This window comes from Acartia tonsa, chromosome 2 (genome assembly GCF_053477335.1).
Source record: "Acartia tonsa isolate MP-2025a chromosome 2, ASM5347733v1, whole genome shotgun sequence".
In the NCBI taxonomy this organism is placed as follows: Eukaryota; Metazoa; Arthropoda; class Copepoda; order Calanoida; family Acartiidae; genus Acartia; species Acartia tonsa.
The window spans coordinates 56,894,754-57,038,932 of record NC_137261.1 but is presented as its reverse complement, the minus strand read 5'-3'; the positions used below and the strand labels follow the sequence as shown (position 1 = coordinate 57,038,932).

General features: G+C 33.5%; 4 protein-coding genes and 1 long non-coding RNA gene across 5 annotated transcripts in view; 2 read left to right on the top strand and 3 right to left on the bottom strand.

Annotated features, from left to right (window-relative positions):
- The window catches only part of LOC145312627 (uncharacterized), a 37,200-nt gene extending 35,404 nt beyond the window's left edge, over positions 1–1,796 (bottom strand). The window contains exons 1-3 of the mRNA XM_080151888.1: positions 1,335–1,796; positions 391–843; positions 1–19 (exon numbers count right to left, since the gene is read on the bottom strand). The exon at positions 1–19 is cut by the window's left edge and continues 77 nt beyond it. Coding sequence (XP_080008014.1) covers positions 1–19; positions 391–843; positions 1,335–1,604 — 742 coding nt within the window. The 5' untranslated portion in view covers positions 1,605–1,796. The remainder of the gene's footprint in view (positions 20–390; positions 844–1,334) is intronic.
- Positions 1,797–41,653: 39,857 nt separating this feature from the next.
- LOC145312221 (uncharacterized) lies at positions 41,654–50,110 on the bottom strand. Its single transcript, XR_013876960.1, has 4 exons — positions 50,060–50,110; positions 44,101–44,137; positions 43,046–43,131; positions 41,654–42,326 (listed from the first exon to the last, which is right to left on the bottom strand). It is a non-coding gene; the product is annotated as an uncharacterized LOC145312221 (long non-coding RNA).
- Positions 50,111–81,189: 31,079 nt separating this feature from the next.
- Positions 81,190–127,769, top strand: LOC145312220 (uncharacterized). Its single transcript, XM_080151443.1, has 8 exons — positions 81,190–81,222; positions 84,388–84,453; positions 85,577–85,672; positions 96,101–96,202; positions 96,734–96,820; positions 121,946–122,007; positions 122,318–122,400; positions 127,626–127,769. The coding sequence occupies exons 4-8, from the start codon at positions 96,168–96,170 to the stop codon at positions 127,710–127,712; spliced, it is 354 nt and encodes a 117-aa protein (XP_080007569.1). The 5' UTR covers positions 81,190–81,222; positions 84,388–84,453; positions 85,577–85,672; positions 96,101–96,167; the 3' UTR covers positions 127,713–127,769.
- Positions 113,704–114,971, bottom strand: LOC145312219 (uncharacterized). Its single transcript, XM_080151442.1, has 2 exons — positions 114,904–114,971; positions 113,704–114,374 (listed from the first exon to the last, which is right to left on the bottom strand). The coding sequence occupies exons 1-2, from the start codon at positions 114,916–114,918 to the stop codon at positions 113,796–113,798; spliced, it is 594 nt and encodes a 197-aa protein (XP_080007568.1). The 5' UTR covers positions 114,919–114,971; the 3' UTR covers positions 113,704–113,795.
- A 12,944-nt stretch (positions 127,770–140,713) lies between the features above and the next one.
- On the top strand, positions 140,714–143,237 carry LOC145312218 (uncharacterized). Its single transcript, XM_080151441.1, has 2 exons — positions 140,714–140,850; positions 142,567–143,237. Exons 1-2 carry the CDS (start codon positions 140,836–140,838, stop codon positions 143,143–143,145), a joined length of 594 nt encoding a protein of 197 aa, XP_080007567.1. The 5' UTR covers positions 140,714–140,835; the 3' UTR covers positions 143,146–143,237.
- Positions 143,238–144,179: the final 942 nt, after the last annotated feature.

The window sequence follows — 144,179 nt, the reverse complement described above, 5'->3', positions numbered from 1 at the left end:
GATTATGAATTTGAATATCCTAAATAAAAATTTGTATTAGTGGAATACATAACTCCTAAGTAAATGGAAGCAGGGATCTAAAGGGATAAGACCATGGCCGATAAATTGATGTTAATAACCCAATGATGATGCACAAAATTACCCTATCTGTTGATTACAAGTAGTGGTTGAAACGTGTCATCAAAATTTAACAAAAGTAATCAAAGTTGTTAAGCCAACGAATAAGAAACATTAGAACTAAACTTTGGGGGCTAGTGTAATAATAAGCACATTGTCCCCGATCCCTAAAACAATCTTCCCAATTATTCGGAAGAAGATTAATTTTAGCATAGTCATTTTATTTTAATATCTGCGGGAACCTGTATATAATACGATGCAATAGATTCTTACCTTTGAGATGTTATCATCCATATCCGCCTGTTCTGAGGACCTCCTGGTGCTTGTTATTGACTCCAGTGTTGATGGTGTCGTAGACTTTCTTACTTCCACACGTGAACTTGAGAAGGTTGTAGACTCAATAATAGTCCGTTCTGGCTTGGTAGACTTTTTGGATGATGGAACAAATTCACGTTTACCAATATTTGAGTTGTCCGCGGAACCGTTTAATTTTTCCTCCAACAACCAGAGGCCATTATTGTTATTTGTAATAATACTTTTTTCAGTATTCTCTTCTGGGGAATTATTTTGCGCTTGTTGTTGCCTACTGCTGCTCTTTTTCAGACTGCCCTTGATTCTCGTCCGACTATCCTCCCCTCTTTCTATTTCATTGGCAGTTGGAAGTCTGATTGTTACATAGTCCTTCAGGGCAGATTCTACTGCCGAGTTGGGTTGAGCTGGCACAGCCTAAATAATAATTTTATTCTATACATTTAGGGTTTGTCAATGCATGATATGAAAGATACCAGGGATCTTAAGAGATAAGCCAATTGACGATACATTGATTTACACCCCAAATGATGATGCAAAAATGACCCCTTCTTTAGATTACAATTAGTGGTTGAAATTTGTTGACACTCAACTTAATTAACAATCAAAATTCAATAAGTCTCCAAAGTTGTTAATGTAACGATTAAGAAGTTATTATTATACTCTTTGGGGACTAGTGAAGTAGACAACCAATTTTCTCGTCCTCCATGGAAAGATAAAGCTTCCGCGCAGTTCTTCACTTCAAGAAAAGTATATACACAAGGCCATTTCTTGATTAGGTTATGTATCCTACGCAAAATAGTATAAAACTTGCCTAAAACCAATACTAAACCTAAGAGGAATAGAAATACATTTAGACAGACATACAAACATCCTTTTCTTGAATATACTATAGGAAGCAAATTTACCTGTTGAATTAGATTACTTTTAGTTTCTAAGGTACCGCTAGGTGGCACTCCACCAGCCGGAACAGCCTGCTGTGGATTCATAACGGCTATCTGAGCTGTTGTCAAGGCTGATTGGCGGGATATTTTGGGCGGCGGCGGCGTAGAAATCGGGCTGGGTTCCCTTCCAGTTCCAATAAACTCTTCGCCGTCGATAATGACAAGTTCAGAACTACGGTTCAGGGTCAACTTTGGACTTCTTCCAGCGAATTGAATTTCCACCTGGCTGTTCATTATCTCGACTGGTTCTGCTGACTGGAAGGGGGTTGTTGAGACAGAATGTTGTGGCGGTTGTGTTGGCCTGGCTAGTGGGGTGGAGGGTCGGTAGAAGTGGGAGCTGAGAATCTTCTCTAGACTGATTGGAGCCCTATCTTCTTGTGTGGGTGCAGGTGTGGTTGGTCGCAGACGTATCGGAGTGGGTGTACCTTCATCCCAAGGGTTATTATAATTATGTGGCTAATAAGTATTGCATATTTACATATTACTATTAGATTACATTTAAACGAAACTTTGCTTAGATTGAAATTGAAGTTAAAAGTAATAGATTGATTTATACAAGGCACAATTAAATCGAAAAAAAAATTTTTTTTTATTTAATTGTGTACAAAAAAAGTCATTGTTTTCATCCAATTTTTTAAAAATTACTTATAACTTTTATTTTATATGGAAGTACAATGTTCTGTTTTTTTGAGACCTAGGTTTAAGAATATTTTGAAACTCATACGAAATAAAGGAACATTTGCATCATGGCAATTTTTAAACCATCAATTAATTAATAAAGCCATTCCTTCATCATGAGTGGGGTCTTTGTTATGTTGTTGAGTCCCTAATCTTATGGTTTGTTGTGAATTTTGGGGTGGTGGTAAAATACTCAGCGGCTTCTGCGTTGGGGCTGGGATTGTAGGTCCTGTTTAATTATTAGATAGATTATTTTTTTTCTGCTGATGGTGTTTTCAAAATAAAAATTCGAATGTTGAATAATGGGGTAAAGTTGCTTTTAGGGCAACTCTCCTTATGGGCCGATTCTTCGTATTTATCACAGTAGCTTTTCTCCTATTTCTAGCCCCGAGGGGCCAATTCCCTAACCCTGTGGGGCAATCACCTAACCCAATATAACCTAATCTAACCTAAAATAATCTATTAAAAGCCATTTTAAAAATACGACGAATCGCCTCTTAAGGGGCGCTGCCACGAAAGGGACTATACCCCAATAATGTAACATGAATTGATCAAGCCACTTTATTAGAGTAAATGAAAAGCTTGTGCAATTTCCAAGTAATAATATATCGATTGTCATATGTTATGATTTCCTCTGACATTAATTTCAGTGTAAATATGTATACTAAGAAAGATAGTTTTAAGCAATTTCCTAACATACTATTACTATTAACAAACAAGGATGACAACATCCATAAAAGCGAAGCTCTGAAACGGTAGGACAAACGGACATTAACACTTGTATAATGTCAGAACTGATTAATCAGAATGCGAATGTATAAGAGTCAAAGCAAAATTGTAAGTAAATTTGTTGAAAAACTGCTTGATACAGGATAATGATTATGGACATACTTACATTTTTAGGACTTGTTTACAGAGTTGCTCCGCTTATAATATTGTACTTTGTTGTCCCAGAAATCAGTATACAAAAAATCAGACCAATCGGATAATTAGGTCACATACAAATTTGTTGTTAAAATGTAAAAAAATCAACATGTTTAAAATGGACGTACGGACATTCTGGTAATGGTTATTGAGTTGCTAAGCTTTCTAACTCGTACCTAACTATTACAGGAATCGCCATGCAAAATTTGAAATCGATAGGACAATTCTAACATGCATAAATTAACGAAAAAAGCTTTTTAAAAAAGTAAAAAAATCAACATGTTTAAAATGGACGTACGGACATTTTGGTAATGATTATAGGGTTGCTACGCTTTCTAAATCGTACCTAACTACTAAAGGAATCACCATGCAAAATTTGAAATCAATAGGACGATTCTAACATGTCTAAATTAACGAAAAAAGCTATCCGTGACGGACGGACGGACGTACGGATGGACCGACCCTAAATATAGAAAAGCTTCGCTTTTAAAAAGCATAAATTATAAAGGTACAAATAGTCATATGTATCCCTAAAAAAAGATAGACATACCAAGTTTTATATAACTTAACCTATTTTTCATTCATTTTTAATGAAAATAATCTATTTGTTTCCTTGCGTAGAGCTGCTATAAAATTTGGGCACATACTCAGTTGTCGTTGGCGGCTTGTACACAGGCGCGATGTACGGCGGTTTAGTCGGCTCATACACGGGTGCCGGCGGCCTTACGGCACCCCCCGCGCTTGTATATTTCGGCGTTAACATGTAGACAGGAATTGGCGTCGTTTTATAATTGACTTTAGGCACTACATAATCGACTGTGAAGCCGGAATGGTGACCGCCGCTGCTTCCGCCGTAGCCGTTATAACGGTTGCTCTCAGGTATAGAATTGGGAGAAACACTGTGGTGATAACTGCTTTTGGGGGTCGAGGGTCCCCCAATTTCTGTGAACGACACAGTGGGGTCGTATTTGTATTTTGGGGTGTAGCTGCTACCGCCCCCGAAATGGGTTCCAAAATGGATGGATTTTGGCTTGGATGGAATTTTGGGAGGGTGGTAGGGTAGCCCGTGCTTGGAGGAGTATAGGTTTACATCATGAGATCCTAGCATACAAATATCATATTTACATTTTTTCAGGATTTTTGCACTTTCCAGTATGATTTCATAACCAACTGATATCTGCTGGATTAGAGCCGGTTCTTAGCAATAGCCATAGCATAGTATAGCATCGTATTACAAACAATTTTCCATGAATATTAAAATAAAATTCTAAACCTCGAGGTACCAAAACTAATTAAAATCTTTATTTATAATTATTTTAATAACCGCGGGAAGCTTTCTATAATATGATGCGATTAATAACTATGATCAATGTTGAATGTGATTCACATGTGTAAGCTAACTAAGTAAATTATATAGTAGCCATGCAACTAAAAGTTATTGATCTTAAGAAATAAGACAATGACCGATAAATTGATGTACAATCCCAATGATTATAAAAAAAAATACCCAATCTGTAGATTAAAATTAGTGGTTGAAACATTTGGACACTGAACTTAATAAACCAACCAATAAAAATTTACTAAAAGTACCCAAAGTTTTTTCAACCCATACCTAACCCCTGTGGGGCAAATGCCTACCGTGCATAAACCCTGCAGGGAAAAAAAGTTTTCAATAAAACATAACCTAAATCATCAGTCAGAAAACTTTCCCATACCCCCACATTTATTTTAAATTCAATTCAAATAATTTCTGTGCTTGGGCACATTTAAGGAGACCCATAATATGTAAACGTTAAAAGGATAAAATATCCCACATGGCTAAAACGTATAGAGGAGATTTGCAACATTAAAAAAAACTGAAAAATTAATTGAATATAATGATAAATTGATAATTCCCACCGAGAGTCATAAAAGTAGAACAATTATCAGCTAACTAACCAACCAAAGCAACTATCAGTAAAGTATTTGAAATGAAAACAGTAAAACAAATCGAAAATTCTACCATTTTACTTTTTTTCTGGTCGATATCAATACAAAAAGAATCGCTTTTCTCTGTCTTTCATATTCAAACTATTTATTAATGCCAAACACTTGAAAAGCAGATTACACTTGACTTTAAAATTATTTTAAGCAAAACTATTCAATAAGTATGTCTTTCCTTCTATTCTTATGTCTATTCTTTCTAATTTCTAAATGCTATATATGTTTTTATTCTTTAAATATATATTCATTATTCTAATTAATATATATTTTGAACAAAGTAATGATACCAATCAGGTATTTAAAGGAAATAGGGATATCACAATGTACATCCCCAATGATGATACACAAAGTTATCCCTCCAGTATATAACAACTAGAGTTGGCTCGATATAACTATCTCACTATTGGCTAGTTTTCTATAAGTTCATACCTATTTATCTATTTTAATCCTCCCTCGCCATTACTATCTAAAAGAAAGAAGCAGGGATCGGAAGCCTCACGTAAGCCGCGCATAAGCCTCAGTTTTAAACCTGCTTGTGAGCAGAAAAAAAAAATTTAAGAAAGAAGGATTGTCTGCTAAAGAGCTGTTTTATACATCCAGCTGAATTTTATAGTGATAAAATCACGATTTCACTGAGGCTTACACGCGGCTTACGTGAGGCTTCCGATCCCTGGAAAGAAGTAAATATTTAATATTTTAAATGATTTAAAAAGATTTCTTCAATTATATTTTTTTATTAATTATTATCACCAAAGGGTTAATATGATTAAAATTTTAATTTTAATATTTGAACACTACGGAAGTGTCGCCACAATCGAATTCTTTTAAAACAGAGTTTTCTTAGATTTTCTATATTATGAACGTATATTTTTTGGTTATCAAATCAAGATTAAATGCTTTAATGTAATTCAAATATCAACATAGATTGAAAAACTTTATTCATTCCATAAAAAAATAGAATAAAGGTCTTATCACTTTGGTCAATGAGAGTTTAATGAGGATTATTGGAGCACTATGAGTTTTAAACATTTAATCCTTGGAAAACTTAAGCTCATTTATAGACATTTATTTCCTATATAGATCTGACATGGATCTTGAAGCAATAAAGCAGGCTGTTTTGTAAATGTTAAAAATTGGAAGAATCTATTAAATAAAAGTTAATGCAAATATACTTAGTAAATAACTGATTGCAATTTTTTCTTTTTACACCAAACCAATAAAAATGTAAATTAAAGTTGTTGAGCCAACGAATAAGAAATCTTCATTACAAAACTTTGGGGACTCGTGTAATAAACAGCTCAATGTCTCCTTCCTCCCTAGTTACTAACGGTAAAATTACAAAACAATATGTACTATGTACTCTTATTTTCTATAGCCATTCTAATAGCCGCACTGATTACAGTTAACTATGTTAACTTAATTTGCTAGACGTTGTGATTATTGCTGGATTGCTGGGGTCGGCAGCCGCATATCAGCCTTAAATTTCAACCCTTTTGGATGCTTATTTTTTTGCCTTCCAGCTGATTTTTATATTTGTAAAAGGTTGATTTCTCTGAGGCTTATAAGCGGCTGATGCGCAGTTGCCGAGCCCTGGATCATTGGATGGACAAAGGTGGCAATAAAAAATAGTTAATTTTACGTGCATGTAATTAAAATCCTATTATTGTGTGGTAGTTTGTTTAAAGTATGATTGTGCTGCATGCGAATATATATAATATGCATTGTTGTCTGCAAAACAAATTTATTTTTTATTTATAAACTAAAGGCAATGCATCTAGAGGCTCAGTATTCGAAGGGGCAGAGTTACTCTAGAAAAACATTTTTTTGAGAATATGAGATTTTATGCCTCAAAAAAAAGGATATCGGACGTGCAAAATATTAATTTAGAGTAGCATCGTTAATTAAAAGCAAGGTTAGTTTGATTAAATTGATATTTTGCCTGGAGATTTTAAGCCTCCGACATCAGAAGAAATGGCCGGAGGTAAGAAATTAGCCATGCCGTCGGAGTAGATTCCGGGAGTCAAAATGGAGGGATAAGGCAGGAATGGATGCGGCGTGGAGTGGTGATACGCCGGCTTCTTCTTGTGCTTCGGCAATGGGGTGGGTGTAAAGGAATAGCCGTTGTGGCTTGGGTGCTTGGGTGTCGGTTGGAAGGGTGTTGGGGATGGGGTGCTATAGTGGTGTGGTTCTTCGTGTACGGGGGTGTATGGTTTGCTAGGGGGAAGATATCCGGGGGATGGCGGAGCCATCGGAGGTTTTGAAGGGGGGGAAGGAGGTATATAGCCTAGAGACGGAGGGGTCATTGGGGGTTTGGTGGGTGGGGAAGGGGGTAAGTAGCCTGGTGAGGGGGGTGTCATGGGGGCCTTGGTTGGAGGTGCAGGTGGAAGATACCCAGGGGAGGGCGGGGTCATTGGAGCTTTTGTAGGAGGTGGTGGTGGGAGATAGCTAGGGGAGGGTTCCTTTGGGGGAGGGGACGGAGGTAGGTAACTTTTTGAGGGGACAGGAGGTGGGGTAGGGGTGGGACTATAGGTTTGAATTGTTGTGGATTGGTAAAAAGGTGTGTAGGGTGTAGAACTTTTGTAGGACGAACCTAAAGATAGTGCATGTAATTCATATCTTTATAAAATAAACATTAAATGATGCTGTGAGTATTGGTGCAAAAAATATGACGTAACAAAAAAAATAGCCAATGAGAGGCCGTTATTGACCAATGGTAAAATTTATAGTGGCCTCTCATTGGCTAATTTTTTTTGTTACGTCATATTTTTTTGCACCAATACTCACAGCATCCAATAAATAAACAATGACTGAGAGAATTTAAGATGTTTACAAAATGAGTGACATGCGAAAAATCTATGACAAACAAACAGCAATACAATCAGGGAAGAATTTATTTCTTACCTATAGTTGATGAAATATTATGTTTTTGTAGAAGTTGAGGCAGTTGGTCCCATGGAACTACTTCATGTTCAGGGGTAAGTTTGCTGATAGGCACTAGTTCATAGCCAGGGGGTAATACTGGTAGGGGACTTGTGTATACTGGTCTCATTGTACCTAATATGGAAAATATATAAGCTTGCTGATAGGTACTAGCTCATACCCAGGGGGTAATACTGGTAGGGGACTTGTGTATACTGGTCTCATTGTACCTAATATAGAAAATATATTAGCTTGCTGATAGGTACTAGCTCATAACCAGGGGGTAATACTGGGAGGGGACTTGTGTATACTGGTCTCATTGTACCTAATATAGAAAATATATAAGCTTGCTGATAGGTACTAGCTCATAACCAGGGGGTAATACTGGTAGGGGACTTGTGTATACTGGTCTCATTGTACCTAATATAGAAAATATATAAGCTTGCTGATAGGTACTAGCTCATAACCAGGGGGTAATACTGGTAGGGGACTTGTGTATACTGGTCTCATTGTACCTAATATTGAAAATATTTAAGCTTGCTGATAGGTACTAGCTTATAGCATTAGCCAGGGGGTAATACTGGTAGGGGACTTGTGTATACTGGTCTTATTGTACCTAATATAGAAAATATATAAGCTTGCTGATAGGTACTAGTTTATAACCAGGGGGTAATACTGGGAGGGGACTTGTGTATACTGGTCTCATTGTACCTAATATAGAATAGTTGTTTATAGCATCTTATTATAGACTGGTTTTCGCGGATTTTAAAATGAAAAACTAGAAGTTTCAATCCAGTTTTTGGGCCATATAGGAATAACTATAAATCGGCTAAAAAGCAGTCCGACCACCATGGATGTTTTATAGTTAATTATGCTCCATAATGATGTAATGTTGACTAAAAGTTTTAACCTTCTATCTTAAATAGGAGCCGAGAAAATTACGTTTTCCCATTTCAGTCTAACTAATAGGCAGGCGGACATTTGAAATTATAGAGTAGCTTCGCTACTAAAAAAGAATAATAATACCTGTAAGTATGGGTCTTGGGGTCATTGATGACACTGTAACTTTAGGTGACCCAGCATGATCTACTGTAAGCGTATTAGCCGATTCTCTTCCCTTATTCTGCACACGATACAGGGTTCCATTCTCATGAATGACTGGTAGTTTGTTCATGCTTATAAACATAGAATTGCGTTCGGGACGTTTATTTTCAGTGCCATCGCCGCCAGAAAATGTTTCGCTGTCCAGTTGGTTGCTGGTTCGGTCAGGAAAGTTGGGGAACTTCTGTTCTGTGGTGCTTGAGGGTGAAAATATGCCCTGGTGGTTAACATAATGTTTTTTAACTTACTGTTACTGACGGACGGACTTACCAACCGACTATAATTCTAGAAAAGCTTCGTTAAAAATAAGAATTTGTTCACTTAATTTTTTTTATGAAACTTACAATTACATTGGCAAAGCTAGAAAAAGGGAGTGAAAATTTAGGTTGCTAACATGGAACTCATATATTGGCCAGTTCGTTCATCCAGTAGAAGTGTAAGGGATAGGAAAAAGGAGGTATACTTATTTTAGCCAGTTGCGAGCATCACTTTATCAAAATAAAATATGATGCAACATCCAAATAATAATATATCCATTGACAAATTTATAAAAAAAAACATTGATGTTTGCCTGATAGTCAGTGCTGACCGGAATATCAGTTCCATACAACAAATGTCTCTCCTTTCTTAGGAAGTCATTTTTTAGCTCCAACCATTTCTTATAATCTTCTGAATTTGAGAGTAACTCAAAATCTGATAACTCATTGGAATTGCCCTGTTTTGATAAAATTTGATTTATTAGAGGCTAATTATGTAGCTAATTTGATCACATTGCCCAACTCTAATGGGTTGTTATAGCATAAATGTAAAGAATAGATGTGTACATAAGACAGGTACCTAGTTTCATTGGTAGTGGTAGGGGCCTTTTTGCCTGCTAGCAAATTGCTTTTAGCACTTTTGTGGCGAATTGGCTGTGTTAATATTTACGAAACTTTTGGCTGATATTCAAAGACCCAATTAAAAGTCAGCACAGGGTTCCCACCTCTTGTATAGATATACATTTAGCTGGTTCCCCTTCTATTATCTTTCTTTAATGTGAAATCCAAATTTTGTGTGTAATACAAGAAAGTCTTATTATAAATCAATTTCCTTGTTAGGTTTATTATTATCCCATCCAGGTAGCTCTCTTGGCTCAGGCTGCTGGCCTGCATGGCCAACCATATTTCTGGTCTTTGGATCCTGTTTCAGCTGTCCAAGCATATTTCCAGACTCTGGTCCATAGGATTGGAGAACTGGACGGTCTACCATAGTATCTCTTTCTGGCCTAAAAGATTTTTTAATAGATTTATTTCAGAGACTAGACTCAACACCACTTTAAATATTTATTATAGATAATCCATAAAAAAGTCAGGGAGGGAGGGGACATTAGGCTTGTCCCCAAAGTTTTACAATATTATTCACTTATTCGTAAGCTTAATAACTTTGGGGACTTATTAGGAATTTGTAAGTGAAATGTCCGAACGTTTCAACCACCAATTGTAATCCACAGAAGTCTGTGTTTTCTTATTGGGGATATACATCAATTAATGAGCCATTGTCTTATCCCTTTAGATCCATGAAAAAAAGTATACAAAAGATTATTTTTTTTATAATTCACCTCGGAGTTTGAATTTCATTCTTTTCAGTGACAATGCTGACAACTCTCTCAGAAGGTTCAGCTTCCATATCATCATAATATTCATCCATAGGATCATCCTCTATTTCATTTTTGGCGTCATCATTGCCCTCTAGTGGCTTGCGCGCACGATTATTCGGGTTGACAACTATTTTCTTGGTGAGAGGTAGGTGTGGCCTGCTCCTGGGCTGCTCTGCAGGATTGTACCTGGAAGTATAAAGGATCAATGGAGATGAATTAATTATAAAAACGACATAGAGAATTAAAAGAAGGCTAACAGAGTTAGGTTGTTTAGGGAGGGAGGGAACAAGTCCCCAAAGTTTTAACATAACGTTTTCTGATTTGTTGACCAAACCACTTTTGGGACATTGAATTTTGATTGGATGGTTCAATAATTTGAGTGTCCAAACGTTTCAACCACTAATTATAACACACAAATAGGGTCATTTTGTGCATCATCATTTGGGATCACCAATTAATCGGTCATTGTCTTATCCCTTTAGATTCCTGATAGTTGGCTGATTTGTAGTCCGGTGAAATCTAGTTTTCATATATGTTAAAATCTTTCAATTTTAAAGGATGTTTAAAAAATAACCAGTAGTACCGAACAAATAGTGTCATTTTAAATCTACATTTCATCCAAATATATCCCCAATCAATATTTTTAAATCTAAAATTACTGATATGATATGATTTGATAAAGATAACAATTACCTTTTATTTGAACATTTAATTTTTTTGATATTTGCAAAAAAAAATTAGAAGAATGTTCAATGTTCATGTACAATAATAATGCATGGAAAGGGCAATTATTTCTGTAGCGAATCTTCTCTATGGGTTTTAATATAAATTTTGTAGTTATCAAAATCTCAAGCTTCAGACAAAAAACCTTACTACTTTCTATAATAGGCTTGGTATGTTAGGTTCATCCTGTGTAGAGAACCTGGTGGTTGCCTCGTCTGACCTGGACTAATAACTATTATGTTACCTGGTTGTAGAGCGGTTAGGTTCCTCCTGTGCAGAGAACCTGGTGGTTGCTAGGTATGTTTTATGTTACCTGGTTGTAGAGTGGTTAGGTTCATCCTGTGCAGAGAACCTGGTGGTTGCCTCGTCTGACCTGGACTAATAACTATTATGTTACCTGGTTGTAGAGCGGTTAGGTTCATCCTGTGCAGAGACCCTGGTGGTTGCCACATCTGACCTGGACCAATAACTATTATGTTACCTGGTTGTAGAGTGTTCAGGTTCCTCCTGTGCAGAGAATCTGGTGGTTGCCTCATCTGACCTAAACTAATAACTATTATGTTACCTGGTTGTAGAGCTGTTAGGTTCATCCTGTGCAGAGAACCTGGTGGTTGCCTCATCTGACCTGGACTAATAACTATTATGTTACCTGGTTGTAGAGCGGTTAGGTTCATCCTGTGCAGAGACCCTGGTGGTTGCCACATCTGACCTGGACCAATAACTATTATGTTACCTGGTTGTAGAGTGTTCAGGTTCCTACTGTGCAGAGAATCTGGTGGTTGCCTCATCTGACCTAAACTAATAACTATTATGTTACCTGGTTGTAGAGCTGTTAGGTTCATCCTGTGCAGAGAACCTGGTGGTTGCCTCATCTGACCTGGACTAATAACTATTATGTTACCTGGTTGTAGAGCGGTTAGGTTCATCCTGTGCAGAGACCCTGGTGGTTGCCACATCTGACCTGGACCAATAACTATTATGTTACCTGGTTGTAGAGTGTTCAGGTTCCTACTGTGCAGAGAATCTGGTGGTTGCCTCATCTGACCTAAACTAATAACTATTATGTTACCTGGTTGTAGAGCTGTTAGGTTCATCCTGTGCAGAGAACCTGGTGGTTGCCTCATCTGACCTGGACTAATAACTATTATGTTACCTGGTTGTAGAGCGGTTAGGTTCATCCTGTGCAGAGAACCTGGTGGTTGCCTCATCTGACCTGGACTAATAACTATTATGTTACCTGGTTGTAGAGCGGTTAGGTTCCTCCTGTGCAGAGAACCTGGTGGTGGCCTCATCTGACCTGGACTGGGCTACGATACTGCTGTACATCCAGCTACCTGCCCCTGCACCATTAGTCATGTGTCATTTGTTTGCACAACCTTTGCCTAGAAGTATTGTAACTGCTGGAAAACAAAAAGGAAGTACCTAAAGTTTTATAATGAAGTTTTCTTGTTGAATGTCATAACAACTTTGAGGATTTTTATCAAATTTTGATTAATTAGTTCATAGTTCAGAGTGTCTAAACGTTTCAACTGATAATTGCATCAACAGAAAGGGTGTATATTATTTTATCGGCTAATGTCTTATCCCTTTATATTCCTAATCAAAATGTGTCATACTCATAAACATCGTATAGATGTGAACTCAATAGAAAAGGAATGACTTTTTGAGGTTACTGGCATAAAACCACAGATTTTTATACATTTTTAAAACATTAATATCAAGTTTGCAATAAAATGCAGTAGATTGGAACAAATAAAAACATGATTTCTTATATTGATATACGTGGATATATTAACAGGGAAAATTTTGTCGTCAATTTAGCTTGCTAATATTCAGTATTCAGTTCGTTAATCCAGTAGAGGCGAGGGGAAGTGGTTAGATGGACGTTACTTTATTTTAGTCAACTGCGAGAATCACTTTATCAGAGTACACGAAAATCTGGTGCAATATCCATGTAATAATATATCGATTATTTGATATGAATTGAATTGAATTAAAGAAGTGTAAGTAGTTTGAAACAAGGATAATTCTGTTCATAATTAAGACAGCAAAAAAAATATACCAACAATAAAATTGAAATGATAATTCAACCTGTTATTGAAAAAATATATGCGTGAGTTATAGAACATACAGTTTTTTTTGTAAAAGATTCCTATCGAGTATCTAATATAACCTAACCTAACCTGATTAAAAACAAAGGAACGAAAAATTCTCCACCTCTTTATTTTCAAATTTATTTGAAAAAAAAGTAGGGAGGACTGGAGGGAGGTACTTTTAGTAAGTGCACCGATCTTTTGTATTGACAATTACAGTCGGACATACCCCAGAGTAGTTTTGTTTCAGTATAAGCAGTTTATGATAAAAGAAAAATCCTTGCCCGTGGCACAACTTTATAATTAGGGCAATCATACCAACAAAACACGGATGTGATTCTGTCTCCTATTTATCTACAAATAATCAGAAAGGGAGGGCTGTTTATTACACTAGTCTTCAAATTTTCATAATTATATTTTCTTATCTTATTCGTTGGCTAAACAACTTTGGGGGTGTTTAATGAGTTTTGATTGGTTGGTTCAGTAAGTTGAGTGTCCAAACGTTTCAATCACCAATTGCAATCTACAGAAGGTTTATTTTATGTATAATCATTGGGGATACGCATCAATTTATCGGCCATTGTAGTATCCCTTTGATCCCTGACATATAATATAATATTTAATGTTAATGTTTGCAGGTTCGATGCCTTGCTGTGATCATAAATATTAAATATAAATATTTGATAAAAGTATATTGTGCTTTTCTGTATGTGAAAAAAAATTGTTAAAGCAAGACATGTAGCTGACTTTAAAACCTAATGCAAAATCGGAAAGCTGATTATAGCTCATACAGCCTAAATTCTAGTAGTTTAGTGTTGTAGATAAAGATGATTTACATTAAGAAAAACATAAAATAAGTGCTTAAAATAACCATTAAAAATTACAAAATACATAACATTAAAACAAAATTTCTGAAACATACAGCTAGGGTAATGAAGCGTCTAATTAAAAATTTCTTTTCCTATTGTGTTTTAACTTAAAACTAGCTGGTATAAGAGTTGCATGTAACACTAAAGACATGGATATGTATTCCAAGATAAAATTGGTTTTATAATAATGGACAAGACGAGTAAAGAAATAAAAGAGAACCCTTCTTGTTGTCTGTATTACACCCCTCTAAATTATGGTTTAAACAAGGATGACAAAATCCATAAAAGCGAAGCTCTGAGACGGCAAGACAAACGAACATTAATAATTAAAGAGTATAAAAACTGAATAATCAGAATATAAATGTATAAAAGTAGAGACAAAATTGTAAAAAAAAATTTCGAAAAATTATGTAAATACAGGATATTGTTTAAGGACTTACATTTTGAGGACTTGATTATAGAGATAATTCGCTTATAACATTGTACTGTTGTCCTAGGAATCAGTATTCCAAAAATCAGATCAATCGGATAATTTTATTACATAATTATTTTTTCTTAAAAAGTTAAAAATCAACATGTTAAAAATGGACGTACGTACATTCTGGTAATGGTTATAGAGTTGCTACGCTTTCTCAATATTACCTAACTACTACAGAAAGCACCATGCAAAGTTTGAAATTGATAGGACAATTCTAACCTATCTAAACTAACGAAAGAGCTATCTGTATGTGACGTACAGACGGACCAACCCTAATTATAGGAAAGCTTCGCTTTTAAAAATCGTATGAGTTTGTAACAATTTGGGTATATTAATGTCGCTTTTGACGTCTTTTGTTATGAAGCATATCCGAGATTCGAATATACCAAATCCGACGACAAATGGATGCGCTAAGTTACGTCTTATTCCAAGGTCGCGAGTTAATAGTTACATAAATTCAAATTTAGCTTCGAAAAATAATAAAAAGTCTTTACTCATAGCTTTTACCATGGAGCAGCTTTAATACAAAACACATTTTTCTAATATTATTTCCCAGTTATTCCATGTAATGTTTTGTTTAGACTCAGCGTATTTTGATGCAATATTAAACACATGGTTTCATACATTATGTTATTTACCAGGCATACATGGATACCAAACTAGATTTGAATTGGTTAGTAATTGAGAAACAGATAAAGCAACTTTTCTTATTTTAAAGCTCGCCTTTTTATGCACTAGGTTAGAAAAGCATGTCAAGTTAAAATATGATGTTCAATGCCGCTATTGACAATTGTCAAAGCAGACGACCAGATAATGGTACTTTTCTTCAAATTTCCTAAGGGCACTGAAACTGAAACAATTTAACCTAACCATACCTGTATTAATGAACAAATAATGAAAAACTATAACTCCTTTATTTTAATACTAGCGGCTACGCCCCTAAAGGCCTCTAGTGGTACTTTAAATGTTTTTGTTTGTTAAAGTCTCTACAATAATTCTTTAGTACGATACGACACACAAACAAACATCCGGTTACTTTAGTATAAGGATTGTTTGGTGCTCAACAAGGCTTTGTGAGGGAACGCCCACATATTCTTAAAAAAGGACTGTATAGTGCTTATAATGCAAAAGAATTATCAGAAATTTGTTTCTTTCCATATCTATTTATTCCTGATAATATATAATTGAGCTACTCTATGATTAATTATATTTATTATACTTATACTATAATTACAATTATGTTATGTAAAATTGTAAAAAAAGGATCATTAAGAAGCCAATTATTGTTTTTGTTGATTATATATTTTAATCAACCCTATCAAATTTACAATCCGTTATTTAAGTATTTTGTTAAATGATCAAGTTTTATACCAAATAATTTTCAAAAAAAAATATTTTATTAGATTTTAGTTTCTATTGCAGTAGGCTCGGGCTAACAAAACTGTTATTAATCGTATGATTTTTATTCTAAAATTCGTGGAAAATCGTCTATAACACGATACTAAACATGAGTTTTTAGTACGCCTAAGAACTGTTTCTAATCTAGCGGATATTAATAGGTTTCGAATCCACACTGGAAATAAAACAGTTTAAAACCCTAAAAACAGTTTGAGTTTCTATAGTAATTTCTTTTTAAACCTTTATCAATAAAACAACAGTCTTTTTTGGCATATGCTACACATCTTTGAATCTTTATATTTCTTGTTACTTAATCTCCGTGGTTTCATAACACTTAGTCAATTTTGAATTAACACGAAAACTTCTAATTTCATGTTAAAATATTTTGTTTTGATGTAAAGAAATAATTACACTGTTCAAAGGAACTTTTAATAATGATTTAAAGATGTAAAATAATATAGTATTTTGTAACTCTCCCGTTTTCTTAGAAGGCTCTCCTAATTAGAAATGAATCTAAGAAGCGCCATATGCTTTTCAAAGACTTTTCTTACAACCCTTAGGATGGATCTGTCTTTAAACAAGGATGTCAACATCCATAAAAGCGAAGCACTGGAACGATAGGACAAACGGACATTAACACTTGTATAGTGTCTAAACTGAATATTCAGAATATAAAATTATAAGAGTTGAAGCAAAATTGTAAGTAAATTTGTTGAAAAACTGCTTGATACAGGATAATGTTTATGGACATACTTACATTTTTAGGACTTGATTATAGAGTTGCTTCGCTTATAATATTGTTCTTTGTTGTCCCAGAAATCAATATACCAAAAATCAGATCAATCGGATAATTAGATCTCATAAGAATTAGTTGTTAAAAAAGTAGAAAAATCAACATGTTTAAATAGACATACGGACATTATGGTAATGATTATAGAGTTGCTACGCTTTCTAAATCGTACCTAACTACTACAGGAATCATCATGCAAAGTTTGAAATCGATAGGACTATTCTAACATGCCTAAATTAACGAATAAAAGCTATCTATCTCGGACGGACGTACGGACCTACCCTAATTATAGAAAAGCTTCGCTTTTAAAAATGTCTCTTTCTTGAAATAGTCCTCTAAAGTATTTTCTACCTTTTTGTATAAAATAAAACATAAAATATTGGTTAAAATAGTAAAGAAAGATTCAAATCAAATTTTCAATAACTTGGAATTAGAAAAGTCTTGGATTAAGAAGCGCCATATGTGTTTTGCCATAATAGGCATTAACAGCTGTGCAATATTAATATGAAAAGGTCAGACAAGATAATTATTTTTAGATTAAACAAAATAATAATCAAGTCTTGTGCTTTAGATGTTTATAAATATCTAAATCTTACCCCAGAGAACCTATTAAATACAAGCCAACCTAATCAATATATAAAAGTAACAGGATGTCTATCTGTTTTAGCCCAAGGATCTTTCTAACTGTTAAACTGATTTGGTTCTCCTTTAAAATAGGGATTCTCGTAGGTCCTGGGTAGGTTTGTAACTATTTGAGGGAGGGTACCACCACTCTCCAAAGAAAAATCGCCCTAAGAAAACCTTAAAGTTTTTTCTCGTATTCATTCGAATCCGGTGGAAAGGAACCGGTTCTCATCCATACGAAAAAACTATGTCTAGCATCGTATTATATCCAGCTTTCTACGAATATAAAAATGTACAATCATAAGATTAAAACCAGTTTTTTAGCCCGTGCCTACGGCACCTAGGGGCTAAAAAACTGGTTTTAATCTTATAATTGTACATTCTGTATCCGCGGAAAGCCGTTTATAATACGATGCGAGAAATAACTAATAAACAAGTTGAAATTCAAATCAAATATCTTAAAATGAAGACATTTACTACACATTATAAATCAAATTTGTGGAATTTTAATAGGTCGAAAATGTATGAGAATTTTTATAAATTTACACACATCATATTTTAACTTTCTCTATATTATCTCTTCTTACTTGATTTTAAACGACATTCCTAAATTTACCTATCATTATTTATTTTTGCATCGTATTATAGACAGCTTTCTGTGGATATTAAAATGAAAAATTATAAGATTAAAACCAGTTTTGTTAACCCCTGAGAAGCCGAAGGCCCTAGCTAACAAACCTGGTATAAATTTTATTATTTTATTTTAATATTCATGGAAAATTATCAGTAATTCGATGTCATACATGATTTATCAGTATGGCTGAGAACCGGTTCTAATCGAAGTCATACTAAAAAACAAATTATCTAATTGAAAAATGTCCATTCTTTGAGTTACTATTTAAAACAACATCTCATCTTGTGAAAGTGAAACTATGAAAGTGACTAGGAAGTCAGACTTTCATTTTTAATTCACTTACAATTTCATCTTTAAATACAAAGCTTTTCTAATTTTAAGGCCAGTCCGTCCGTGCGTCCGTAACGGATAGCTCTTATTGTCCGTTTGTTATACAGACAAACATCATTTTACTTTCTTATAAAGATAGATCAATGAAAGATAAATAAAGATTAAAACAAATAATAGTTTTTAAGTGTGCAGTTAACAATTTTACAAGGATATAATGACGGGGGAAAATTTGTCGTTAATTTAGCTTGTTAATATGGACCTCATTTATTAATCAATTCGATCATCTAGTAAGGGGAAGATTGGGTAAAATAGGTGTGGGGTGGGGGGGGGGGGGAGACAGGATTATTTTACCAGAGTACATAAATATCTGTTGCAACATCCAAGTAATAATATATCGTTTACAAGAATTTATCTTTATTTTTTTTTTGGTTGTGTGATTCTGCTTTTGCTTACTGTATATTTGTAGAAATCACAAAATCAAACAAACAATACAAATATGTAAATAAACGGCTAGAATAGTTATTCATCTCATCGTATTATAGACAGCTTTCTGCGGAAAGTAAAACGAAAATTGATCTTAGTTTTAAGGCCACGAGGGACCGAAGGCCCAGTCCAACAAAACTGGTATCAATTTTACGATTTCTACTTCTTATTCGTGAAATTATGTCTGTAACTTGGAAACGATACATGATTTTCAGCTCAGAACATACCCTTTCATATAGTAGCTAGTACGCTTCTACAGAATAGCATGAAATTCAACTTTAAGGACCATTTAGCAACTTAAAAAAAAATTTGAACATATATTTAAATGTTTTGTCAGATGTGTAAGTGAATAGAAAAATATAAATTCGCATGAATTGCTATTTTCATTGAATAATTTGTTTCAAGTAGGAAAGAGACATTTTTTCAACTAGTTAAGAAATTTCAACTGTAAAGGTTTTTAGGACTTTTTAATAGACTAGCGGCTTCGCCCCTAGCCTCTAGGGGCTTTGCCCCAAGAGATGATAAAAAAGTGTAAGGTGAAATTCGTAAAAAAAAAAATATGAAGGACCAAGGAAACCTTCTACAAAGGAAATCTTCCACAAAGGAAATCTTCTACAAAGGACCAAGGATATCTCCTACAAAAAAAGGACCAAGAATATCTCCTAAAAAAAAAAATTAGTTTTTTGTTTGTTTGTTTTTGGGGGGGTTGGGGGTGTCCCAACCCTCCAGAAAATAACTTAAAACCACAACAGGACCAATAGGTATATACCCTGAAGAGTAGAATCCAATCGGTTCAGTGGTTACCGAGATCTTAAGGGACAGATAGACGGACAGACGGACAGACATCAAGCTACTTTGTATTATAGATAAGAAAACTGCGTTTAATGAAAATAAATATGCTATCCGTTAAATACCAAAACGCCCTAATCAAAGAAAATCATTACTTCAAGATTTTGATATCTATCTGATGATATTCTGTTACATCCTGTTCTACAATATGTCAATGAATCAGTTTTAATAGTTATTTATCGCATCGTACTATAGACAGCTTCCCACAGATATCAAAATATAATATCATAAAGTTAAAACAATTTTGTCAATCCCGACGGGATGATTGTCTGGGCTAAAAAAACTTGTATTAATTTTATCAATATTTTAGCCAGCTGCGAGTATTACTTTATCAGAGTACATGAAAATCAAGTGCAATAACCAAGTAATAATATAAATCTATGTAAAAGTTTAAGGATATGGTAAAAATGCATTTTAAAATCTGGTTAAGGTGAATAATAATTAAGGAAGTAATATTGCAAACGAGTCTGGTACTAGATCTTGTTAATTTTAGATACTATCTTCTACACTTTTTGTATTTACAAACACAAAGTGCAAATAATTTTGAAATACATACAAGAAAACTTGACAAAGAACTGAAATAAGTAAAATTGGAATTTTTTAACATAAAGAGTTAAGAAAAAAATTAGTTGGATAGAAGTTTATATTAGGCTAGGTTTTGAACCTTTAATGTCAGGGCACTATAAAAGCTGTTAAACAATTTATAGATAACTAAAATACTTAAATATTTTAGGAATAAAACAACAATAATAAAAAAGCAAAATAAACTTGAAAACTGAACCAATATAATGATAGGTAATGCCATATGTTGTGTCATCTAATTGTAAATCAACCAACATCAAGAGCGGATTCTAGAGACGCTTTGTTTCATTGTAGACACAGGTTTACAAAAGATTTAAATACAGTAATGTGTTGTGATATTGTTTTAAAATATAGACTAAAAAAACATCAATGAACGTTAATGACCAAGCTCTTATAAAGCCTTTAAGAAATTTATACTTTTATAGATTTTTTTAGGGAAAGAATGATTTTGCTTAATTTGGTTATTAAGGCCACATTTGTCTAGAGAAAATGTAATAATTATCAAAATACATACTCTTCTTGCTGCACTATACTTCACTGTTGTTTTCAAATTTTTTATGAAAAATAAAGGGTGTTGAAAAAAATGAACCCTATTTTAAAACACGAATTGCTCATTATTAAAAGAAAAATACCACACATACCAATACAATTGCTTTGAGCTCTAGTTTTTAGTAATATAAATACCATTTTTGTGCTATTTGTACTTTAGGAGATTTTTTAATAAATGTGAGGATGGGTGGAAAATGCGACTTGCTAAAAGACACATGCCTGGAGTTAATTGCTGTGGTACTAGAGTAACAGTGATTGGAAGATAGCTCTTTGTATCTTCACTCATAGCATCCTCTCTTCTTGTACTTATTGTATCCTCACTCATAGTATCTTCTCTTCTTGTACTCTTTGTATCTTCAATAGAATTATATTCACTTTCATCATCTGTGTTGAAATAAGCAACATTGTCAGGAGTAGGGGTTGTGCTGAAAGTTGCAATATCCGCGCCAAAATGAACGCCTGCAGAATTTTGCGGTGAACCTGCTGGATACTGTGGCAAGTCTGCAGGAAAATGTGGTAAACTTGCGGGTTGGGGATGTAGAGTCCGCACATCTTTAGCGGATAACTCTGTTCTAGGACTGAAATAAAAGATCACAAATTAAAATATTATAAGAGGTTGTGTATTATATATTGATGGTATTTAAATTTCTATACGATTTAAATTATATGACCACCAGCTATGCCCCTAGAAGCCTCGTTCATCCAATAATGAGATTCTTCAAAATATTCAGACATACATCCTGTTACTTTTACATATATAAGGATGATAATAACCATCATAACACAGTTGGTAACTTTCATTTTCAATAATCTGTTCACAAACAAATTCCCAAATTAAATAAAAATAATCATATATTAGAGTAATAGATATATGTATTATTGCTTGGATCTTGCACCAGATTTTCTTGTACTCTAATAAATTGAAAAATGAAGCGAGCTATATATAATGAGTTTCCCTTCCACTCTCTTTACCCCATCACCTCCCCTACTACTGAATGAACGAACTGCCCAATAAACGAGTTCCATATTAGCAAGCTAAATGGACAACAATTTTCCACTGTCATAATATCTACGTAAATTCTACATCCATTATTAGAGTCCAATAAGAAATATAATTTCTACCTAATAAAAAAATTACCAGATGGCGACATTATGACTTTGAAACAAAATATATCTGTAAATGAAAGTGTACTTTTTAATGAAAGAAAAAGGTATTTTATAAAAAAGATTCCCTGATAAAACACACAACATACTTAAAGAACAACCAGATATAATCACTTTTTGAGTATGTTTGCTACTAATATATAATATTACATTGTAGATATATGACACAAGTCACGAGTTCTTTTCGACAAAGAGCCTCAAATTTAATGTATGGGGGGAAGGTAGTCTTTATACCTTAGAAAAGCTGCAAAAAATTCGCAATGAAAAAAAATTATTTTTTACCTTGTAACTTCTGTTTGTATTGTGGGGGTCACTGGACTTTCTGGGGCGGGGTCGGGGGCTGGTGACGGGGGGTAATACGGCTTCGCACTTGGGGGTGTGGGAGAGGGTGAGTACCCCGCACCGCCCCCATACTTGGGGGGCTCTCCTCTGTAGTTTATCTCGATAAATGGATATGTTTTACTGTCCTGAAAAATTGAAACATTTTGATTATATTGGTATTATTTTGTAAATTAAAATAAATATTAAATCAGAAAAAGAAATCGGTGTAGTAGCGAAGCTACTTATTTTCAATTTTTATTTGCAATGCTACTTTATAATTTTAAATGTCTAAAATATTTACGGAGAAACGTGATTTCTCGGCTCCTGTTTAATTATTACTATAGTTATTACTTCAATATAACAAAGCTAAACTTAGATTCATACAAGAAATTTTTTTTATATTGACAAACACTACCTTTTGTAACTTTAAATTATTGAGAATAGGAGAATCAAATCTTCAATTTCAATAAAACTGTAAGCCAATGAAACGAAGTTTGGCCTTCCTAATAAACAAAAACATTACATGACTGTAATTGCAAAATATCCGTCTAAACTTGCAGCATCGATTTTGGTGTATTTTTAAATTCATATCAATGAATATCACTTCAAATTTTTGTAAACCTTTAGTTTTGCAAAATTAACAATTTTAAACCTCTAAACTCCCAAATAAACAATAACGGGGATATGTTTGGTAAACCGTCACTTCCACATATTGACATAGCTCTTTTTTTACTAATATAAGCACAGATATATTTGCCTGTTCGTTAATATGTCGATAACCTATTAACCGATTAAGTTCTCTATCTTTGGGTAGCTCTTATGATGGTTTAAGACTATTTTCTTTCTCCTTATCTATCCCTCTTGCATATACAGAGCCCCTAGACGCTGTGGATAAAGCATCTAGTAATATTGCGAAAATGATAACACACTGCACTGATATAGTTTTATTAAATTTATTTATAAATAAACAATAGAATTGTTAAATAATTATATATTTTATACGTAATGATGCTAGCTTAATTGTTAACTAAAGATAATATTTGTATTAATAAAACATAATTAAATACTTGAAACAATAACGGATTTGACTTCCTACTTTTTAAATTACAATAAACAAAAATAAATCCTATAAATGTAAGTATGTCCTTTTACTATATTTACAAATTTGCAACAAATTTATGCATAAATTTGTTTAGACTTACAAATTAATGTTTAATTTTGTTTAGACTTACAAATTATTGTTCTGCTTATTAAGTTTTGACACTCTCCAAGAGTTAATATTTGTTTGTCCTACCTACCGTTTCAGCGCTTTTCTTTTATGGATGTTGCGATCCTTGTTTTTTCAGATAGTTTTTTCTTTTGCAAGTTAGCAAAATACTTGCAAAATATTGTAATTTTAATCAAGCAAGGGTCAATGTATTTTTTAAAATTTTTGTAAGTCTCATGGCAAATTGATTATATGAGATGATATATGATAGCCTATGGAAATGAGATAATTAATCAAAAAATCAAGTAATAACTACAGAAGGAAAAAATTATTAAATAAAAAAGATCTTCTGCTTTAATCTTTGCTAAAATCCTAAAAGTCAATTCAAAATAGAATCCATTTTATTACTAATCAATTTTGATGGTAAAAGGGGTAATGACAAAAAAGCTGGTTTACAAGATTTAAAAATATTGTTGGAAAAGTTTGGACATTAACTACGGTTTGTACACGTTTTCTTATTCTTTAACTTAACAAATTTTGAAACTTTTAATTGGTTGGTTTATTGAGTTGAGTGTCCAATGTTTCAACCACTAATTGTAATTGTACAGAAGGGGTAATTTTTGTGTATTAACAATGGGAATGTACAACAATTTATCGGCCATTGCACAGTGGGCCAGAATGGCCCAAAACGGTTCAAAATTCAATAACTCGAAAACTATTGGTTTTACAGAAAAAATTGTAAAATATGAAATGTCTATCTATGCAAAAACTAAAAGTTTGCTTATTTGTGTATACTCAGTTTTGGGGGAATTTTCGCGGATTTTTTTTTCAATTACTACTAAACTTCATTTTACAGTTTCAACATCAAAAGAGCAATTTCATATTTTTAAATTTTAAGCAACTTTGCTTTTATGTACAATTAACCTCTGACCACTCCTTCATGTGGTTTTTGTGAATTTTTCGCGGATTTTCAAATAAAATACTACCAAACTTCATTTTACAGTTTTATCAAGAAAAGACAAATTTTATAATTTCAAATTTTAAGCAACTTTGCTTTTATGTACAATTAACCTCTGACCCCTCCTTCATGTGGTTTTTGTGAATTTTTCGCGGATTTTTTAAAAAATTACTAAAGCTTCATTTTACAGTTTCAAAACTAAAAGAACAATGTCATATTTGATATTTTAAATTTTAATTTAATGTACAATTCACCTCTGACCTTTCCTTCATGTGGTTTAGGTGTATTTTTCGCGGATTTTTCAATAAGTCACTATTAAACTTTGTCTGACAGTTTCAACACCAAAAGAACAATTTCATATTTTTAAATTCTAAGCAACTTTGCTTTTATGTACAATTTACCTCTGACCCCTCCTTCATGTGGTTAAGGTGTATTTTTCGCGGATTTTTTTAGAATTACTTCTAAACTTCATTTTACAGTTTCAACACCAAAAGAACAATTTCACGTTTTTAAATTTTAAGCACCTTTGCTCTTATGTACAATTCACCTCTAACCCCTCCTTCATCTGGTTTTGGTGTATTTTTTGCGGATTTTTTTAAAAATTACTTCTAAACTTCATTTTAAAGTTTAACACCAAAAGAACAATTTCATATTTTTAAATTTTAAGCAACTTTACTCTTATGTACAATTCACCTCTGACCACTCCTTCATGTGGTTTTGGTGTATTTTTCGCACTTTTTTTAACCTACAGAAATTCATTTCACAATTATTGGTTGAAACGTTTGAACACTCAACTCAATGAAACAACTAATCAAAAGTAACTAAAGCCCCATAAAGTTGAAAAGCCAAGGAATAAGAAAACATTTATATAAAACTTTGGGGACTTGTGTAATAAACACATTGTCCCCTCTCTCTATGGAAAAATCAGTATAGTAGTTTGGGAGTGAGGGGACATTGGGCTGTTTATTACTTTAGTCCCCAAAGTCTTATAATAACTTTTTCTTATTCGTTGACTTAACAACTTTGGGAACTTATTATTAAATTTTGATTGTTTGGTTCTGAAAGTTGAGTGTCCAAACGTTTCAACCAATAATTGTAATCTACAGAAGGGGTAATTTTGTGTATCATCATTGGGGATGTACATCAAATTATTGGCCATTGTCTTATCCCTTTTGATCTGAATAGTAGTATAGCAATTCATAAGCAACAATTGTTAAAGGCTTAGCTTTTCTATAATTCCGGTCGTTCTATCCGTTTGTCCGTTCGAAACGTATAGATCTTTTTTAATAATTTAGACAAGTTATAATTGTCCTATCAATTTCAAACTTTTCATAATAATTCCAACAGTAGGGTACTATCTAAGAATCTTAGTATTCAATGCGTTTTTACTTTATTCTTGTTCATGGACGTGCAAACATTTTTAACTGGGGAGGGGGGAAATGCCCAGTTTGAAAAAACTAGACTGAGGAACATTAATAACAAGGATGACAAAATCCCGAATAATCAATATAAATATCTCCACAACTTATATTATTAATTTTTTTTCCAGGGATCATAGGTAATAAGACAATGGACGGTAATTGATAATGATAATAAATTAACGAAGTTCGGGGGAAGGGGGGGGGGGGGAATAGGAATGGTAAATACACAAATACCAAAAGTTTTAAACTTATTTTTATTTATTCGCTGGATTAAAAACTGGTACCTTTATCAAATTTGAGTTCTATAAAAGATTTCTAATATTTCAACTAATAGGTAATTTTTATCTACAGAAATGTTAATCTTGTTTGTCTTATCCATTAAGATCCCGGACAAATTTACCCAGGTTGAATAACATTATTGATAAGGAATTTGGGACCAAGCAACAAAATTCAATGAATGGTTTTGAGCCAACAAATAATATTACGGGGTTATAAAACTTTGGGTACCAGTGTAATTTATGGTTTAATGGTCCCTTCCTCCCTGTGTTTGCTTAAAAACGTTTAAGTAAAAACAGCAACCCATTCCAACTATACCTAGTATGAATGCACCAACTTTGTCTGCAAGTTCCAACTATGCATTGAACTAAGTTGCGCCTATTTATGGGCCAAGGCATTCACCATACTCTCACTATTAGTGTCATGTATCAGACATAGCAGCAGAAGGTAATATTTTTAATGCCATTAGTATAACATGGTGTAACAAGAATCGAACACACAGGCACGCTATCATATACGACGGGTTTTTAATATAAAGTTTTACAAATGGTAATATTCGTTTGTCCAACCGTTTCAGAGAGCTTCGGTTTATGGATGTTGTTATTCTTGTTAACATAAAATTAGTTATTTCTGCGAGAGAGAGAGAGAGAGAGAGAGGGAGAGAGAGAGAGAGAGAGAGAGAGAGAGAGAGAGAGAGAGAGAGAGAGAGAGAGAGAGAGAGAGAGAGAGAGAGAGAGAGAGAGAGAGAGAGAAAGAAAGAGAGAGAGGACGAAAGAGAGAGAGGAAGAAAGAGAGAGAGAGAGAGAGAGAGAGAGAGGGAGAGGGAGAAAGAGAGGGAGAGGGAAAAAGAGAGGGAGAAAGAGAGAGAGAGAGAGAGAAAGAGAGAGAAAAAGAGAGAGAGAGAGTGAAAAAGAGAGAGAGTATACGAAATTGTCACATTTATACATATAATATTATTAGGTTTATTCTAAAAAAAATGCGCCATGCAAATAAGGGGGGGGGGGAAGTTCTGACACATTTGCGTAAACCTGGTGTATAGGCTTTATTTTTGGACTGAGAGGATAGGCTATTAGGGATAAAATCATTCTTATATGGTAAATTTCCCCCAGATTTAAGATTTTTTGGATAGGCCTCCAGGTTCCGGAGCTCCAGGCCTCCAGGTGGTCTCTCTACAGGTAAAAATGAAAATTTTTTTTTTTTTAACCCATTAGTGCCGAGCGCCACTTTTATGGACCGATCGAGCTGAAAATCTCAGGGAAGCTTTATAATGGTAAAAACGGAATTCCAATTTTTTTGTTTTGCTCTAGTGGCGTGCACAGGAAAGTTGCAATAAAACCCGGTTCGGCGCGAGTAAAAAAACCTTGCGGCATTAATAACCGTTTTTGGCGTTTTTTGGTGCTTTCCCCCGGCATTAAAGCCCGTTTGCGACCTAAATACCCGGTTATTTGGCCCAAAAAATTAAAAATGTAATTTTTGAACGCCCAAAGTGAGATGAACACTTTTTAAAACTACGATACGATCCGTAATTGAAAACTACATAACCTCATGTAATTGATAGAGCTACAACTAACATACAAAACAATTTATATCACATTTAAGATTTTGGCTATAGGTACCACCTCTTTTTGGTTAATAAACCCGGTTTTTGTTGTTGTTGTAAAAAAGATCTATTAGTAAAACCGGGTAATGAAAATTTCAGACTTTCCCCCCATATGCCGAGCCGGGTCAATATAGAACGTAAAAAAACGATAAAAAAATCATATAAAAAATAATAATTTGAATAAAACGAATTCACAAATGAATGTAAATGCCAATAAACTTTAAATTTCACGAAAAAAAATCACTAACTTTACTTCATAAACAAAAAAGTTAGGAGGGGTATTTTAAAATCACCTTGTTTTTCTTGGTTTTCAAATTTTGTTGAGCTATACCGGCAAACGGAAGTAAGCAAATCTGCCTGCTCCAGGGGGAAATGAAAACCAGGGTAGTAGAGGGGGGATTCATACTGAGAATGATGCAATCCTAAAACTGAGAACCGGTTTTTTTCGGCATTTTCTGGAACCGGGCGTTAAAAGCCGGTTCGTCACTAATGGGTTAAGAGTTAGATGACAGCTTATGAGACAAAATATGTATGTTTTTCTTCAAATATGTGAATAACAATCAAAAAGAAGCATATTTTGTTTTATAAGTTAACCTCTAACTCTTCAAAAAAAAATCTTATTTTTAATTTTTACCTGTACAGAGACCACCTGGAGGCCTGGAGCTCCGGAACCTAGAGGCCTACCCAAAAAATCTTAAATCTGGGGGAAATTCATCATATAAGAATGATTTTATCCCTAATAACCTATCCTCTCAGTCCAAAGATAAAGCCTATACACCAGGTTTACGCAAATGTGTCAGAACTCCCCCCCCCCCTTAACATACGTAAGAAATTGTAGGTTTCAAAATTCAACTCGCAAATTTTAAAACTTTCTAGAATGCACGGCTGCAAACGGCTGCAGCTAAAATCTTTTCTCCTGGCCTATAAATGAGCTAAATTTTATGAGAGTTAAGACCCCAGACCGTCCAAGTCCGTCCAAAATTTTCTACAAGCTTTGAAAGTTGACCTATGCTTAAAAATAAGCAAAATTTTAGGAATATTTTTTATATAATTGATTGTTTAAATACCATTTTATTTATTTATTTCTAGTTTTACTTTCATTATCGGATGACAATTGTTATAACGTATATCTAAAGCTTGATTTTTTGAAAATCGGCCATCATTAGCCTGAGTAATCAATGTTTGAAGATGGGTTGGTAGTGGTCAAAAATTGCCTTAAAAAATGCGACCCTACTCTACTTTGTTAGGCACTGGACGCACTCAGAAATACACCTGGACCGTGAAAATATCATTTTTAAAAGCCCTAATGTATGTAATTTAGTCATATGAAGAAAAAAATATAAATACCGAGAAACCAAATACCCCCCCAATTTTTGTATTTTGATACCTGCTGGCCCACTGTGCATTGTCTTAAACTCTCTGACTATCTTTACTTTTCCGTGGTAATTGTGATCAGGGTTGGGCCAGATATCCGGTCTGGGCGGTTATCCGGCCGGATATCCGGTCATTTTTAATATCCAGCCGGATACCGGATATTAAAACTATCCGGTTACATGATATCCGGCATATTTTTGACGCCGGATATCCGGTAAATTACCGGATATCGAACGTTAGCGTTGGCTAGATATCCGGCCCAACCCTAATTGTGATCAAGCAGCACTTTCACAATTGTGTGCATGACTAGCAAATTATTACAAAGATCAGAACATCCAAAAAAAACGAAGACAAACGAACAAAGAACACTCATACAATATTCCATTTTATGGAAGCTATACAAAATTAACATAACATTCTGATAAAAGTTACACTTTAATTAACCAGTCGTGCATTGATTTCTTATAAAATCTTTGTTAATTGACATAGAAACTAGTCTGAGTTTAAAATCAATAAGATAATAATATTATGTAAAAAAGCTTAAAAAATAATATTTAAAATTGGACGTTTTAAACTACAAACTCTTCACTATGGTTGCTAATTCAATATTATTTCTTATATCTGCTACCCAAAGGGTTTAAAAGTAAATTAAACCTATCTTTAACTGTATACCCTTATAAGAAGAAACTATTTTCATTTTAAATCCTTAGAAAATCTTGTTTTAATCCTAAGTCATTGTGGATCATATTGTGCAAACCAGCTCTGTGGGAAATGGGATAAAAATTAAGATTTTTTAACATTTTCCATTACATTTTAATTGGACTAACTTGAAATCCTCCCCTTGTTTTCAACATGTTAATTTGTATGTATTTTAACAATGTTCTTTATAAATAAAAAATAAATAAAAAAGGTAAAGCGCAGAATCTGAATTATTTGTAAAAATTTGATTTTGTAATGTTTTCTCCCCATTTTAAGTTCTTAGGACATGTTTGCATTCAGAATTTATTAAATTCCAGAGAGAGAGGGTAATATGGGCTGTTTATTACACTAGTCCCCAAAGTTTTACAATAATATTTTCTAATTCGTTAGTTTAACAACTTTGAGGTCTTTAGTGAATTTTGATTGGTTGATTCATTAAGTTGAGTGTTCAAACGTTTCAACCTCTAATATTCATCTACAGAAGGGGTAATTTTGTGTTTCATCATTGGAGATGTACATCAGTTTATCGGCAAGTGTCTTATCCCTTTAGATCCTGATTCAATTCGCGTTTTAATGTAAAATATTGTTGTCAGCTTGTTGTTACTGAGCTTTTTACACTACGAGGGGGGGGGGGGAGGGTAAAATTAGGATTTATTTAAGAAAATTAGAAATTGCAAAATTTTCTCTCGGGATAGTGCATGGTACATATTTTCAGTCAAGGTTAACTTTATCTTTTTTTCTGTTAAAAATGTCCGCAAAAATTTGTTGTTCCTTTCAATATTCGCAGATGTATTACTAGAGCAGCAAAAAACAACTATCCAAACTAACATTTATTCTATTTATAAAACAAAATTGATTTTTGTGACTGTGCATCTTCAAGATATGCAACACTTTTGCGACAATTTTGCGAACAAGATCGTACACTAAAGATTTTCTGCATCACTTTTTTTTATATAGCTTGTTGAAAATATACCAGAGTTGTGGTCGCAAATAATAGTATTTTATAGCATCGTCTTATAGACGATTTTCCGCGGCTATAAAAAGAAGATTTTAAGATAAAATACGGTTGGTTAGCCCCAAGGGGAATCCCAGTACTGACAAACTTGTGTTAATTTTATGATTTTTCATATTATTCGTAGAAAATTTCTGTAATCTAAGCTATACATATTTTTTCAGTATGGCTGAGAACTGATTCTAATCCAGCGGACACTAATAGGTTTTAAAGCCATCCATGATATTTTGATGAGGGGTCATACAAAGATACATCAATGGTGATGAATTATATTATTTGTTTGGGTAAATTAGCAGGGAGGGAGGGGACATTGTGCTGTTTATTTCACTAGACTCCAAAGTAATGAATTAACGTTTCTTATTAGTTGGCTTAACAACTTTGTGGACTTTTATTGAATTTAGATCAGTTAAGTGTCAAAATGTTTCAACCAATAATTTTAATCTAAAGAAGGGGTAATTTTGTGTATCATCATTGGGGAAGTACATTGATTTACCGCTCATTGCCTAATCCCGTTATATCCCTGGTAAATAAGAGCATTAACTATCAACCTTCTCTATTTTCTACGTTTGATAGCTTCGTTTCTAAACAAGGATGACAACATCCATAAAAGCGAAGCACTGAAACGTTAGGACAAACGAAAATTAACTCTTTTTAGTGTGAGAACTGAATAATCAGAATATAAATGTTTAAAAGTCAAAGGAAACAAAATTGTAAGTAAATCTGATGAAAATCTGCTTAAATACAGGATATTGTTTAATACTTACATTTTTAGGACTTGATTATAGAGTTGCTTCGCTTATAATATTGTACTTTGTTGTCCCAGAAATCAGTATTCCAAAAATCAGACCAATCGGATTATTAGATCACATAAAAATTTATTGTTTAAAAAGTAAAAAAATCAACATGTTTAAAATGGACGTACGGACATTCTGGTAATGATTATAGAGTTGCTACGCTTTCTAAATCGTACCTAACTACTACAGGAATCACCTTGCAAAGTTTAAATGTTTTTGAACTAAGAATAATGTTTTGATAGCCGTGTATATGAGTGAAAGAAAATTTAGTATAATATACCTTTTACAACTAAATGGACCACATCCCCCCCCCCCCCCCTCCAAAAAAAAGTTTATTAGCCCCGTGGCTCAAACCCCGCGGGGCTATTAACTGGCACTAGCATTTACTTAACTTTATCATAACAACAATATTATTTTTATGATTTAATTTACATACTTATGATCCACAAACAATTAGGGAGATACTGCCGAAAATTTCACTTTCAAACTGGATTTGACCCGGTGTAATATTTAGATAAAATCTTAATTACATCTTCTTGGAATAACCTGTGTGCAAGGAGAAAGGGTCGGCAGTGGAATCTGATATATTAATTCTTGAATGTTGCCACCAGATTTTCATGTACTCTGATAATATTATGCTCGCAGCTTGCTAGATTAGGGATAGCCCACATCCACCCCCTTTGGCCTATTCTCTCCTCCTTCTTTGCTACTCTTTACCCCATCCCATACCTAACTGACCAATAAATGAGGTCCATGTTAGGAAACTAAATTGATTACAAATATCCCCTATCAATGTATCCACATATATCCTATATCCATTGATGTTAGTGGCCCCATTCACAATCTTGGAATTTGACAAAAATGTAATTTATTCAAATATACACTAGCAATATGTGTTTAAAACGAAATCTAAAGCTGTACATTATTTATTGATCAGTTGGTTCATCCAGTAAAATGGGAGAGATGGGGTAAAGGGGATTGATTAGGGGTATCGTTATTTTAGCCACCTGATAGCATCACTTTATCAGAGTTTTTGAAAATCTGTTGCAACATCCATTAAAAATATATCGATTATTGAAATATCTATTATTAAGATTTTAAAAATCTGAATACAAATTTATAACTGTTTAGCCATTAAACTAAAAAGATATTTGAAATGTACTTTTTAATCGAGAAATAGGATGTATGTTAGCACGTATGTTTGCTGGGAGTTCCTTAACGGCTGGACCGATTATTCAACATGAAAGTTTAGCATTCCTCACCTTATTGGTCATGATTTAATTTAGAATTGAGATAAATACTTTTACAGTATAGCTTCAAACAGATTAATATCCGGGCGATAATTAATAATATAACCGATTCTTAGCCATATTGAAAAAACATGTATAGCATTGTATTACAGACACATATTCACTACTATTTAAATAAAAATCACAAAACTGGTTTTAATCTTTAATTTTTTCATTTAAATATCCGCTTAAAGCAGTCTTATTATTTCTTTTTGCGACAATTTTTTTGTTGTGTATACTTACACTAAAGGCTTTAAGGAAATGAATCTTTTTAAAAGCGAAGCTTTTCTATAATTAGGGTCGGTCCGTCCGTCCGTACGTCCGTACGTCCGTCCGTCCGTACGTCCGTAACGGATAGCTTTTTTCGTTAATTTAGACATGTTAGAATTGTCCTATCGATTTCAAATTTTGCGTGGTGATTCCTTTAGTAGTTAGGTATGATTTAGAAAGCGTAGCAACTCTATAATCATTACCAAAATGTCCGTACGTCCATTTTAAACATGTTGATTTTTTTACTTTTTTAAATAGCTTTTTTCGTTAATTTAGGCATGTTAGAATTGTCCTATCGATTTCAAATTTTGCATGGTGATTCCTGTAATAGTTAGGTACGATTTAAAAAGCGTAGCAACTCTATAATCATTGCCAGAATGTCCGTACGTCCATTTTAAACATGTTGATTTTTTTACATTTTTAACAACAAATTTGTATGTGACCTAATTATCTGATTGGTCTGATTTTTGGTATACTGATTCCTAGGACAACAAAGTACAATATTAAAAGCGAAGCAACTCTATAATCAAGTCCTAAAAATGTAAGTATGTCCATAATCATTATCCTGTATCAAGCAGTTTTTCAACAAATTTACTTACAATTTTGCTTTGACTCTTATACATTCGCATTCTGATTATTCAGTTCTGACATTATACAAGTCTTAATGTCCGTTTGTCCTTCCATTTCAGAGCTTCGCTTTTATGGATGTTGTCATCCTTGTTTTTATATAGTGCATTGTTTGTATGGTATGTGGAAAAAATGTCATAAATGCATATGAAACATTGCATTGTTTCAATCCTTCTTGATTTTTGTCATGAATAGGAACCTTGACAGGGAAAAATTGTCGTCAATTTAGTTTGCTAAAAACTCATTTATTTGTCAGTTCGTTCATCAGTTAGGAGGGAAGAAGGGGATGAGTTAAAAAGGATGGATTTCGCTGTTTTAACCCGCTGCGAGTATCACTTTATTAGAGAACATGAACTCTTGGTTACATCCAGGTAATAATAAATCCATTATTAACTTATTTCAGGTGATAGAAGCTAAAGCAGATACTCCAAAAATGAAAATATTACACTTCATTTTAATAGTTATTTCTCGCATCGTATTATAAACAGCTTTCCGCGGATAAAGAATGTACAATTAAAAGATTAAAATTGGTTTTAATCTTATGATTGTACATTTTTATATTCGTAGAAAGCTGGATATAATACTATGCTAGACATAGTTTTTTCGTATGGATGAGAACCGGTTCCTATCCACCGGATTCGAATGAATACGAGAAAAACTTTTAAAAGGATTTGGATTTATTATTAGAATAAACATATTTTATCATTATAATCGAATTAATTTGTGTGCATTTTGTTAATGTAATTTAAGAAATAAAGAATTTCTGTTTTAAAAATTAGAGCAATGATGACAACATTATTTATTAAAGCAAAGCTGTTTATGAAATAAGGATGACAACATAGTAGCGAAGCTTAAAAAATCATGGAATAAACAAACATACAAAGTTAATTAAGAATAGATACACATGTGTAAAAGGAATCTCCACTAAACATTTCAGCTGTTTATCTTTAAAATCAGCCGAGAAAATCACATTTTCCCCCTAACAATACAGACTGACGGACCGACCCTTAATAAAACTACGTACCAGCGCAAGCATATTCATACGCATACTTGGGAAGACAAAAACATCATTATTTACAGCAAGCTCTGATACACAGATTAGTTAAGATTTATGCTCTAAAAGGGTGATTTTTGTCAAGTTTTACAACTCTAGATTAATACCTGTTCCACAAATATACTTCGAGGACTCAAAGCTTTTTTATTTTGAGGGGGATAATCTTATGTATTTTTAAAAATTCTTTAGGGGGTTAAATAAGGGGTTTCATTATTTGAGTAAGGTAAACACCCCTTTACTTGGAAGTCTTTGGTATGCTTTTTATTGTAATTTCGAAAAAACATTTTATTTAGATTGAAAATGAAAAATAATTTTAAATGCGCAAACAATGTATATGGCGATTACCCTCAAAGTGCCCAGTCGAGCACAGCAACTCCCCCTTCCTTGTTTTAGGGGATAAAAACTACACTTCCCCCATTGTCTATTTATTTTTTAAAAGAGGTGGTTGGTGCTCGATTGGCACTTTAAGAGAAAGCACCAAATCAGAGCTGGATCTTTAAATCATTTCAATGGTGCGCCAAATCGGGGTGAGCCAACTTTCCACCAATGAGAGCACAGCATTTTTCGAAATGCCGCGCTGTGATTGGCTGAAATTAAGCGCGCCCCGATTTAGCGCACCATTGAAATGATTTAAAGATCCATCTCAGAATAACTTCTTAATAATCTGTGCCTGATCTTAGGGGTATCGGGGGCCCCAGCTCTGGGTCCACGGGGGTCAGGTAGCTAACTTCATCCCCTCCAAACATGGATTCCTCCACCCCTAGCACCCCATGATGAAAACTGGCTAAATTCAGCAGACATGTCACTGTTATCAACAAAGAAATTGTAACTTTACGGCACTTGCGATGCAGGAGAGTAATTTTGCTTTCACTCGTGCCCATTATTAAGCTTTTATTAAATCACTAACCATGCCTTTTATTTATTTTATTATTTTTCACTTAAATTCATTTTATTAGATGTGCATTATTCTTTTAATATCACAAAAAAATACTGAACACCAATATTAAAGATATATATAACTAGTTAGGAATGTTAGAAATTTTTTAAATACGCGCGCCAACACTTTACGCTCGTGTGCATGTGTGCGACCAAGTCTCTAGGATATAACTAAGGATATGTCGAGCAGATGGTACGCACACACACACACACACACACACACACACACATATTCATACACACTTACACGCACACACACACACTCACACTTACACACCCACACGCACACACGGCGTACTGGACGTTACTCTAAATATGTGTATATGATATATGTATTATCTCTTGGACTTTTCACTTTCCTAAGTATGTATGGCTATGTTATCAGATAATGGATATAGAATACGTGGATATATTGACGGGAAAATTTGTTGTAAATAGGTTGCTAATATGGACCTCAGTTATGGACTAGACGGTTCATTTATTCATTAGGAGGGAGAGGGATGGGTTATATGGGTTGGATTGGGGGTATCATTATTTCAGCCAGGTGCGAGTATCACTTTATAAGAGCACATACAAATCTGGTGCAATATCCAAGTAATAATATATTGATTATGTTATGTTATCGGATACACTGTAAAAAATAATATATATATATACAATTATCGGAGCGTATTGTAGACAGCTTTCTGCGGTTATTAAATAAAATATATGAATAAAACCAGTTTTGGTATTGATTTGTATTTTTATATTCGTGGAAAATTATCTGTAATACGATGCTATGTATGATTTTCCAGTATGACTGAAAACCAGTTCTAATCCAGTGCATGGATATTTATAGATTTCGAAGCCATGCTGGAAAAATATTTTTTGTTTCTCATTGCATGCTTTTTACTTATCTTAAAAAATATTCCAACCTGTAAATCAAAGGTTCAATTATTTTTACAATCAAAGATGGAACACTTAATTAGTAGCGAAGCTACTCTATGATTCGAAATGTCCGTCCGTTCCTGTCGGTCCGTCCGTCCGCCTGTCCGTCCGTCTGTTCGTCCGTCTGAGACAGAAAGGGGGAAACGTAATTTTCTCGGCCCCTATTAAAGATAGAATACTGAAACTTTTTGACAACATTCCCATTATTAAGGAGCACAATTAACTATAAAACATCAATGGCGATCGGATAGCAGGTTTTAGGCTATTTTTATATTTTACACATTTTTCCCCATATCTTTGGTGTTTATGGTCCGATTGTCAAAATTCTTTCAGTTAAAGATATCAAAACTAAATTTCCCGTCGTTTAAAGAAAACAACAATTACGGTTAGACTGCCTTTTGCAGGTTTTTGGCTTTTTTTTATATATATTTCACATTTTCCCCCATATCTTTGGTGTTTATAGTCAGATTTTAAAAAAAAATAAAATACCGATATTAAAATAAAATTTCCAGCGTTTCAAGAAAAGAAAAAATGGCGGTCAGACCGCCTTTTAACAGGTTTTTGGCTATTTTTATATGTTTTACATATTTCCCCATATCTTTGGTATTTTTGGTCCGATTTTCAAACTTTTTTGCGATAATAATATCAAAATATATTTTCCCATTGTTATGCGCATCTAGTATGCAATTTTCTTTAACTGTCGCCATCATCAAAATAAAACAAGGTTTTGCGTTAATTTTCTCCCATAAATCTACTTTAAATCTACTTGTACATATTCCTATCCACAATTTTTTGTGCTTCGCTACTTATGGATGTTGTCATCCTTGTTTAATTTTTAATTACTAGAGATTGAATATATATTATCTAAAAAACATTTTTTTTCGCGCCATAGACCAAAAACTTTTATGTAAATACTTAAACTTCTTGGAATATTTGTAGAATTTCTATTTATTTCTAGAATTATAATAGTTATTTATCGCATCATACTATATTTCCGTGGATATTAAAAAAAAACATAAGATTAAAACCAGCCGAAGTCCTAGGCTAACAAAACAGGTATTAATTTTATGATTATTATCTAAAAATTTGCGAAAAATTGTATGTGTTTTATTATATAGTAGGCTAAAATAACTACACTCCCCCCTCCCCTTTGTCCCTTCCCTTTCCTCCCACTGCACTGAATGAAGGAACTGACCAAATTGAGGCCCTTGTTAGTAACCTAGATTAAACATAATGTTCCTTCCTTGTCATAATGTCCTTGTAAGATTATCCATTTGTGTATATAAAAATAAAAGTAAAAATACATAATTTTAATGTCGTCTTTCCAAAAAAGAAGTTTTGATTTTTCATTGTCATTGTTAATGTTCCCGACACCATTGGTTGATTTTCAAAGTACCAACGAGAGTCAGCCCATATGTCATGTTATTTAATCCTTCCCACTCTAGTATTATACTCTGATATTGTTTGTTATTCTATTAATTTGCAACTAGAGAAGTCAATTGGATAGTTCAATGCAAGTTAATTATTACACTTATTCTCTACACCCAACACTTACTCACCCCTGTCCTGGATAAAATGTTTATTTAAAAAAACATGCCCATTCAGTTTTTTTCATTTCCTGATTGATTTTTGTCCCCCAATTCCAAAAATATCTTTCCCGAAATCCTAGCTGTTCTATAAGATCTCCAAAAATGCAAATTACTTTTGGCACTGATTTTTCAATATTTTTTTCAATAAACTAATAAGAAATTTTGTTAAAAACATGTTTTAGTGAACAGTAAAAAGGGTTTATCACACCTTAGATTATATATTCCTTGAATGCCAACAAGACCAAACAGAATCAATAAGAAATACCTGCCATTTTGACCTTTATTAACTGTTAAACATAGCTATTTCTGGTTTTAACCAGAAAAGACATTGAAGGAGCAGTTTTTGGGACTTGACTAAGAAAAACAAAGTTGTAGAACTCCTCTAGTAGTAAACCCTTATATAAAATATAGGTTTTAAGTCTATTTAAGGTTCCAGGTATGATCCTCCAGGTCTCCAGAAATCTTTAAAAGCCTCCAGTGACAGCAATTTTAGACTTGAAGACTTCAAATTTTAGTATTAAGCTTTTCTTACATGTCTACATAATGTATTAAGATATGTTTTTCCACTGACTTAACATTAAGAAAATGACAGCCTTTTGAAATTATTAAATAATAAAGGACCTAAAAACAAAGGTTGTGAAATAAAAGGGTGAAGGAAGCAAAAATTGAATTTGACTTACTTATAGTCAGAAATTCATTATCAAACAGGGGACATGCACACAAAGTCCTCTAGCCCTAATAGGAGCTAATAAAATAGGGAGAAGGGGGGGGGGGCGTTTTTTTAAGTCAAGTCTGAAAAACTGCTCCTTCAATGTCTTTTCTGGTCAAAACCAGAAATTGCTATGTTTAATAGTTAATAACGGTAAAAGTAACAGGTATTTTTTTTATTGATTCTGTTAGGACTTGTTGACATTCAATGAATGTATAATTTCAGCTGTGTTACCCTTTTTTACTCTTTTTACTGTTTACTAAAAGATGTTTTGAACAAAATTTCTTATTAGTTAATTTAAAAATATTGAAAAATCAGTCCCAAAAGTAATGTGCCCTATTTTCTCAGCTCCCATTAGGGCTAGAGGACTTTGTGTGCATGTCCCCTGTTTGATAGTGAATTTCCTACTATAAGAAAGACAAAGTCAATTTATGCTTCCTTTGCCCTTTTATTTAATGACCTTTGTTTTAGGTCCTTTTTTACTCAAAAATTTCACAAAGGCTGTCATTTTCTTATTTTTGAAGCTAGAAAAACAATTTTTTTAGAAAATGTATATTTTTAAGTTATGGTGGCCGCAGCTGTACTTAGCAGCTGACAGCCGCTGCAGTCAGTGGAAAAACAGACCTTAATAAGTTATGTAGACATGTAAGAAAAGCTTAATTTTAAAATTTGAAGTCTCTAAGTCAAAAATTGCAGTCACTGGAGGCTTTTAAAGATTTCTGGAGACCTGGAGGATTGTACCTGGAACCTTAGATTGACTTGAAACCTATATTTTATATAAGGGGTTTACTACTAGAGGAGTTCTACAACTTCGTTTTTCTTAGTCAAGTCCCAAAAACTGCTCCTTCAATGTCTTTTCTGGTTAAAACCAGAAATAGCTATGTTTGATAGTTAATAAAGGTCAAAATGGCAGGTATTTCTTATTGATTCTGTTAGGTCTTGTTGGCATTCAAGGAATGTATAATCTAAGGTGTGATAAACCCTTTTTACTGTTCACTAAAACATGTTTTTAACAAAAAATTTTATTAGTTTATTGAATAAATATTGAAAAATCAGTGCCAAAAGTAATTTGCATTTTTGGAGATCTTATAGAACAGCTAGGATTTCGGGAAAGATATTTTTGGAATTGGGGGACAAAAATCAATCAGGAAATGAAAAAAACTGAATGCGCATGTTTTTTTAAATAAACATTTTATCCAGGACAGGGGTGTACTAACTTGGGAAATTTCAGGAAATAAAAACTTAAATGTGCAGGAACCAAAAGTAAAAAAAAATAGTATTTAAATGTCGTCTTATACCAAGGAATATTTATATTATCATATATTCTATATCTTTTTTGCAACTACATAAGGTTTTCAATAAATAAAAATCGATACTCTAATGAAGTGAAAGTGGTAGCCATCATCCAACACTTTCACTCATGCTCTTCCCTCATGCCGGATAAACTAACTGACCAATAAATGAATTCCATTTAAGCAATACGAATTGATGTACAACTTTCCCACTGTCATAATTTCCACGCGTATTTTACATCCATCGTCAATTAAAGGCGTATTGATAACCGAAATACTAAAAATATAATATCAGCTGAAAGCTGTCTATAATACGATTCGACAAATTTTACTTCAATTTGTGAAGAATATACAAAAGAAAAAATATTAGTATTAAAATAAACTATATTTATTTAATTTTAACATTAAATATTTACAAATTTTATTGAATAAATTTAAGTAAATTATAGATAAGTCTACTCTAAAAACCCTGTTATAGTTTTATATAAACAATTTGTAATATTAGAAAGAAGATTTCATAGAATTAAACCAGTCAATTTATTTTTCATTGACTTTAATTTGTTTAACAAAACATTTGATTGTTAATATAGCATAATTGTAACTATTTTTTCTTTATATTTATCAATTTGTTGTATGTTCAAACATTTTAACAGCTAATTTAATTTACTTGTGGTTACGCCCCTAGAGGCCTCGAATGGAAGAAAGTATTTACTAGAGAGCTATACTAATTCAATAGCGGTTACGTTTAAGATCCCTAGGGGGAAAGAAGGGGGCGAAGGGGTATGTCAACCCTCCAATTTCAATTTTAAAAAGAAAAATTAAGGGTGTTACTGTTAAAGTAGTTATAAACTTTCCGTGGACCTAAAAAAAACTTTACGGTTAAGGCGAGATATACAGACAAACACACAGACATCCTGTTATTTTATATACAAGAATAACAGTCTATATATTATTTTTAGAAATATCTACAAGAATGCAAATATTAAAGCAGCTAGGATGGTGAACACTCCAAGTTTGTTAACTGTTGATGAGTTACAGTAATCTCCCTAGTTTATTATTGTGATATATACATTTAATTCAAGGATGACATTATTTATTTTTAGCAGGAAATAATATTGAGATTTTCGGTCATGGAAAGAAAACGAAGTTGCGGGTTTCATCATATTTTCTCAGTATCTTTTGAAAGGTTATTTTAGGTTAGGTTAGGTTAAGTAAATGTTAATGATTGCCCCGTGTTAGAAAATATGCCCCGCAGGGCTAGAGCTCTCCGTAGGGTCTAGAAAGAGGGATAACCTTGTTTATAATCATTGGCAATGTATATGTAACAATATACTGTTTTACTGTCGACTGTCTTATTCCTTAAAATCTCTAAAAACAACAAAATCAAATAATCTCGTTCATTAAAAACTTTAATGACCAATAAAATTACAGTCCACTACTTATATGAGATCATGTAAGAAACTGGAGGTAGGAGACAATGGCCTATTACACTAATCCCCAAAGTTTTATAATAATGTTTTCTTATTCGTTGAATATTGATTGGTTGGTTCATTTAGTTCAGTGTCCAAAAGTTTCAATCACTATTGTTAGTATACAGAAGGGGTAATTTTTTTTTATATCATGTTTGGGGAAGTACATCAATCATTAATGTTTCGGCCTTCGTCTTATCCCTTTAGATTCCTGATTTAATAATGTATATATGACGCGCCTGACAGTAGCAAGACAGTGTTTCCCCATATTCTCTGCACTCTACGCCGTTCCGGGGCTCATCCGTTGCGCAGCTACGGATCAATTCTATAACAAAAACATTGTGACAAAAATTTTATTCAGTATTTGACTCCAGCTATAATACCTAAAAGACAAGCTATCTATCTATCAATCTACCAATTTATCAATCTTTTAATTATCAACCTATCCATCAAACCATCTATTTATCTATCTATTCATCAATTCATATATTCATCTATCCATATATCCATCTTTGCATCTATCTATCTGTCCATCATCTATCTATCTATATATCCATCTATCTATCTATCTATCTATTTATCTATCTATCTATCTATCTATCTATCTATCTATCTATCTATCTATCTATCTATCTATCTATCTATCTATCTATCTATCTATCTATCTATCTATCTATCTATCTATCTATCTATCTATCTATCTATCTATCTATCTATCTATCTATCTATCTATCTATCTATCTATCTATCTATCTATCTATCTATCTATCTATCTATCTATCTATCTATCTATCTATCTATCTATCTATCTATCTATCTATCTATCTATCTATCTATCTATCTATCTATCTATCTATCTATCTATCTATCTATCTATCTATCTATCTATCTATCTATCTATCTATCTATCTATCTATCTATCTATCTATCTATCTATCTATCTATCTATCTATCTATCTATCTATCTATCTATCTATCTATCTTTTTATCTATTTATCCATCTTTGCATTTATCTATCTGTTCATCATCTATCTATCTATCTACCTCCATCAGTTCTAAGCTTGATACAATATTGTGGTTCATTAGCATCGCATTCTATGGGCTTTAATTCTGCATTCTCACAAGCTTCCCTGGAAAGTAGAATAGTTATTTACTCCATCGTATTATAGACAGCTTTCCGCGGATATTTAAATGAAAATGATAAGACTAAAAAAAATTTTGTTTTCCCCGGGCTGGTATTAATATTAGTATTTTTATTTAGATATTTATGAAAAATTGTCTGTAACACGATGCCATACATGATTTTTCAGTATGGCATAAAAACCAGTTTTCATCTAGCGGGTATTAATTAAAATCAAACTACAAAACCTAAGTTTCGTGATTTTTTATTTAATCTATAATACAAAGTAGCTTGATGTCTGTCCGTCTGACCGTCTGTCCGTCTGACCGTCTGTCCGTCTGACCGTCTGTCCGTCTGTCCGTCTGTCTGTCTGTCCCTTAAGATCTCGGTAACCACTGAACCGATCGGATTCTACTCTTCAGGGAATATACCTACAGGTCCTGTGATGGTTTTAGGCTATTTTCTTGGGGGGTGGGACACCCCAACCCCCCCCAAAATAAAAAATCCCAACTTCCAAATTTTTTTTTTAAATTTTTTCAAAACAAAAACCAGTAATTGGGGTGGGGGTACCCCACTGCAACATGGGGCGAAGCCCCCATGAACCCCCCCCCCCCCAGAAAAAAAAAAAATTGAAATATTTTTTTTTATTTTAATTTTTGTGTATGCGAACAACCTAGGTCTAATTTTTACGAATTGAAATTTTTGTGTATACGGCAAACAACCTGGGTTTAATTTGTACAAATTAAAATTTTTGTGCTTAAAGCGCACAACCTGGGTTTAATTTTACCACAGAGTAATTAAACAAAGAATATTTTTTTGATTATTTCTATTAAGGAGGGTTGACTTCCCAAAACTATATAGGGCGAAGCCCCTAGAGGCTAGGGGTCGAAGCCACTAGTTATATAAAAATCTCTAAGTTTGATGTTATAGATTTTATGATGGGTTTGTCGTTTTAAAACTTGAAAAAAAATATACTTACCCATCACATTCATAGCAATGAAGTCCATATGCAGAACCTAAAAATAAAAATAGAATTATAGAAATTATACATTACTAGCGGCTACGCCCCTAGAGGCCTCTAGTGGCACTTTAATTGTTTTTATTTATATTCAAAATATAAATATTTAACGTTTGACGTTTATTTTTCGTTGAACTCTCTTTCTAAAATCGATAAATTTAGAAAAAAATAATTTCTCTAGGGAGGGTGGTGGTACCCTCCCCCAAAATAGTTATAAACCTTCCCGGGACATATGGGAATATACCCTGTTAGGGAGAACCCGATCAGTTCAGCGGTTAGCGAGATCCTTTGGTACAAACACACAAACACACAGACACACAAACACACAGACACACAAACATCCTGTTACTTTATTATAAGGATAAAATAAATGAAAGAGAACAAAATCACGAAACCTTCTAAAATAAAATATTAAAATTTGATTTATTAGCGCTGGATATAAACCGGTTCTGTGCCATGCTGAAATTGCTGAATGAATTTTAATTTAATTTCATGATTTTAATTTTAGTAATCGTGGAAAATTGCCTTTGATACGATGCTATACATGATATTTTAATATATAATGGAAAAAAAATTCTTTTATTTTTGTTGCATATGTAAAGGCAGGCATAGACGTCCAAGGGTGGGGTAAAGGGTTGTTTGCCCCTCAAAAACTTTTACCCCAATCAAAATAAAAGGCTTGAGCGTCCATGTAAGTAGGTGTGTGTGTATGTATTACACGACAGAATTGCTTAAAGGGACATTAGAGGAAATTGTCGCTATTTCTCTTATTTTTCCATTGATACAATAATCCCCCTAATTTTATTTGTATTAGCGCAGCTACTATATAATTAAGATGTAACTATAAGTTCTTCTGTCCCTACTAAATCATAGCTGTATTTTAATTGTAATTCAAATTACAATTATTTGTTTTTTTTTAAAGATTTGGTTAGATTTAGATTTGGGTAATATGTAAACCCTGAAGGGCTAAATATTGGGACGTCTAAGCATTTTATTTGAGGTGGAAGGGGGGGGGGGGGGTAAAATGAGTGGTTTAAAAGTTTTGATGGAGCTAACATGAAGGGTTTCAAAGATTAGAGGGGGTCATCTTATGTACTTTGAAAATTTTGGGGGGTTCAGATGAGGGTTAAATATTCCCCCCTTGAATCCTTGAATGGCTAAAGGCAAATGTGTGAAAATGATTATTGTGAGTGTGATCAGGGGAAAAAGAGGAAGTATAGTTGGTCCACTTTAGGAGAAAGGTATACTGCCGAACTTGTGTTTATGTTAATGAATTTTTCCAAATTAGAATTTTATTCATGTACTTCATGACATACTCACAGAGATATAGATAGATAGATATACTTAAATAGTTAGACTTACTTAGAAAGCATGATAATGTGTAGAAAAATAGGTATTTAGAGAGGCTTTGGCTAATAAATTATGTAACTAACATCAACTCAGTAATTCTAGTTGTTATTTATCAGGAATACGGCAAAACTATTAAGCGAAATGAATCTAAAATAAAACTTGGGGGGCAGATAAAAAGGTCGACATATTTACGAAGCGTTGCCCCCCAAAATCACGAAAATAATTAGCCGAAATAACAAATATTTTTTTTCCGATTTAATTTCGTTGTTGGTTATAGCTTGCTATTTTGCCAGCTTTTAGATAATGAGTCTTTTTAATTATATTCATGAATTAAATCAATTAAATAAGGAATGCTAAGTTTAGTTGAATACCTAGATAGATAGATAGACATACAGATAGACAGATAGATAGATAGATAGATAGACATATAGACAGACAGATAGATAGACAGATAGATAGACAGATAGATAGACAGATAGATAGTCAAATAGATAGACAGATAGATAGGCAGATAGATAGACGGAGAGATTGATAGATAGATAAAAAGATAGACAGATAGATAAATAGATAAAGAGACATATTAAACTTATACATCGAGATAGGTAGTTAGATAGATAGACATATAGATATACATACATATAAATACAAAGAAAGATGGAGATATAGATAGATAATTTAATAGAGAGAGAGAGACTGATTTAGGGATTGATAAACAGATAGAAAGATAGACTGAGATAGAAATAGAGACTTATTATTAGACAATGCCTACAAAATATTTATTTTTTTGGTAGGCCAAATGTTCTTCTAAGCCTTAAATAAATTATCTTGAAAAGGAGTGTTTAATTCTATTTAGTTAACATTTAAAAATATCATATTTAATAGTTAGTGGAAAATACTGGTCACATAACCTTAAATGACTTTTAATTTGCAAGAAAGTAAAGATAACAACATCCATAAAAGCGAAGGTCTAAAAGCAGACGGTAGGACAAACGAACATAACACTCGTAGAGTGTCAAAACTTAAAAGCAGACAAAAACAAAATTGTATAAAATTGCAAATAAAAAGGATTCTTTTAAAGGTTAAAGGTTAACGACACAACCTACGAAAATGACTTTGGTTTGAAAACATTCTTATGAAAATGTTTATTTAAATGACAAGCAAATAAATGTTTTCTATTATACACTGTTAAAAATAATTTTTTTATTTAGTATCAATTGATACTCTGGAGAGTATTGGACCCGTAAGTACCCTACAACTATATAATTAATATATAACACTATGTAATACTATATAACACAATAATTATTACTATACAGAACCCATACATTTTTTTAGTATCGATTGATACGCTCTAGGGTACTATAGAATACGCTGTAGAAAAGTTTATAAAAATAGTAATATTTTATACGTTGTAGGGTATCGGAAAATACGCTGTAGATATGTTTCTTGATATAGTACTATTTCATACACTGTAGCGTATCAGACAATACGCAAGAGAATGGTTTATTAAAATAGTAACTATTCATTCATTCTAGGGTACGAATCTGTACTGTAAAGAATAATTGAAACAGGCACCATTCGTGCACACCTCTCATGGAAGTGTTTAATGCTTGGTCGTTTTAGACAAAGATGAAATGTTACTATTTATGCTCAGATTTATAGTTTTGTTTTTTGTAATTATGACTGACCATAGTTTTTATTTTTAAGGATAATGTTTAGTCCTAAACATCTTTAAAGTAATTTTTTTACTAAATTTACATTTAAATTAATGTTTTATGGCTCTGCTTGGTATGTTTGTTGATATAACAAAATGTATATGTACATATAATAATCATATATTATAAACTAATCTTTCATACAAAGTAAAACAGTTTCATTCCCTACAAAGTATCAAAAATTATGATAGAGGGTAACAACAATTGCGAAGGAGGGCAATGAAAAATTACTTCTACCATATTGAATTATATTCCCAAGAGCGTATTAGACAATACTATACAGACAAATACATTATTTAGTACTACGTGTTACTTCACAAAACATTACCTAATACTTAATACAGCATTGAAAACTTCCTTGTATCGTAATGAGGTTTTTTTCCTACTATGTACGGATTGATACTATACATTAATGTGAAGAATATAGAGTATCATCTGATGCTAAAAAAAAAATTATTTTTAACAGTGTAAACAAGACATTTTGGGTTCCTTTCATGAAATGTGTAATTGCAATGATAAATTTATTTTTGACAACAAAGTATAAAACGACCCAATATTTTATTAATCTTAAGGCGGTTTTAGATGGATTGCAAAATAATGATAAAAGAAAAGAACAACTGTCAAAACATAAAATACAGGATTATTGCATTTACAATAAGTATTCCAATGCAAAAACAACGTGATATTTGTTTTGAGTAAATATTCATTTATTTAGCTTTTTTCTTAAATTTTAATTTAAATGATACATATACCTAATTTAATTTAAGTTCATATTTAAACAAAATACAACATGAAAAGTAATGAATAAAATTTAATGAAAAAAACGTTTTATCATTTTATTCAAGAAATTGTGCTAACATCACCTTTTTTTGCAATATAATGTTATTTAATAACTCATTTACAATCGATGAAAGAGAATTAAATAATTTTTTTCTCGTTTTTTCCGAAGACTATAATTAACAAGTATAACAATAAAGTTATCAATCGATAGTCTTGTTTTCAGGAATCTTATCCTTTATCCATGCATGTCATGTGCAATAATATTTGCAAACATTATGTAAGCAACAAGGATAACAACATCAATAAAATCTCTAAAATCAGAAGGTTTAACAAACGAATATATATGTGTGTTTTAATATAAATAGGATAATTATATCATACTTAGTGATGTGTCAAAAAAGTAAAAAAATATTTTGAAAGGACGTACGGACTTTCAGGTAGAGTTACTTTCTGAATCTTACTTAACCCTTAACGGTCGGGGGGGGGGCGTTGAACGCCCCCCCATCCGGTTTTTTCTATCTCATTTTCTGTGTGTGAAAGATGAAGAGCCCAAACTGCTTGACTTTTTAAGTATGGGTATGACACATAACTGAGAGTTGGAATTTTTTGAATATCTCCATCCTGGCGGGCACAGGATGCCAGCAAACCTGGCAGGGTCATCCAGGTAAAGAACAAAAATTTGTTTTTGATTTAAACAAAGCATTTTATCTTACCAAAATACTAAAATATCCTCTAGTAGTACATTCTCATATTAAATACAGGTGTTCAAGTCAATTTCAGGTTCCAGGTATGATCCTGCAGGTCCTGATCCTCCAGGTCTCCAGAAATCTTTAAAATGCTCCTGTGGCCGCAATTTTTTTACTTAGAGACTTCAAATTTAAAACTTAAGCTTATCTTACATGTCTACATAATGTATTAAAATTTCATAAAGATCCGCCGCCGTTTTCCCCCCGACCGCCGACTGCGGCAGCTGGCAGCTGCCAAGTACAGCTGCGGCCGCTGAAACTTATGTTTTGATATTTCAATTATAAAATTTAACTAAAATAAACATTTTCTGCAAAAAAAAATTTTCTTCTAGCTTTAAAAATAAAAAAATTACAGCCGTTTTAAATTTTTAAGTAAAAAAGGACCTAAAAACAAAGGTTGTTAAATAAAAGGGTGAAGGAAGCGGAAATTGACCTTGACTTACTTAAGGTCGGAAATTCACCATAACACAGGGGTCTTGCACAAAATTTTTTAGCCCTCTAGCTCTAATAGGAACTGAGAAAATGAGGGGGGGCGTTGAACGCCCCCCCCCCCCCCGACTGATTAAGGTGCGGCAAGGGGCCCGACTGTTAAGGGTTAAATGTTATATTGATTTTCTTGCAAAGTTTTAAATCAATAGCTAACCTTTATGTACAGATGCACAGACCAATACTATTTATAGAAAAGCTTCTCTTTTAACGAGGATGATAACGTCCAAACGCAGCAAATCATGAAGAAATGCAACTGTCAAAACAAATTAAAGTAGAGAATTGCATGCAAAATAAATATGCGAAAATATTATGATAACACAGCAGACATTAAAAGGAATCAATTTTAGAAAGTGCAGCTTTTCTTTATTTTGTGTTTGTATGTCCGTCCTTAGGTTCTATTGATAATTTCTGCATGTTGAAATTGTCCAAACGATTTCAAACTTGATATGATGATTCATCGAAAAAGCTAATTTTAATTTTGAAAGCGTAGGAACTCTATAATTATTACCAGAAAGCCCGTGCGTTCATTTAAAGCATGTGGGTGTTTTTGAAATCAAAATGGTAATTTTCAGCTTACTATTAGGGTCGATTATTAACTGCACCGAGTCATAATAGAGACGTTAAAGTGGTAACCTTTTTTCTCTAAATCTGGTACATGTATAAGTAATGAGATCTTGGGTAATGGCAACTTATAACTTTGATAGTTATTACTTCAAGACAAAGGCAGTGAATTCCAAGGGTTGGTTTGATGTTACTTAACCATATATCTATTGCTGTTAAGACAATATCTTTGAAAACTACCATAAATAATATTTTTTTCACAAAAATTAAAAAGCTTACCTATTAAAAGAAGAACTGAACAAATTAAAGCTAACAATTTCATTTTAATATTTTCTGAAATTAGTCTTATTTCTGTACGATAGTATAAATTTTATATCACATTACTGTACATCATCTAAATATATCTAAAAAACATAATTCTTCAATTGGGAAAAAAAGCTATAAATTATGCTCAATAATTTTATTACTTATGTGGATTTAAATTATTAAGGGCTAAAGGTCTTAGTTCTCTAGGTCTCCAGAAATCTTTAAATAGCTACCATGACTGCAATTTTTTACTTCAAATCTTAAAATCAAGCTTTTCTAACATGCCTACATGACATATTCAAATTTAATGAAAATCTGCCGTTTTTTTCTCGTCGACCGGTGACTGCGGTGGCTTGCAGCTGACAAGTACAACTGCCGCTGCCGAAATTTATATTTTGAGAATTCTATTATAAAATGTACATAAAAAAAATATTTAAATGAAAGGGGTACTTTAACAAAAATTTTAAACTATTTATGTTAAAAAAGTTAAAAATCACCATGCAAAGTTTGGAATTGACAATAATAACTTGTTTAAATTAACGAAGAGAGCTAACTGTCTGGTACTTAAAGAGGTACAGACCCTAAATATAGAAAAGTGACGCTCTTAAAAAGACAGATAATGTATAGAAGAGTCGCAGCGATCCAAAAAAAGAGTTTGCAACTGCAGCTTTCAAATTTATAAATTTTCTCTCAGTTCACAAAAAGAGATAATTTATCCAGATATATTTTTAGTTTTTTAGCTACTCTATAGCTAATGTAAATCGAAATAAACAAACGTAGGAGTCCCAAACGTAGGAGTGGAAAAACTCCTACGTTTGTCGTGGAACCAAATATGGTCCTACCCCAAACGTAGGAGTCCCAAACGTCGGAGTGGACAAACGCAGGTGTCCCAAAAGCAATGTCCACTCCGACGTTTGTCCACTCCGACGTTTTTCCCACTCCTATGTTTGTCCACTCCGACGTTTGGGACTCATGCGTTTGTCCACTCCGACGTTTGGGACTCCTACGTTTGGGGTAGGACCGAAATAATTGTTTAAAAAGTGTGTACACTTTTTAATTTAAAGCAACCAATCAATATCTAATTAAAAGTTTATTATTTTTAAATAATCAAATTATGATTTTTAAAGTACAACATACATGCCAAAACTAACTTTATTTTTAATTTTTACTTTAAAACTTTTTGTGAAAATTTTTCCCTATTTCTAGATGTTCTCTTGGCATTTATCCCAAAAAATATTTACATGTTGTTTTCTCTAGGCAGAAAGTTAATTTATGTCTATCTGTCAGTCCATTTATCTATCTCTATATGTGTCTATCTATCTATATGCATATGTTTCTATCTATCTATCTATTTATATGTACATACATGTGTCTATCTATCTATCAGTCCATTTATCTATCTGTATATATGACCATTTATCTATCTGTATGTGTGTCTATCTATCTATCTATCAGTATATGTGTCTGTCTATTTATCTATCTATTTATATGTATACATGTGTGTCTATCTATCTATCTATCAGTCCATTTATCTATCTGTATATGTGTCTATCTATCTATATATTAGTATATGTGTCTGTCTATCTATCTATCTTTCTATATGTTCATCATATGAGTGTCTATCTATATATACCTGTATATATGTCTATATATTTAACTGTATATATGTCTATCTCTTTATCTGTATACTAGCGGCTACGCCCCTAGAGGCCTCTAGGGGCACTTAAGAAGGAGTGAGTCGAATTTAATACCCAATTTCTTATTTTAGATTTTAAAAAAAAATTTAAAAAAATTTGGGGGGGGCGAAAAAAATTTTTTTTTGGGGGGGTGCCCCCCCCTCCCACTCATTTTTATATTAGTTCAAAAAATTTAAAAAAATTTTTTGGTGGGGGGGAATTTTTCATTTTTGGGGGGGGGTTGGGGGTGTCCCACCCCCCAAGAAAATAGTTATAAACCTTCCCGGGACCTATGAGAAGCTACCCTGTTAAGGAGAACCTGATCGGTTCAGCGGTTAGCGAGATCCTTCGGTACGGACACACAGACACACAGACACACAGATACACAGATACACAGACACACAAACATCCTGTTACTTTAGTATAAGGATATATCTATCTATCTTTCATTTTCTTTAGGCAGCAGACAATAAATCTTAAACTAAAATACCCTAAAACCATCCCTATATGAATCTCTAAAAAGGAGAACTCAATCAGTTCAGTAATTTTCGAAATCTTAAGCTGCAAGGCTCTGTATTTATAGGGATAGGTAGAGGGCAGAAAATAGCCTAAAACCATCCCTATATGAATCTCTATAAAGGAGAACTCAATCAGTTCAGTAGTTTTCGAAATCTTAAGCTGCAAGGCTCTGTATTTATAGGGATAGGTAGAGGGCAGAAAATAGCCTAAAACCATCCCTATATGAATCTCTATAAAGGAGAACTCAATCAGTTCAGTAGTTTTCGAAATCTTAAGCTGCAAGGCTCTGTATTTATAGGGATAGGTAGAGGGCAGAAAATAGCCTAAAACCATCCCTATATGAATCTCTATAAAGAAGAACTCAATCAGTTCAGTAGTTTTCGAAATCTTAAGCTGCAAGGCTCTGTATTTATAGGGATAAGTAGAGGGCAGAAAATAGCCTAAAACCATCCCTATATGAATCTCTATAAAGGAGAACTCAATCAGTTCAGTAGTTTTCGAAATCTTAAGCTGCAAGGCTCTGTATTTATAGGGATAAGTAGAGGGCAGAAAATAGCCTAAAACCATCCCTATATGAATCTCTATAAAGGAGAACTCAATCAGTTCAGTAGTTTTCGAAATCTTAAGCTGCAAGGCTCTGTATTTATAGGGATAAGTAGAGGGCAGAAAATAGCCTAAAACCATCCCTATATGAATCTCTATAAAGGAGAACTCAATCAGTTCAGTAGTTTTCGATATCTTAAGCTGCAAGGCTCTGTATTTATAGGGATAAGTAGAGGGCAGAAAATAGCCTAAAACCATCCCTATATGAATCTCTATAAAGGAGAACTCAATCAGTTCAGTAGTTTTCGAAATCTTAAGCTGCAAGGCTCTGTATTTATAGGGATAAGTAGAGGGCAGAAAATAGCCTAAAACCATCCCTATATGAATCTCTATAAAGGAGAACTCAATCAGTTCAGTAGTTTTCGAAATCTTAAGCTGCAAGGCTCTGTATTTATAGGGATAGGTAGAGGGCAGAAAATAGCCTAAAACCATCCCTATATGAATCTCTATAAAGGAGAACTCAATCAGTTCAGTAGTTTTCGATATCTTAAGCTGCAAGGCTCTGTATTTATAGGGATAAGTAGAGGGCAGAAAATAGCCTAAAACCATCCCTATATGAATCTCTATAAAGGAGAACTCAATCAGTTCAGTAGTTTTCGAAATCTTAAGCTGCAAGGCTCTGTATTTATAGGGATAAGTAGAGGGCAGAAAATAGCCTAAAACCATCCCTATATGAATCTCTATAAAGGAGAACTCAATCAGTTCAGTAGTTTTCGAAATCTTAAGCTGCAAGGCTCTGTATTTATAGGGATAAGTAGGGGGCAGAAAAAAGTCTAAAACCATCCCTATATGAATCTCTATAAAGGAGAACTCAATCAGTTCAGTAGTTTTCGAAATCTTAAGCTGCAAGGCTCTGTATTTATAGGGATAAGTAGGGGGCAGAAAAAAGTCTAAATATTTCCTTCTTTAACATAGAATGAAAATAGCATAAAGCCATCCAGGGATATATAAAAAGATTCAGTAAAAGTAAGAACTTGTTCCCTATTTCTATCTATCTCTGTCTCTCTTTCTTACTAAGATAAAGATATATTAGTCTGTCAGTAGCTAATTTGCCAGCTTGTCTTTTCTTAAAACATTTTTAAATATTTTACTTTCACTTAATAAGAGTAGCATTGTATAAAAGCAACATGATCTATGTCTGTCTGTACCTTAGGATCTAGCTAACCACGTAACTGATACAATGAATAGGTCCTGGGAAGGTTTATAGCTGTTTAGGAGGGGAGGATACTACCACCTTCCCAAGAAAAATATAGCGCGGAGCTATAGTATGACTTACTGGACTTCCCTCCCTGAGTGTAGAAACTTTTTCTTATTAAAACTACAATTAAAATAAAGGGGGTAGGGAGACGACTCTCTCCCCCTTTCATAGGATAGTTTAACTAAAATCTGAAAGTACATAAATAATTTGGGTAGCTGTCTATCTCTTTAACTTTAGTAATTTAAAAAACAAAAACTAATGACCATTTAAGTTACTCTAAAGCTAACTTTTTCTTATAATTTAAACAACACATTGAGACATATTAGAAGCGTTCTATCTATATGAAAACTTGTATAAATAATTTATCACATTAAACATTATCAAATTAGTTTAAAAACTGAATTATTTTAAGAATTATTTTATCTCTTTAAGTACATTTACGATATTAACTTTAAGAAAAAGTGCTAATTAATTGTTATTATCAGTTTTTATCTTTCTTTCTTTGTTATTCATTTTGTATGGATATTGTCATCCTTGTTAAAAAATAATCAATTTTAGATTGAGTTGTAAAATTGAAGGAGACACTAAGCATTTATTTTCTCTTAAGCACAATGCGAATTATGCAGGGATATAAAGGGATAAGACAATGGTCAATAAACTGATATACATCCCCTTTGATGATACTCAAAATTAACCCTTCTGTAGATTAAATTAGTGGTTGAAACGTTTGGACACTCAAAATAGTGAGCCAACTAATTCAGACCAAAATTCAATAAAGTCACCAAAGCTGTATAGCAACGAATAAGAAAACGTTATAATAAAACTTTGGGGACTAGTGTAATAAACAACCCAACATGCCCTCCCTTCCTGAAATTCTTATCCACAAATTTACAACTCAAATAAACTCTGCTTTTATTTCCCTGTTGCCCTTCAATTTGACTGAAAAGAAAGAATCGTGTAACCGCGCTTAAACTGTGTATATTGACAACAACATCTGAGTTTTTGTTGAAATTTATGGAGGAAGGAGACATTAGGCTGTAAATCATACAAAATTAACAACCACCAAACATTACAAAAACGTTCTGGCATTCGTTGTCTTATGTTCATTATGATGTATCATAAAATATATTTCAAGCTTTGTTGATTTTTCTCCTAATTATCCTTGTCACCTAGTTATCTAATTCTGCCCACAAATTATTTCAAAAATGTCTGGGGAAAAAACATTTCGAATGATAGAGATAGAAAGTGAGAAATTTTCAAAGAGAAAGAGAGAGAAAGAAAGAAAGAGAGAGAGAGAAAGAGAGAGAGGGGAGAAAGAGAAAGAGGGAGAGAAAGAGAGAGAGAGGGGGGGGGGGAGGAGATATAGAAACGATGACGGGTAATAAAAATCTGAAAATTGAAATGACGCAAATGACGCAAATTCTGACGCAAATTCTGAACGCAATTCTCACGTTTATCTAAAAATGCAACATATAATAATAGCTATTAAAACAATTTTCAAGCATAACTTTTATCTTATTAGGATAACAATTAAATAAGAAAAATATTTTTACCATATGAAATTCGTGATCAAACACCTAATTGAAAAAAATGCAAGACATAGCTTTTATTTTAAGAAAGACTAGGGGCAACGGACGCCCCCAAGAAGCCTCTAGGTGTTCTTAAGGTGGGAGGGGGATAAGTCAACCGCCCTTCTACTTTTTAACTGAGTTTTAATAAGAAATATTCAGAAAAAAATTTGGGGGTGTGATTTTAAATTGGGAGGGTAGAGATACGCTCTCCCAAAATAGTTATAAACCTTCCCTGTACCTAAAAAAAGCTTAATTGCAAAGGAAAACCAAACAGATGTCATTTTTTAACAATTTTATAAAACAAAAAACATTGGCGCACTTGTATAAACACCTTATCGCTATCAAGTTTTGGAATAGATAATCCAGAAAAATCCAGTTCAAAGGGGAATGCATAAAGAGATGGGGCGAATCGAACCGAAAATAGTTATGATGGACATCTTCCTTCATCATAGAAACAGATAGAAAGAGAGAGGGGAGGAGAGAGAGAGAATAGATAATTTAAAACACATAAATATATAAAAAATTAAGAAAGAGAAAGAAGGAAATAAGAAAAAGCTAAAAAAAGAAAGAAAAACTCTTTTGAAATTTGTATATTTTTGTCATTTAAAAGCATATCTAAATTTACATTTATATTAAATACAATACAAAGCCAATATTATTTAAATAAATATGCTATTAAAATTATACTTATGTAGCGGATTCTAGCAATTTTTTTATGCTATTTTTTAACCCTAACTTAACCTAACCTAAAATAAGCATGCAAAGCTACTGTGAAAATAAAATACAGAAAAAAACTTTAGATGCTAACCACCATTTCACTTGTAGTTAAGAAAAAATAATATATTTGAATTGTGGATTGCGGATTTGGATTCTGTATCCAAAAATTGGTCGAATTGCGGATTTCGGATTGACAACCCTAAAAATTACCCAAAGGATAACTTTGACAGAACTTTGGGTACCACTATGAATAGTCCAAGAACCCCTCCCTTCTCATGTAATATTAATGTCTGTTTGTCTTGTAAAGCTTCATCTTTAAGATTTTATTGTTCTTGTTTTCATATACTTTTTTTCCATAACTGTAACTCAACAAAAAAAGATTAAAATGTTAAAAAAGTATTTCTCGACACTAATCTTGTAATATTATAACTCATTAAATTCTTAGATAGATAGATAGATAGATAGATAGATAGATAGATAGATAGATAGATAGATAGATAGATAGATAGATAGATAGATAGATAGATAGATAGATAGATAGATAAATAGAAAATATATTCATGACAATATGCCAATATTGTAAACCGCAAAGCTACAGATTTCACAAATTACATATTTATATGTTCATCAAATCTTACTAATACTAAAATAAATAATTACGCCTCTAGAGAAACTAAAAAAGGATGGGGTGGGGGGGAGGGAGTCGACTCCCGTCTATTTTCGAATTTTGTTTTAAAAAGAAAAAGTTACAAAAAATTAAGGGGATTTAATTTTTTCCTTCAGGATGGTGGTTGGTGATGGTGATACCCTCTCCAAATCTCTTCTGGACCTATAAGAACCATATAAGTTCAGAAGTTAACAAGATCCTTCGGTACAGACAACCTGTTAAAAAAACCTTACATAAATAGATATTGTATTGGAATTTAACAAGCATATAAAAAAGTAAAACAGCTGCAAGAATTTATTAATTTTAACAAACTTAAACTTAGAAACAGAGTAAATTTGTTAAAATGTAGTAATGACTAAATTACATATTTTTGGTATCCAAATTTCGAATAATGGTTAGTTCTAAAGATACTTAATTTAAAGATATCACAGTACGATATTTCTCAAAGTAAATTTGTTATTTTGATGTTATAGTAATGCAGAGAAATATTTATAGAAACCAACTTAATATTCTAGAAGATTTGTGGTGTTATAGTCAAAATTTATTAATACGAGTCATCACATAAACATTACATATAGCTGCCAAGAATTCAAAAAGAAACATTAAGCTGTTTATTACAGTAATTCTCAAAGTTTTATTATAAAGTTTTTTTTTATTTTTTGCTTAACAACCTTGGGGACTTTTTATTAAATATTGATTGGTATATTCATTTAGTTGAGTGTCCAAACGTTTCAACGACTAAATGTTATCTATGGAAGGGTTAATTATATGTATTATCATTGGGGACGTACTCGGCCATTGTCTTATCCCTTTGGATCCCTGCAAGAGCTTATGTTTTAAAGCAATTATTTTTTTGCTTTGATCTGCTTTTGGAGTATTTAAAGCTTCTTTCTTATCGCTATAAATTGAAAATTAAACAAAAATTGTCGTATTACTTAAGATATCTCAAATGATTATATTTTTAAAATTTGATTTGTTAAAAGGAACTGTAAAAAAATAACTACAGGACGAAATAGGTTTCTGGAATATCTTGTGAATATTCCCCTGGTACCAGAGCAAATATTTTTTTTCCATCTTACTTCTTTTCATATGCTCTTGCTAATTGTGAAATACACAATCTTTAATGCTAATGTTCTTACTTGTATTGATTAACTATGCAAAATGGCCGCACCTATTCTTTTAACAACTCTCATACACCCACTCACACACACACACACACACATGCACAAATCATCTTTTAATTATATTCACATCATATATAAATTTGTATACGGGAAATAGAAACTAAGATGAATGGATAAAAAGAATGGATATAGAGAAACAAGGATGATAACATCAATAAGTAGCGAAGCTAAAGAAAATCATAGATTAACAAACGGACATAAAACAGATGTTCAGGGTCATAAAAGGTGGGGAGAAAAAGAAAAAAAAGTGAATAAGAATGATTTACAGGATTAAGAAACAGAAGTCTATCTTTCATATCAACCAAGATAATCGCATTTTCCCACGGACGGAAATACAAATTAAATTGTTGGAATAGCTTGTCTATTAAAAAATAATTAAAACATTATATACATTTGAAACAGAAAATAAACTTTCAAAACTAGCTGTCCAACCTAATGATCGGACAGACAAAAGTACAAATTTATCCTAATTGAGGAAAAGCTTTGCTTTAGAAATATTATCTATCTATAATTATATATATATATAATCTCTGTATATCCTACTATACAAATAATAAGGTTTTTTTGTCTGTAGCTTAAGATTTCAAGAACTATTGAAACGATTGTGTTCTCCCTCCGAGGATAGCTTTACGTAGTTCCAGGGTTTCTATCATGCTATTTCATTTTTAGATTTAAGATGGGTTTACACTATTTTTTCCTTTCCCTACCTCTTTAAATACATAGCCCCTAGATGATAGGGGGTGCAACCGCTAGTTTTAATAAATATAATAATTATAGTTTAATATAAAGATAATAAATAAGTAGGCCAGGGTAAATAAATAAAACACTTGTAAAATATAATAGATGCATGGATTAACAGGCCATGATTTAAACTGTGCTCAAGTATAAAATAAGTTGAAACTTTAAGCTAACAAAAAAAAGATAATTTAAATTTTTGAAAAATATATTCTATCACATACAACATAAAGGTTTTAATATTGAAGAAAAACGTGACTAACGTAGGAGTTAAGTCTTAACCTAACCAAACCTACTTTATAGGTTTTGTAAATGCCTCACCCCTGCGGGGGTAATATTTTTATATTAAAATCTTAACCTAACCTAACTAGTATAGAAATACTTAATTAACTTGGATACTCCTGCGTTTCTCCACTATGACGTTCATTACTCCTGCGATTGTCTTGGAACTCATTTATGTATTATATCTATAGATATACATAGAATCTGTGGATATCATAACAAGGAAAATTCAACTGTCGTCAATTTAGGTTGCTACAATGGTCAGTTATTGGTCAGTTCCTTCTACCTGTAGTATGGAGGGGATGGAGTAAAGAGGTTAATATCACTCACATGATTCACGCATTCTATATATAAATACATTATTATAATACCTCAATGTGCTTTCATTATCACTTTAGTAATCACCTTCTACTGATTTTTAAAACAGTGTAAAAAAAACACTTGTAAAGTGAAATTTTATTTCAACATCTTATTATTACAGGAAGATTCAGGGGTTTCAGGGGATAAGGCAATGGAATTAATCTACAGAAGGGTTTTTTTGCTTACCATCATTGTAGATGCATGCTACTTTATCATTCACTAGCGGCTACGCCCCTAGAGGCCTCTTGGGGCACTTGAGGAGGGGAGAGTCGAATTTGATCACCCATTTTCTTATTTTATTTTTTTTTTGGGGGGGGATTTTTCATTTTTTAGGGGGGTTGGGGGTGTCCCAACCCCTAAGAAAATAGTTATAAACCTTCCCGGGACCTATGAGAAGCTACCCTGTTAAGGAGTACCCGATCGGTTCAGCGGTTAGCGAGATCCTTCAGTACATACAAACACACAAACATCCTGTCACTTTATTATAAGGATTGTCTTATTTATAAAGATATCTGACTTTACTACGTTTTTTTAAATTCTTGTTAAAATAAATAACTCATGCAATATTTATATAGCCAAGGATAAAAAAGAGTAAGTTCTTAATTTTGTATTAGAAAAGGATAAGACAATGGCGGATAAATCAATGTACATCCCCAAAATTTACCCTCCTATAGATTACAATTATTGGTTTTAATGTTTGATTTCTCAACTTAATGAACTAATCAACTAAAATTCAACAAAAGTCCCCAAAGTTGTTAAGCCAACGAATAAGAAAAAAATATAATAAAACTTTGGTGACTAGTATAATAAACAGCCCAATGTCCCCTTCCCCCTTAGTGCATGTATCTTTTGCTTTAATTATCCAAAAATAATGCATCAAAACTCTTTTTCTATAAACAAAGTAGATTCAAATTAGAGATTTTATGTTGATATAAAAACAGTCATGAAATTACCTTGCAGTAAATGTTCCTTGCTTTTTAAAGTTGAAAATATTTAAGGAATGCAAACTCTTTCTTAATCTTGAATTTTCTCTACTTTTTCAGTCCACACTATATTATGTTCAATAATAGCTATGTACCTTTTCAGTAGCTAAGCCACTCTATAATTCCAAATGTCCTCCATCCGTCTGTAAGTCTGTAACGCTTCAAGGGAAAAGTGCTTTACTCAGCCTTTGATTTTTTTGTACAACGCTGCCATATCACACCATGAACATCAATGTGTTTGCTATTCAAAATTAATATATTAAACTAAAGCTTCTCTGTAATTATTCAAGCAATTCTTGTGATCTTAATTGACAAGCATTCATCTAGATACTTTACTATATAAGATAGAATAAATGAACTGCCGTTTTGTAACCTTATTATATCATGCCAAGGAGAAAAAAAAAATTGTTTTCTTTTTTCTGTAAAATGTTTAATTAATGGGCAGTAGAGTTGTCTTAACAAGGATGACAACATCCATAAAAGCGAAGCACTGAAACGGTAGGACAAACGGTCATTAACACTTGTATAGTGTCAGAACTGAATAATCATAATATAAATGTATAAGAGTCAAAGCAAAATTGTAAGTAAATTTGTTAAAAAACTGCTTGATTCAGGATAATGTTTATGGACATACTCACATTTTTAGGACTTGATGAAAGAGTTGATTCGCTTATTACATTATGCTTTGTTGTCCCAGGAATCAATATACCAAAAATCAGATCAATCGGATAATTTTATCACATAAAAATTTTTTGTTAAAAACGTAAAAAAAATCAACATGTTAAAATAAATGTACGGACATTTTGGTGATGATTATAGAGTTTCTACGCTTTCTAAATCGTACCTAACTATTAAAGGAATCACCATGCAAAATTTGAAATCAATAGGACAATTCATTAAATTAACAAAAAAAATATCCGTTACGGACGGACGGACCGACTCTAATTATAGAAAAGTTTCGCTTTTAAAATGCACTTTGTTACATAACATCATTCATATCTAGCTCTATCTATCTATTTTTAAAGCAGGCCTAGAAAACGATCTCATATCCAATTTCTCAAAATTCCTAACTGAATAATAATATTATATTATTAAAATTATCTTGTTAATCCAAAATCTATACAACCTTACTTTTAATCCTTCTTGTATATTGTTTTTTAAAAAATGAAATAAATACTTTAAATGTAATAGAGAAGCTCCTCTATGATTCGAAATTACCATCTGTCCTTTAGACACATTTTGGGGAATCGTGATTTTCTCGGCTCTTATTAAAGATAGGTAACTTCAACTTCTTGTCAACATTCCCATCATTATTGTGCTTTTATATTTAGCACATATTTTTAGCGGTTAGTAAGATTTTTCGCTTGAACACAGACCGGCAGAAATCCTGTTACTTTATATGAGGATTGACAAATGACAAATGTAAGAGAGGTAAATTGTAAAGTGTAGGTTTTAATTATCCTAAAATATTTAAAAGGTAGATTTAAAACAACATTACATAACTTTAGAAAAGTACTTTTTTATTTTTGTGTTAAATCATGCAATTTTCCATAGATAATTTAGGTCTGGAATATACGCTATATTTTTTTTTACATCGAAGCATATAGTTTATATCCTTAATTTAAATATGTCAGAATTGTCCTATCGATTTCAAAGTTAGCATGGTGAATCCAGTAGTAGTTATGTATGATTTTAAAGTCCATTTAAGACATGATGAATTTTTACTTTTTTGATAACATCATTTTGCATGATATAATTATCGTATTTTTTTAATTTTATAATTTTACAACATTATAAATGAGGCCTCTCTATAATCAAATCCTAAAAATGAAAGTATGTACTTTACTGTATCCTGTATATAGTTCGTTTATCCTTCCTTAAGATTTTAGAGCTTCGCTTTTATGGATGTTGTCATCCTAGTTTATTATATTAGGATTTTAATTCTTGAGATGTCAATTAGTATCGAAGTAATAATAGATAGTTTTTTTTATATTTTAATTGTTACATGCTACAGGTTTTCCTACAAAAAATGAAGACGTTGTACAACAGGTTTGGTGGACTGACATGACCTAATTTATAGTAAATTCGCTACAGAAAATAGCTACATTATCCATAATGGTACATTACAATTATTGAAAAGCTGCACTGTAAAAGCACACACTAAATGAAAAATATAAAATCACTACACGTTGCTGACATCACTGCTAAAAGTTTCATTTTGACTGCTGAAATTTGTCCGCCCCCCCTCCCCCTTCCTCCAATCCACGCACACCCACTTATTTCTCAGGGTGAAAGGAATATTAACATAATAAATTTTCAAACAGTGTGACTTTTCTATCTACTCATTTTTTGAGAACTACCAAAGGCAGAAGTTCTTATATAATTATTTTAAGATGAAACAATTATTGTTTAATGTATGATCCTTTTGTCCCTGCTAATTTTCCTTCCTTCCTAACTTTAACATTTAAGTTGGCGTATAGCGCGACGCAACATTAGTTTAGGCCTAAACTATCTATCTATATTTTAGGAAAATGGATATAATATTAGTGGATATATTGTCAGGGAAAATTGATCGTCAATTTAGCTTGCTAATATGGACCTCAATTATTGGTCTATTCATTCATCCAGTAGGAGAGGAGTGGATGGATTAATGGAGGTAATTTTGGCCAGCCGCGTCCATCACTTTGTTAGGGTATGTAAAAATCTGGTGCAACATCCAAGTAATAATATATCCATTGCACAACGCAACATTCGTTGAGGCTTAAACTATCTATCTATCTTTAATGAAACTATTTTTCAAGCGAGGCTATTCTATAATTAGTATCGCGTTCAATCCCTCGTCATAAAATTATGAATGTTAGAATTTTCCTTTTGAACTTAAACTTGGCGTAATGATTTAAGCAACATTTAGAAAGCGTAACAACTCTATAATGCTTTGTTACTTTTTATATTCGTAAGTTGACCGTCTGAATTGTTAACATTCGCTTTTATGGATGTTGTAGTCCTTGTTCTATTTATGTATGTATGTATGTTGTAAGGTATTTAACATAGGCCTTATTTACTAAGTATATTTGCGATAACTTTTATTTAATGGAATCTTCCAATTTTTAACATGTACAAAACGGCCTGCTTAATTGCTTCAAGATCCATGTCAGATCTATATAGGAAATAAATGTCTATAAACGAGCTCAAGTTTTCCAAAGAATATTTGTTTAAAACTCATAGTGCTCCAATAATCCATAATAAACTCTCATTGCCCAGAACGATAAGACCCATTATTTTACTTTATTAAAAATAAATTCCTTTTTTTAATTTCATGTTGCTATTTACCTTATATCAATGTATTTAATTTCTAATCATAAAAAAGAAAATTTAAATTTATAATATAATAAATTTAAGAAAACTCTGTTTTAAAAGAATTCGATTGTGGCGACACCTTGTGTGTTCAAATATTAAACTAAAATTGTAATCATCATCATTAACCCTTTGGTGATGGTAATGTAAAAAAAAAAATATAATTTAAAAAATCTTTTTAAAATCATTTAGATTATTAAATATTTACTTTCTTTTAGATAGTAATGCCGGGTGAGGAAAATAGATTTATTTAGAAATAGATATGCATATAGAAAACTAGCCAATAGGGAGATAATTATATCGAGCCAACTCTAGTTAGTATATATAGTTAAGTATTCGCAGTTTATGTAATGTCACAAAAAAAAGATCTAATAAACAACTGGATAAATTCTGATTAATTTTTTAGAAAAGCCTTTTTCTTGCTATTTTAATTTTTATGGCAAATCCTAATGAAATATTTTATTTATTTAAAACGTTTTTCTTGAATTATTTCATTTGTTAAAACTTAAAAATAAGAGTTAAGCCGATGATAAATATTTTTTTCCATTAGTTTAAATATTTTATTGCAAAACTATCGTGAAAACATTTCTATAATTATTTTTAAAATAAAATATTTATTCTTATTGTTTTATTATAAAACAATATATAACTTTATAACTTTAGCTATGTCAGTATGATATTTTATGTAACTTGACATGGTAATTCATGTAGTAGTTAGGTAAGATAAGCATAGCAGCTCTATAATGGTTACTCGAAAAATTCATATGTTCATTTAAAACGTGTTGGTTTTTAACTGTATTTTACAACAGTTTTATGTTTTATAAAATAATATTAGGTTATTATCTGAATTTTGGAAAAATGCTTTCTAAGACAACAAGGTACAATGTTATAATCAAAGCATCTATATAATTAAGTCTTAAAAATGTAAGTATGTCCTTAAACAGTATCCTGCATTTAGCAGTTAGGCAACAAATGTATTCACAATTTTGTTTAGACTTATACATTATATTCTGCTCATTCAGTTCTGACACAAGTTTTGATGTTCATTGTCCTAATGTTTCAGAACTTGGCTTTTATGGATATTGTCATCCTTGTTCTTTAAATTTTTGCTAGAATTTTAAAATAAATTATTTGGTGGTCTTTATTAGTAATTTAACAATCAAACATTAACACAATATTATAGACAATTAACATAATGATTCAATTTCGTAAAAAAAATAACTTGTAAAAAAAGCTCAGTACAAATTCTTTCAGTAATCAAAGACGACTTTTGGCTCTTAACCAAATTGCGCGCCAAAAGCAATGCCGGTAATGACTTGTATCCAATCAATGTATTTGTTGACTAGAACCTGACCACTTGGATAGCCGAGCTCACAGCCTGCCAGAGCTCCCAAGACAAGGATTCCAACCTTGAAATATAATGGATATATTATATCTTGGATGTTACACCAGATTTTCATGTTCTCTAATAAATTGAAATTGCAGGTGGCTAAAATAATGACATCCCTCGATCATCCCATAAACCCCATACCCTCCCCTCCTACTGGATAAATAAAGTGACCAATAAATACGATCCATGATAGCAACCTAAATTGATGACAATATTTCTCCTGTTATATTACCCACGTATATACAAACCTTAAAATTTATATTAATCCAGATTTTTACAAGGGTCTTAAAAGATAAGCCAATGGTACATAAATTGACATGCAACCCCAATTGTTATAAACTGAATTACCACTTACATGCATATTTAAATCATTGGTTGAAACTTTAAAAACTGCTAGTTTGTTAACCCCAATTAAGATTAAATAAAACATGGGATACCAGTATCATTGAAAGTGGAAAGTCTCTCACTCCCATATCTTTTTAGTATCGAACTTACTCTATAATTCACTATGCCTAACTGTCAGGCCGTCTATCAGTCAGTTTTTTAGGGTTTTGTGATTTTTAGTAGTTTTTGCATATATTTTATCTCTATTTTTTCTTTGTTCTATAAACTAAACATCTGCTCCATAACTCACTTTGTCTTTATGTCTATTCTAGTTTTTGAGCATCGCTACTTTTGGATGGTGTCATTGTGGTAATACGGCAACAGACGGACGGGTAGTTTACAGAATTGCTACGCAGTGGCTTATCATGACAAGCCTTCTGCACTAATCCTATTATATCACCATTTACCTCATGACCGCAGATGACCCCGTTGCGCAGCGGTCAAACTGGACTGGCTAAATATGGGGAGGGGCACGGACACGCAGCTATCACGCGCCCCTCACGCAACTATACAACCGGGAGGCGATGCCTCCCCTTTTACCACAGCTACCCCCACAGACTGTCTACCGCCGTGGGCTACGCCCTTGTGTCCCACACCCCCTTCAAACCTAACCTATTGTTATAATCTATTTGTATATATATAGTAAACATCCATTGTAAATGTATTCAGTTAAATATATAATTTCTGTATGACTAAATCCTGCTAGTTTGTTTTGGTAGAATACTTCAAGGCTAGGGCTCGTTGGATTCGAACTCGCAACCGGTGAGCTGAAACGCTTCGGCTTACCACATCATCAATAGAGTAAAACACTAGAGGGGAAAGGGGTTAAAATGTTAAAATGATGTTGGGAATAATAACATTGCCAAGTAGCAGAAAGCAAGGATTATTGGAAAAATGGGGTATGTACTTGTACTAGGTAGTTATCTGTATAAACATCTATAATATAAATCTGTTTTGTCATCCTTGTTAATTAATAAATGCCATGGAAAAAATTAGGTTTAGATTTGTTGAACTATACCTGAAGGTTCCAGGACAAACGCAGGAGTCCCAAACGTCGGAGTGGACAAACGCAGGAGTGTTAAAATATTAATTTAATGAAGTATTTCTATGCAGATTAGGTTAGGTTAAGATATAAATGTACAAATAAGCCCCCCGCAGTGGTTAGGCATTTAAAAAACCTATAAGATGGTCTAAAATAGGTTAGGTTAGGTTAAGTGTCCACTCCTGCGTTTGTCCACTCCGACGTTTGGGACTCCTGCGTTTGTCATAGGACCTGCTGAAAGACTTAGGGTTGTACAGGTAAATATCTTGGGTTGGGGTATGATAAATTATAACAATTACGGAATTATGACAGAGAACATGATGTGCACTTCTTGCAACAATTGTCGTGGCACCTGCTACGGAGACGGTGGTGGTCTTGCTTTAGTTCAGTCCACTGATGGCACCTGGGTTCAGGTAGGTCCTATGAAAAACGCAGCAGTCCCAAACGTCATTGTTATAATTTATCATACCCCAACCCAAGATATTTACCTGTACAACCCTAAGTCTTTCAGCATACACCTTTTCATCATTGATAATACAATACACAATTTCTAATTTTGATTAAAGAATTGCTTTGCTTTGTTTTAAAATTAAATGTTACATGAATTATTATATTCAGATTAGATTAATAAACGATATATAATAACAAAGATGACATGTCCCACCCGTACCAGATCTACAGACCTATCATATTTTTAGAAATAATATTTTAATTTGTTAAATAAATTGTATGTTATAAAAATCACGCAACCTTATATACAATGCACATAGGGGCAACAAGGGGCAACAATTCACCACCCCCAAATCAAGTTTTAAACATTCTATGAGTATAATCATACCCAATGTACATCAGATTTCAAAGGAATCGTAAAAATACGCTTTTTAAGTAAGCATTCTAATGCATGGAAGTCAAGAAATGCAAAAATTTTCTTACAGAAAAAGGCATACTTTTTGTGTTTCACCAACTATTTTAAAAGTATTATAAAATCTCTTAGAATTAACGTAATTAGACAAAATAACTTCTGATGAGTCATGCATTACATATATTTTGACAGTATAAAAGAAAAAAACACAAATTGAAGAAATTAGTCTTAAATAATTCTAGTTGAAGTCAAGATTTTAGTTTTTATTTGTTTTTTTTTTAATCAACATTTAAGAAGGCAGTAAGAGGAAAAATGTTTTCACTAGTTGCCACCGACTAAAAATACGATATTTGATTACCCAAAGACATATCATCATCGCCTGTACTGGTCTCATTTACCCCCCCGCGCCCCCGTAGGGGTTTTTAGCCCGTTTTCAGAACGTGGGTGCACGAAAAGCTTGTAAGAAAAGGCGTTTAAATGCGCTTTTAAAGTCAAAACTTAAGATATAATTCAAATAAATAAAAGACACAGAAACATAGACATATTGGGAAATATTTATTCTGACTTAGAATTAAAGTTAATAATAAATATTTTCAAGTTCTATTGCACTAAATGATGAAGAGGAGAGGGGGGGGGGGGTAAACCTAAATCTAAACCTCTTTATGTTTGATGTTTTAATGTAACTAAATAATCGTTTCTATAGATTATTACAAATATCAGGGATCTAAAGGGATAAGACAAAGGTCAATAAATTGTTGTACATCCCCAATGATAATACACAAAATTACCCCTTTTGTAGATTAAAGTTAGTAGTTAAAACGTTTGAACACACAACTGTAAAACTTTGGGGACAAGTGTTATAAACAGCCCAATGTCCCCTACCTTACTGCGAAAAGGTAAAGTTAATATGCAAATAACGTGAGGTTCTTATAATCATTCTAAATTTGAATTAGCAAGTAGTCTATCTGTAATGCTTTGTTTTTAAATTATGTAGTTACAGGGTATTCATGTTTAAAGTCAGCAGTTTTATTTAGAAAGGGAGGGGACTGTTAATTACACTAGTCCCCAAACTTCATAGTTTTATAATAACGTTTTTATATTCGTTAGCATAAGAACTTCAGGAAATTTAATTGATTTTTTATTGGTTGGTTCATTAAGTGTTGTTGATGAGTGTCAAAACTTTTCAACCACTAATTGTCATCTACAGACAAATAATTTTGTAATATAATTTATTAAATATGTATCAATGTTGGGGATGTACATATTAATCGGTTATTGTTTTGTTCCTTAGATCCCTAGGTGTTAATATATAATACAAAGTAGCTTGATGTCTGTTTGTCTGTCCGCCCATCCCTTAAGATCTCGCTAACCACTAAACTGATCAAATTCTACTCTTCAGGGAATATATCTACTGGTCCTGTGGTTGTTTGAAGATCTTTTTCAAAAATAAAAATCCCCCTCAATTTTTTCATATTTCTATAATTAGGTTCGGTCCGTCCGTATGTCTGGTACAGTTAGCTTTTTTGCTTAACTTAAACAGGCTAGAATTGTCCTATCGATCTCAAACTTTTCATGCTGATTTCTACAACAGTTAGGTACGACTTAGAAAGCACAGCAACTCTATAATCGTTACCAGAAAGTCCGTACATCCATTTATAACAAGCTGATTTTTACTTTTTTGACAACAAATAATGGTTTTGAATGTTAAAAATATCCTATTCATCTGATTTTTTGAATACTGATTCCTATTTCAATAACGTCTATTTTTATAAAATTTATGTTAATCATGCCCACATTTATAATGGATTTATTAAACATAAAAATAAAGTGAAACTTGTAGCTTGCTAAAATAAGGATCCCCATCCACCCCCATTTACACCATCCCCTCCCCTCCTACTGAAATGAATTCCATGACCCCAAATTTGACACTTTGAACACTAAAATCGGACTACAATTAACCTAGTTACACTTTAAAGGGCCCAAAAAGCTAGTGATAGGGTAGCTGCGCTACTAAAAAATTCTCATATTGCTCTGATAACCAAAACCTTTAAGTAGACATTTTAAACACGAAATTCAAGATAGTTGATGGATAGATAGATGGATAGATAAATGGATAGGTAGATGAATAGATACATATATGGATAGATAGATGGATAAGTAAATGGATAGACAGATGGATAGATGGATGGATAGATAGAGGGACAGATTGATGGATGGATAAATTGATAGTTGATGGATAAAGAGATGAATAGTTGATGGATAGATAGATGGATCGATATATAGATGGATAGAGAGATGGATAGATAGATAGATGGATAGATAGATGGATAGATAAATGGATAGATAGATGGATAGATAGATGGATAGATAGATGGATAGATAGATGGATAGATAGATGGATAGATAGATGGATAGATAGATGGATAGATAGATGGATAGATAGATGGATAGTCAGATGGATAGATATATGGATAGATTGATGGATAGATAGATGGATAGATTGATGGATAGATAGATGGATAGGGTAAGGGGGGACTATTTCCGGGAGGGGTTAATCTGGTAATAATCTACCTTCATAATAATAGGTAGATAAATAGATATATGGATAGATAGATGGACAAGTAAATGGATAGACAGATAGATAGATGGATGGGTAGATAGAGGGATAGATTGATGGATGGATAAATTGATAGTTGATGGATAAAGAGATAAATAGTTGATGGATAGATAGATGGATCGATATATAGATGGATAGACAGATGGATAGATAGATGGATAGATAGATAGATGGATAGATAGATGGATAGATAGATGGATAGATAGATGGATAGATAGATGGATAGATAGATGGATAGATAGATGGATAGATAGATGGATAGATAGATGGATAGATAGATGGATAGATAGATGGATAGATAGATGGATAGATATATGGATAGATAGATGGATAGATTGATGGATAGATAGATGGATAGGGTAAGGGGGGGGACTATTTTCGGGAGGGGTTAATCTGGTAATTCTCTATCTACCTTCATAAAATGACCTTTATCTCTATGTTCCTTTCAAATGACAGAAAAAACATAAAAGCAAATTTGTTTGTTGTTAAATTACCTACAAAAAAGTATAAAATGAAATTTTTGTGAGATGAATTTTAAGGGTACTAAATAATTAAATCCCTTTTTGGTTGATTTGCCCCAATGTGTGCAATGTGTAAAGAAATACAAATTTTCTATTATTGCCAAAAGGGTTGTACCTTTTACAGTAACAGAAATTATTATGCAAAGTTTAAAATAGATAACATTCTATCATGCATCAGTAGCCATCAGACTATCCGTTACAGATCTACGAAAGGATAAAAAGACCCTATTATATAAAAAATTGTATTGCAAAAAATCACGCAACCTTATCATTAATTTTAAATAGGATAATAATTTCAATGTGAAGCGCAGCTGCAGCCTAAATACAATACAAATTTATGTTTGTTATTACCTGTTGTATCAAGCATAGATTTATTCACGACTAGAGACTCGAGAGTCTTCAAAACCAGTTTCACCTAAACAACGTGTCCTAACTTTTGTGTTCTTTTTAATAGCTAGTCGGTGTTTTTAGTAAGTAGTAGTTGTAAAATGATTCATAGAATTTATATATGTCATCAGTTTTTTTTTGTAGACCTGTTATTTTTGAAGTAATTTAGGTTTTCCAAAGATTAAGCTTTAAGGTACTAAAACGCAACAAAAAAAGAAAATTGACATTATGAACAAAGAGGCACCATCCCAGTTGAGGAGTAAGATTCTACCCCATGTGAAAAAATACCCCCTCCCCTCGCCCCCCCCCCGGCATCATGGGATTTTGTACCCTTTCTTAAATTTTGGTCCCTGTAATTTTCAATGTATAAAACAAAGCTTGGTGGTAATAAACTATTAGTTATAGGGGTAAAATATTACATATGGGGTAAGTATATAAAATATGGGGAACAAAAATCACACATGGAGGTCCAAAAATTAATATTTTCAGATTTTTTCAGATGGGGTAGAATCTCACTCCTCAACTGGGAATTGCCTATTTAAAATTTATATTTATTAGTAAAAATTAACCCGTTACTTCGAAAAACCAATAATTTTTATTGTAAATGAAATATGGACGACGACGGCTAATAAGACGACATTTATAAACTCTCTAATTCTGAAGCAAATTAGAATAATAGATTAGGAATAATATTCTTATTACAACTTGATGTACGAACAAGTGCAACGTAAGACAATTGACAAACTTGCCTTGCTGTTGGAAGGCCTATACCACCTGAATAAAAAGAATTTTAAACAATTAAGAAACATGTAATGCATTGAGGCAATTTAAAATAATAATTCACAAAATATTTTTTTTTACATTTTTACATTCAATGAATTTCATTTTCTAATTTATTTTTTTTGTAGATTTTAATTTCTTACATACAGGCGGCTACGCCTCTAGAAGCCTTGAAGATGCGCATACGGGGCGATTTCTTTTTCGAGGGCGAAGTTATAATCGTTCTTTGAAAGCTGGACCTAGCTTTAATTAGTATAAAGAAGAACCATATTGGATCAGCGGTTATCAAGGTCCTTCGCTTCAGAAAGACATCGGGTTACTTTGTTAAGATAATAAGAATATTTATTAAAGAAATATATCAGTTCATTAGAATCTATATAAAAAAAGGTTGTTAATTTTTATGAAAGTAACTTTGAACCAAGAGGAAAGCAAAGTTTTTGTTACCCTCCTACCCATATATGCTGTAGCTTAGAAACCAATTCTATACTGAAAGTTAACATGGTTTTCTAATTACATGAAGAATTGGAGAAAGAATTTGTTATTTACATTTTGTTTAATATGTTGAATGTATTAAAAATTACAATATAATTCAAAGTTATCAAAAGTGAAGAATCAATTTTATCAAAAAAGTTTTTCTATATTAGTGTTGGTCCGTCTTTCACTGATAGCTCTTATCGTTAATTTAGGTATGTTAGGATTGTCCTATCGATTTCAAATTTAGGATGTTGATATCTGTTGTTTTTTGTTATTCAAGACGTCCTGATAATATTTGTTTGTTTTACATGTCTGGCTGATTTGTTAAGCTTCGTTTTTATGGATTGTCATCCTTGTATATTAAATATTTACAAAAAATAAAAAGTTAATTATTCATAAGATATTTAAAATGGCTTAAAATGGCAGAAACCGGGTATTTTGATGTTGAGATATGGGACGCCAAGGCTGCTTTGCAGGTGATGCTTTAATAAAAACAAAGAAGATTAGATCCAGATACAATAAATCTATAAATCATCATCATCATCATTGCCTTTTAGTTCTCGGCAGAACGTAGGCCATGCACAATGGTTCTTCAATCTTCCTTTGATTGGGCACGTTTTGAGGCATTGCTAAAATATTGATGTATAATCCAAACAACTACCTGGATTCAGTGTTGGGAACCTTTTTCGTCTGCTGGAAAAGTGTTTTCTGCTATTGTTTAGCCACTTCGTTGTGTTAATATTCCCGACACAATTGGCTGATATCAAAAGACCCAATTGCAAGTCAGCACAGGATCCACTGGTTGAAGACATACAGTTATTTAACCCCTTTCCCCTCTATTGTTTTACTATAATCCAGTCAAACAATACATTTTTGAAAAATCTATTAGTTTACAATTAATAGAATTATTTAATGTCATTAAAAAATATATTTATTAGCCTAGATTGACAATCAGACACAACAATCCGTCCAACTTTTTACAAATTAAATACATTTAGTCACAAAAATAATAAATTCTGCAGTATTTTTTTAATGGAACAAAAGTATTGCTGAATTTAACAATAACAAAAAAAGAAATTGATTATTAGTTTTGTCAATGGTCAGTGGGTTAAATTAAGAAAGTTTTATTGTACCTATACAAAGTTCATTACAAAAGTGTAGAACTTGATTTCATAGGATAATTTTGCCTTAAATTTACATACTGTTTTAAAATCATAAATATTGTTACGATTTTTATTCATTGGTAAGTTAACTATTATTCATTTGCAGAAATGTTGGATTCAATGTGATCAGAATCCTTCCCTGGCACAAAAGTATCCAGGTATAATTATTAGAATTGGGCCGGATATCCGGCCAAAAAAGTATCCGACCCAACCCTAATAATTATGGATTTCATTCAGTTATATGACAACATCTAAATACAAGGCAAAGCTCAACAAACTACGTGCAAACTTTACTGGCGAAAAATAGCGTACATTTGGAGGAAAAGATGAACTATTCTGGTAAGCCGAGCGTTCTCGGCCCACGGGGTAACGAGTTCGGATTCAACGAGCCCTAGCCTTTAAGTATTCTACCAAACAAACAAGCAGGATTCAATCATACAGAAATTATATATTTAAACTGAATAATATTTACAAGTTATGTTTACTATATATATACAACAAAATATGACAATGGTTAGGTTTGAAGGGGGTGTGGGGCGCTAGGGCTTAGCGCCCGACGGTAGACAGGCTGTGGGGGCAGCGGTGGTAAAAGGGGAGGCAACGCCTCCCGATTATATAAGCGCGTGAGGGACTCGTGATAGTTGCATGTTTGAGTCCCCTCCCCACATTTAGGCAGGCTAGTTTGACCGCTGGGTGCGGGGTCAACAGCGGTCATGAGATGGATGGTGATATAATAGGATTAGTGCGGGGGGTTTGTTATCATAAGTCACAGCGAAGCAACTCTGTAAACGGCCTGTCCGTCTGGGTGTCGTATTACCACAACCTCCCCTTCAAGGGTTGCGTGGCTCCTGAGCCACCAGGCCTTGAACCTGGGGATACGACAGCCTATGCCTGCGCCGGACAGGCAGTTCTTGGGGCACAGCTCGATGGAGGACAGCTCGGGCTACACAGGCTCCCTGGGACACTCGTTGCTCGGTCTGACTGTGGTTGGTGATCAGCATGGTCAGCTCCTGGTTGGCTTCTAGGCGTGGGTTGGCGACGGCCAAGCCTCGCCGCTGGAAATTTTGCCTCGTCTGCAGGATCAGTTCTGTCGCGGCTGGTAGCTGGACACGGAGGCCTAGGCAGACTCTGGTGGTTCCTAGGGGTGGAATGGTGATGGCAAAGGGTGCATAGAACTCCATGGGGGCGCCTGCTTGATTCAGGTTGCTTGGTCTCCTAGCTCCTACCCGGATGGGGATGGCTGTCATCAGCAGGGGGCACATGGCTTCTTCTTCTTCTTCTGGGGCGGCCTCTTCCATCGCAGTGGCTGGCTCTTCTCCTACAGGCTCGCTGCTGGCTGGCAGGTTCTCCATGTCCGCGTCAGGGTTCCAGATGGCATCTCTGAGTGGCTCTGGAGCGGGCGGCGGCGGCGGTGGTTCGTTGGGCTGCTCCTGCAGGTTCTCCTCCACTGGGTCACGATCTTGGCCGCTAGGCTGTGGGGCGGCTGCGGCTGGCTGGTGCACTGGGAGCTCTCCTGGGTTGCTAGCTGCGGGCGCCGCCGCTCCAACTGGCAGCTCGGTGGCATCCTCGTCGCCGTCCATGTCAACTTGGATGTCTTCTGGGATCTGGTGGGCAGTCACATCTCCAGTGTATTTGCGCAGTCGGCCTACATGCGCGGTAACTTCTGAGATCCTGGCTACGGGAGAGGCAGGTTTAATGACATAATGGACTTCTGTAGCTTTCCTCACTACTTTCCAGGGGCCAGTCCATCTCTTGGTAATCTTGGCTGCCTTCCCTGGCACCAGGCGGGGGGCCAGGTACCAGACCAAGTCTCCAACCTCATACTTGGCCGTGCCTTCGTAAGCTGCCGCGCTCCTCCTGATGGCTCCCTCCTCCTTCTGCTGGATGGCATCATACACTGCATAGTAGCGCTGCAAGAGAGCTTGGACGTTGGCTGGAACTGAAGCATATTCGGTCTCTGGCAGCCGTAGCACCATGTCCACCGGAAGTTTGGCCTCTCTCCCAAAGAAGGCCAGGAACGGGGTCACGCCAGTGGATCTGCAGGCCTTGGTGTTGTAGGCAAAGGCGATGGCAGGCAGGTGTGGCTCCCAGTTGTTATCGTCTCTGTCTAGGAACAGGCGCATGCCTGTGTTGAGCGTCCTATGAAACCTCTCCACTCGGTTGGACTGCGGGTTGTAGGGTGGTGGATGTGTCAGGCCAATCTCAAGCCTGGAGGCCAGTTCCTGGAATACCTGGCCGGTAAATTCCATTCCATTGTCGGAATGGATCTTCAGGGGGCATCCGAACGTGGCCAGGTGGCGGTGCAACAGGGCTTCAGCCACCGTGAGGGTGCGCTTGTTGGGGATGGCGTAGAGGCTGACAAACCGGCTGAATCCATCTTGGCAGGTGAGGATGTAGCGGTTCCCAGCTGGGGTCTCTGGCAGTGGCCCCACCAGGTCGATGAATAGGACTTGCTGTGGATACCCCTGGCGGGAGGGCACGTGGATCCCCTGCTTCAGCCTCTCCTTGGTAACTTTCTGGACACACTCAGGGCAGGTTTGTACCATCAGGCGGACGTCACGGGCCAGGTTGGGCCACCAGAAGTGCATGGCAACGCGGGCGATAGTTGCGTCCATCCCAAAGTGCCCAGCCATGGGGGTCCCATGGGCTAGAAAGAACGCGTCCTGCTGGAGGGCCGAAGGCAGCAGGTATCTTGTCCTCTCTCCTGTCAGAGTCTGGTCAGTGGTGGTGAGGCAGCCGTGCTCGTCAAGCCCCAGGGCTGGGAAGCGGCTGGCGTACTGCTGCTCGTCTCGTTCCTTGCCACGCAGCTCAGCCTTGGTTGGGGCTTTGCCATCAGCCACCCATTGGCGGACACGGAGCAGGAGGGGGTCCTGTGTCTGGGCCTCCAATACTCTAGCTGAATCCAGTCGGGCGGCAGGAGGCCGGCTAGCTGCGGCCTCCCCTAGCTGGCAAAGGTTGTGGATATACTCAGCCTGCTCTGCTAATTCTTCGGCGCTAGCCGTTGGCATGTTGTCATCTTCCCGGCGGCTGAGGGCGTCGGCGTTGGTATTCTGGGTGCCAGGCCTGTGGCAGACGGTAAAGTCTAAGGCCGCTAGCTCCTCCTGCCAGCGGGCCACCATCCCTGTGGATGTGTTCAGTGATTTCATCTGTAGCAAGGCAGAGGAATCAGTGTTGATCTGGAAGCTGCGGTAGGACAAGATGCCGTGGAATTTTCGGATCCCATACATGATGGCGGCCATCTCTCCCTTCCAGGACGGGTAGCGCGTCTCAGGGTCGGTTGTCTTGCGCCCCACGGCGGCAATCAGCCTCTCCTTGCCCTCCTGGCATTGACTCAGTATGGCAGAGATGGCGCGGCTGCTGAAATCTGTGGTGAGCTGGAACACCGCTGGCAAATCAAACCTGGGCGGCGCTCGGATGGGGGCCTTGCGGAACTTGTCCTTGAGTTGCAGCAGCTGGGCTTCCATCTCAGGCGTCCAGGTTAGGGCCTTGGCCGTCTTCTGCCGATTCATCTCGTAGGTGAGGTCTGCATACTCTGGGATGAACAGGCGGTAGTATCCAAAGAACCCCAGCAACGCCAGCAAATCCTTGGGGGTGCTAGGGGCTGGCCAGTCCAAGATACGGTCAATATAGTCCTCCTGCATGGCTATCCCCTCACGGCTGAGGGTGTGGCCCAGGTAATCCACCTTGGATCGGAACAACTTGGTCTTGGCTGGCTTGAGGCGGATCCCTCCCCTACGGTGGGCTTCCAAGACCTCTCGGAGCCTGGCCAGGTGGGCCCAGGTATCCTGGTGGAAGGTCAGGACGTCGTCAAGGTATGACTGGAGGTTGGCTGTGCCTAGTGGGTTTAGGACCCCTGCAATAAACCTGGAATAGACAGACGGTGCCGTAGCCAGGCCAAAGGGCATCCTTTTCCATTGATACAAGCCCCTGGGGGTGGTGAAGGCGGTGCAGGGCCGGCTGTCCTCGGACACACGGATGGTGTAGTATGCGGCCACCGCGTCTAGAGCACTGTAGACACGGTGCCCGCCAGCTCGTTCCACCAACTGCTGGATCCTAGGCAGGGGGTAGCTGTCCAGCTCCAGACACTTGTTGAGGGCTCTGTAGTCAACGGCCCAGCGGGTGCTCCCGTCCTTCTTCTTGATGGGCACCAGGGGGCTGCTCCAGGCGGAGTCTGACGGCTCTATAACTCCCTCCTGTAGCCAGGTGTCCAGTTGTTTCTCCAGTTCAGCCTCTTGCCGCGGGTTCAGATCCCTAAATCTCTGGCGGATCGGCTGGGTCCCTGGCTTGAGGCGCAGCTGCAACTCAACCACATCTGTGCAGCCGGGGGTAGAATTGGAGAAGACGTCCCTGTACTCTGACAACATAGTCCAGACCTCCTTCTTGAGCAAGGGGTCCTTGCGTAGGAACTCATTGTCTTCCATCTCCAGGGCCTCCCACAACTCCTGCATGTCTATAGGCTCAGCAGGTTCTTGGAACGAGTGGAGACGCGGGGGAGGCGTATCAGAGACCTCTAAAATGTCAGGTTTGACCAGCTCCCCTGCCACTGGGAGGCCAGCATCCAGCAAGAGGGGCACCTCCCCCTCATTGACCACCAGTACTCTAAACACAGTGGCAGAGCCAGGCCTGTGGGCATACAGGCCCTCTGGAATAACAAGATCCTCCCCAAACCTCTGTTCTGGGGCAGCTAGTTGAATGGCATCCTTGGTGCGATGGCCTACTAGCTCAACAGGGACCGCCATAACCCCGCGGCCAGGCAGGACCACCCTCTTGGCTGTGCGGAGCTGGGGTGGCTGGCCATCAGTTGGAGTGACAGCGCTTAGCCTATACGTGGCTGGTGCGGGGTCAGCTTTGGCTCCGGGACCCACCGGCCGCGACTTGACGGGCTCGGCTTCTGGAGGGGCTGACGTGTCGGAGCCAGGTGTGGCTCCGGGGGCGTCCGGCCACGATTTGACGGGCTCGGCGCTGGGAGAGGCCAAAGTGCTGGGTCCAGCTTTGGCTCCGTGGGCGTCCGGCCGCGACTTGACGGGCACGGCGCCGGGAGAGGCTGGGGCCTGAGAGTTGAGTGTGGCTCCGGGTACATCAGACCGCGACTTGACGGGTCTGGACTCGGGCTTGGCTGGTGGACTGGCTGGAGGTCCCAGGTAGAGGGGGCCAGGTGGACACGGCTGGCCGTTGATAAAGGTGTCGGCGGAGAAGATTGGTTCTGGAGGGCTGGCAATCTCAGGAAACGTTGTTGGCAGGCTCTCCCTTGGTACCTTGGGCACTGGGGGCAACCCCATGGCTAGCAGGTTAGCTCCCTTGTGTGCGTTGAGCTCAGCGTCCACCCAGTGTGTGCCTTTCTCAACCACACGCGGCTGCTCAGGCAGGGGGCCTGGCAGAGGCCCCTCATAGCTTAGCTCTCTCTCGGCTGTCTCCCGGTCAATGGGGACGCCACGGAGTGGGATAAACTCCCCACGCACCCACAAGCAAGGGGGTTGCATGTCGAAACAGAGCCTAGTTCCGAACTCCTTGAGAAAATACCCTCCTAGGTTCAGAGGGTGTGAGAGATTCCGGACCACAGTCACGTGGTATAGATGGAGTATAAGAGTGTGTGAGACTGCCATATATAACTCTTTTAATTTTCCGATTACCTGGAGGGGCTGGCCTTCCTCATTAGCAGTCAGGATCTGGGTGTTGTCCGGAATCAACATGCGTTGCACTCCCATTGCGTGCATGAGGTGCTCAGAAATTACAGCAGACCCTGGTACACGGTTGCCAGAATCAATCATGGCATCAACCTGTACATGCTGGGCAGGGTCAGGAGTAGGAAACCTCACCCTGACATGGCAGGGGAAGTGGAGGTCCTGCCCTTGAGACAAGGGGGCCTCTCGTTCGGCTGGGGTTGGCAGAAACTTTGGTGGTGGCCGCACCGCAGCTATGGTGGTATCGCTTACCATGGTGGCTTAGACTGTAGCTTCGAATCACTAGAGCTTATTAATTATCACTTGGTCAACAATTTTATATTTATTTTTATCACTTGGTTGACATTTATACACACTTATGTGTTGTTATCACTAGGAGCTCTAGGTGTGATTCTGGAAGCACTGGCAGCAGGGAATGTCCGTCCTGCAAGGTTCAGAGGGGTGACGGCGGTAGGGAATGACCCGTCCTACAGCGCCGCTGGTTCGAATCCCGAAAATGGCGGCAGGGAATGGCCCATCCTGCAGCGCCTCGGGTTCGAATCCTGGGAGGCAGCGGCAGGGAATGTCCCGTCCTGCCGTGCCTGTGGCTCAAAATCTGCTATCCGTCGCAGTGGTAGGGCTTACTTGTGTGCTGAAGCTTCGCAGCCACACATTGCCTTCTTAGGGAGACCAGCACCCAGCTGTCTGTCTCGTAGGTTTGGCCTGGGTGTCCTGGGGCTTGTCCCAGCTACACTTGCCAAGTTAGGCTCAGTTCTGTAGCCGTCTGAGCTAAATTATCCGATTGCCGTGGCTGCGCACCTAGCGCTACTCCTACACGACACGGAAAAAGCGTCTTAACTGGCGCTTTTAGCAGGCTAAATCTGCTTGCCGTAGGCCAGAGGCCCACATATTGCGTTCAAAATGATGGAAATTCGACCTAAAAAGGCCGTCTCACGGGTCAGTTGGCGGCTGATTGTCCCCTTACTTGCCAAAGGGTCCAATCAGAGGTAGAATAGGCTAGTTTCTGTAAGGCTCGATCTCACAGCTGACACCAAGTTCTGGTAAGCCGAGCGTTCTCGGCCCACGGGGTAACGAGTTCGGATTCAACGAGCCCTAGCCTTTAAGTATTCTACCAAACAAACAAGCAGGATTCAATCATACAGAAATTATATATTTAAACTGAATAATATTTACAAGTTATGTTTACTATATATATACAACAAAATATGACAATGGTTAGGTTTGAAGGGGGTGTGGGGCGCTAGGGCTTAGCGCCCGACGGTAGACAGGCTGTGGGGGCAGCGGTGGTAAAAGGGGAGGCAACGCCTCCCGATTATATAAGCGCGTGAGGGACTCGTGATAGTTGCATGTTTGAGTCCCCTCCCCACATTTAGGCAGGCTAGTTTGACCGCTGGGTGCGGGGTCAACAGCGGTCATGAGATGGATGGTGATATAATAGGATTAGTGCGGGGGGTTTGTTATCATAAGTCACAGCGAAGCAACTCTGTAAACGGCCTGTCCGTCTGGGTGTCGTATTACCACACTATATCTGTTTTATTATACTAGCGGCTATGCTCCTAGAAGACTCTAGGGGCACTTAAGATCCCCCATTAGTCGACCCCCAACCCATTTTCATTTTAAAATAAAAAAAATTAAAAGAAATTTTGAAATTTTTTTCGGGGGTGGTAAATTTTTATTGGGAGGGTGGAGATAACCTCCCACAAAAGAGTGAAAAACCTTCCCTGGACCTATAAGTAGCCTCACTGTAAAGGAGAACCTTATCGGTTCAACATTTAATGAGACCCTTCGCTACAGACAAAAAAAAGTTAACTACTTTACATAACATGATTATTTATGTTTGTTTCCAACTTTTTTTACTAAAATTTATGCAATTAAAACTAACAATTTTCATATAATGAAGACATCAGAAATTTAGGTTGTGGAATAAATAAAATGAAATGATATTTTAGGAAGGGACCAGGATTTGCTGTACATCCAGGGATACAGGTACCATACATTAATTATCAATAATTAGTGGCTACGCTCCTACAGGCATCTAGGGTTATCATAAACTTTAAATAATAAACCTTATAATAAAGTAACAGAATGTGTGTTTGTCTGTTTGTGTGTCTGTACCAAAGGAACTCGCTAACCGTTGAACCGATCGGGTCCTCCTTAACAGGGTAGATTCTCATAGATTCTCTATTTTGTGGGAGGGTACCACCACCTGCCCACGAGAAATCACAAAAAAATATATAAAAAAATTAAATATTTGAAAGACAAAGCAACATAAAGAGGTATAAGCTACCATGTTAAGGAGATCCCGATCGGTTCAGCGGTCTGCAAAATATTTTGGGTATTTTTCTAAATTCTTGATTGGATTGTTTTTAACTATGATTGTCCAAACTTTTCAATCAGTAATTTCATAAGGAAAAAGGATAAGAGGATGAATACTCACCCCTTTTTCATGGTAAAATACTACTTCCCCATCCCTAAATTTAGAAGCAGACGAAAATCAAAAACCGCCCAGGGCTTTTTGTAAGTCAATCATAAATAATAATGTGAATAAAAAGAAAAGCGATATTTAGCAAACAGCCGTGGGCGGTCAGAATCAGCTGAATGTTTATTATGAAAAAAATTTCCCCCTTTTTAGAAATAGAAGGATTCATCTTTCATGAACAAATTTTTTTAAATAAAAAAAAAATTCTATGTAATTTTTAATTAAAACATTAAAACGAAAATATCTAATCTAATATTCTTGCCCTAAATATGGAAATAGTAAAAAGTAAAAAAATATTTTTTAAAATAATTTTTAATCCTCCCATTTGAAAAGTAGTGGAATAGCAATAAATTTTAGCGCGGCAACAGCGCTGAGTAGGCCTCTAAGCCCACTGCCTATTTTCGTCTTCTAGTTGCTTCGATTCCTCTCTTTTATTTTTTTCTCTATGAGTAATTTTAATCTTCTGCTAGTTTAGAACAAATAATAAAGCTTTAATAAAGATACCCAATGTTTTTTTAGACTTACAAATTAGCAGGGGTAGCAATTCTAACCAACAATTCTACAAAAAAAAATCACGAAACCTTGTAAAGTATGTGGTGGTATATTTTGTTTTTGTCATGTAACTGAAGAGGGGTGGGAAATAAAGGAAGGAGAAGGGGAATGGGGTTGTAGGGAAATTTTCCTTTAGAGTTGTTTATCAGAATATCATTCCCTTGTCCCTGCAAATAGGAGAGTTTTTCATAAAACTGGGTACCAGAATAATTTACGATCCAATATCCCTTTCTTCTTTGCTGCATCTCCATAAAATTTGTTGCAAATGAACCCCTGAATTATACCTGAGAACAAGTTATACATGTGACCTCTTTTAAACTTTGACAACAATCTTTTAAACTTTATCAAACTTATTCAGATTTCTAGGAAGAAACCTTTTGTATACCTCTTTTGTATGTATATGAAGGGAATATGATTTTCTATAATATAAAGTTTTAAGTTTTTTTTATGTCTAAAGCTAAAGATCTCAAAAAACTGTTCTGATTTTATTGTGCTTTTCAGGGTAGTTTTGTAAATTTACTGGTGTGGTTTTAGGCTATTTTATTGACCTACATTTTTGACAAAACTCAGAAAAGCTTTGCAAGTACATCAAATAAATATTTGGGTATAGTCCCTTTCGTGGCAACGCCCATTAAGGGGGGTTTCTTTGTATTTTCTCTTCTTCGAAATATATATTATAAACCTTTCTTGGACCTACATCAAACTTCACTGTTAAGTTGAGACATTTCATTTCTGCGGTTTTCGAGATTCTTTAATACAGACAGACACACAGACATGCTGATATATAACATAACAAGGATGACAACATCCATAAAAGCGAAGCTCTGAAACGATAGGACACACGGACATTAAAACTTGTATAGTGTCAGAACTGAATAATCAGAATATGAATGAATAATAGTCAAAGCAAAATTGTGAGTAAATTTGTTGAAAAACTTCTTGATACAGGATAATGTTTATGGACATACTTACATTTTTAGGACTTGATTATAGAGTTGCTTTGCTTATAATATTGTACTTTGTTGTCCCATGAATCAGTATACCAAAAATCAGAACATTCGGATAATTAGATCACATAAAAAAATTTTGTTAAAAAAGTAAAAAATCAACATGTTTAAAATGAACGTACGGACATTCTGGTAATGATTATAGAGTTGCTACGCTTTCTAAATCATACCTAACTACTACAGGAATCACCATGCAAAGTTTGAAATCGATAGGACAATTCTAACATGCCTAAATTAACTAAAAAAGCTGTCTTTCTCAGACGTACGGACGGACGGACGGATGGACGTACGGACCGACCCTAATTATATAAAAGCTTCGCTTTTAAAAATGAACAATAATGAATGATACTGAAATTAGGTAGGACAGTGAAAGTCTGAGCAAACTTGAAAGTTCAGTTCAACTCTTGAGACAAAAATGTAAATTATATGAATATCAAATATTTTTATATAACCATATCTTTTCCCTTTATTAACCTTTCTACTTTGCTTATCAAGGTATCGTCATACATATAGTAAAATAAGTTTTCAGAAAAGATCTTGATTATTAAAAGCGAAGCTTTTCTATATTCAGGGTCGTTCAGTCTGTCCGTCCGTCAGTCCGTCCGTCAGTCCGTCCGTCCGTCCGTAACGGATAGCTTTTTTCGATAATTTAGGCATGTTAGAATTGTCCTATCGATTGCATGGTGATTCCTGTAGTAGTTAGGTACGATTTAGAAAGCGTAACAACTCTATAAACGTTACCAGAATGTCCGTACGTCCATTTATAAAATATGTTGATTTTTAACCTTTTTAATAACAAATAATTATGTGATAAAATTATCCGATTGATCTGATTTTTGAAATTCTGATTCCTAGGACAACAAAGTACCAATTTATAAGCGAAGCATCTCTATAATCAAGTCCTCAAAATGTAAGTATGTCCTTAAACAATATCCTGTATTTACGTAGTTTTTCAACAAATTTACTTACAATTTTGTTTCTACTTTTATACAATATACACTTATATTCTGATTATTCGGTTCTGATACTCTTCAAGTATTAATGTTCGATTGTATTACCGTTTTAGAGCTTCGCTTTTATGGATGTTGTCATCCTTGTAATTTAATAATTTAGGGATGACAATACGCGAGGTGAATGGTTTGATAATGTTTTATTCTTCAGTTGTCTAAATGGTTGTAGGTAAAATTATATTTTTGTCATCCTTGTTATAATTTTTTATTTTGTCTTCAATTAAACTTGTTACGTGACATTTAATGCAACAATTATCCATAATCAATTAAAAGAGTCAAAGTGAAAATTGCAATCTAATAAGAAGTAAACAATCGTGGGGACTTTTATTGAATTTTGATTGGTATGTTCATTTAGTTGAGTGTCCAAGCGTTTCAATCTCTAATTTTTAATCTACAGAATGGGTAATTTTGTGTATCATCATTTGGGATGTACATAAATTTATCTGCCATTGTCTTATCCCTTTTGATCCCTGGGTGTTTCTTAATATGCTTATATTCAAAGATATAGTAAATATATCTCGTACATAGCTGAATATCAAAATTTTAAAACAAGAAGGATGATTTTAACAAACACAAATGATTATTATATACGGATATATATATATATATATACAGTGTGTTTTTTTTATGAGAACTTTTTTGAAAGCAATTTTACCCCACTTATAGTTATCAGAATTTAATGATTAACGGCTTATTTTCTTTGTTTTTTATAACCATTTATAGAACATCAAAAAAATATTTCAGTTTTTATTTAAAAAGTACAGTAAAATCAAAAATTCAAAACCTGGGTGTCAAAATCTAAAAATGATTTTAGCGCATTTTTATCATGCTCAAATCTTCTACCCTTTGCAAGAATGGCTGCAAAACGTTTAAAAGTTGAGCTACAGAGTTAAAAATTAATACAGATACTTTTGGGGACATGTACTAGAACATATTAAAGTTTGAAGGCCATATCTCAACCAGGGAGGGAGTACTGGCCCCCCAAAGTGGACTACTGAAAATCCAATTTTTTTCTTGCAAAGGGTAGAAGATTTGAGCTTAAGAAAAATGCGCTAAAACCTTTTTTAGATGTTGACACCTAAGTTTTGAATTTTTGATTTTACTGTACTTTTTAAAAAAAACTAAAATATTTTTTTAATGTTTTATAAAAGGTTATAAAAAACGAAGAAAAAAAACCGTTAATCATTAAATTCTGATAACTATAAGTGGGGTAAAATTGCTTTTAAAAAAGTTCTCATAAAAAAAACACACTGTATATATAAACTGAACTTTGATAAAAAATATATTTTTAGAACTTTGTATGATCATGAGAGATTTTTTGCAATATTGATTCCTGGATTTTTTCTTGCTGTCATTGGACTTCTTCTATGCTTCTGCTTTACTTGCAGGTAAGAAGACCGCATATTTTTAAGGATACCTGTATGGCATCGATTTATATCCACTGGATTAGAACCGGTTCTTAGCGATACTGAAAAAATATTTATATCACCGTAGTACACACAATTTTTTATGAATATTAAAATAAAAATCATAAAATTAATACTAGTTACTTACCCCTAACTGGGGCTAACAAAACTGGTTTTAAACCTATGATTTTAGACTTTAGTTTCCTAATCCTGTAGGACTATCCATATTAACCCTTATTAATATCATAAAGGTTTAATCTGTCTGTCTTAATGATAGGTCGTTCTATTAATGGAACCTTTAATTGTTTTCTTAACCCTTAACGGTCGGGGGGGGGGGGGTGTTGAACGCCCCCCTTACGGTTTTTTCTATCTCATTTTCTGTGTGTATAAGATAAAGAGCCCAAACTGCTTGACTTTTTAAGTATGGGTATGACACATAACTGAGAGTTGGAATTTTTTGAATATCTCCATCCTTGCGGGCACAGGATGCCAGCAAACCTGGCAGGGTCATCCAGGTAAAGGGCATAAAAATCCTCTAGTAGTACATCCTTATATGAAATTCAGGTGTTCAAGTCACTTTCAGGTTCCAGGTATGATCCTGCAGGTCCTGATCCTCCAGGTCTCCAGAAATCTTTAAAAGGCTCCTGTGGCCGCAATTTTTGACTTAGAGACTTCAAATTTTAAACTTAAGCTTTTCTTACATGTCTACATAACGTATTAAAATTTCATGAAGATCCGCCGCCGTTTTCCCGCCGACCACCAACTGCGGCGGCTGGCAGCTGCCAAGTACAGCTGCGGCCGCTGAAATTTATATTTTGATATTTCTAATGTAAAATTTACATAAAGATAAACATTTTCTGGAAAAAAATTTCTTCTAGCTTCAAAAATAAGAAAATTACAGCCGTTTGAAATTTTTAAGTAAAAAAAGACCTAAAAACAAAGGTTGTTAAATAAAAGGGGGAAGGAAGCGAAAATTGACTTAGACTTATGAAAGGTCGGAAATTCATTATCAAACAGGGGACTTGCACAAAAAAATTAGCCCTCTAGCTCTAATAGGAACTGAGATAATCAGGGGGGGGGGGCGTTGAACGCCCCCCCCCCCACCGATTAAGGTGCGGCAAGGGGCCTGACTGTAAAGGGTTAAAGAAATTATATGAATTAATAACATGATTAAAATAGAGTAGAGTGATATTTATAATTAATTTGTTCATGAAAGAGTTAATAACATTTAAGCTTTAATAAGGTGCTGTAAAATTAATTTTAGTTGTTTAAAATAGTCATTTTATGCATAATTTAAGATAATTACAATACAACAAGGATGATTTTGGTCATTGGTACATCCAAACTGTAATCATATCCTATTCTTAATATATAAAGTAGTAAGCTTTTTTGTCTGAAGTGAAGGATCTCGCTTACCGCTGAACTGATATGGTCCTTCTTTACAGTGAAGCTACTTATAGGTCACGTGATGGTTTCAGGCAATTTTACCCGGGTAGGTATGGTTTAAAGCAATTTTATGCCCTTCCATATTCCTTTGATAAAGAGCCCCTAGATGCTAGAAGCGCAGCCACTAGTTCAGGATAAAAAAGAGTTAATAAGGGTCCAATTTTGTACAGTACTTATTTTGAACATGTAGTCTAAAACAAAACTAAGATAATTAAAAAAATCAAATAGCAATTAAACTTTTCAAAGCAGTACATCTGTGGCTTTGTACTGTTTAAACTTGTGTATATTTCTTCTTATCTACAAGGTGTTTCCGCTCTATTTCCAGTCCTTTGCAGAAGCACATTTTCAGTGCTTTTAGTTTTTCTGTTTTAGACTTGATATAGGAGATGCTTCGCTTACTTGCTCTTGTCTAATCTTCCTTGGAATCTTCATTCCAAAGATTTTGGCATTAGAAAAATTGCGTTATATAAAAATTGATGTCAATAAAGGGCCAATATCTTTGAAATGGTTATAAATATTTTTTTGAATTGCATGCATATATATATAGAGTTGCTAAGTTTTCTAAATTATGCCTCGGTTTTTCATGAATTAAAGTTAAAAATCATTTGGACGATTCTATCTTTCCTAATGGATAAGAGCTTTTCGTTTCGGACATACGGTCGGCAGTAAACTTAATTCAGAGGGCTACGGCTGCTAAAAATGTATTTTATTTAGCTGCAATTATAATTACACATCAGAAACTAAAAATGTTATTGTTATTGACACACTTTTTATTTCACTAGTGGCTACGCCCCTAGAGGCCTCTAGTGACACTTGAAATGTTTGTTTTTTATTTCAAATTTGTAATTATTTTCTTTGTTGCATTCAAGTATCTATGTAAAAAAAAATTATTTAGATTTTTTTGTGATTTCTCTTAGGAAGGTGGTAGTATCCTCCCCCAAAATAGTTACAAACCTTCCCAGGACCTATGAGAAGCTACCTTGTTTAGGAGAACCCGATCAGTTTAGCGGTTAGCGAGATCCTTCGGTACAAACAGACAGACAGAGAGACATCGTTTACTTTGTAACATAGATTAAATGCATCATATATTCAGATATATTTTTTAAATTGTTAATTCGTTATTATACATAATACACAGGGATAAAAAGGATAAGACAGTGGCCTATAAATTGATTACATCCCCAATGATGATACACGAAAAATTACCTTTTTCTGTGGATTACAATTTGTGGCTGAAACGCTGCGACACTCAACTTAATCAACCAACCAATCAAAATTCGCAAAAATCCCCAAAGTTCTTAAGTCAACGAATAAGAAAGCTTTGAGACTTTGGGGACTAGGTGTAAAACCGACCAAAGTCCCCTTCCTACCTGATATCATTCAGTTGGATGATAACCATTAAGAAAATACTTTGGGGACTAGTGTACTAAACAGCCTATTGTCCCCCTCCTTCCTGCATAATACAGGCAATAAGCACAAAATTAACCAACCATTTCAATTTTGCTTTTGAAACAAAGGAAAAAATGAACTTTTTATAATAAAATGTTGCCCGTCATCATGTTTTTCATTGCACTTCTTATTAGTGTGCAGCTACTCTTATAGTATATTTAATACTAGCGGATTCGCCCCTAGCCTCTAGAGGCTTTGCCCCAAGAGGTTTGATCAAAATAATTTTTCGTGTTTTAGATTTTAAAGAAAATTTTTAAAAACTTGGGAGAGGGGAAATTTTTCATTTTTTGGGGGGGGTTAGGGGTGTCCTACCCCCCCCCCCCCCCCCAAGAAAATAGTTATAAACCTTCCCGGGACCTATGAGAAGCTATCCTGTAAAGGAGAACCCGATCGGTTCAGCGGTTAGCGAGATCCTTAGCTACAAACAAACAGACAAACAAACAAACAGTTATAAACATTTCTAGACCTATAATAAGTTTCACTGTAAAGAAGAACCTAATCAGTTCAGCGGTTAGCAAGATCCTTCGCTACAGATAAAATGCTTACTACTTTTGTAATAGGAAAGGGTATTGGAAAAATTTTAAGGTGTACAGTATTAGCCAAAACATGGTTCTGAGACGTAAGAATTGTTCCTACTGCTCCTACTACTATTTGATGACAGCCACAAAATTAAGATTAGAGATCAATTGTTAAATCAAATAAGATTAAATATCAAATAGCCTATTCAACCTTTTATGATAATTTAACTTTAATAAACCGTTGATTGAATTTGTGGCTATGGCTAATTATCTTTACAGTCTCTCTCTTTTTTTGATGCTTTTTGTTACAATTTTTTCATAAGCTCAGTCACGTTTAATTGCTTTTAATTATTTCAGTTTACTTTAGTTTTTTTTTAATGAAAGGAAACAAATTTTCAGTATGGCTGCGAAGCCGACGAATGTCCGCTGGATTAAAAGCGGTTCTCAGCTATACGGAAAACTTATGTATAGCATTGTATTACAGAAAATTTCTACTAATAATGAAATAAAAATCATAAAGTTAATGCCAGTTTTGTTTACCCGGGCCTTCGACACCTCGGGAACAAAACTAGTTTTAACTTTACAATTTTTTCATTGTAATATCCACGGAAAGCTCTCTATAATACGATGCGAAAAAAAACTATTCATTGGCTTAAACAGATTTAATAAAATAAGAAGGAAGGACAAACGAACAATAACTCTTGTATAAAAAAACATTGATTTGTCAGTGTAAACAAAATTGAACATCAATTTGATGCTAAATTTCTTAAATACAAGATACTGTTCAACTTACAAGGACATACTTTGGTTTTTATGATTTAACTATAGAGATGCTTCGCTTATGATATTGAACCTTGTTGTCCTAGGAATCATGATTCTAAAAATAAGATGAATAGGATAATTATATCATAAAATACAAAAAAAATTGTCAAAAAATAAAAATCATATTTTAAATGGACGTACAGACTTTCTGGTAACGATTATAGAATTACTAATCTTTCTAAATTATACCTAATTTTTATAGAAATCATCCAGCAAACCGAAATTGAAAGGACCATTCGGACATGTATAAATCGTAGAAATAGCTATCCGTTAAGGACGGAACGACCGTACTTATAGAAAATCTTCGCTTTTGATAATAGAGCACATCTTGCGAATATAATATTAGAACATTTAAAGCCTACTTGATGTAGTAAAATATACACTAGATATATCTATGACAGGGAGGAGGTGGACAATAGACTGAAAATTATACTTCAAGTTTTATAATCAAGATATCTTATTTGTTGGATCAAAAAACCTTAGGTACTTATTTTAGTTACAATTATTTTAATCACCAGAAGAAATAACTTTGATTATCCTTAACAGTTAGGGAGTTGAATCCATTTTTATAGAAGCAGAAATATTATCTATGATTATGGTTTGGACCCTCTAAAACTGTAATCTACCTTTCCACTTTCCCCTCTCTTGGTGAAGATATCTTCAACGCCAATACGATTTTGAAATGTAAGATTCTACTTTTCCTTCTCTTGGTGAAGATATCTTCAACGCCGATACGATTTTTGAAATGTAAGATTCCACTTTCCCCTCTCTTGGTGAAGATATCTTCAACGCCGATACGATTTTTGAAATTTAAGATTCCACTTTTGCCTCTCTTGGTGAAGATATCTTCAACAAGAGAGACAAAAGTGGAATCTTATATTTCAAAAATCGTATCGGCGTTGAAGATATCTTCACCAAGAGAGGGGAAAGTGGAAGGGTAGATTACAGTTTTAGAGGGTCCAAACCATAATCATAGATTATATTTCTGCTTCTATAAAAATGGATTCAACTCCCTTACTGCTTAAGGAATGTATATCAATTTATCGCCAATAGTCTTATCCCTTAAGATTTCCTGATTTATGAATAATGGCCTGCAGTGGTTTACGAGCTTTCTTTTACCAAATACAATAGACATAATATATATAGCTGGTCCATCTGACCTGGAAAAATCGTTTAACTTAAGAAGGGATATTCAATCAGACCAACATCTTTTTTTATGTTTGTTATAAAAGATTCTTTCTATTAACACCAGAGACGAAATTTTTACCAGGTTAGAAGTTTTAACACAAAATAATTTACTAAAGAAAATTTGTATCATAAGATATGCAACAATTTATAACTTACCCATCTCGAAATGAGAAAAATGTGCCCTTATGTACGAAAATCTATAAGATGTTTAAACTAATGAGATATCTTGAATGTATCTCTAGTATTCTCCTATTTTTCTATTGGCTGATTTAGACATTATGTCTTTGGATTTTCTCTATTTCAACCACAGTTGGCAATTTTTACCAGGAAACAAATCAACAACCACAATCTTTTTTCACATCTTTAATCCGGTTTCAGTTTTTAAATTTATTTTGGAAGCAGCTTGTAGATAACGTCATACAGTACAAAGGACCAATGATAGGCTAATATACAGACTAAATGGCAGACCAGTATACATTTTCAAGCAAATTAACCCACATCTGCCAACATTGCTTTATTTTTTACATTTCTATAAATTTCTTTTATATTTTTTTAAAAATTAAATCGAATTAAAGCGAAATATAGAGAAAATACTCAGTGGTCATAAAAAATATAATAAGTAGAAAATCCCGAAATCTTATTAAATAATATAATAGGTCTTTTGTAGCATGTCCGACGGACCAGGCTTGTATAATTGATGCTCACTGGTACATGGAATCTTTACCGAAAATTCCGCCATATATCTTGATTAACAGCTGAGAAAATATCATATACCCACCAAGCGTAATCGACCTACAGACAAACAAAACAAATTATAGAGGATATTCACTGTTTAAAATATTTGCCCTTGGTAATGACAAACATTATTGACACTTGTCAGTCATTTTATAATCATCATTTTTAATTAATTGACACAATTTTTTGACATAAAGAGGTTGGGGATTTATTTGTAAGTTAAACTTGTACTCAAAGTTTTATAACCCTCTTATATTATTCGTTGACTTAAAAACTTAAGCAAGCGGAAGAACTAAATCAATTCAGTATTTATTGAAATATTAAGCTACACAAAAAAACCCTTATTAATTTATGAAAATACTAGCGGCTTCGCCCCTAGCCATAATTTATAGGCAGCATCAGAATTTTTTTTGGCTTGGGGGAAATTTTCTTTTTTTGGGGGGTTGGGGGTGTCATACTCTCAAGAAAATACCTAAAACCACCATAGGACCAGTAGGTATATTCCCTAAAGAGTATAATCCAATCGGTTCAGTGGTTACCGAGACGGGCCGGACAGACATCAAGCTACTTTGTATTATAGATTCAGAATAATTAATTTATTACTTGAAATGTGGCTGGTTTATTCAAAGAGAAGAATCCAATCGGTTCAGTGGTTACCTAGATCTTAAGGGACGGACAGACATCAAGCTACTTTGTATTATAGATTCAGAATATATAATTTATTACTTGAAATGTGGCTGGTTTATTTATGATAAAAAATTTAAAAGTAAAAAACACAATAATTTAGTTTTGCAAACTGAACGATTTTTTTGCACGTGTCTGCAAAAAAACAAAGAAAGGTTTCTCTGATATTTCACGTGTATACATTTTACCATAGTAACGTCATCTCGGGGCATAGCAAAAGTTTTTTTTACGAGGCAATTATTACATTAATGCAGGGCTCGGCAGCCGCGCGTCAGTCACCTATAAGCCTCAGGTAAATCAAAATTTTGCTATTAAAAAGAAATAGCTGAAAGTGTAAACCTGACCCAAATATGGCAATCTCTTATTTAAAAAAAAAAATTCTAAGCATGCAAACGGGTTTAAATATGAGGCTTAGTCGCGCCCGGATGCCGAGCCTCGTATTAATGATATCATTATTTTTAAAGGTGTAATATAGTAATTAAGATAATATCTAAAATATGATTCGATTGTTTCACAGGGATATAAAGGGATAGGACAATGGATGTTAAATTGAATTTATTACAATTTAATTAAATTAATTGGTTGAACAGCTTGTGTGCAAAAAATGATTATTGGAGCTAAGTGAAGATTCCCTAGAATTAAGCACGCATTCGGTTCAACGAGATATCCACGGATAAATTGATTAATAAATTGCAACTTTATTTAGGTACAAAAATAAACTAAATAATTTGAGAAAATAAAGATGACGAATCAAAAACTTTTTATTTATTTTTACAATAATTATAGAGAAAATATTTTGCACATGTTTTAGTTAAAATGATGTGGCAAAATTTCTAAACCATTAATTAGTTATAGATGGTTTTCCGCCAATTCACGTGATTCTAACAAGAATAAAAATGTACCTAAAAGCGCAACTCAACCAATCGACAAACGAACATAAACATATATAATGTACCAACATATTTATTATTTTTCAAAAATTCATAATGCCCAATATTAACATACTTAGATTTTACAGGGTGTTTCAAGGGAAATGCGTTTTTTTTTTTAAACTTTATTAGGCACAGAAAATGAAACAATTATATAAAATGCTTTAGATATTTGGAAACCTATTCTGGGACATTTATGTTTCAAATATTTAAAAATCATTTTTTCAACAAATTATTCCTTAAAAACCGGTTTTTCCAAAGTTCTTATTTTTGAAGATTTAGAGAATTTAAGGTTGTGAAAAAATTGCAATTTGTATTAATAGTAGAAAAACTTTATGCATACCGTTAGAATCGTCATAATCTCTAGTTTTTGGATATATAAGAATCATTCCTGTGCTACGTATAGTTTAGGAGCTACGTGGTAAAATGTTCCAACTTACTTAAATCTTTTCAACCTTTCTGACATTTTTCAATGTAGCTCCTAAACTACAAATAGCACAAAAATGGCAAAAACTAGAGTTTATGACGATTCTAACGGTATGCATAACGTTTTTCTAATATTAATACAAGCCGCGCAATTTGAATTATAGTGCACATTTTTTCCACAACCTTCATTTTCGTAAATCTTCAAAATTAAGGTCTTTGGTAAAACCAATTTTGAAGTCATAATTTGTCGAAAAAATCATTTTTAAATATTTGAAACATAAATGTTCCAGAATAGCTTTTCCAAATATATAAAGCTTTTTATATAATTGTTTCATTTTCTATGTCTAATTAAGATTTTTAAAAACGCATTTCTCTTGAAACACCCTGTAGAATTAATTTTGATGAACACACTGATTTTTTGTTAATGATTACTGAGTTGCTATTCTTTCAAAATTGTACCTAACTCTAACAGGAATCATCAATTTTGATATTTATATGATAACTACAATATACATAAACTAGCGGCTACGCCCCTAGAGGCCTCTAGTGGCACTTTGATTTCTTTTTATTTAAAATATCTAATTAGAGAAATAATTGGTTTATATTTCGTTCAAGTCTCTTTTTCGGGAGGGGTAATTTTTTTCTAGGGGCGATTTCTCTTGGGAGGGTGGTGGTACCCTCCCCCAAAATAGTTATAAACCTTCCCGGGACCTATGAGAAGCTACCCTGTTAAGGAGAACCCGATCGGTTCAGCGGTTAGCGAGATCCTTCGGTACAAACACACAGACAAACACACAGACATTTTGTTACTTTAGTATAAGGATTAACGAAATAACGATGGGCCATACTTGAAGAAGAGATTCGTTCTTAACACAGATAAAACCAATAAAAGGAATAGTTATAATTGTATAAGAAAATAATTGCAAAAGTTGTTTTTAATCTGACCTTTAAATTTTAGCATTTAAAAATCGTAGATTTGCACAAAATTAAATCTTTAAGGATTTTAGAAATTGTTTCCCGCGTTTTCCACAATTTAAATAATATTTATTATTTAAGCTTTTTTATATAAAGTTTATATTTAGAATCCATAAAGAAATAGAAAACTGGTCTTTAAACTCTTTGTATAACAGAGAAACTACTTTATAAGTCAACTTTTTCTGTTTTTTTTCTTCTCATCTTTCAGTGCAAAAACGTATTTATTCTCCTACAAGACATCTTATTTTATAGCTGCTCTGTAACAGGGAGGAAAGGGGACATTGGGCTGGTTATTTATATAGCCCCAAAAGTTTTATTATGACGTTTTCTTATTATAACGTTGACTTAACAACTTTGGAGACTTTTATTGAATTTTTGGTTGTTGCATTAAGTCGAGTGTCCTAACATTTCGACCAATAATGGTATTCTACAGAAGTGGTAATTTTGTGCAAAATCAATTGGGGTTTACAACAATTTATTGGCCATTGTTTAATCTCTTTAGATACTTGATAATTATTTTCTTAGCTGCTATTTCTTATTGATAATTCCCCTCATCTATGAGCAACCAGAAAATAACTTGGTTAGATCATTCTGGATGTTTTCGTCCTTGAATTATTCTTTATTTAAACTACTCTAACCACATGGCCTTCTATAAAAACTGCGCTTCTCTCTAATACGCGCGTTCTTGTTACTTGAGAGTTTCTTAGAAAACCCAAGAAATTCCCAATTCACTTTGCTCTCTCGCACTTACTAGTCAAAGTGAGTTATGTTTTTCTTTCCCAAAAATTTACATCAACTTTTGTTCGGAGTATAAATAAAAAATGTACATATAGAGCGAAAGTCAAACTAATATTAAATAATATGAAATCATATGTAAAATAAAGACCAATCTTTAAAAGAATAAAGGTAAAAAGTATATGTAGATGTCAAACCCAGAAAACTACCGTGTCCGACTTGGGGACCTTTTTCGTCTACTAGCAAACTGCTTTCTGCTATTTTGTAGTGCCTGGCTATGTTAATATTTACGACGCTATTGATTGATATTCAAAGACCCCATTGAAAGTCGGCAAATGGTCGACGGGGTGGTCTGTAGCAAAGAATCTTGCTAACCGATGAACCTATATCGTTCTCCTTTACAGTGAAGATTCTAATAGGTCAAAGGAAGTTTTTCTTAATATTTTGGAAAAGGGTATCTCCATCAAAAAAAAACAGCTGTTAATATTATCTATTTTAACCAGGGACTGTCCTTTGGCAAGATGGAGGCGACGCAAACAATTTACTGGAAGTGTGAAATCTAATCAAGTTATGCCGCACAGGATTCTCGTCACTTCTGTTGCCAGGTACACCATGTCTGTTTTTAAAAGTAAAGCTTTTTTAATAATCAGGGTCGGTCGGTCCTTCCGTAACGGTTAGCTCTTTACGTTCATTTAGCCATGTTATAATTGCATGCTGATTCCAAAAAGCACCCCTATTACCATGTGCTAAAATGTAAATATGTCCTTAAACAGTATTCTTTATTTAAGAAGTTTTGCATCACGTACAATTTTGCCAAAACCATTGAAAGATCCTGTAAAACAAATGTTTTATTTTAAAATTATTTTAATTGAGCTTTCGAATACCTATTCATAGCTTTAAAAATCTTTCTAGAATGTTTCTTAATGTACCATACACTCTGTTCTACGGGTCTCTGATTATTCCCCCCTCCCCTCTCCTTGAATTTATGCTGGCATTAATCCTTATTATAAAGTAAAAGGATCTCTGTGTGTCTATTTGTCTGTCTATATATTAAAAAAGAAGGGTTGTCGAAAACACCCACCTCCTTAAGTACCCCTAGAGACCACTAGTTTATATATATTTGAATTTATATTTAGAGATATACCTGGACCTTACGGTTACGTGCCTTCGCCTCAGTTCGCGGGGGCTGGTATGAGAAAAAGGGAGAGTACCCTAGCACGCAAGTAAGTTAGAATTGAAGTTTATCAGGGGACAAGACAATGGCCGATAAAATGACGTACATCCCCAATAATAATAAACAAAATTACAATTAGTAGTTGAAACGTTTGGACACTTAAATAATGAACCAAAATTCTACAAAAGTGTCTAAAGTTGTTACGCCAAATAATAAGAAATCGTTATAATAAAACTTTGGGGACTACTGTAATAAAAATTTCCCTTTTTCCCTGTAAGGTAACAGTTACTTAGTAGTCTCAAAATGTACACAAGTTATAAAAGTTCAATGGCAAATAATCACAGCAAGAAAAACACACCCAGTATGGCTTCGAAACCGATTAATATACGCTGGATTAGAAATGGTTCTCAGCCATACTAAAAAATCATATATAGCATTGATTACAAACAATTTTCCATGAATATTAATATAAAATCATAGTAGTAATACTAGTTTTGTTAGCCCGAGCTTCGGCCCTTCAGGGTTGACAAAACTAGATTTAATTTTATAATCATTTATTCTATTATACGCAGAAATCTGTCTATTATAAAATACGATAACTATTAGAGTTGAGTTGATATTTGGTTTTGAAAATATCTTTTTTTTTTTACTTAATGGTAACATCTATTAAGATATTTTTTTTATGACTAGAAAAAACTCATTATGTACAAACTACATACTGTATAAAAAAAGACCCTGCATTTTTAAAAAGCTCTATCTCAAATGGAAAAAATCTATCATGTTACAAATTATATTTTTAAAAGTGAAGCTTTTCTATAATAAGGGTCGGTACATCCGTCCAAGAAAGTTAGCTTCTTTTGTGTAACAGTTAGATCTTTTTGTTGATTCAAACATGTTAAAAAATGACGTTTTTTTACTTTTTGACAACAAATTTTTGTATGTTATAATTATCCTATTTATATGATTTTTGGAATACTGATTCCTAATACCACAAGGAATAATATATTATAATTAGCACCTCTGTAATTAAGTTCTAAAAATTTTGTTAAAACTTATGCATTGATATTCTGCTCATTCAGTTCTGACACTCTACAAGCGTTAAGTTCGTTTTTTCCTACCAATACAGGGCTTCGTTTTTATGGATGTTGTCATCCTTGCTTCATCTAAATCTTTCAATTTGCCAAATTAGTCATTGATGGTCAAATTTATGTATTATAACAAGGATGACAACATCCATAAAAGCGAAGCACTGAAACGGTAGGACAAACGGACATTAACACTTGTATAGTGTCAGAACTGAATAATCAAAATAAAAAAAAGTATAAGAGTCAAAGCAAAATTGTAAATAAATTTGTTGAAAAATTGCTTGATTCAGGATAATGTTTATGGACATACTTACATTTTTAGGACTTGTTTATAGAGTTGCTTCGCTTATTACATTATACTTTGTTGTCCCAGGAATCAATATACCAAAAATCAGATCAATCGGATGATTAGATCACATGAAAATTTGTTGTTAAAAAAGTAAAAAAAATCAACATGTTTAAAATGGACGTACGGACATTCTTGTAATGATTATAGAGTTGCTACGCTTTCTAAATCGTACCTAACTACTATAGAAATTACCATGCAAAGTTTGAAATCAATAGGACAATTCTAACATGCCTAAATTAACGAAAAAAGCTATTCGTTACGGACGGACCGACCCTAATTATAGAAAAGCTTCGCTTTTAAAAAGAACTATAGTGTATAGAGCTTCCTCTCTTGTTAAATGACAAGTTGTTTATTTATCTAAATGCCAAAGTTCATTAATTCTAGTTCTTTTTACGCTTTTAGTAGCATATCTACTCTTTTATTGGAATAATCCGACCGTCTGTATTTTTTTGTATTTGGCTCTGTTTTTCTCTCAGTCTCCTTTTTTCTCTGTCAAATTTCAATTGTGTAAGTATTTTTCTCGTATTCATTCGAATCCGGCGGATAGGAACCGGTTATAATACGATACGAGAAATAACTATTCTCGTATTCATTCGAATCCGGTGGATAGGAACCGGTTCTCATCCATACGAAAAAACTATGTCTAGCATCGTATTATATCCAGCTTTCTACGAATATAGAAATGTACAATCATAAGATTAAAGCCAGTTTTTAAGCCCGTGCCTTCGTCACCTCGGGGCTAAAAAACTGGTTTTTAATCTTATAATTGTACATTCTATATCCGCGGAAAGCCGTTTATAATACGATGCGAGAAATAACTAATCTCTTTGTCACTTTTCTTTCTTATCTATGGATATTTCTCTTGATATCTTATATTTGCCCTTTTAATTAGGGTTGGGCCGGATACTTTTTTGGCCGGATACCGGATATCCGGCTGATTTCTAAACCCGGATATCCGGTTCCGGCCGGATATCTGGCCAACCTTCGATATCCGGCAAATTACCAGATATCCGGTTCCGGTCGGATATCTGGCCAACCTTCGATATCCGGCAAATTACCGGGTATCCGGCCGGATAACCGGATATCCGGCGTCAAAAAGCAGCCAGATATCATGTAACCGATAGTTTTAATATCCGGTATCCGGCCGGATATTGAAAATGACCGGATATCCGGCCCAACCCTACTTTTAATGCTTTCTTATGATTGACAGCAACTTTATGGTCTGATTTTGTACATTTTGGGGTTTTCTCAAATTATTCAAAAACAATCAAGGAAATTGTCTCCATAGTTTTAAATTTTTACACTTTTTAAAAGCGAAGCTTTTCTATAATTAGGGTCGGTCCGTCCGTCCATCCGTCCGTAAAGGATAGCTTTTTTCATTAATATAGGCATGTTAGAATTGTCCTATCGATTTAAAACTTTGCATGGTGATTCCTGTAGTAATTAGGTACGATTTAGAAAGCTATAATCATAATCATTACCAGAATGTCTATTTAAAACATGTTGATTTTTTTACTTTTTTTAACAACAAATTTTTATGTGATCTTTTTATCCGATTGATCTGATTTTTGGTATACTGATTTCTGTAACAACAAAGTACTATACTATAAGCGAAGCATCTCTATAATCAAGTCCTAAAAATATAAGTATGTTCATAAACATTATTCAGTTTTTCAACAAATTTACTCACAAATTTGCTTCTACTCTTATTCATTATATTCTGATTATACAGTTCTTACACTTTACAAGTGTTAATGTCCGTTTTTCCTACCGTTTCAGTGCTTCGCTTTTATGGATGTTGTCATCCTTGTTTAATGTTTGTTCTTACATTCAAGTACCTCAACATAACTGATATTAACAGCGTGCGAAATGATGGGATGTGAAAGACCGGGCTTAACTATTTGTTTAACTTTCTGCTTTAAAAAATATCTGCATACCCCTCTAAACTTTATTTTATACATTTGGGTCAATCATTAAACGGGTGTCAAATGGTATAGCATGCTTCGCGCACCCCTTGGGTAAAAAAAATCGGTTTACGCACCTGACTAAAATCATTTCAAATGCATTTCATCGTAGATTTTGCATTTAATCATTTTCCTCGTTTAAGTTAAAGAATCAAAAAACAAGAACATTTATTACATTAGAAGCTGGGAAATATACAACTAAAATTGTGTTTAAAAGCAAAGCTTTTCTACTATTTGGGTCGGTCCATCCGTACGTCCATCTGTAACGGTTAGCTATTTGCGTTATTTTGGACATGTTAGGATTGTTCTATCGATTTCAAACATGGCATGATTATTTCTAAGACAGTTAGGTACGCTTTAGGAAGCGTAGTAACTCTATAATCGTTACCAGAATGTCGTTACTTCCATTTAAAACACACAGAATTTTTATTTTTTTTGACCACAACTTTTTGTATTACATAATTATCCCATTCATACGATTTTTAATGATTCCTAGAACAACAAGGTACAATATTATAAAGGATGCATCTCTATAATCCAAATCTAAAAATGAAATCATGTCCTTTTTTACATCCCGTATAAACACAATTTTGCAACAAATTTATGTGCAATAGAACTAGATCAAAAAAGTACGCATATTTAAAAAGTAACTGATAGGGTAGTTGCGCTAATCCTAAAAGGCGTTGGAATTTTCACGGATTCGCTGAATTTTTGGGTTCAAAGGATGCATTTTTCTCTGTACGTGATTGTTGAACTACTTGTTCTTTAATGGTATGCATTTATCACTGTTTTGAAGCAGGGATCTAAAGGGATAAGACAATGGCCGATAAATTAATGTTTATCCACAATGTTGATATACAAAAGCACCCCACTTTTGTTGATTACAATTAGTGGTTGAAACGTCTGGACACTTAACTTAATGATTCAATCAAAATTTTTAAAAAGTGCCCAAGGTTGTTAAGCCAACAAATAAAACTTTGGGGACTAGTGTAAGAAACAGCCCAATGTCCCCTATTACCGTGGTTTGAAAGAGCATGGATAATCTTTAACTTACATTATGAGCTAGAACAATGTCGAGAAACCAATAAAAAGTCAACTTCTTAGCCGTATAAAGAAGTATATCTTAACATTTATAATTATTCGTTTTAGTAAATATAACGATTTCGTTATCCGTATATATATTGATCTAATTTGTTTAAGCCATTTTAGAGAACTTAGTTTACATACAAACTTTCATAACACTTTAAGAGATGCGTTTATTTTACTTCGTTGTATATAAACAAGGATGACAACATCCATAAAAGCGAAGCTCTGAAACGGTAGGACAAGCGGAAATTAACAGTTGTATAATGTCAGAACTGAATAATCAGAATGCGAATGTATAAGAGTCTAAGCAAAATTGTAAGTAAATTTGTTGAAAAACTGCTTGATACAGGATAATGATTATGGACATACTTACATTTTTAGGACTTGATTATAGAGTTGCTTCGGTTATAATATTGTACTTTGTTGTCCAAGGAATCAGTATACCAAAAATCAGACCAATCGGATAATTAGGTCACATACAAATTTGTTGTTAAAAATGTTTTAAAAATCAACATTTTTAAAATGGACGTACGGACATTCTGTTAACGATTATAGAGTTGCTACGCTTTCTAACTCGTACGTAACTATTACAGGAATCACCATGCAAAATTTGAAATCGATAGGATAATTATAACATGCCTAAATTAACGAAAAAAGCTATTTAAAAAGTAAAAAAATCAACATGTTTTAAATGGACGTACGGACATTTTGGTAATGATAATAGAGTTGCTACGCTTTCTAAATCGTACCTAACTACTAAAGGAATCATCATGCAAAATTTGAAATCGATAGGACAATTCTAACATGTCTAAATTAACGAAAAAAGCTATCCGTTACGGACGGACCGACCCTAATTATAGAAAAGCTTCGCTTTTAAAAATGCACAAGAAAATTAAAACTCTAAGCGTATGTACCGAAACCCTTTTGTAAGTAATGCTTGAAGTTTTAGTATTGTAAAATCATTTGACCTTTTTGCAAGGGATATAAAGGGATAAGAAAATGGCTGATAAATTAACTTACATCCCAAATGATGATACAAAAAATTACCCCTTTTGTAGATTAAAATTAGTGGTTGTAAAGCTTAATAGGAAAACGTAATTATAAAAATTTGGGGACTAGTGTAATTAATCAATCAGTTCCTAACTACTACAGGAATCATCATGCAAAGTTTTAAATTAATAGGACAATTCTAACATGCCTAAATTAACGAAAAAAAGCTATCCGTTCCAGACGCACGGACGGACAGACCGACCCTAATTATAGAAAGGCTTTGCTTTTAAAAATATAGGAAAGAACATTTTATGTTTTTTTTAACTTGTATGGTTTGATTTGGAGTAGGGGTAAAGATTTCTTGTTATTACTTTTATTCAGGGAGGGGGGAGGTATATTTTTTAGGCTATATCTCATAACACTTATGGAGTAACTTAGCTGTAGCTCAGAATATAGCATGTATTATTAAGATACATGAAATAGTAGATTAAATCTTTGGCAAGAAATTTAAAATCAATGAATGCATCTGATGCAATAGTTGTCCGCTTGTAAAAGTATGTTATTCATTAACAGGATAAGATTTCTATTCCATGAAAGATTTACATAAACCGGAAGTTTCTTGTTTTAATTCCTTTGGTTGGGGTAGGTTAGTTAAGGACCTAAGAGAATAATCATATAAAGGGCTATGGAAATGATTGTAGAATATTAGGGATAGAACATTAAGATTTTTAGTGTTTAGTACTTACAGTTTAAACCTAAAATAAGCATTGAAAGCTACTGTAAAAATAAAATACAAGAAAACTTTGGATATTAGAGTAAAACACTAGAGGAAGAAAGGGTTTAATAACTGTATCTCCCCATCGCAATCGTCTTGTGCAACCTTCCTATTGGGTCATTGAAAATCAACCAATGGTATCGCTTATATTAACACAGCTAAGTAGCAGAAAATTATTTAGAAACAGACGAAAGAGGTCTTTGAAAAATAAAGGGAGGTAGTTGTCTGTATATACATCTATACTATAGATCTGTTCTTTGGATGCTACCCAGGTCCCACAATCTTACTTGTAGCTAAGCTAAGTACAATAAACTACTTTTTTGTTTGTTTTTGTTTGCTACATTTAAAAAAAAATGTTTTAAGTGCTACAAAAGTCATACACATTCGGAATCTGGGTCCAAAAATTGTGCGGATTCGGATTGCCATCCCTGCTTATTATACCAACCCCGATTTTGGATCAAAGATAGTGTCAAAATATTTACGTGCGCTGTGTGTACTTCCAAGATAAACTCTGTGGAGGGAATTCTAGGAAATGTTAAAATAATAAAGTGAAGTGTTAGTCAAGAAACGTTGATTAGCTGTTCTTCTTAATTAATCGGGCAAAACTTTCATTACCGAATGACAGACAGAAGGACAGATATGAAAACTAAACTAAAAAAAATATTTGGTATTAGAAGGGTATTGATAACGCGACTGCTTACTGTTGCTGAGGTATCGGGTTCGAGTCTAGTACTAACTCTCTCGTTAGGAGTTATAAGGTAGTTTTGCAAGTAAAAAAATAATTTGCTTTATATATAAGACCAAGCCTTATGTCCATAAAAGGCTACAATATACAAGCATATATTGAACAATGTTCCTGTAAAAGTAAAATGTTAAATTGTTTAACTACCTTAGACGGTCAATCAGACAAAATAGTACGTCCAACTGAAAAAATTAATTTCTTGCAGACAAAGAATTACACTACGATTCAATTCAACGAAATTTTTGGTTAATATAATTTCCCCACATAATTCTTTGAAATCTAGCTGTTTAAAGATTACCTTTGAAATTGATTACATGAAAAAACCTGTCCTTTATTACACTTTCCAGTCAATAATAATGTCGTTATGTTCCTATTGGTCTATTATGTAATTGTTCATCTAGACTCTGTATATCTATTTAATCCTTTGATCTTTACATGGCTGTATTGTTCCTATTATGTAATTGTTCATCTAGACTCTGTATATCTATTTAATCCTGTGATCTTTACATGGCTGTATTGTTCCTATTAGTCCTATTATGGAATTGTTCATCTAGACTCTGTATATCTATTTAATCCTGTGATCTATATATGATCGTATTGTTCCTACTAGTTCTATATTTAATCCTGTGATCTTTACATTGATCGTATTGTTCCTATTGGTCCTATTATGTAATTGTTCATCTAGACTCTGTATATCTATTTAATCCTGTGATCTTTACATGGTTGTATTGTTCCTACTAGTCCTAATATGTAATTGTTCTTCTAGACTCTGTATATCTATTTAATCCTTTGATCTTTACATGGCTGTATTGTTCCTAATAGTCCTATTATGGAATTGTTCATCTAGACTCTGTATATCTATTTAATCCTGTGATCTATATATGATCGTATTGTTCCTACTAGTTCTATTATGAAATTGTTCATCTAGACTCTGTATATCTATTTAATCCTGTGATCTATATATGATCGTATTGTTCCTACTAGTTCTATTATGAAATTGTTCATCTAGACTCTGTATATCTATTTAATCCTGTGATCTCTACATGGTAGTATTGTTCCTATTGGTACAGTTTTGGAATTGTTCATCTAGACTCTGTATATATATTTAATCCTGTGATCTTTACATTGATCGTATTGTTCCTATTGGTCCTATTATGTAATTGTTCATCTAGACTCTGTATATCTATTTAATCCTGTGATCTTTACATGGTTGTATTGTTCCTATTAGTCCTATTATATAATTGTTCATCTAGACTCTGTATATCTATTTAATCCTGTAATCTTTACATAGAACTGTATTGTTCCTATTAGTCCTATTATGTAATTGTTCATCTAGACTCTGTATATCTATTTAATCATTTGATCTTTACATGATCGTATTGTTCCTACTGGTACAATTATGGAATTGTTCATCTAGACTCTGTATATCTATTTAATCCTGTGATCTTGACATGGTTGTATTGTTCCTATTAGTCCTATTATGTAATTGTTCATCTAGACTCTTTATATCTATTTAATCATTTGATTTTTACATGGTTGTATTGTTCCTATTGATACAATTATGGAATTGTTCAACTAGAAACTGCATATCTATTTAATCCTGTGATCTTTATATGGGAAATGTTCAGTGAGGGAGGAGACATTAGGCTGTTTATTGCACTAGTCCCCAAAGATTTATAATAACGCTTTCTTATTCGTTGGTTTAACAACTTTGGGGACTTTTGATGAATTTTTATTGGTTGATTAATTAAGTTGAGTTTTTAAACGTTTCTACTACTAATTTTTAACTACTCAAGTATAATCATTGGGAATTTACATGAATATACCGTCTATTGTCTTATCCCTTTAGGTTCCTGAAAAATGTTATAACATTGTTCTGTCTGCACAAATTGAAAGTCATGGGATTGTAATGAAATTTAAAAACAAAACAAAAATCAAAAAACATAGATTTTCTTTCTTCTTTGTTAAGCTATTAGTATTAGTATTTTTTCTCGTATTCATTCGAATCCGGTGGATAGGAACCGGTTCTCATCCATACGAAAAAACTATGTCTAGCATCGTATTATATCCAGCTTTCTACGAATATAAAAATGTACAATCATAAGATTAAAACCAGTTTTTTCAGCCCGTTTCTTCGTCACCTCGGGGCTAAAAAACTGGTTTTAATCTTATAATTGTACATTCTATATCCGCGGAAAGCCGTTTATAATACGATGAAAGAAATAACTATTATCGTATGTTTTTTTGCAATAATATTGATATTTCGCCGTTTTCCCTTAAAGTCTCTCAAGTTTAGAAATAAATCAAGAATAAAGGGAAAGACGGTTCGTTTTTTTTTGTTAAGATATAACCTAAGAAAAAAATCTATGACCATTACACCTTTAATTATGATTAACAAAAGTATTCCTACTGTATATTAAAATTATTTTGCAATAAAACTTTTGGGAATGATTGTCAATCGCTAGAATGATGTCAAAATATAGATTTGAATTAAATCTTTTGGCTTACAATAATGTAGCTATACATTATAGCTATATATATATATATATATGAAAGAAAATATTCCAAAAACGCCCATAATATGTGTTGTTAATTATACATAATTGTATATTGAATTCAATGTTATTTTTTCAACTCGTGGCTTCGCCCTTAGCATAAAAAAGTCAATAAAAAAATTAAAATAAAAATTTAATAGTGTCTCTTCAGCTGAGTAAAACACATTTCCTCTTTCTTCGCATTACGGACGGACTGACAAAGAGAGCTATAAAGTAGATTCGCTACTTAAAAATACTTGGCATACATTTTATTATCTACTTCTCAATATCTTTGTTAACCTTTAGATAACAAAGATGACAACATCCATGAAAGCGAAGCTCTGAAACGGTAGGACAAACGAATATGAACTGAATAAGCAGAATATAAATGTATAAAAACTAAATAAAATTGTTAGTAAATTTGTTTAAAACGGCTGAAATTGAGAATATTGTTTAAGGACATACTTACATTTTTATGAAGTCTTTATAATGACGCTTCGCGCTTATAACATTGTACCTCGTTGTAATAGGAATCAGTATTAAAAAAATAAGATAAATAAGAAAATAATATTAAATAAATTATTTTTGGCATACAAGGTTAAAAGTCAACATGTTTTTAATTGACGTACGGACATTCTGGTAACGAATAAGGAGTTGCTACGGTTTTTAAATCGTAACCAACTATTTTATAAATAATCAAGTTAGAAATCGATAGTTCTAACATGTTTAAGAGCAAAAAAAGAGCAAAATGTCCGTCACGGACAGACGTACGGACGGAATGACCCTAATTTTACAAAAGCTTCGCTTTTAAAAATTATGATGTTATTGTGCTAAGTTGTCTAATATACAAAAGATATTTCAAGAGCAAAGTATATTGTCAGATAAATAGCCAGGGATCTTAAGGGATAAGACACTCGAGGTTAAAGTAATGCATATCTCAATGATGATAAATAAAATTACTCTTTTGTAGATAAATATAATTAGGAGAAAAATTTAGATAATCAAAATTTAGTTAAAGTACTCAAAGTTTGTAAGCAATCAAAAAAGAAAATCTTGGGTTCAGTCATAATTTACAGTCCAATGTCCCAACCTTCCCTGGATGAATGCAGTTTTTTTTAGTGGTTAGACATCACTTCCGAATAAGAAATGTGTTGAATTTGATTAATTCGCAGATATCAGAATAACGTGGATTTTTAATGTCAAATAATGATGTAATTGCAAAAACATGAACGCAAAAGCTCTCAATTATCAATTCAGCAATAAAAGCATATTGGCAAAAAACTAGTGGCTGATGTCTCTTGGAAGGATGGTTGCAACCTCCCCCAAAATAGATGAAAACCTTTCCACTATCACGGCATTTTACAAGCTCTCTACAATAAAGGAGAATCCTTTCGATCCAGCGGTTAGTGAGATCTTTATGTACAAAAAACGAAAATACTTTTGAGATAATTAATAAAGAAAGATGCTTTTATGTCAAAAGCAATGTAACATTTTTTTATAAAGTATTTTTTTTGTATAAAATTATACAACTTTCGGAAGTTATAGTACACCAGTTTTTAAAAGCGAAGCTTTTCTATAATTAGGGTCGGTCCGTCCGTCCGTACGTCCGTTCGTCCGTCCGTCCGTCACGGATAGCTTTTTTCGTTAATTTAGACATGTTAGAATTGTCCTATCGATTTCAAATTTTGCATGGTGCTTCCTTTAGTAGTTAGGTACGATTTAAAAAGCGTAGCAACTCTATAATCATTACCAAAATGTCCGTACGTCCATTTTAAACATGTTGATTTTTTTACTTTTTTAAATAGCTTTTTTCGTTAATTTAGGCATGTTAGAATTGTCCTATCGATTTCAAATTTTGCATGGTGATTCCTGTAATAGTTAGGTACGAGTTAGAAAGCGTAGCAACTCTATAATCATTACCAGATTGTCCGTACGTCCATTTTAAACATGTTGATTTTTTTACATTTTTAACAACAAATTTGTATGTGACCTAATTATCCGATTGGTCTGATTTTTGGTATACTGATTCCTGGGACAACAAAGTACAATATTATAAGCGAAGCAACTCTATAATCAAGTCCTAAAAAAGTAAGTATGTCCATAATCATTATCCTATATCAAGCAGTTTTTCAACAAATTTACTTACAATTTTGCTTTGACTCTTATACATTCGCATTCTGATTATTCAGTTCTGACATTATACAAGTGTTAATGTCCGTTTGTTCTACCGTTTCAGAGCTTCGCTTTTATGGATGTTGTCATCCTTGTTAAAAGGCATATAATGCAAGCCAAATAATGAATGCAAAAGGACATGCAAGCAACTTAATATTTTGAGTGTGTATTTGGCCAAAAGATAATACCTAATATGCCATATTTAAAACATTATATTCGTAGGCCTTTTATTCGATTCAAGTAGTTTCTTTAAAAGGGATATACTTTACCAAGCAAAATAGTTAGAAACCTTCAAGGGCCCTTAAATTAATTGTTAAATCGGCCCAGCAGTTTGTAAAATTTTTCGGTACAAACACACAGACAGACAAAAATCTTCCCCTTTTTGAATAAATATTGTTATCTTATTAATTTAGAAGTCCTATCACCTCGTTTGAGATTGTTTAGTCCTCAGAAGACGCATGGAATATTCCATCGTCAATTTCAATATGTTATGTGAAAAACTAAAAGGTCAAAAGTAAAATATTGACTTATTTGTCAGGGAAAAGACAATATAAGATAAACTAATATTCAACTCCTGTTTACGCATATTAAATCTAATTGTGGATAACTTTGACACTGCTAAATTGTTCAAACCAACAAGTCCCCAAAGTTTTTAGGTCGACGCTTTATAAAACTTTTGGTACCAGAAAATCTGCCGTCCAAGTTCTCTTCCTCTCTGCATTTTTGTGCATTTATCTATTTTACATTGTTTTTTTTATCACGGATTAAGAGATAATTAATAAACTAAAAATCTGATATTAAAAAAAATTGGTAATTGGTTAAAAATAGCCAAAACTATAAATAACAGAATTTTCGTTAAAATATGGGTGAACTGAAATTAGTTTCCGAATGTGAACACATTTTCCTAGGTGTTTCCCAATCCTATCTCAATATTTGCTACTAGCAAAAAAACCTTCAAACTTCCAAAAAAAAAATCAAAATTTGAAAAATTAAAACTTTGAATGTATAAATCGTTAATACATTCAAATTTTGATTTTTTTTTAAGTTTGAAGGTTTTTTAGCTAGTAGCAAATATTGAGATAGGATTGGGAAACCACTGTTGGTTTTTTATTAAATGAATAAGTTAGGGTACAATGTTTGGCACTTTCGATATAAGTAAATGATAATAACAAAGCCACAGAATATGATAATACCTTCAGAAAAATCGATGAAAATAGTTTTCATACTAAATTTTGGTTTTTTTTATATTTTTTCTAAAATGTCATGACAGAAGATGCAAAATGTCGTCTTAGTTTTTTGAAAGGATTAATCTTCTCTGAAATCTAAATTATCAAAATATTTTTTTTGGTAAATGATTATACGATATATGTCAAACATTTTATCAGAAAGAAATATTTAAAATTGTGAAGTAGAAACATGAATAATTTTTCTTGTGGAAATAGTTTTCTGCAAATGTTGATAAACATATGTCTGCTAGCATTAAGATGTTTGTACTGCCAATACACGTTGGGTTTTATTTAAAGAATTTCTTTAAAATGTTTTTTTTTACATTGTATACCAATAACGCAATATTTGCTATCAGAAAACCCCCGACTAAGACTGGCCTACGACCCGATCTTTTAGGATTGCTTTGTAATTTACATTTTTGAAAGTCTTTCAACAGTATACACAGCAAATTCTCTCTTTTTTAACTAACTTTCCGAATAATATACCTAAAGCATTTGAATTGACAAAGGCTATGCTAATATTTTTACCATTCAAGTTTATTTAATATTCTAATAAATAGCGCAACCCTCCAAGTTTATGACTACTTTTCATGAACATATGATCTAAAGAATAAGCTCTGACGCAATGTCATATAAGGATATTATAATATTCATTAAAAAAATTGTTATTTTTGCATATATGTTACATTTTACAGTGTTTTGTGGCTCAAAAGAAAGACAATTAAAAATTATTTCATATTATATAGTTTAAATTACATAAGATAACCTAGAAATAGTAAAAAATTCCCTTTATTTTTTTGTAGCAAAAGAGAATTCAACAAAGATTTTCATTAAAAAACACCTTAGTGTAAAAATCAAAAAGTTTAAACATGGTCACAAAAAGATTCAATTAGTTTATTTAATGTTTCATTTTCAGCAAATGACGATTAATCTCTATTACAAAGAATAAAGTGTAAAAAGATATTCTCGTTTTAATTTTAAGCAACTTAAAATGCATTTTAATACCTTTTAATGATTTATTTTTAAAAACATCATTTTATAAAATGTTATTGATTTTTAAAGTTATATATTAGAATGTTTTTAAATTTTGTTAACATTTTGTTTTAAATGTAGAAAATTGGTAATTCTAAAATGAAAAAATGATTTTATTAAATTTTCATCACTTAAATTGCATGTTTGATGAAATTTTCAACTGATAATTCAAGAAAAATCGTTTAGGTTTTATTATATTTTACTTTGAAATGTTAAAAAAATATATTATTGTCAAAAATGTGGAAGTTATACTTTCCTCAAAAAAGACCTAAAACATGCAAATTAACACGTGTAATGAGATTTTTTTTCTTTCAGGTTTAATTTTAAGTAATTATTGATATTTTTTGTAAAAAGGATTTTATATAAAAAGTTTTAAAACTCGAGTTATGTAGTGGTTCTAAAAAAGGTTGCGAATTTATGCAATTTTCTTGCAAAAAAAATTTTCTAGGATTTTAAAAATAGCAAAGGGTGTTATTAGACGTACTTACAGATACAATTGCTAAGTCATTTTGGCCAAACACTAAAATAAAGTTTTGACATCTGAGGGTCCAACCGTGAAACACCTAGGAAAATGTGTTCACATTCGGAAACTAATTTCAGTTCATCAAAATATGAGAAGCTAAATTCATGAATAAAGTCACCAACAAAATAAAGATTTAAAGGAATTTAACAAAAAAAGTAAAAAACTGAATAGTATTTTTATCTGTTTACCTATCCCCTAATCCCTGATATGAATGCATTTTTCATATGATTTGACATGCGCGCCACCCTGCGCATAATGGATATTTTATACGTGGATATATTGACAGGGGGAAATTTTTTCTCAATTTAGGTTGCTACAATGTCCTCATTTACTGGTCAGCTCGTTCATCCAGTAAGAGGGAAGGGTGGTGGGATGGATGGGGGTATTGTTATTTTAGCCAGCTATGAGCATCACTTTATTAGAGTACATGAAAATCTGTTGCAACATCCAAGTAATAATATATCGATTATGCTTATTTATGTCGTCACTACTATGTAAATGTTTAGTTCTAACCTTTACAATCCAGGGAGGGAGGGGACATTGGAATATAAATTATACTGGTACCAAAATATTAAATAAACACTTTCCCTCATTCGTTGATTTTTAATATGTTAACTGTAGACACAGCCTTTCAGAATGTTTTCATTCTTGTTTAATATTCTACATTTAACCCCTTAATTTAAAAGTATTTTGATACTAGCTAATTTTTCGGCAGGGATCTTAAGAATGAGACAGTAGAAGATAAATTGGTGGTCACCCTCTTCATAATTCCATATTGAATTCTAAAATAAAATCCAATATTAGGATTATGTTTTGCTAGTGAGTGGACATTTGGCTGTAAATTACACTGGTACCCAAAGTTTTATAATCCAATATCTTTTTCATTGGCACAAAAACTTTGGGTACTTTTAATTATTTTGATTTGTTAGTTCCAAACTAACAGTATCTAAACTTTTAAACCAATAATTTTAGTCTACAGTGGGATAATTATGTTTATCATAATTGGTTTGCCGGCACTAACTGTTTATTCCTTATGTTTTCTTGGTGCTACCTTAGTTTTTTGGCAAGGATTTAAAGGGATAAGACAATTCATAGACGATCAATGGATGTTCATCCCCTATAATGATAACACATTAAAATCATTGTTAGAAATGTTTAGATTCTGATGTGTTGTACCAACCAATTATAATTTAGCAAGGATGACAACATCCATAAAAGCGAAGCTCGAAATGGAAGGACAAACGACCATTAACACTTGTAGATTGTCAGAACTGAATTAGCAGAATATTAATGCATCAGTACAAACAATATTGTTAGTAAATTTGTTGCAAAACTGCATAAATAGATGATACTGTTTAAGGACATACTTACATTTTTGGGACTTGTTTATAGAGATGCTTTGCTTATAATATTGTACCTTGTTGTAATAGGAATCAGTATTCAAAAAATCAGAAGAATCGGATAAGTTTAATATACAAAAATTTGTTGTCAAAAAAGTTAAAAATCGACATGTTTAAAATGGACGTACGGACATTCTGGTATTGATTATAGAGTTGCTACGCTTTCCTAATTGTACCTAACTAATACAGGAATCGTCATGCAAAGTTTGGAATCGATAGGACAATTCTAACCTGTTTAAATAAACGAAAAGAGCTAACTCTCTGTGACGGACGTACGGACGGACCGACCCTAATTATAGAAAAGCTTCGGTTTTAACAAGCCAACTGATTATAGAATGTGTTATTAAAATTTTGGGAACCATTATAATTTACTGTCTATTGTCCCCTCCCTGAATGGTTTTAAGTTCGTGGCATTTAAAATCCACAATATAAATTTTCTGGACATAAATGAAATACAAAATGTAAATAAAATAAAATTTCATAAGTATTTTGATAAATCCTTTAATATAAAGTAGAAAGGTGTTTTATGTCTTTAGCAAAGATCTCACTAACAGCTGACCTGATACGGTTCTCCATTAAAGTGTAGCTTCTCAATGAAAGGTTTTTGGCTATTTTAGGGGAGGGTACCATCATCCCTAAATTTATTTTACTTTTTCTTTTTAAAACTTTGAGGGTCTAATTCAAGTCGCCATCACCTCAAGTACCCCTAGAGGCTTCTAGGGGCGTAGCCATTAATTCATTTACACAGTTACTCAACATAATAATCTGGTTTCACTGAGGATTCTTTACACTCTCATAGTTCCTGGGAAGGTTTATAGCTATTTTAGAGGAGAGTACAACCACCCTACCAAGAGAAGTCGCAAAAAATATAAAAAAAAACGCCGCCCTGTGTACATTTTTGGTATTAGTGGATATTTTTTTTTTTGATAATTAGCTGATTGACAAAACAAATTTTACGTGCCCCTTGAGGCCTCTAGGGGCGTAGCCGCTAGTGCCTATTATTGACGTAAGAGGGAGGTATTTTTTTACTTTCACTTTTTCACATAATCAAAAATACTGTTTATATAAAAACTATATTTTTAAAGAAACAATACTATTTAATATAAGAAGTAAAAACTGAATGAATCAACATGAACAACTAGCAGTTTACAAGTGGTAGCCATAGGCAGAGTGACCGTAACCGCCATAACCGAGGTGGGCACGGCTCACGTGGGTGTAGGAGTGAGCGTGTCCGGGATGACCGTATCCGTAGTATCCACCATAGTAGGCATCGGCATCAGCCTCAGCGTCAGCTGACCTCTTGCCAAGACCCTGGGGAGACCTGGCAACATAGCTGGTGGCGTGTCCAGGGTGTCCAGCGATTCCGGGGCCGTAGTGGTAAGCGAAGGGAGCATAGCCGTAGCCGTAGAAGGCATCAGCGTCAGCGGACCTCTTGCCTCTCAGACCCTGGGGAGATCTGGCAACGTAGCTGGTGGCGGCTCCAGGGTGTCCAGCGATTCCGGGTCCATAATGGTGGCCATAGGCGAAGGGAGCGTAGCCGTAGCCATAGTAGGCATCAGCTTCGGCGTCAGCTGATCTCTTGCCGCGGCAGCCGAAGCAGGTGGATGAGTAGTAGGGGGTGGAGACTCCAGGCCAGTTGGGGTAGGCGTTGTACAGGGCGGGGACACCGTAGTGAGCGTCAGCCTCAGGGGCGCCCATGGCGACGGCCAAAGTAGCACAAGCAATCTGGAAAGAAAACAATGTATTAAAAATTGCAGTAAAGGATTCCAACAATTAAAAAATTATAATGAGATAATTTGCTTATAACACTTTTGGGACTAGTATACTTTAAAGTCCCCGGCCTTCTCATAGATCCTGGGAAGGTTTATAACTATTTTAGGGGAGGGTACCACCAACCTCCCAAGAGAAATCGCTCCTCTAAAAAAAATTAATCCCCAACCACAAAAAAACTAACTTTGTTCAAAACTAAAATTAAAAATGAAAATCCTCCCAGATTTTTTTTTACTTTTTAAATCTAAAATAAAACTGTGTTATTGAATTAAACTCCTCCCTCTTCAGGTGCCCCTAGAGGCCTCTAGGGTCGTAGCCGCTAGTTGTAAATAAAGCACTAATCATTACGTACTTGCTATGTAGCTCACTAAAGATCCTTTTTGATGTGAAATGCCTAATATAGTATAGTTTGCTTATTATGTTAAAAACATTTAAATTTCTTTTTAAATTCTTATTTTTTTAAAATAAGATATTAAATACTTACAGCAACTTTGAACATGTTGATTCTATTTGTTAATTTTGATGTGCCCACTGTGGAAGTCAGAGCTGCAGTGATGGTTAGACCCCACGGGCACACTCTTTATATACCATCCCATTCTCATGACGTCATCATATAGAATAGCTCAGTTGGAGGAAGACCTTTAAGTTTTACACTAATAAATTGAAAATAAGGCGACGGGGTAGATTTTCGTGTGTTGGGAAGTTTACCCTAATGTTAAATTGGGTGCAAGGTATTGGCGCAGGGTTTAGTACACTTTGGTGTCATGCTACTTTTAAAATAAGGCTGTTTGTTATGGCTAAAAAGCACTTTTCAATATAAAAAAAGAATGAAGATTAGAAAATACCGCATCGTATTACAGACAGCTTCTGCGGATATTGAAATGAAGATTAAAACCAGCTTTGTTAACCCAGAGGGGCCGATGGCCCGGGGGATAACTAAACTGATATAAATTTTATAATTTTTTGTTATAAGTGGAAAAACGTCTGTAATCCTGATTTTTCAGTATGGCTGTGTCCCGGTTCTAATCCAACGGATATTAACCGGTTTCGAAGCCATTCTGGAAAAAAAACATTTGTTTGTATTATAAAATGATGATCTGATTTCCTGTTCTAATTCATTAAAAAAAATGAAATCTGCATTAATGACATAATGATTTAATAATTTATTGCAATCTAATCAAGAAAGTTACACAATATCCCCCATGGCAAATTAATTGTAAGATGAATTAATAAACCAGGATTACAACATCCATAAGTAGCAAAACACAAAAAAATCACGAAATGGACAAACAGACAAAGTGATCTTAACAAGAAAAAAAGAAAGAGAATATGCAAAACCTCCAAAAAAATCTTGAAAACTTAAAAATAACGTTCACATCCTTTGAAGAATGACTGACAGACGGACGGACAAAACAATTTATAGATTAGATGAGCATATGTAATAAAAACAAGGATGACAACATCCATAAAAGCGAAGCACTGAAATAGTAGAACAAACGGACATTAACACTTATATAGTGTCAGAACTGAATAATCAGAATATAAATGTATAAGAGCAAAGTTGTAAGTAAATTTGTTGAAAAACTGCTTTATACAGGATTATGTTTATGGAAATAATTACATTTTTAGGACTTGATTATAGAGTTGCTTCGCTAATAACATTATACTTTGTCGTACCAGGAATCAATATACCAAAAAATCAGATCAATCGGATGATTAGATCACGGATAGCTTTTTCGTTAATTTAGGTATGTTAAAATTGTCCTATCGATTTTAAACTTTGCATGGTTATTCCTGTAGTTGTTAGGTACGTGTTAGAAAGCGTAGCAACTCTATAATCGTTACCAGAATGTCCGTACTTCCAGTTTAAACATGTTGATTTTTTTTACTTTTGAACAACAATTTTTTATGTGATAAAATCATCCAATTTATCTGATTTTTGGATTACTGATTCCTATAACAATAAGGTACAATATTATGAGCGAAGCATCTCTGGAATCAAGTCCTAAAATGACAGTATGCCCTTATACAGAATTCTGAATTTAAGAATTTAAGATAAAAATCCTTTTATTTGGTTCAGTAGTTACCAAAATCTATTGGTACTTTATATAATTAAAGGCGTGCGATAATTAAACAAAATAAACTTAAATATCCATTTATACTATACTAATATCGATGATATTGTATGATGACTTAAGTTGATTAGATAATGAATTATGAAGCATTTAACTGTTACATCATTATAAATATTACAAGCGAAGCTTTTCTATAATTAGGATCGGTCCGTCAATCCATTCGTAAGTCCGTAACGGTTAGCTCTTTTTGTTAGGCATGTAAGAATTGCCCTATCAATTTCAAACTTTGCTTGTTGATTCCTGTAGTAGTTAGGTATGATTTAGAAAGTGTAGCAACTCTATAATCATTACCAGAATGTCCGTATGTCATTTTAAACATGTCCATTTTTAACAACTAATTTTATAAGATATGATTATTTGATTGATCTGATTTTTAGAAAACTGATGCCTGGGACAACAAAGTACAATGTTATAAGCAAAGCATCTCTAAAATGAAGTCCCAAAAATGTAAGTATGTCCTTATCCTAAAACTTTATACTGTATTAAAGCAGTATTTCAACAAATTTAAGAAAATCTTGTTTCTACTTTTATAGAATTATATTCTGATTATTTAGTTCTTACTTTATATAAGTGTTAATGTTCGTTTGTCCTACCGTTTTAGATCTTCACTTTTATGGATGTTGTCATCCTTGTTAAATATTCATCAATAAAGGAATTAACGTAATGAACAAAAAATGAAATAAATAGGCAAAAGAGTCTTATGAGGCAAACCTTTTTTTAGAGAAAGAAGGGACATTAGACTGTATATTATACTGTTTTATGAACATGTTATCTTATTCGATAACTTAACGTTGGAACTTTAATTCTATTTCAATTGATTGGTATAAACTTGCAGTGTCCTAATTATCCGACCAATAGTTTAGATCTACATAAGGTATCAATTTTTGTAATAATTGGAATGTGCATAATTTATCGTCCAATGTCTTATCCCTTGAGATACCTGATATTTACATGAAATGAATGTTTTGAAATACAATTTGGCTTCAAAGTTGTTGTTACGAAATGTATCACTGCGAATTTTAAAAGAAAAAAAGTTGACCCTTAAAATTCCACCTTGAAGTGATACTTTTCTAATAGTTTATAGTCCACTAAGTCGTAAGCAGTAAAAATTAAAATCCATTAAGTCCCTTTTAATGAGATATTGGCAACTTTTTGCACACATTTTTGCAAACGGCAATTATTTCCTTTATTTGGAGTTTTGGTTAATAACATTTTCATAAAAGTTTTCAGTAATAATCATTTAAGATCCATTGTTGAGAAGAAATGACTGAAAAAGTGTGTTTCCATGCAAAATAAGCTTAAAATCTAATGATTTTAAAAATTAGCGATTTAATAGTAAAAAAAAAATATTTTTAACTTTTTGATAGCCTGAATATGTTTAATTTAGTTTTTTTTATATAATCTATTCTTTAAAAAGACAGGCATATTCTTTCAGATTTGAAAAAAAATAAAAAAATAAAAAATCGGAATTAATCAAAATTAATCTATAGCCTTTAAAAAATACTTTTGATATTTTTAACCTATATAATCAATAAAATCAATGGAAAATAAAATATTTTTATAAAACAAACTTTTGGAAAAGGTTTAAGATAACTTCATAAAAGTAGCATTTAAGTAGGATATTTTTCTTGTCTTTTAAAAAAATGCAAATTAAACATAGTTAACGACTATTTAATTAGCAAGAATGGTAATAAAATATTTCAATAACTGCTTAAACCTTTTTGTGGCCATGTTATTTACTTAAACAGAAATTCTATTTTGTCAGAATTATAAAAATAATGAAGTATTTTCAAAAAAGCTTGCAAAATAAACGTAATTTATCAAACTTCCTCAAGGTTTATAGAGGGTATTGTTGTAAAATGTTAATTATCAAAATAAAATCTTCAATTTACAACGTTTAAAACACCTAAAAGTAAATTCTAAGCAAAATTAGATTTATTTCCTAGATTTAGAGTAGCTGCGCTACTTAAAAAAACATCTAGTATTAAAACCAATCAGCTGATCAAATTGCTATAGACATCATTTGTTGGGTTGTTATTAACTGAAAAATTTATTTTCTTTTTAATTCTAAAACGATGCTTGCCATGCTAAAAACGCTACGCCCCCAGCAATCATTATGGGCACTAGAATTTAATCCCCTCTATTTTTTAATTTAAGTTTTACAAAAAAAAAACAAGGACCACATCTGTTCAGCGGATAACGAGTTCCTTTGCTAGAGACAGATATACATACATCCTGTATTTCCATATAAGGACTAGCGGCTACGTACCCTTAAATCCTCTAGGGACACTTGGGGATAAGAAGGGGAGGGTGGGGGGGGGGGGGTGGAGAGTCGCAACTTATAATCATAGTTTTTCAAAAAATTTAGAGGGTTATTTTTTGTTAGGAGCAATTTTTATATTGTGGAAATACCTCTAGCTCTAATAGTGGCTCAGATAATAGGGGAGGGGGCGTTGAACACCACCCCCTCACCCCCGACCGATAAAGATGCGGCAAGGGGCCCGAGTAAATTATACAATATGACATTTAGTCAAATTTCAAACAAATATTTTTTCATTAATTCATTTATAAAAATCAATATTATAAATATGAACTCACAAAGAGACGTTGTATGTTATCATAATACATTTAGTCTGCTATGTAAAACAAAATAAATTTTTTCTTCTTTTATTGCAGGGATGATTCTGGTACAAAAAAAAACAAAAAAAATAAATTATTTTTAATTTAATTTGATATTACCGTACAATATTTTTTTATATACATAATTTAAGAAATATATTCATCTTCACCTGTCATAAAGACGACATATAAAATCAACATCCTGATAAGGATATTAAAGTTTATGTTAAAATTTTCAAATTCATTTTATGCTTAAGAAGGAACGAGAAGGAATTGAATCTCAACATTAACTTGTTATTTTGCTTGTATATTTATCATATTTGTTTACAGTTTATTGGTAAAGTTTGGTAATACTTTATTTCGAGTCTATCATGCAGTGTATAGAGATGAATAGCTTTATTACACAAAATTGTCTTCAAAGTTCAAACACGTTTTGTAAAACTTTTAAAAAAATTATCATCACATTGTTTCGGACAGTAGGTTGATTAATTAATAAAATAAACGCATATTAATTACATTAAATAAAGTGTTAGGCCAACGAATGAGAGAACTTGTTGATAATAAGAATGATAAAAGAAAAAGAGAGTTTTTGAGATATTTTTACCCCCTAAAGTTGTTTATTGATCAATGTACAATAATTGTCCAAAATTATTTGTTTTATACTAAAATCAATTTGTATAATACCTTTAATAGCCCCGTAATATCCCATAAACCTTCCTCCTACTCTCATAATAACCCATTGGGATTTCTCGCTTGTCAGGTCTTTCCTAACCTAAAATAATCATTAAAGTTAGCTGAGGTGGATTCTTTGTGTTAATAACCCTATAATTTTAATTAATTTTTGTAGATTTTTTTATGTCATTTTAGAGGATTTTTCTCAAAATATTTTTTTTTGCCTCACCAGCGATGCAGCCACTCTGGTCTTAGCCGCTAAGCTTAAAATGCCTCACAATAAGTCACAGTCACAATTATTCTAAGAAGGGGGGAGAGTGGTTCATTAGAATTGAAAGGGAAATTACCAAACAATTAAGCTATTCATCTATAAAATTCTAAATATAATAAAGAGTTAAATGTCAACATAATTATAAATGTCAATTTAAACAATAGGCGATAAAATTAACAATTTTAAAATCAGTTTTGAACAAATTAATTTAAAACAAATTTAAGTTTAAAATCAATTCTTTATATTAAACTAGCAGTTGCGGCACTAGCATCAAGGGGCTCTTCATTTAAATGGGTAAGGGGCAAAATAACAAAAATAGCCTTTAGCATTACATCCAAAAACAAAATAGCGTAAAACCATCCCATGTCCTATATGAAGCTCACCTTAAAAGGAGAACCGAATCAGTTCAATAGTTTCTGAAATCTTAAGATTTTGACAAAAGACATTATACAATATTTATAATCTATGTTATACTACAAACACAAAATGATTTAGAAATGACCAAGCCTAGTTTTTAGTTTGAAAGATTAATTCACCAAAATTGGCTATTTTAGCTTCTTTGTGGTAGGCTTCAAGCAAAAGAAGCTAAATTTGAATAATTTATACAAAATTTTCCATGAAATGTATGTTTAGTTCTATTTAAATGAAAATTGAACAAGGATGACAACATTCATTAAAGCGAAGCTGAACAAATCCAATGTTAAAACCAATACATAACAACGCATTTTATACCTAAAACTAAATTATTATACCTAAATTCAATGTGAATTTATCCCAAAATAAATAATAAACAGGACGCCCCATAAGGATATACTTTCCTTTTATAAATTGATTAAAGTGATGCTTCAATTTTAACAATATACATAATTGTTGTTTAAAAAGCAAGTAAACCAGATGATCATGATATATAAAAAATGAAATGATAAAAATGGACTTTTTATTAATGATGATAAAGTTGATACATTTTATAAATTTTATCTTACTTAAGTTAAAAACAGACCCTAAAATGTCTGAATTAACAGTAAGTGCCATCTGTTACAAATTCACGAACGTGCGTAAAAGTAGAAAAACCTCGCTTCTATAACTCGGTGCCAAAAAATACTTTTAACATTACAGTGTCAAACAACTTATAAATTAACAAATCTTTTTTTTATTTACATTATTAATTGAGAGTTATTGTGTACAACAAAATATTTGTGGGCTTATACAGAGCTCACCACAAAAAAGACTAAAAAAGCACAATATAGTCTTAATATTTTCTTAATTTGTTCAGTTTCATCTTGAAGTTTACAAACTTTCTTTCCATCATTATTCTGGACATTTTTTCACTATTTATCAATATATTTAGGCTTTTCTATGATTTATATATCTCTTAGTGATATAAATCAAGCAAATTTAGCTTGGTCAGTTTAGACAAATCTTTTCCACCATAATATGTTAACAACTGAAAATACATATTTGTCTATCTATCTATCTATCTGTCTGTCTGTCTATCTATCTATATTCTATCTATCTGTATGACTGTCTATCGATCAATCTGTCTGTCTGACTGTCTATCTAATTATCTATCTAACTAACTATCTATCTAACTAGCTATCTATCTAACTAACTATCTATCTAACTAACTATCTATCTAACTAACTATCTATTTAACTAACTATCTATCTAACTAACTATCTATCTATCTAGCTATCTATCTAACTAACTATCTATCTAACTAACTATCTATCTAACTAACTATCTATATAACCTACTATCTATCTAACTAACTATCTATCTAACTAACTATCTATCTATCTAACTAACTAACTATCTATCTATCTATCTAGGATGCATAGCCTGGAGGCCTCAATGTTATCCCAGCCAGTGCCTGCGTATAATCCAACTGCAGGTTTGTTGTATCTTATCTTTATGTAAAGCATCCATTCGCCCTACAGACAAATAACTATTTGATTACACGACCTTTGTATAAAAGTCTGTAATGTGGTGCGCCTGCTTCTGGGCCAAGGCTTTCCCCCTACTCTTACTATTAATATCTGGCGCTTGACATAGCAGCAGTACCATTTTAACACCTCAATTATGATGCAGTGCGATCCTCGAACCCAAAAAATTCCAGACAGCAAGCCGACATGTTACTATTATGCTATGCCATAGGTTAATATTCTGATTTTGGAACTAGATCTATTTTTATTATTCTCCAGGAGCAGCTGTGTATGGCTGGTCAGGTGGACCAGTTTATCAGGAGCAAGTCATTCAGGTCAATAAAGTCGGGGCTGGTGCTAAGGTAAACAAATGAAACTATTCATAATGAATATAAAACTCTATACTGGCCTACCATTGGTAATTTAGTTTGTTTATTGGCCTATCATTCGTCATTTGTATTGTATGACGTCATTTTTTATAGGCATTATAAATAGGTTCTAAAAAATTTAATGGCTCTCTTGGACCTTGGAAACTAAAACTTTTAAAATTTTTCGATAATTGTCAAGTATGGGTCACATCTAATGCCGTTAAAGATTGATATCCATAGCAGATGTAGCTAAGTAAACAAAATGAAATTAAGATACCAATTTGATGAATTTTCAGTTTTGCATGGTTGCATGAATCAAAAAAGAGAGGATAGGGGTTGTATGTTTATAGGTTGTTTACTATGAATCCGAAGCTCTTGATAGTGTCTATAAAAATATGACGTTATACAATACAAATAACTGATAATGGGTCACTACGCAGACTAAAATACCAATGGCAAGCAAGTATACATTTTAATTGACCAATGGTAGGCCACACGTTTTTTGAGTCATTTTTTTATAGTCACTATAAAAAGCTTCATGAAATCTTAGACAATGAAAAAGTGAGAAATTCAATACTTTTATTTGATTTCAAGTCTTTTATAAAACATTTAATCCTAGAACATTAGTGTTGAAATTTAATTCCTGTTATCCAACAAAGTTTTGAATGTTAAAAGCTTTAAAGTTAAAAGAGGTTTTTCCATTCAGCAGATTCCATTTGCATTTCAGTTTATCATTTTTAAAAGCGAAGCTTTTCTATAATTAGGGTCGGTCCGTACGTACGTCCGTCCGTCCGTAACGGATAGCTTATTTCGTTAATTTAGGCATGTTAGAATTGTCCTATAGATTTCAAATTTTGCATGGTGATTCCTTTAGTAGTTAGGTACGATTTAGAAAGCGTAGCAACTCTATAATCATTACCAAAATGTCCGAACGTCCATTTTAAACATGTTGATTTTTTTACTTTTTTAACAACAATTTTTTATGTGATCTAATCATCCGATTGATCTGATTTTTGGTATATTGATTCCTGGGACAACAAAGTATAATGTAATAAGCGAAGCAACTCTATAATATAGTCCTAAAAATGTAAGTATGTCCTTAAACATTATCAAGTACAAAGCAGTTTTTCTACAAATTTACTTAAGATTTTGCTTCAACTCTTATACATTTATATTCTGATTATTCAGTTCTGACACTATATAAGTGTTAATGTCCGTTTGTCCTTCCGTTTTAGTGCTTCGCTTTTATGGATGTTGTCATCCTTGTTTAAAAATGCACAGGTAGAGTATTAATTAAAGATGAGGTACGCTTTCTAAATCGTTCCTAACTGTTACAGTTCCTAACTGTATTGAAAGGATAATTATGACATGCCTAAACAAACGAACAAAGATATACGTCACACATAAAAGGACAGAACATATTAATGGAAAGTGTTGTTATTATTAATTGGGATAGCTTTTTGCGCATGCAGATATGGTTTTGTTAGCCCAGATGGAACAAAGGCCTGGTCTAACAAAACTGGTATTAATTTTATGATTTTTATTTTATTATTCATAGAAAGTTGTTTGTAATATGATGATATACATGATTATTCATTATGTCTGTATTATCGGTTCTGATATAGCGGATATTAATCGGTTTCAAAGCCATACTGGAAAAACATTTCAAACGCCTTTGATAGAAGCACCCCATTGTCTAAAATGAGACACCACCTCTAGTCAGTTTATACTCCGCTAGTTTATATTCCGCTAGTTTATACTCCGCTAGTCTGTACTCCTCCGAATGCACTAAACCTTTTTAGAATAATCTCCTCTGGAAATTCAACTTACCCGACTCTTCCTCAGTTTTAGTTTAGACAATTTCACCACGAAGAAAGGAAAAAATGGGTGGTTTTTTTTAACAAGTCCCCAAAGCTTTTATTAACATTTTCATATTTGTTGGCTTAACAACGTTGGATACTTGTATTGAATTTTTATTGGATAGTTCATAACGTCAAGTGTCCAAACGTTTCAACCACTAATTCTAATGTACAGAAGTAGTAATTTTGTGTATCATCATTGTAGATGTATATCAATTTATTGGCCGTTGTCTTATCCCTTTATATCCCTGTAATTCGACAACATCGCACTTATTGTCAGTGAAAACCCCATTCCTCAATGCCTTTAGACTAGTCTTATATGGATTCCTAGTGGCTTCGACCATAGCAATATATCCTATTATCTATAATACAAAGTAGCTTGATGTCTGTCCGTCTGTCTGTCCGTCTGTCCCTTAAGATCTCGGTAACCGATCGGATTCTACTCTTCCGGGGTATATACCTATTGATCCTGTGGTGGTTTTAAGCTATTTTCTTGGAGGGTGGGACACCCTCAACCCCCCCCCCCCAAAAAAAAAAAATCCCCCTCAATTTTTTTTGTTTATTGGGAAGTTAGTTCACATAAAACTACTGGCAGCACCAGTAGTACATTTTTTTTAAAATTACCTCTTGGAGCAAAGCCTCTAGAGGCCTGGGGCGAAACCGCTAGTATTATATAAAGTAGTAAGGGTCTTTGTCTGAAGCTTAAGATCTCTATAACTACTGAACTGATTGGGTTCTCTATTTTAGGTAAGCTCAGTGATGGTTTTAGGCTATTAAATATTCAGATTTAAGTGTTGGGAACGGTTTAAGCTTTTATTTAAAGCCCCTATGAATAAGGAGCCCCTAAAGGCTAGGGAAACAACTGTTTGTACCATAAAAAATTGGTTAAAAGTTAAAAGATTGTTTATGTGTGGATCTTTTTTTGACTAGGGATTAACAACTTTTGGGGGATGGAAAACCTAAATCTTACCGTTGCTTCGCATTTTGCATAGAGCAATGTCATGTGAAAAAGTTATAGGTGTATAAAGATATTAAGGGACAAGACAATGGAAGATAAACTGATTCACTATTATGAATTACAAAATTACTCGGCGTTATTCTCTTGGAAATATTTTTATTAATTTTTAAAATTTGGGTACCCCCCTCCCCCCCCCCTTCAGTCTAAGGCAAAGTCTTGGTGAACTCGACTTTCCCTTAACCTTTTCTCCCTTACTTTGTCCAGACATGATAAAAACAACTAATGACAGTGTTTTTTTGACCAATCACGTCGCGCGTAGCAGTAGACCTTGTCCCCAGAGAAACATACAGAGGCAAAGGTAATAGTAGGGGGGATTGAGTGTAAAGGGGAAGAAAAGGGGGAGGCACATCAAAAAAACTATTTTAGGTTAGTTTAGGTTAGGTTATAGGCTGTAAGCCAACAAATAAGAGATTGTGGTTATTAAACTTTGGGGACCATTTAAATTTACACTAAACTGTCTGATCCCTCCCTGCGGATATAAAATTGTCAATTTGAAGGATTATTCCAACAATTTTATTTTAATGCACATAAACCAAAGTAAGTTAAAACAAATACAACTTTTGGCTCAACGTCTGAACTTAAATAAACATTTTAGTATAAACTTTAAACGTTTAGATATTGTGTTTAAATGATTTTTTTTGGATCTAGTGCGTTTCATGGTAAAATGTTCCTGAGATTGACATATACCTATATTTATTGAAGTTCATTAATTTTGACATGTTAGAATTGTCCTATAGATTTCAAACTTTGCATGGTGATTCCTGTAACAGTTTTTGGAGGCTTAGCAATTCTATTAGCATTACAAGAAAGTCCATACGTCCATTTAAAACATGTTGATTTTTAATAATTTTTTATGTGTTATAATTATTCTATTCTTCTTGTTTTTAGAACAATAATTCCTATAACATCAAGGTAAAATTATATAAGCGAAGCATTTCTAAAATCAAGTCCCAAAAATGTAAGTATGGCCTTAAACACTATCCTTTTTAGCGGATGAAACTAATATACATAAAATTTAGTTAATCTTATATACTCGTATTTTGCATATTCAGTTCTGATACTCTATAAGTGTTAATTTTCGTTTGTCCAACCGTTTCTAAGCTTCGCTTTTATGGATGTTGCCATCCTTGTTAATTTTTTTATTTGCTAGTCAGTATTTTATAACAAATGGGTGTTAATTTTCTCCCATTAATCTTATTTAACCTTTTTGTTATTACTCGAGTTAATTATTTTAATCACTTGTTGACTTCTTAATGTCTATCATTAAGTGAAGAATTTCTTTTGCAATTAAGATAAATCCAAAGTATACTTATGTAAAAGTAACAGGATGTCTATTTCTTTATGTGTCTGTTCCGAAGGATCTAGGTAACCACTTAGCTGCTCATGGTTCTCCTTTACAATAAACAAATTTATCCCTTATCTATAATACAAAGTAGCTTGATGTCTGTCCGTCCGTCCGTTATGTTTTGTAGAAGATTTCCTTGGTCCTTTAACGAATTTCGCCTTAATTTTTTATCACCTCTTGGGGCAAAGCCCCTAGAGGCTAGGGGCGAAGCCGCTAGTTTATATAAAAAGTAATGGTTGAAAGGTTTGAACGCTTAAGGTTTGTACAACCCAATCAAAATTTGATTTAATAATCAAAAGATTGTAGTTGTACAAGTTCCACTATAAATCACAGTCCAATGTTTTCTTAACCCGTGACCGTGGCTCAACACGTAGCGCATCCGCTCGTCGTCGGGAAGGTGTTAGGCTCGAATCTCGGTCCGACATCGCGTCATAACTAAAGACGTTAAAAATGGTTTCCACTGCTACTATGTCAGATGCGCGACGTAAATAGTTAGAGTGGGGGGAATGCCTTGGCCCAAAACAGGCGCAACTCGTTACCATGCACAGTTAGGACTTCTCAGACAAAGGTCGTGCATCACAGAGAGTTGGTTGTCTGTAATCTACTGTACCACGGGTATGAGGTGAAGGACAAGTTGACTGTTCAGTCCAAGTGCAACTCACCCATACGACATTAGAACATTCCTAACCAAAAGTAATAAATAAACAAAAGAAAAACTACCCACCCACCCTTATTACTAATAAATTTTTTTTTTAAGAAGGGGGGGTCTTGTTTTTGACAAGTCATTTTTAGTGAAACCGTCTAATATTAAAATATTTTTAACTTTAAGCTCTTTATATGGCCTTTAAAAAATGACGCCATACAATACAAATTACCTTTGATAGGCCAATAAACGGACTAAATTACCAATTGCAGGCCAGTATTCATTTTGATTGATCAATGGTAGACCCGTTTAATGTTATTTTTTATTATATTAAAAGTGTCTTCTAAATTTTAGTTTACAGAACCTGTGGTTGAAGAAAAGGGACACAAAGAATCCAAAAGAAAAAAGAGCAAAGATAAAGGAGTAAAAATTGCTAAATAAATCTATATAATTTTATTTGATTATTTATTAAAAAATATACAAAGCTTTAATAGTTTTTTTCAATGTTTTTTTTTAAAGTCTTAGTATAAAATTGTCAAAGATAATATCATCTGATTGTAGCGAAGCTTTCTATAATCCTTAGAGAAAATTATATCTGTGTGTCTGTCTCTGTGTGTTTGTTCCGAAGGATCTCGCTAACCACTGAACCGATATGGTTCTTCTTTACAGGATAGCTTCATGTCCTGAAAAATTTATTGGTATTTTGAAAGAGGAGGGGGAGGGGGGGATTGACTTCCCTCCCACCTAGGTCCCCTAAAGTCCTCTAGGGACGTTGCCGCTAATAGGTAAATTATAAATAAGTACTTAGTTAAAGCCAAAAATATTTGTTAATGTAGTTATTATATCAACATAGGAATATAGTCGTATTTTCATAATCATAACGTATGTTGATGCAAAATATGTCTGATCTAGTGCAGTTTACGGTAAAATGTTCCTGGTAACGATTATCTCCAAAATCTATGATCTTTAAAGGCTTGCATCTGCCAAACAGCTGAACGTACATGTCTTACCGTTTTAAGTGGTGTAAGAAGGTCCATAAATAATAAGGAATAGCCAAGATCCAGCTTTACTAGACACAGGGACAAGGGAAGGCTATTCTGGCAAACAATGCTTTAGAGCTGATTTCATAGATTTCCAGTTAAAACTAGATGATGAGATTATGCAACTTTTGGCAGAATTTGATAAGAATCTCAAGCATTATTTTATTAGTTTTTGCTCACTTTACTACAAGCCATGCAAAAATGATAGTCAGAGATTAGTTCCATGTTCAGTTTTGAGATGAACGAGTTGAATAATGCTTTTTACATATTTTATATATTTTATCTAAATCATAGACTACTGGTAAATTATATGTTTAATAGTGAATAAAATTTATTGAAAATCCCAAAGAGTGGATAGCTGTAATATTTTCAAAAATATTTAAGATTGTTTAGATATTTATCTCATCAAAAAATTGTACATAAAAAAAGTTTTTACGACACCTATCAATAAAATTCTGAACTACATAACTATTCTTTTCCAAATCCTAAATTTTATAATATATGTTGTGGTTTAATTTGGTATTTCTTGACATTATCTTGCCTCTAATTGCGAAACAAGTTGGAGGGAAGTGTCGAAATAGGAAATGTAAATAAGGAGCTTCCCTGAAATCATAAAATGATTTATCATGTCCTGCAATATTGAACATAAAAACAACTAATCTTCTCGAATATTAACAATTTACAAACTTATTACAGAATTTAAAAATGGGTAATTTTCCCCAAAGTGCCTTGTAGAGCACAGAATCCCCCCTTTCCCCACCATTAACTTAAAACAAATTGTAAACAATCAAAGGCGTGGGGTCCTTTTGGTATAGCATTAAGGAAACCAAAAGATATAATCTTAATAAGGAGGGGGATCAGTGCTTAATAGGCAACTTTGTGGTAAGGCACCAATATATATATTTTTTATGCTTATTTGTTATTAAGGTGTTCGTCAAATAGAATTTAGTATTTTATGTTTATTTATTTTTTAAAAGCGAAGCTTTTCTATAATTATGGTCGGTCCGTAAGTCCTTACGTCTTTCCATTACAGTTAGCTGTTTCCGTTAATTTAAAAAGGTTAGAATTGTCCTATCAATTCAAACTTTACATGCTAATTCCTATAGCTGTTAGGTACCACTTAGAAAGCGCAGCAACTCTATAAACGTTACCAGAAAGTTCATTTGTTCATTTAAAACAGGCTTATTTTTTACTTTTTTTACAACAAATTTTTGTATGTTAAAATTATCCTAGTCATCAGATTTTTTGAATACTGATTCCTATTACAACAAGGTAAAGTGTTATAAGCGAAGCATCTCTATAATAAAGTCCTAAAAACGTCATTATGTCCTTAAACAGTAACATGTATTTAATCAGTTTTGCAACAAATTTACTCACAATTTTGTAGACATATGCATTAATATTCAGTTTATTCAGTTCTGACACTCTACTAGAGTTAATGTATGTTTGTCCTTCAATTTCAGCGCTTCGCTTATGAATGTTGTCATCCTTGTTTTAATAAGTAATGAACAATGAATTTTATTTTTGAGCTTTAAAGTAAGATGTATTTTAATCATTGAATCAATATGAAACTTTTGTCTTAACTTGCTTTAAGGGGTTAATAAAAGTGTTTGAAAATGCATCAAAGTAAAAATTTATTAAAATATTTTGTTTTTTGTCTTTAATCAGTTACAAATATTATGGAAAAGAAAAAAAATTTAAGATTTAAATTTTACGAAGTAATTAAAAATATTTTTTAAATCTCCCTACTTTTGAATTGTTTGGTAAGAATTCTTTTGTTTGTTTTGAAAAACGGTCTGCTAATTTCTTATCTAATAGTGAGGTTTAGTGATGAGCTTTAGCAAATTTAAACCCTTATCTACTTTACTATAAACCCTTTTTTATAATAGTTGAATCATCCCAAACATTCAAAACTTTTAAAGGTTTCGTGAATTAGTTGCGTGATTTTAATAGAATTGTTGATCAGAAAGAACTTCCCTTGACTAGACAGAAAAGATAAGTCTTTTTCTCGCATTTACGTGCACTACGAGATAAATGTTATTTATCATTAAGTATTTACTACTATTCCAGATTATTTTTAGGCCTTCTATTGTTGGTAAAAATTTTGTCCGAGCATGTTCCACCGTTTTCGTTAGACTTAGCACTGGCAGTCTTTAAAGTTCAGAGATTTTTAACTAAATTTTAAATGTCATATAGTCCATATTCATGGTGCAATTAGAATATTAATGACAAGCAAATATATATCCACTGTTTATATATCAATGTAAACCACTGAAACTAAATATAAATATAATGCTCTCAAATTTGAAATAAAATCGTCGGTTTACCTCGAAGTACATAATCGAGCAGAGAAACTTCCTTCCCTTTTTTTTATGATGTCACATGGCTGATTCTCGAGACACTTCGCTCGGTTACCTTTGGGTTAGGTTAGGCTAGGTCATATTGGACAAAGGGTAGCCATGCAAGGCCCCGCAGGGTTAGAGAAAGTAAAAAAACTACCCCCCAAATTTGCATAATTAAGGGAGAGGGGTTTTTAGTGCTCGCTAAGTACTTTGAGGAAAAGCACCATAATATATCAACATTTGTTAGATACATTTAAAGGTTAACAAGAGTTTACATGAATGTATCAGAATCATTTATTTGAACCATAAACTTTTTATCAGATCTTGTAAAATCAGAGCAAAGAAAACATTTACGTAAAGATCACAACATCCATAAAAGCAAAGATCAATATTTCAGAAATCAGATGAATAGGATAATTATAACATATTAAATTTGTTGTCAAAAAGTAAAAACAGCTTTTTAAAAATGAATGTAAGGACTTTTTTGTGTCACGATCATAAAGTTGATACGCTTCCTAAATCATACCAAATTTTTATAGGAATCATCATGCAAATTTTGATATCAATAGGACAATTCTAACCTGCTTAAAAAACGAAAATAGCTAACTTTCCCGGACCGACCCCTATATATAGAAAAGCTTTGCTTTTAACAATACACAGGGAAGACATAAAAAGCTTTATTGGGATTGAAATTTGTGGTAAATGTCAGGTGGACCTGTTGACAACATGCATAATAACATGTGCTTACATAATTGTATGTTTTTTGGTAGATAATCTACTCTATAACTTTGTTTGGCTGTCTGTCTGTTTGGGAAGTGAGAAATTAGGTTTGAAGATGAATCACATATTTTTTTCTGAGTATTCCAATAAATGTATCAGTATAGACAATTACCTGGTCCTAGTGGTGGATACCCTTCTCGTCTGCTAGCAAATTGCTTTTGCTCTTTTGTAGGGCCTAAGCTGTGTATTTACATCCGACCCAATACAAAATCTGGGCCGTCATTGAACACAATTAATACTATTTTAAAACCCTGATTGGTTCTTTCTATAAGTTTAATCTAATTATCGTTCTATGTCAAATAGAAGTTTTTGCTTTTGTTTCCTTTATATTTGTTAATTCGATAGTTATGGAAGTTGCCATCCTTGTTATTATATCTATTAGACTGTGTGTATTTAGAATAGTTATTTATCGCATCGTATTATAAACGGCTTTCCGCGGATATAGAATGTACAATTATAAGATTAAAACTAGTTTTTTTAGCCCCGAGGTGCCGAAGGCACCAACTAAACAACTGAGTTTAATCTTATGATTGTACATTTTTATATTTGTAGAAAGCTGGATATAATACGATGCTAGACATGGTTTTTTCGTATGGATAAGAACCGGTTCCTATCCGCCGGATTCAAATGAATACGAGAAAGTATTATCTGCTTATCTGATATATCTTGGGCGGTTTAGTAGATACTTTTTTTAAATTTCTTCATTGTTAGGGTTGAAAAGAAGATGAAAATAAGCACTTTCTTAAACAGACAAATAGCTTAATACCATACCAAGGTATAAATCTAAATAGTATAAAAATACCCCTTGAAGCATTTCTTAAAATATAACTTCAGACATAAAACTTCACTACTTTATATAAGACTTATTAGTTATTTCTTTGATCGTATTATAAACCGCTTTCTGCGGATATAGAAAAAAACTGGTTTTAATCTTATGATTGTACATTTCTATATTCGTAGAAAGCTGGATGTAATACGATGCTAGACATAGTTTTTTCGTATGGATAAGAACCGGTTCCTATCCACCGGATTCGAATGAATACAAGAAAGTATTATCTGCTTATCTGATATGTTTGGGCGGTTTAGTAGATACTTTTTAAGGGTTGAAAAGAAGATGAAAATAAGCACTTTCTAAGACAGAAAAATAGCTTAATACCATACCAAGGCATAAATCCAAATACTCTAAAATTACCCCTTGAAGCATTTCTTAAAATAGAACTTCAGACATAAAACTTCACTACTTTATATAAGACTTATATAAAATTATCAGATCAGCTAAAAATGGATTTCCTATTCGAGCCCTAGTTTCCTAAAGTGTATTGCAGACCCTATTTTCAGCTACTTTGGTCAATTTCTGAAAACAAAGCGATTTATACATTATACATTCAAAACTTAAATTTTTAAAATTTTGATTTTTTTGGAAGTTTGAAGCTTTTTTAGCTAGTAGCAAATTTTGAGATAGGACGCGGACGCTAGGTACACTTTCGGAAACTAAATTTCAGTACATCAATTATCAGGATCTCTGTAACCACTGAACCGGTTTTCCTTTATTATGTAGTGTGTTCTCACAGGTCCTGTGAAGTTTTTAAACTATTTTTCAGGAAGGTTATCACCACCAGGGGCGTCCAAGCTTTTTTTGTTTGGGAGGGGGGGGGGGTAAAATTTTGAAAATAAAAATTTAGGGGTGTGCCTACAGCAAACCCAAGCTCATTTTTTTTTAGGGGGGGGGGTAATCTTTATTTTAAAGAGGCATTTTTTTTTATTTGGGGGGGGGGTAAAAATTGAAAATCTAAAATTTTATGGGGGGGTAATCACCCCTTTACCCCTCCCCCTTGGACGTCTATGATAATCACCCTCCTAACATAAATCGCCCATAGAAAGAAATTCTACCCCTAGTAGGATAATAAAATGTTACTTATATTGTGGTATTCGGCAGCTCTGGGCCATGCGGAAACCAAGATATTATAGTGATGCTACGCACCCAGCTAATCCTGTTATTCTACAATTGTAAAGCCACCTGCAAATATATAAGATAACGGTATTGATTTCATCTCTCAGTTGTCCTGCAAGTGGAGGGAGGGGTGTGACCCCTCCCTCTCCCTTCTTAAGCACCGGAACCTTCCCCTTCAACCACCAAGTTATCAGCACCACCTCAGCCCTGAGGATAAAGGTTCTAAGCCTTCCTTCACCCGATAGATTCACCACCCACACAGACTGTTGTTGTCACAGTAATCATCAAACCTTCCCTTTTAGTACCCAGACCTACCACTCAACCCCTCTATTCTTATCTACCTATTGTGCTGTTCCATGGGCTATCCTGCCTCCCCCGGACAGGGATAGCCATCTACCTAACCATTGCAACTATCTATGTTTTACTTGTATGATTTACCTTTAACTATCTCTATTCCTAATCCATATGTATTTATATTATGTTGTACATCTTTAGTAAACCTTAGACCCTGAATAAAGTAACATCTGAATAGACTCTGTTTATTATTTAGTGATTGCTAGAGAAGCGTAGCTTCTCTATAATATATGTGTCCACGTCTGTTCGCACTGCCGTAGTCATTTGAACTCGGGTGTCTGCCATTTAACCAAGGCGGATACCACAATATCACAGCTTAATTCTGTTGCAGCTACTTTACAACTAGTGTCTGTCCGTTCGTCAGTATTATTATCATTGTGATAACATTATTTATGTCACTTAATTGGCTATCCATTTTTATTTGAACTATTTTACAGTTCTTCAAAAGTTTTTCGACATATCCCTAAACAAACATTTTCTTTTTGTACTCAACTTTAAGGATTTTTTTTTCAATACACCATATACCTTAATTTAATTTTCAAATGGTTTGAAATGTTGATTCGTAATACGATTGGGCTTCAGCTAAGATAAATATTTAGATTTGGTTATTTGAAATTTGGATTTGTCGAGTCTTAATTTTTTTGATGATTTCATCATTGTTTTTTTATGGTTAATGAGATAGATTGATCAAGAAACAACAGTACAGTTTACTAATGGAAACTTACAAACTAATTTATCTGTAATAAATAGGGATATTAAGTCTAAATAAAAGGTAGTTTTACTAGATGATCATTAATAAGCCAAGAAATTCTGCATTTTATAGTACAAATCCATAAGTAATCTGTAATTTAAACGAGGGCAATTAAGTACAATAGTATCGAAAATGTATTGTAAATGCAATTTTACAATTTAAAAATGAAACATAGAAAGGATATGGAAGTAAATTTATGGGGTAAAGGACTTCCAAGCCTTTTTAAAGGGGGGTTACAAAGGTTTGAGTGGGGTAATCTAATGTATTTCGAAAATTTTAGGGTTATGAAATAATAATGGTTTGACATTTTTTTTTTTGGGGGGGGGGGATAATCTCCCCTTTATTTCCGCCCTTGGACGTCAATAAATGAGGTAGTAAAATAAAGTAAAGTATCTTAACCTTCTAAAACTAAATTCGTATTCTCTATAATTTCCCAGACAGAAAGAAAGGAACACAAACACTTCGTTTCTACAAATGAAAATTAGATTTCTCTTTTCCCTCCCTGGTAACTAAACTTAGAACAATTAAAATGAGAACTTTTACCTTTCTCCCTGGTAACTAAACTTAGAACAATTAAATAAGAACTTTTCCCTTTCTCCCTGGTAACTAAACTTAGAACAAATAAATGAGAACTTTTCCCTTTCTCTCTGGTAACTAAACTTAGAACAATTAAATGAGAACTTTTCCCTTTCTCCCTGGTAACTCAACTTATAACAATTAAAATGAGAACTTTTCCCTTTCTCCCTGGTAACTAAACTTAGAACAATTAAATACGAACTTTTCCCTTTCTCCCTGGTAACTAAACTTAGAACAAATAAATGAGAACTTTTCCCTTTCTCCCTGGTAACTAAACTTAGAACAATTAAATGAGAACTTTTCCCTTTCTCCCTGGTAACTAAACTTAGAACAATTAAATGAGAACTTTTCCCTTTCTCCCTGTTAACTTAACTTATAACAATTAAATGAGAACTTTTCCCTTTCTCTCTGGTAACTAAACTTATAACAATTAAATAAGAATTTTTCCCTTTCTCTCTGGTAACTAAACTTAGAACAATTAAATGAGAACTTTTATTACCTCATTATCTCCTTAATGTGGAGTGCATATAACTTTTTAGTAGCGAAGCTACTCTATAACTTGAAATGTCCGTATGTCCGTAAGAAACATTTTTGGGGAAACGTCATTTTCTCGGCTCCTATTCAAGATAGATAGCTGAAATTTTTAGTGTACATTATTTTGACATATGCTCATCTAATCTAGATACATTGTTTTGTCCATCTGTCTGTTATTTAGGGTGCTAGATCGATTCCTAGATTTTCAAGTTTTCGTGATTTTCTCAACTAATTTTCAAGATAAAGGGCTGAAATTTTCAGGGATAATCAATTTTACTTTCTACATATTTTCACTAAGTTTTATTAAGATTTGTCTATTAATTGGGGTGCTAGATCGATTCCTAGATTTTCAGGTTTTCGTAGTTTTCTCTATTCCTATTCACAATTGACGAATGAAATCATCAGGGATTAAATATGCTCATATTCTACATATTTCCATCAAATTTCATTAAGATATGTTTATTAATTGCGGTGCTAGATTGATTCTAGATTTAAAATGTTTTGTGATTTTAAAGGTTGCTTGATTTTAAAGTTTTCGTGATTTCCCTATTTCATCAAGTTTATTGTTGACACTGCTCTATAGTAAATATTTTCCCGATATCCATTCAAAGTTTTTAAGCTTTGCCACTTTGTTAGCCCGGAACTTCTGCCTTAGGAACCATCAAAGCTGGTTCTATTATTATGATTTTTCCTTTTGAAATGCGTGGAAAACTGTCTCTAATAGGATGAGATAAATAACAATTAAGGAACCCTTGAAGTTTTATGTCTTTTTTAAGATTTTTCAATTTGATAAAGGGGGAGGTAGATTGTGCTATAATTCCCTAAAGGTGTGAGTTTTAAGGCTTAAAAACAGTAGTAGAACAATAATATTCACTAGATGTGTATTTCTTATTGAAAAGAACTATAGACACAAATATTTAGTGAATATTATCGTTCTACTACTGTTTTTAGGCCTTAAAATTCACACCCTTACGGAATTTTAGCACAACCTACCTCCCCTTTTCTTTATTAAAATAAATTCATCGAACTAGAGTTTATAAGAAATGTGTTAAATTAATATTATGCAATATTGCAAAATTCATTTAAAATTGATAAAAACCTTAGATTTCATCTATTTTAAACAAGGATGACATCATCCATAAAAGCGAAGCACTGAAACGGTAACATAAAAGGATATTAACACTTGTATAGTGTCAGAACTGGATAATCAGAATATAAATGTATAAGAGTCGAAGCAAAATTGTGAGTAAATTTGTTGAAAAACTGCTTGATACAGGATAATGTTTATGTACATACTTACATTTTAGAACTTGATTATAGAGTTAATTCGCTTATAATGTAAATCAACATGTTTAAAATGGACGTACGGACATTCTGTGAATAATTATAGAGTTTTTGCGCTTTTTAAATCGTATCTAACTACTACAGGAATCACCATGCATAGTTTGAAATGGACAGGACAATTCTAACATGCCTAAATTAACGAGAGAAAAAACTCTCCGTTTTGGACGGACGTACGAACGGACGAACCGACACTAATTATAAATAAGCTTCGCTTTTAATAATTGGCAAGCTTAGTTTAAAATTAGTTTAATTAGGACTAACTTGTTAAAAGCGAAGCTTTTCTATAATTAGGGTCGGTCCGTCCGTCCGTACGTCCGTCCGTCCGTCCGTCCGTACGTCCGTACGAGATAGATAGCTTTTATTCGTTAATTTAGGCATGTTAGAATTGTCTTATCGATTTCAAACTTTGCATGATGATTCCTGTATTAGTTGGGTACGATTTAGAAAGCGTAGCAACTCTATAATCATTACCAGAATGTCCGTGCGTCCATTTTAAACATGTTGATTTTTCTACTTTTTTAACAACAAATTTTCAAGTGTTTTAATTATCCGTTTGAGCTGATTTTTGGTATATTGATTCCTGGGACAACAAAGAACAATATTATAAGCGAAGCAACTCTATAATCAAGTCCAAAAATGTAAGTATGTCCATAAACATTATCCTGTTTTTAAGCAGTTTTTCAACAAATTTACCTACAATTTTGATTCGACATTATACATTTATGTTCCGATTTTTCAGTTCAGATACTATACAAGTGTTAATGTCCGTTTGTCCTACCGTGTCAGTGCTTCGCTTTTATGGATGTTGTCATCCTTGTTTTCTTTAGAATAAGGAAGGATTCTTATTTAAAAGTAACAGGATGTCTTTTTTCTGTCTGTACTATAAGATCTTGCAAACCACTGGACCAATAAGGTTCCCATTTGCAACATCCTACTTTCCAATTCTTTGAAAAATTGTAATATGAGGTTACTAGCGGCTTCGTCCCAAGAGACTTCTAGGGGCACTTGAGGAGGTGGGAGTTGAAACCCAAAACCCATCTTTAAAAATTAAGATTTAAAAAAAGTAAAGCAAAATTTTTTCAGGGGGGAAAAGTCCCTCCCCCATCCCATTTTTAATTTTAGTTAATTTTTTGGGGGGGAGGTGTTAATTTTTTTCATGGGGCGATTTCATGGATGGATAGTGGTACCCTCCCCCAAAATAGTTATAAACCTTCCCGGGACCCATGAGAAGCTACCCTGTGAAGGAGAACCAGATCGGTTCAGCGGTTAGCGAGATCCTTCGGTACAAACAAACAAACAAACAGACAGACATCGTTCTACTCTGTATTAAAGACTAGCGGCTACGTCCCTAGATGCCTCTAGTGGCATTTAAATGTTTTTTTTTATATTTAAAATATATCTATGTTGCGTTTGATGCTTATGTTTGCGTTGAACTCTATTTCTAAAATCGAGAAACATAAAAAAATTAGATTTTTGTGATTTCTCTTGAGAGGGTGGTGGTACCCTCCCCCAAAATAGTTAAAAACCTTCCCGGGACCTATGAGAAGCTACCCTTTTAAGGAGAACCCTATCAATTCGGTTGTTAGCGAGATCCTTCGGTCCAAACATACAAACAAACAGACAAACATCCTGTTACTTTAGTATAAGGATTACCAGATTAGAGAATCTTTAAAAAAATATTTTCTAATTGGTTAACAAAAACCTAAAAGAAACCAATTGCTGTCAATAAAAAATGTTATTTTAATATATTGTTTAATCATTAATTTATAGGTGTGGTTAAAATGTATTGATTAATTCAGAACTCGGCAGCCGCGCCTCAACCATAAATCAGCCTCAGATTAAAAACCACGAGCTAGACATAAATTTTCTATTAAAAAAATGATTTATTTAGCGACATGTTTAGACATCCCGCTGAATTCTAAAGTTAAATATGACGATTTCACTGAGTCATAAATGCGACTGACGCGCAACTGCCGAGCCCTGGATTAATTGATTATATCTTGACCATCTCTATGAATCATCATAATATAAAGTTCCGGCTTCTTATATCTGTTTAGGCAGGAATCTTAAGGGATAAGACAATAGAAATAAATTATTCTATAAAAATTTTCCCTTAGTAAATTAAAATTATTGGTTGAAAAGTTAAAACACTACTAATTTGGAATCTAACAATAAAAATGTAATAAAAGAACAAAATGAACAAGATCACGTGGTTATAAAACTTTGGGTACCAGCGCAATTTGCAGTCCAATGTCCCCTCCCTCCCTGCTGTTGGATAACCAGGATTTGCAAGGAGAAAATATTTGGACTAGATCCTTTAATATGTAAGTTAGTTTCTATAACCCCCCTTCAATCATTTTTTAATAGCGAAGCTTTTCTATAATTATAGTCGGACCGTCCGTACGTCCGGAACGGTTGAATTTTATCGTTAACTTAGACATGTTAGAATTGTGCCATCAATTTCAAACTTTGCATCATGATTACTTTAACTGACATACATCGAAATAGCGGTTGCGCCCCTTACACTTTGTGAAAGAAGGTCATTAAACAGTATAAAACCATCCGAAGACCTACTAATAAAATAGCCTGAAACCATCTCGAGATCCCTGCAAATCTTTCCTAAACTCACCTAGAACTCATTAGAATAGGTGGTTTGCGGGATCTTAGGGGGTATTACTTGTTGTTAACTGGCGAAATGTGAAAACTAGGAGAAAATATTACTCATGAACTAAATACATGGAAAATTGTGGTTTCTTGGTTTCTCTCCTTAGTTATATATCTAAGGATTTAGGGCAAAAGTAATTTAATTTTTTTTCATAAAATAACTATATAGTGTGACTATTTATTCCCTTACCTTCAAGTTCTATTAAGTTTGTATTAAAGACTATCAGCTACGGCTACGCTTCTAGAGGCCCCAAAGGTCTACCCACCAAATTAAAGTTTAATTTTGAAAGAAAAAAAAGATAAAACTTGTGGTTTAATTTTTACTTGAGGAGGGTTGAGGTTACCAGAAAGCTATGCTGAAAAGAAGAAACATATCGGCCAAGCGGTTAGAGAGATCTTATAACACAAACTGTACCCTGCTTATTTTAATAGACAAATATATAAGACATTGGATATTGGAGAATTTTTTCTTCGTTTTTTAGCAGTTTTAGGAAGGCATAGTTGGCTTTTTAGCGGCTACCGAACCTTTTATAAAGAACCGCGACTACAATTAATAAAATTGAGATTGTAAAAACGTTTTTCCTGAAAAGAATAATATATTTTTTATATTTAATTAGGCAAAAAAATACTTAAAACACTAAACTAGACTAAATGGTTCATTTCCAATTAAATGGTAAACACACACACACACATGAAAATAATCAACGCTTAATGATCTAATTATTGAATATGAAATGGTTAGGAAATGATTCGAAAAAAATCTGTAACCGTGAACTTTTCACTCGCCCCGGGGGGTGAACTGGTAGCCTGAGGGTGTTTGGGAGGGGGAGGGGGGCGTAAATGTTAGCCCGGAGAAGTGAGGTGGCATAGGGAAACCGTGTTTAAGGTGCCATTTCTTTTTTTCTCTAAAGGTCTTATGAGTATTATATCCAAAAGGGCAAACTTTGTTTAAGGGATAAATATTAAAACAAAAATTAAAATAGATATAGAAAAAAACATATTAAAAAAATATAAAAATATTGATTATTTAAAAAAATGTAAAAATTATCGTTTTTTATTTTTTAGTGTAAAACTTAAAGGTCTTCCTCTAACTGAGCTATTCTATATGATGACGTCATGAGCTCCTAGAGAATGGGATGGTATATAAAGAGTGTGCCCGTGGGGCCTAACCATCACTGCAGCTCTGACTTCCACAGTGGGCAGATCAAAATTAACAAATAGAATCAACATGTTCAAAGTTGCTGTAAGTATTAATATATTATTAAAAAAATAAAAAAGAAACTAAATGTTTAAAACATTATAGCAAACCATACTATCCTATCATATAAAGAAGTAAGACTTTTTTGTCTGAAATTTAAGATCTCAATAACTACTGGACCAATTCTAAGAAGGCTACATATAATTCATCTGATGGACGGTTTTAGGCTATTTTATTTTCAGATTTAAGTCTTCCAATGGTTTTAGGCTCTTTTTCTAGCCCCTCTTTGTCCTTGAGAATACCTAGATGCTAGGTGCGCTTGTATTATACATTTCACATTGTTTTCAAATGCTTTTACATGATTTTAAACTATATAAATTTAAAACTATATAACAAGTATGTCATAATCAGTGATTTATTAACAATTCGTGCAAGAATAAGAGAAATGTTTGGAAAACAGTAAAAGTGTCGAACTATGACGTCAGAAAAAATTAACAATTAACCAATGAAAAGCCAGTATTCACAATGGTAAAATATATAGCGGCCTCTCATTGGTTAATTGTTAATTTTTTCTGACGTCATAGTCAGACACTTTTACTGTTTTCCAAACATGTCTCTTATTCTTGCACGAATTGTTAATAAATCACTGATTATGACATACTTGTTATATAGTTTGTGATACCTTGGAGGGACGAGACCTTAACTTTAAATTACGCTAGTCCCAAACGTGTTATGAAGGATATCTCTTATTCGCTGGCCTAAAATCTGTTTGGGCTTTTTTATTCAAACTTGATTGGGTTGTCTTTTTTTTTTAAACAAATGATTTATGGAAGGGTTTATTTTGTTTTTTTTGGTTCTAAATATTTTTTTCGTCCATTGTCTAATCCTTAAGATAACCTGAAGCTACAAACAAATTATATTCCAACTGTATCATTCTATCCTATAATATAAAAGTAGTAAGGTATTTAGTCTGAAGCTTAAGATTTCGTTGACCACTGAACCGATCGGATTCTACTCTTCAGGGAATATACCTACTGGTCCTGTGGTGGTTTTAGGCTATTTTCTTGGGGGGTGGGACACCCCATCCCCCCAAAAAACAAAAAATCCCCCTATTTTTTTTCTTTTTTTGTAGGGGATTTCCTTGGTCCTTTTACGTATTTCGCCCAAATTTTTTTATTACCTCTTGGGGCAAAGCCCCTAGAGTCTAGGGGCGAAGCTGCTAGTAAATATATAAAGTGCATTCATAAATAATTATTTTAAATTACATGTTTCATTTTAGAGCAAAACGATATGTAATTTTCTTCAGTGTATTAAAACAAAAAATACTACTTATGATATAATCGAAATAATTAAACCATTTAAAGATTTCTGTTAATTATAACTTTTTATAAATATTACCTTACTAATAGTAATAAAGTTAAAAAATATATCCTACACTTAAAAACAAAAGATTTTGATCTATTCTTCTCTTAATGTTAAATATATATTTGATCCAAATGATGACAACCGAATCTCACACGCTAAATGATTTTTTTACCTTCTCAAAATAATTCTAAAAATAGGATAAAATAACATAAAAATCTTCTAAATAGAATAATAGTTTAGATTTATAAATAAAATGAGCGAAATGCAACAATATACAAAATTTTTCACTATTTATCAATGTTTTGACAAAAAAACCTTCACTTCAGAAAAGTTAAATCACCTTATAATTTTTTGGAATTTTTAAATGCGAATTTTAATATATTATTTTTTTTCCAGATTGCTTGTGCCACTTTGGCCGTCGCCATGGGCGCCCCTGAGGCTGACGCTCACTACGGTGTCCCCGCCCTGTACAACGCCTACCCCAACTGGCCCGGAGTCTCCACCCCCTACTACTCCTCCACCTGTTTCGGCTGCCGTGGCAAGAGGTCTGCTGACGCCGAAGCTGATGCCTACTATGGCTACGGCTATGCTCCCTTCGCCTACGGCCACCATTATGGACCCGGAATCGCTGGACACCCTGGAGCCGCCACCAGCTTTGTTGCCAGATCTCCCCAGGGTCTGAGAGGAAAGAGGTCCGCTGACGCTGATGCCTACTACGGCTACGGCTATGCTCCCTTTGCTTACCACTACGGTCCTGGAATCGCTAGACACCCTGGACACGCCACCAGCTATGTTGCCAGGTCTCCCCAGGGTCTTGGCAAGAGGTCAGCTGACGCTGAGGCTGATGCTGATGCCTACTATGGTGGATACTACGGATACGGTCATCCTGGACACGCTCACTCCTACACCCACGTGAATCGTGCCCACTACGGCTATGGCGGTTACGGTCACTCTGCCTATGGCTACCACTTGTAAACTGCTAGATGTTCATGTTGATTCATTCAGTTTTTACTACATATATTAAATAGTATTGTTTCTTTAAAAATATAGTTTTTATATAAACAGTATACGTGCAACTTTTTTGATTATGTGAAAAAGTGAAAAGAAAATATACCTCCCTCTTACTTCTATAATAGGTATACAAATTGGCCCTTCTTTGCCTAGGATTAAGGAAGTACATTAAACAAAGGAAGGTATAAAAAATCCTTTTCTTTTCCAAAAGATTAAAACACTGGTAAGAAATAGAAACCAATAATTTGATTGCAAAACCTTTATCTTGACGTTCTAAATTAAAATTATTCTCCTCTACAAATAAAATAAACCACTAAAAACTATGGGAAAAGCCAAATACTTTTAGTTATAATGGATGTAGAATATGAGTAGATTTTATAATGGAAAAATTGTCAATTTAGGTTATTCATATGAAACTTGCTTATTGGTCAGCTCGTTCAACCAGTAGGAGGGAAGAGTATGGTGTAAAGGGGGGGAATGCATTTATCGTTATTTTTTGCCTGATGCGTTTTTCACTTTATTAGAGAACATGCAAATCTGGTGTAAGATGCAAGTAGTAATATCTCAATTTCTGTTACATATTGAATAATTTAGATAATTATTGTTAACTATTTAGGAGCCCAACATAGATTTGTCATTCATGTTATGAATATGATTGTAGAGTTGCTAGCGTTTCTAAATTGTACTTAACTGATACGGGTTAAAAATAGATAGAACGATTCAAACATGCTGAAAAAAAACAATGAACAAAGCTATGCGTTATGGACGTACGTTTGTACGGACGGACCGATTGACTAATTGAATAAAAGTTGCACTTTCCCAAACATAACCATGATGAATTGTAAAACACCGCACACAGAATTATGTTTATGTTTAAACTAAACGAGTATTGCATGATATGCCCATATAGAGAAACAAGCAATCTAAATGCACTTCTTACTTTGTAAGGTTGCAAGGTTATGAGGACAGGTCGCTTAAATAGAGATAACAAGGATGGC

Bases quoted from the DNA above. Each gene is read 5' to 3' on its own strand.
- LOC145312220 (XM_080151443.1), top strand. From the start codon at position 96,168: ATGCCGCACAGGATTCTCGTCACTTCTGTTGCCAG. The intron at 122,008-122,317 runs GTTTGTTGTATC...ATTATTCTCCAG, and splicing joins TGCGTATAATCCAACTGCAG to GAGCAGCTGTGTATGGCTGG. The intron at 122,401-127,625 runs GTAAACAAATGA...TCTAAATTTTAG, and splicing joins AAGTCGGGGCTGGTGCTAAG to TTTACAGAACCTGTGGTTGA.